Raw genomic sequence first — 144,179 nt, 5'->3', positions numbered from 1 at the left:
TTAGCTCTGGTGAATCTTTCTCAGCGGGGGAAAAAAAAAGGGAAACAAAGAATGACCCAGCCTACTACATAAGTAGCATAACAGAGGTCACACAGTAAGTTAAATTTAGGGTCTTGGGCCATCAATTACTCATTTTGTTTTGACAAATTGTGTAAGGATGCTGACAATGATATAGTAAGAAGGATATGAATTGTGTCAGTTGTAATCATATCAAATGTGTTATAATTTTACTGACAAAATATTTAAGTCTTGGTTATTCCTCCTGTGAAATATTTTTAATATCATATTTAAAACATTTAATTTCCTTTGCACTCTGTGGTTTATTAACTCCATGGAAAGCCTCAGATCCTTGCATGGTGGCTCCCTCTATCTAGAATTGATTGAATTGACACCACAGACAAGGCGTTGCCCCTGATAAACTCTTGCCACTAAGTCCTCAACTCGAAAACAATGCCTGATGCACAGACACACAATACCTATTTTTGAATAAATTAACTTATTGCAAGGTTATTCTTTATTTAATATTTTATCTCTGATAAAATCTTCCTTTCAAAGCCTTTTCTGACAGCTCTTGCTGATGTGATTTCTTCACCTTTTCAAATGTCACTTTCTGCTGCTAGAGGGTATTTCCTGAGGGTCTTTCTGGGTACTTTACGGGACCCAGTATAATGCATTTGATCTGGTAACACTCAAATATATTTGTGCTTTATCGTATGCCGTGCCTCCTTTGGTTCTTATATGTTTCCTGTTTTTCTGTTTGACTTCTTTCTAGAGCAACTGTGACAGGTAGTTTGTGTCTAAATTTATGGGGATAAGAATAGAGGATTTGGATAGGCGAGGGAACTATTGTTTCTACTTTAGAGCCAAATTCTTGTAAATGTCTCAAATTTGTTGCATATAAAGTGATAAATCCTCCATCAAAGCTTGATTGCAATTCTGTAACTTCCGTTATATTTATAGATATTACCTAGATTGCTGAAGTGTTAGACCTGTGATTATAAGAATTGACCATGAATTGCCTTTTTAATTGTGCCTCAATCGTTAATACATATGTTCAAGTACACACCAGGTGTTTGGGGGAACAATTAACACACGGTACTCAAAGTGAAATAATCAGATAGAGATCATACTGTCAATTTGTTGACTACCAAATTTAAACAATGGGATCATGTTATAGTACTAACATTTTAGGGGGGAAAAATCAAAATGTGTGCTCCTCTCGTAGGATTACACTATTGCTATTTGTCCAGCACTGTGCTAGGTGCTTTGCTTATGTTGTTCTATTTATTTGTCCCAACACACCCCAGAGGGAGATAGATTGCATTAGTTTTACAGATTTGGAAACTTGCTCAAAGTCATGCAAATGGCAAGTTGTGGAAGACGGACCTGAACCCAAGTTTGTCTGACTCCAAAGTCCAGGCTAACTCACTATACACTTTAGGTCTTATGTTATGTTATGGGATCTCCATTAGGCATTTGTCACTATTGTCCCTCCTCTAATGCTTTATGTTTTTGGCTCCCATGATTCTGTTCTCTCTTGTCTCTCTCCTCTGACTGTTCCTTCTTGGGTATCTTTGTGCACTCTTCTTCTCTTTTTGCTCGTTAAAAGTTTTTGCTCATTAAAAGTTGATTCCTCCTCCCTCCGCCCCCCATATTTTCATTCTTGGACTACTCTTTTTCTCATTCTACAAATTTTTCTGGATAATCTCATTCATTCACATGATTTTAGTTATAACCAGTGTGCTGCGAACTTGCTTCTCCCCATGCCCACATGTGCAATAGGTATTCCGAATTTAACCAAACTCCTTATCTTCCTGCTTAGCCTAGCTTCTCTTCATTTGTTCTCTGGTATAATGGGTGGCCTCACTATCCTGCTAATCCCCAGCTATAAATGAGGCCGTCATACTTCTCCTCCGTCACCATGCTGGCATATGCCCCAGATCTGATTAATCAACGAGGCCGTCATATTTTACATCATATTTGGAGGTCTATCCCAGCTACTCTCTTCAAACTATTACTGCCCTGGTTGAGGATGTCTTTCCTTAGCTAATGTCTGAGTTGCAAAATTCATCTCGACTACTCCTCAGACCTGCCCTCATTGTTGCTGAAAGAGTCATTTAAAATGGAAATCTGTCTATGCCACTTCACAGCTTTAAACCCTTCAATAGCTTCTCCTTAGCAATGGTGGATGGAGTCCTACATAAGACCTTCTACAATTGGCCTCTCCCATGTCTGCCATCCTGGCCCTCTATGTTGCCTGCCATACACGTTAAGTTCCAGCAATTCTAATCTTCTTGTATTAATCCAAAGAACATCACACTGTTTCTCAACTACACTCCATGATTGAGCTCACACTGCTCTTTTTAAGTGGAATGCCTTTCAACCATCACATGAAGCTCCATTAACTTCTGTGAACCCTTTAAAATTCATCTCAGGAGTCACTTCTCCTAGGAAGTGTTACCAGACAATGCAACATAGCCTTGGGGTTATTTATACAGAAACTTATTTATTTATTCATATACCTGGTTCCCTCAAAACATTGTGAACCCTTTGAAGGTAGAGAACATGTCTTACTCATCTTTGTATCCCCAGGGCTCAAAACAGGGCTGCCACATAGTAGGTGACTAACAGATGTTGAACACCTTTTCAATCTCTCCAAGTAAGTTTGTTTTCAAATTTTCTATCACTTCTTGTCTACTTAGGAGAAATGTAACATGGGAGAATAGGCAAAAGTTGGTGAAGTGAATAATCATTCTGTTTCTCCTAATAATATATTAATCTCATGCTTGTTCTCTGCTGCTACCCTGCATGTTTCTAATCTTCTAACATTTACTGGAATATGCTCAGGGAAATCAAAGTGCTTCTAAGAGGAACTTAAAAAATATAACAAAATAACTGAGCTTCAAAACAACCAAATGATGCAATGTGTATTATATTTGAAAAGACTATTAATTATTATTAAAAAAATATTTTAGGCCCCTATTTTCAGTAATAGTAAGTCTTTTGCCAGTTTTCTTTATGCCATGTCCTGGTGTAAGGACTTTGCACATAATTTCTCATCTAATTCTCATTATTCTGTGAAACAGCAATTGAAATATTGTTCTAAATTTGCGTAGGAGGAAACGGGTTTAGCGCAGTTAAGTCAACTTACTGAGAGACACACAGCTAACAGCAGGCAGAGCCAAAATTCAACAGAAGTCCTTATCCAAAGCCTGAGATTGTACCAGCTGCATGATTCTGCCAGGAGTTTGCTGTATTATGAAACTATACTCACAATGATTAAATAAAAACCATGAAGAAATAAACTACACTATGATGTTTTCCTTTAATCTCTTCCTTTCATTTCAGTCTTAGGAAGGATAGGATTGGCTTTACCAAGTCACAGATTCTATTTGGAAGTTTTCTTTCTCAATAAAGTACTCATAGTCTTAGATCTAGGCCTAACAAGATAAAAATGAACGAGAAAGTGTCTGGGGAGACAACGGAAACTCTCGAGGCAAAGATGATTCATCCTGAGGGGAACTAAGGAAGGGAGACCATAAAATACAGAGAATATTTCCATCTGTGCCAAGTTCAGCTCAGCAGGACAATAGCAAGCAGGTTGGCCAGAGATAGACTCCTCTGCTGTAAACCACAAAAGTTCTGGTTCGAATCTCCGTACTTAGCATGTAAAGGAAGCATAAACAAGAAGTTCAGCTACCAGATGGGGGCCCTTCTAATTAGTTAAGTCTGCTCTAATTTTTGGCCACCAGTTGGCAGATGCAACAGATGCCAAGGGAGTAAACAGAATATGTTGGCAGTTTTGAATTTTAAACCAGTATATCGCAAATAGATTCAATTTAGAAATATTTTTCCCATTGGTTAAACTCTGTAACTTAATTTTGTCAAATGCCAGGAAGTTTAGAGATATATTATGAAACATTTCTTTTTTGACATTTCACATTTTTGCCTATAAATTGATGGCAATGAAAGATATAAATTCAGGCACGTGAACTCAGAATTTGTAGACAGCAACAGTGATGTTTGTATGAGAGTGATATTTGATTATAGATATGGACTAATGTGATATTTTGTGATTAGAAAATTCTGTAAAATGTAAGAGCTGTTTATAGGAAAACACATCTTGAGTTGAACACGATCATTAAGAAGTTAAGGGATTTGGTGACCATAATCACAATTTCTAGTCTCTGTACATTGTTGGTGGTTCACATATTATAAGCGATTGGCCATTGTAGGCAAAATGCCGTAACCACATAACTAATAGAAAGACAATGTCACTGATTTTTTTGGACATAATTGCTTTCCTTTGAAATAATATATCAGTGATAAAGTTCTAACTTTTCCATTCCCAGGAACGATCAGCAAATTTCCTTAAATTATTTTCCTACTCAGAACTACTATCAGGGGTGGGGAGGGTGATTGTGAAGTTATATTTTATTTACTATCAGAAGTTGTGTCCTTGATTTTATCTACATGTATTCAACAAATCTTTGCAAGTGCTTAGTATATACTAGGCACTGTGGATGCCCTAGGCTCACTGAGCTAAACAAGATGGAGTCCTTAATGATTGCTCATATAGACCACAGCTCTAACTGCTACACTATTATGAAAATTATTGCATTGGAGGTAGGTCAAGGTCAAGTGTGTTACGGCCATTCACAGGAAGGAACATAGAGAAGAATAAATAATTCTGCCTGATTTGGTGGGGTGAAATATGAAAATATTTCTAAAGGTAGTGATATTTAACCAGGTTTTTTTAGAAAGTAGGTATTGCCAATAAAGTTAGTGGGGAAGAGGATTATGGGCAGAGAGAATAGTTTAAAGATAGAGATGTATTTTTGGTAAAATGTAAATAGTTTCGTGGAACATAATATAGTGAATGGGATCTTGAGAAGAGAAACAGCTGTTTGTGTTGGTAGGGAACAGGCAGGTGGAGAGGAGGTCAATGAGAAGATGTTTTATAGATTTTTGACTTAGATAACCAAGTATGTTATACTGTAATTAATCAAGAGAAGAAATGCAGGAGGGCTAGCTGGTTTTAGGGAATGGAGGAAGAGTTCCATTTTATAAATATCAAATTAATGTGATGCAATGTAATGTAACTAATACAAATATTGTGTTGATAATGTTAATAATGCTTGTGATGATAATGTAATATTTGTTTGGCATTAACTTTGTGCTGGATGTTGCATCAAGTATTTTGTACATAAAAACACATTTGGTCCCCATCACAACCTAATGAAATATATACAGTTGTTATGAGGAATCAGAGATGCTCTAGGTCACACAGCTATCAAGTGGTGGAGCTGTGATTCAAGCCCAGGTAAGTGGAGTCCATATTCCTAAGTAGTTCACACAGTTTGGACCTACCCTCTATGGGATTCTGGTTGGAATGTCCAAAAAGCAGCTGGTAATATGTTTCTGGACCTTAAGAATGAGTTCTGAGTTTGAGCCATAGATTTAGTTGTCATCTGCCTTTAGGTTGTAGTTGAAACTATAAACCTAGAGGTTTTTTTGTTTTTTGTTTTTTGTTTTGATATATCCATGGCAGTGATTCCCAGCATGGGAGGATCTTGGAAATACTTCAGCAGTCACCCTGAAATTATAGCTAAATGCTGTCATGTGTGCATTTTCCTGGGAGAGTGGGTCCACAGGATTTAAAACATCCTACGGAAGGTACATGATCTCACACTCCTTCAACGTTTAAGAACCTTTGGTATGGAATGAGAAGAGATCAATTTTTATAATAATCCCTGGAATTCTTGGTTCTGAAGAAACCTCTAGGGCTGCTAATGCTCTACTGGATTTTCAAAGAAAGTGATGAGTAGGGAAACCCATCAGGATAAAATCTCTTTGAAGGGCTAACTCTGGCATGGGGAACTCTAGAATTGAATGTCCTGGAGTACTTCAATCTTGCATATGTGTAGCTTTCTTCTTGGTTTGCAAGCATGATGTGGGTTCACTGGGAAGGCGGCCATCTCCTTCTTGGTCTTGGTCTGGTTTTTCTTAAACTGGTCTTTTACTTCAGATATGATCTGGCAATCTGTCAACTCTGGTCCTTGGTAGAGGTAAAGCTTTGATCTTAGAACTGATAATTTTATGCATTTATCTTCTAGCCCCCATAACCTTACCTTTGGGAAATGACCTTGTGTTTTGTGGCCCGATGTGGATAATCAGAGCTAGAGGCAGAGAAGAGAATAAATAAATAAGCTGAGTAGTCTCTTAAATTGTTATCTCTCTCTCTGTTTTAACTTCGTTGCTCCATTTATCTCTTGAATGAATTCAGGTTATTTGACAGAATTTGTCATGGAAGTGTTCCCTTTCCTTCCTTATTTGTCATGACCTCACTGAAGTGGATAGTTTGGTGATGTGTTGCATTGCTATACATTATTTTTCTCTTAGGTATGAGGCATTTTAGGAATCAATTTTAACAACTTTAGAAATTTCCCAGGTAAAGCAACTATGTAGTCTATCTGGTTATCCTTCTTAGCAAAACAAAAACAAAAGCAAAAGCAAGAACAAAGAGTAATTTGTTTGTTCTGATGCCTTGAAAACACCCTAAAGATAAGCTCTGTATATTTGATGGAGTGAATTAAGGCATGAATTAGGAAGGCTTGAGAACAGAAGGAAAGAATGCCAAGTTTCATCCCTTGGTAAATATGTATAATTTAAACACTATTGTAACCTTAACAAGAACATAAGGATATCTTTTGCCATGAATGGAAAGTATTAATGGCAAAGTTATGGTCGTTCTTCTTGTTGAAACAGTCCTCCTGCTTTGACTGATGATGGATGAAGTGGCACAGTGTAGAAACTTGTGAAAGGAAAAATTTGGAAGTCCCTCTCTCATGGTTCTAACATATTGCTTGTGGTATACCAAGCCCATTGGCCAAACAATGCAGGGCTCTTCCTGGACATGTCTACTGTGGTCGTTCTTAACAAGAGAAGCATCTGATGTTAGAAAGCAAGTGTTCCAGGTGTTTTGCTCTCCTTTAATCTCTGAGTTTACAAGGTCAACTTAACTCTTCCTTCCTCCATAGATGACACAATTTAAGGAGACTTCTCCTTAAATAATAGTTTTGGCATCTATCAAAACATATCTTGAAAACTGAAGTGTTTCTTCCTTGGCTATGTATTTAAAAGATAGTTATTGGCTGTTTTAGATTGCATAAAGGTAAATCTATAAATTCTTAAGCCTTGGTAAAAACTTAGACAAAAAATGTATGGAAAATTCTCCATGGGTCGTCTGCTTTCCAATACCAGAGCTATTTTATCTTGAATTGAATATTATTGGAGTTTTTTTTGATAATTCAGTTTACATAATCTATGATTAATAACTTGAGCAACATTAACTTTGTTTATATTGAATCATTCCTGAATTATTGACATTTCGTGGACAGCATTTCGGCAGTGTTGTTGGGATTAAGTGTGTGGGTACTTGAGCTAAACTAACGCTTTGATTCCCAGCTCCACCACCTAGGAGCTGTGTGACTTTGGGCAAGTCACTAAACATCCTGTGTGCCTCAGCTTTCTCAGCAGCTAACTGGGGAAAATAATAGTAGCTACTTCGTAAAGGTTGTTGTGAATTTTAATTGAGTTAGTACATGCACATCTCTGAGAAATGTGCCTCTTATAACGTAGTAGCCAATATTTATTAACTATTTGCTCTTTCTTTTTGCTATAGTTCATGATGGACTAAAACTCTCTAGGGCTATTTGGTGAACAATAGTTTCACGAGCTTTTGGCAAAATTTTACTTTTATTTTAATTACACCTATATTACAATCTCATTGTGAAAAATTAGTATAAAAGTAAATAAAAAATATACGTCCATCACCCCCATTTCCACTAACTATGGTTAAACCAGTGTCAGCAGTCTGATGTTTGTTTTTCCAGATTGTTATTCATGCACACACAATTACATTACACAAAGCCTTTAAAAACATTCGATTTTTGCCTTCATATTATTTTTCCAAATTGCTTTAAAAATGACTCAACTATAACAACATAACTTTTTGAGTTCATACAGGCAGGATCTGCCTTGTTCTTTTAATTGTGACAATCTAGTCTCTAGAAGGTATATATCATAAAATCTGTCTCATGACTAACGTTTAGTTTATCTCTAGATGTTTGCTATTTCAAGTAATGTAGCCAATAACATTCTAATGCAACCATCAAAATTCAAAAACCAGCCCCATGAAGGCCAGACTAAGAGTCCAGATTCATCTACTTTGGGTTCCAAATTTATAAATCAAAAAGAATTTAGATGAAAATCCAGATTTTTGCCTTCTCTTAAAAGATCTAAAGATCAACAACCACTGGGTCTAGTTCTTGCATTGTAATAACCAGCTTTGACAGAGTAGAGGCTGTTGCAATTATAAATTCATATCCGTTCCACCTGCGACAGTCCCTGCCATCTCTATCACCTTGCACTTGGCTGGCTTTCCTCATTTATAGTGCCTATCTAATTCTCATAGGCCCTTAAATTTGTGATCTCTGAGATATATCATTAAACACTTAGGTCAGTATCACTAAATGATAAAGCCTAAGTAGTGGAATTTCTGGGTCAAGGGGTAGAATCATGCTAAATTTTTTATAAGTTCTGCCAAATTATTTTTCAAGTTGTATTAAATACTCAGAGTGCCTTTTCCTCTAGGCTCTCCGCGAGGCCTAAGTGCAACATAAATCAAGTAGGAAAAAAAAAAGCCAAGAACTTTTAAGTTTCTTTGAATAACAAACTTAATGCAAAGATTTATTGACTGATATTTAGCTGTTGTATCAGCCCGGGTCCTGGACTGAAACAGAATACATACTAGACTGTGATCTTGAAAAAAATTGGTTGAGGGACTATTTACAGAAGTGTGGGTGCAGTTAAGAGAACCAATAAGGGACATTGAGGTCCCTAAGGAAGCCATTAGTAACCTCAATCTAATGCGACAGGGAGAAGACGTGATTTTTCTGGAGCTCAGAGGGGGCTAATCTCTTGGAACTGGACTGCCTCGCAGGACATATAGTTGTTAGGGGACATAGCTACTGCTAAAACTTTGCAGCGGAGGTAGGGTGAGAGTGAGGATCAAAATTTCCTGGCCTTCCATCCTGTCTCCTTCCATCCTCCAATTATGTGATGGTTCTTCCTGTTGGCCAAGCCACTCTGGCTTCCAGAGCCATACAGACTGGTTGAAGCAGTTCTTAGGGATCAGAGCAGGAACCGTGGAGAATATGTATGGCAGGAGTATTTAAAGACAGAACAACCAGCACAGGGCTGTCTGTTCTCAATTGCCCTGGAACGTTTCTGTATTATTTCTTTCATGATCATTACACGTAAAAAATAATATTAGGTCATCCAATCATAACAATCTGTAGTTTATAACATTTATTGCATAGATGAATTTAAATGACTGAAGTAAATGTGGGGAAGCCCTCACAAAATAGTAATAGGATACATACAAAGTCTTAATCAATTTGAGCAGTATTTATATTTTTAAAAGTCCATGTGGAATTGTTTTAACCTTCTTGGCTTTACCAACAATAAAATAAAAATTTAGTAAAGTTTCCATATGCTGAACACAAAGGAATACCAAAAATGTACTTTTCAAGGGGGAAAAATCATATACCTAAAGTAGTTATATGTTTGGGTAGATAGTGATGAGAGTTTCAGATAAAGGCCTTTGGAAGTTTGGAAACAATAGAAATCATTATTAGTAACACTCTTGACAAACTCCACTGAAGAGGTTTGCGTGGTTTACCAGTGGCCTCCCTTCCCTCTTTAAGGCCGATTGACTGACGTCTTCACCAAGTTATTCACTCTGCTCCCTAACATCCTTGCACTTCTGCTGGCTTCATTTGTGTTGAATTCCTATTAAAAGTTGGTTGTAAATCTGATTAAGCTGGCAAGTAAACCAAACCGATTAAGTCAGTTTCACTAATTAATATGACTACTCAAAGCTTTCAATATTATGTAAACTAATGAATATGAATTTTAGATGAAATTTATTTTTACAATAAAAGCTAAATGGAATGCATTTTTGGAAAGAATTGATATATGAGTTGCTAAGAAAAATTTGCTATTGAACTAGCAATAGAAAATTTGAAAGTGGGAAAAATTCATAAAATAGAAGATTGGTAAAAATTTTCAAGGATAAAAATTTTCACCGTATTTAGAGTGCTTCGCAATTCCTGAATATCTTGCTCCATCTTGAAGAAATAAAAAGTAAGTATCATATATTATGAATTATGGATGTGTTTTATGCATAGGGGCAGGAGATGGAAGTCTAATCAATGCATCAAGAGTCAAAGAAAGGACTTTGGCCCTCACCAAAAGTTTGTAACTAAAGTATTTGTCTAGGTTTTAAAGTACGTTAACACTCAGTGTGTGTCTAGCACATAAAAAGTATTTGTGGCTATCATTTTCTGGATTAACTGACTAATTAGAAGTCCTGAATGAGTTGGAAGGGGACTTCCTCTAATTTCAGCTAGGAAGATAAGATATACTTCCTGAAGAAAGAATATTTTCAGCAGGGCCCTTGCTAGTATCCCATTACTAGTCTTATTTATTTAAGGAAGCAAAGTCTTCCTCAGTGGGTAAATCAATTACATTGAGCAAACATTTACTGAATTTCCATTGCCTTCAGGATAAAAGATAAGTTACTGATTATGGCGCAAGAGCATATTCATAATCTAATTCCTACCTACTTCTTCAGCTTCGTTCCCCATCCCTCCTCACCTGACTTATCAAGACAATGTGCTTGTGAATTTTAAACCCGTATTATGTGTACAATATGTACAATTAAGGTTTTGTACATTCTCTTCCAGAGATCAAACATGCCTATCCTATCATGAGGCATGTGTTGAATGTTGATTATTCAATGAAAACTCTGTTCATCTTTGAAACAAAGATCACATTCTTTCCTCTGCCATTTCTATACCAAATTCTCATTTTAAATGAGGGGAAAGATTTATGAAGACAACTATTTATTAAAATTGTGTTTTTAATAACTGTATTTAGGATACTCAAAACCACACACACAAAAATCCCACCACTAGAGTTTGGTTTAGTGTCATATAGCAAATAATTTAATATGATGCTTTGATAAAAATTATGTTTGCAAAAAGATTTAAAGTTTACTAAAAGTGTTTCAAGTTCCCTACATTATTTAAAGTACCTCTTACATGTGATGTCAAAAAATACAGTATAAGGTGTAGTGTTAGCCCAATGACATAAAGAAAAGTGGATAGAAAATAATGGGAAAAAGTCAAATTTTCTCGTGTGTAACTCTAGGTGGTGGTATTAGATTACAGGTGTTATTTTATTCTGTACTTTCAAAATTTTCCACAATTAAAATATATTACCTTGATAATAAATAAATAAAATGTTTAAATAAATCTCAATACTTTGTTCAAGGGTCATCACTTTTTCTAGAAAGTTCTCCTGAACCATTCATCCTCACCATTCATTACACACTCTCTGTTGTATTATTTCTTTGTTATTCATAGAAACAAATCTGTTGAACTTATTTTTTTACTGTTATGTCTCCCCAACCAGACAGAAAACTCTGAAGAAAGAGGCTGCTTCATAATTTTCTCTCATTAACACATATTATAATACAATTTAAACATGTGTTTAGAGTTCAACCAATATAGCACAACATGATTACCTTCAACAAAGTGAACAGTATTCTCCAAATACCTGGCAGAAGGGGAGAGGGTGAAGTTCTTCATGTGACTTCTTACCATTAGACCCAACTTGTGTAAGATTTTATGTTCTTGTCCTCGTTTGAGGCAGTGTTAAATTCTTTTTAACATCATAAGGCCATTAATATTATATAGCAAGATAATGTTTTTCCTGAATTTTCTCCAGAGTTTCTTCAAATACTTCCCATTATGTGTTTTTAGAAAAAGCCTAAGAGAATTGGAATATTGTTTAATTTTTCAAAAAACTATTAATAATGAGTATCGGAGTTTTATTTTTTTCACACTAGTCAGCATTAATCTTTAATTATTATTTTTTCCTCATTTTCTAGTAAAGAATAATGTTATCTTCTTTTTTTCCTCAGAGAATATATGATATTGCTCTTGGCCTATTAATATTCTCTTATTAAGATTTAAGGAAATTTCTTAAAAGTTCTACCAACTTCATGAAAAAAGAGACTAAAATCTTTATTTTTAGTTTCTGTACTAATGTCTGGGTTATGTCTTTTCCCGTTTTTCCATTTAAAGTAACAAATAAATAAACTGAATGCTTTGGTATCTGCCTTTCTGCTAGATGATAGAAAAATCAAAGAAAAATCAAAGAAAAGTTTGCCGTAGCAAGGAAGACTTGAACTCAACACTGTGTACCAACTTAGGGTTGAAGGAACGGGCTTTGAAGCTATGAAGAAGAGGTAAATAGCCTTGCTTGAGTGGCTCACGTGTGAGATGTGGCATTATGGAGATGACCTGGTTGCCAAGCTGCAATGGAAGGGGGAGCCAAAGTCAGCAGTATCATAAAGGCATTAATTTCCAAGACATATTTATGGATCACTGATATTTCACTATTCATGGAAGTTCAGGGTATGTGTGTGTGTTCAGCATCATATCCTCTATTTTGGGTATAGGTAGTTAGTGCTCTGCTTTATTGAAAAAGGGATTATCTGCAGAGAGAAATTCAGATGGGCTGAGCTGATTTGTGAGGGCAGCTGTCCATGAAACCCAAGTTGCTTAGTGTGGAAGAAAAAGATAGTATAAATTCTAGTATTATGAGTGTAAAACATGAGCAGCAGGAAATGATGATTTGGATTTATATATGATAGAGTTGGAGAAGAAGAGAAAACTGTATGGGACCATTCAGTGAAGGGGAAGGGAAGGGAGCAAATTATATCTTTGGATACAAGGAGGGCTATTCTTAGCAAATGATGTTTGAGCTGATAAATAAGGAAGTTGAAATTATTTGATGACGGATTGGATGTGAGTAGTAAAAGGGTGAAGTTAAGGATTATTGCCCAAAGGCTGGCTTGAGCATTTGTACCAATGGAGATGCTATGACTAATCTTGGAAAACTGATTTTGAGATGCCTGTAGAGACACAGACCACGTATTTTGGGTCTAGGGGCCTGAAGTTTGGACTAAAGGTGAGATTTACTGAAGTCATGGATATGGGTGAGATCACTTAGGGAGGTGCGGAGAGAAAGATGAGCATGGACTCTTGGGGATAGTCCTGTAAATGTCAATGTTTAGGAGATGGGTGGCAGAGGAGGAGCCAAGAGAGAGACCTGGGCAAGACAGCTACAGAAGTAGGTGGAGAATCAGAGACATGTGGTGTGCTGACACCGAGTAAAACTTGTGTGTCTTTTTCGAAGGAGGAAGTGGTTGACAAGGTCAAATGTCATTGCCAGGTCAAGCAACATGCAAACTGAGAAGGAGTCTGTTGGACTTAGAGATATGGATGGAGATCTTTGGATATCTAAGCAAAAATAGTTTCAGTGGAACAAAAGCCCGCTTTGAATGAGTTAATGTGAAAAAGAGAAGTGAAGAAATGGTGATGTCAATTGTAGATAACAACTTTGAGAACTGGGGCTTTTAAAAAGATGAGAAAGATAGGGTTGAAGCTAGAGGAGTGTGTGGGACTAAGGGAGAACTTTTTCTTCTTTTTATTTTATATTTTTAAAATTTGAGACACTTGATTAAGTTCATATACTGAGGTGGAGGAACCAGTGTAAAGGGCGGCAGAGCTACAGGAAAGGAGAGGAATGATTAAATATGGGAGGACTAGAGCAGGGGGACTGGGTGGGACTTATTATGTAGGTTTAGCCTTTGTGAGAATGAGGGCCAGCTCTTCCATTCAAGTGAGAATGATGCACAAAAGTAAGGGACTGGAGAGGAAGTGATGAAGGCAAATTCATACATTTGGTAATGGGAAGCCAATGGCGTATGTCTTCCACAGAAAACACGGGGCCTTCAGTAAGGACCTCTGCTGAGAAAGAAGAACATGGTAGGAAAGCTAAAGGTTTGTCAAGAGGGTAAACGGTTTGCAGTCATTACGATGAAATGTTGGATTATGAAACCTACCACAATAGCATTTTCCAAGTGTCTTTAATTTAGAGTTCCTTAAACCTGGTTTTTGTTCCTCACCCCTGAGACTCTTCAATAAAGAGCAGATTCCCTGAAAGAATAAAAAGAAGTTTTTCTTAGTCTTTGCTACCCCCTGTCTTATTTCTAGCAAGAAGGTTATGAAAACCGCTTTGATTTGGGTGAACCCATCCCTGCTCTTGCTCCTGGTCCCAGGGTGGTTTGTCTCCTGTGATACAGCAATTGCTGGAGACAGAATTAATACCACTGGTACTAATGAGTATTTCTCAGAGGGGAGAGAGCTTGCAAAGGCAGGGAAGCAACCTCTTTGCAATAAACATCGAATTTTCATGAAATTTCCTTGGCTGTAAGGAAAGAAATGAGAAAGCAAAGCTAAAATGAAGGGAGTCACGAATCTGGAAGAGACCTCGGGAGAGCTACATTATGACATCTTCTGGGCATGGATGATATTTTACTTGATATTTGTATCCTCTATACCCGGCACTTAGTAATGATAGCCAATGTTTATTGAATGTTCCTATGTGCCACAGACTTCTAAATGGTTTACACAGGTTAACTCATTTAATTGTCACCACAGTGGGGGGTAGCCACTGTTGTCATCCTTGTTTTAGGGATAAGAAAATTGAGGCGCAGAGAGGTGAAATATCTTGCCCAAGATCGCATGGTTAGAGTTAGAGCTAGCGATAAGCCCCAAGCAGTGTGACTAAAGCTTTTCCTCTTACAGAAACTCAGTGTGTGCTGAATTGAGCAATGCGTGCCCTCCCGCTCTTGGTGACCTGGCACAATCTATTATTCCAATCTTACAGCTGAGGTCCAGAGTCCTACTCAAGATTGAACAAAGTCATACCGTAAGTGACAGAGCTGGTATTTAACTTGAGCTACTTTGACTCCTCATGTGCTTTTTTCCACTTGGCCATAATTGCCTCTGTGTCTCCTTTCGGGCCTGGTGATTCCTTTTTGCCCTGAGTTTTGTTTGTACCTCCAGCCTGTGTACCGCCTGCTCAGTAATGATCTAATACTTACTGTGTGGGCTTCAGAGTTTATTTGATTTGGAGCAACCTAAACGGCTTGTTGGCAAGGACTAAATATAAGATTGTGAGTACGGGGACAAGGATGCATATTTCTGGCCAGAAGGGATCTTGCAGACTATGCTAAACTCTGCAAATCATTGGCAACAGTTGCTCTAACTAAAATGAATTCTCTAATTCTAGATGTTTGTGGGATATAATGTAAATTTATATAAAGAGAGGGAATCCAGAATTAAAGCAATGAAGTTTAATATTTCTAATGCATTGCACCAGTTTAGAAAAGTGGAATTTTTCGTTTGAAAAACAGATTAGTTTTGCAAGAGTCTTGCCTTGACGATCGCACCTAAAAGCGATTATTTTGCACCACACATGCACCTTGCAGTGTTCAGAAAAGGCTACTTCTGTTGTTCCCTCCCTTGTTTCCCCGCAACATCCTGTGTTGTGACTGGGCAATACATTTTGCTACACTGATTTGCCTGAGGGAGAAACCACAGCATGGTGTGGTTTAAGTGACTCATTCAGTCTCGTAAAAGTGGTCTGTGTGAGAGCCAGGATTAGGATTTGGATCTTCCATCTTGAATGCCATGCTTTGTGTTAAACCACATGGTGTTCCAATATATCATTTGGCCCATTTAAACCACATGGATAATTCATTTTTCAACACCCTGGTTATATGTCATCTTAGCTGTCACTTCCATTAGCTGCTTGCACACCTGCATGGAGCTCACACCAGACTCCTTTTCTGCCTTTTCTGACATCAGAAGTAGTGCTCATTAAGCAATAGAAAATTAAAATAGCAACCACCACCACCACCTTTCTTTGTTCTGGCCTGCTGTATTTTACTTCTGGTTTCTGTTCCTATGGAGTGCAGCATCGCTTTGTTTATACAATGCCTATCTAGGGGACTCTCTCCCCTCTCCATTTTGTTGCTTGCAAACTTTCAGAGTCTTTAGTGTTTTCGCATTTATGCTTGATAGCGCTTTGGAGATATGAGGAAACTTTTTGCAACCATCTTGGTGAAGTAGCACAAAAAGAGCCTGGGGTGAGACCCAGGGTAGAGCCCTCCATGACAGGTTGTCTGTTTTCAACCTAGATTCACTACCAACACATCCTTAGGCAGAGGAGAAATAAGGAACTGCATTCCCCAAGCCCCCCTTCTCCATATGGTTCCAGTTGAGGTCTGCCAGTGAGAGGGTTTCATGTGAGATTAGGAGAGAAGAGAAGGAGAAATTGAATAGAGGAGAGATTGACTTTGGGTTCACACATTTGTGCATTCAACAATTATTTATTAGGATCCTATGTGTGGCAGGCATCGTTCTACATTCTATGAAGAGAAAAAACAACAAGCAAGAAAATATAAATATACATTTCAGACTATGATCAGTGTTATGATAACAAAACAAAAAGATGATTGATAGGATATCTTAGAGAGGAGAGTAGAAATAGAAGAATGTTTGTTTAAGGATATTTCTAAAGTTCTAAAGGATGTTTTAGAGTTGATTTCTTGAGAGAAATTTTCTAAACCTTTCTGGAATTTCTCCTTGCTTGTTCAAGTTTCACTTTAGTTGGGTACTGTGTGCTCATGCAGTTATCTGTGATTTCTTTAAATATCCTGTGTTAACACACAAAGTGCAGTTGCTGGACCCTAGCTGTTGTGATCAGAGTGGCATCTTGAGCTGTGGTTTGAGATGCTGTTTGTCTGGCTCCTGAGAGTCGGTCACACTCTCCATTTCCGTGAAACCTGCCAGATCAGGGAAGTCATGAAATTTTAAGGGAGGCCCTGCAGCTTAAACCAATGGGATCTGGGATTGTGTTCCACAGATTGTTATGTGTTTTACATAGACTTATTAGTGCAGTGTCCCCAGGTCAACTTGGGCTTGTACTTTATGGGATTCCACAGGAATGTGGCATAATAAGCATATATTTGAATATAGCTGTAGAACATTCTGGATTCACTCAGATATGGGAGATTTAACCCAAGTTTCCTCTGTCCTTCTCCTTAGGAAGTGATGAACAAGCGTGAGGCCTTACTTCTCCAGACAGAACTGAATCTCTCTCCTTTGGAGATTGACTTTGATTTACGATGAGGTGCATGGAGTGTGTCCTAAGGGCATCAAGCCGTAATTGCTCTCCTTCAAAGTGGACCGTTCTGCCCTCATCCTTCAACTAAAGGGGAGCTGTATAACACCCTGTGTTGATTTGACTTCTGATTTATTTCTTTTGGAAGGATTATGTCTTTTGTTAAAACGTTCTTTTCACCGGGGATGGAGATTTAAGGAATAAAGAGGCTTTGGTTTTAGGAGGCTACTTTTTCTGTTAATTTTACTTACCTCTGGGATCCTTTTATTTAAAAAAAATTCCTTTTATTTTATATGGCATTTGTCCATTTCGAGACTTATAATAAAATTATTTTTCTTCCTTCTCCTTCTCTCTTCACTACTCACCACCAGACCTTCCCTGTCTTTCACATCAAATCAGGTTTAGGTGCTTAAGTGTGCTGGGAAAATATTCCCTTTCTTTCCAGTTCAGCTTCACGAAATAAGAGCAAAGATGCTTGGGTTCTCGTCTGGCCTCTGTGCTCGATTCCTTTGGTAACTTGCGGCCAGGCTCTTAGATATGGTCATCTGAGTCTCGCGGGCTTATTTGTGGAAGGAGGTGCTTGGTTAGAACAGCAGTTGTTAAGCATTGTGACCTCAAGACTCCTTTACACTCGAAAAGTACTTAGGGTCCTATACAGCTTTTTTTGGGTGCTGATTCAGTGTTCCTGCTGTGAGAGCAACTTAATAAATACTCAAGAATTCTACAACCTTATAGTTAAACCATTGGTAGCTTGAAATCAATGTGGAGGGAATAGTTACATCTTGGAAATCAGCAAATGCTACTAATCAGGGTTTTTATTTAGTGAACTGGTTTATTAGCATACTACTGGCTTACCAGGGAAGAAACTAAAATTGAGAAATTAAAGCATATCTATTTATTAAATAATTTAAAATAAAAATAGGCCCAATATTGGTTAATATAAATAAAATATTTTCATAAAAAGTCACTACATTTTCAGAAAAAATTAATGAAAGTGGGTTTTCCAAATATCTTTAATGTTTGGTTTAATAGAAGACAGCTAGATTATTATGTGACTTCTATGTTCAGTGTGTTGTGATATCATACGTCGTGTAGCCTTTGGCAAACTTCACAGTCCCTTTGTGAAAGAATGAGCTTAAGAAAGATACATAATATCTTAGCTTTATTATAAGAATAGTTTTAACCTCACTGAGCCACTGAAGAGGTCTCAGCATACGCCAAGGTCTTTGGAGCATACTTTGAGAACCACTGGGTCAGAGACTCTCTAGAGTCTTTTCCATCTCAGAAAAAAATCAATAATTCTAAATTCCTGTTTTATGTATTTTTTTTTTTTGAGGAAGATTAGCCCTGAGCTAACTACTGCCAGTCCTTTTTTTTGCTGAGGAAGTCTGGCCCTGAGTTAACATCCGTGCCCATCTTCCTCCACTTTATATGTGGGACCCCTACCACAGCATGGCCTGCCAAGCAGTGCCACGTCTGCACCCGGGATCCAAACTGGTGAAGCCCGGGCCTCCGAGAAGAGGAACATGTGAACTTAACCGCTGCGCCACCAGACCGGCCCCGTATATTTTTCGGTGATATGACTTGCATTGGGACGAAGCCCCTTAGCAGTTGATCAGTAGGTTTTTTTTTTTCTTTTTTTGAGGAAGATTAGCCCTGAGCTAACTGCTGCCAATCCTCCTCTTTTCGCTGGGGAAGCCTGACCCTGAGCTAACATCCATGCCCATCTTCCTCTACTTTATATGTGGGACACCTACCACAGCATGGCTTGCCACACGGTGCCATGTCCGCACCCAGGATCCAAACAGGTGAACCCCAGGCCGCCAAAGGGGAACGTGCACACTTAACCACTGCACCACCAGGCCGCCCCCATCAGTAGGTTTTGAATAGTTGACCCCGCATTAAACAGGAGTAAGGCGTCTCTACCACTGCTCACTATGGTACCTGAGCAGCAATGGCCTTTATACCCCTTCTTGATTCTGCTCCTTCTTTCCTTATCATTTTCCAATCTCCCAGGCTCCCCTACCAGGCAAAGTGAGCAAGAGCTGAGCAACTCAAAGGCATCAGAAGCGTTGTAGAGTTTCAAGCTGATGGGAAATAAGAAACCAGTTACAGCAATCTCATAATGGTGATGGCGCGGCTTGAGAGGCAGACCAAGATGGACGGCTCCAGCCCTGAGAACAGAAAGGTGTTCCAAGTGTGTGCAAGTGTGAGAGACAGCTGTGCTTTTGGGCACATAAGGGGCACAGCCATCTTTTTTGCCTTTGAGTAGAAAGAACTATGAACCGTGGCCCAGAGCAGGGTTGGCAAACTTCTTCTGTAAAGGGCCAGAAAGTAAATATTTTTTCTCTTTGCGGGCCATACAGCTCTTATTGCAAATATACCCCTCTGTTGTAGGGCAAAAACAGCCATAGCCGATATGTAATTGAATGGGAGTGGCTGCGTTGCAATAAAGTGTTATTTGGGGACTCTGCCTGGGCGAAAAAATCAATTGGCTTTGTCTCCTGATAAAACTTCTTTGACATGTCGTGTTTGATAGAATCTCCAAAACTTCTGTGCCACTTACACCTTTACAGTGAACCATAGTGCAGGATTTTTGGAGATATCTGACAAGCGGGGATATATCTAATGAGGTGGTTGATTGAAATAATAACAGTTATAGTGCTTACTATATGCCAGATACTGTTCTAAGTACTTGACATGATTTAATCACCACAGCAGTCCTATAATTAAGCATGATTATTCTTCTTCTCATTTTATTTCCCAGGAAATAGATGCACGGAAAGATTAAGCAATTTGCCCAAGTTTGTTCAGCTAGTAAATGACAGAGCAAGGATGTAGATCCAGGCAATGTATCCTGTGCCCTGCTGCACTTTGATAGATGCAGGTGTTATGTTGTGCACATGGGGACACTTTCAGAGGTCAGGGAGATCTGAGGACTAATTACGTCGGGGATCGGCATCCGTTTAAATTTAAAAGTGGGCATAAGGCTTTCTCCAGAGCTATCTAATAAATCTACGTAGAAAGTTCAAAAATTTTCTCAAAGTCAGACACTCTTGTCACACAAGCTTATAAAGAAGCCACATTGGGGAGAAAAATATTCGGATGGCAGCAGTATTAGTATTAAAAATGGAAGAAGAAATAAACATTTTGAAGAACAGTAAACAGTACATTTTCAGAAATGGATAAAACTGAACCAGGAAAGGAATAATAAACGGAAAAAGAGAAATAAAGTGAATGCACAGAGTATATTTAAACAAATATTTAAAGTATTAAATGAGTCATTTTTAAAATAATATGTGAATGAGATATTTCCAATGTCGCATTTTGGGAGAAGCTGTGTGTTTTCTTAAAAAACTATCCAAAGCTATGTGTGAACGAAATAAATTGTCTGGAATTAAGTTTTGAGGCAAAATTAAGAAGAAAAACAAAGGAAAAGGAAGAATACAACACGAGGAAAACAAGGAAGGAAGCCTTTTCTCTAGAGTCCCCCTTTGGATGAACCATCCCAGACTTTTTTTATAACCAGTTGCTCGTCTGAAGCAGCGTTCTCTGAAGGGCAGTTGCTCAAGACGATCCATCGTGGGACAGAAAGAATATGTCAGACCTTAGGTTTCTGCTTTTCTCTTTCTTGTTGGATAATCCAAGGTGTGCGATCCAGGGCTAGAGTGACAGTTGAATGATGGTTGAAGACTCAAGTTCATTCTGTCTTGTTGCACTGCCACTTCAAGGTGTTTCTCTCATTTGCATAAAGACAGTTTAGTGCCATGTCCACCTTCTTGCCTTCAAGGAAAGGGGATCTGAGGGAGAGCTGGATATGATCAGGAAGACTTGTGTTTCACTTAAGCTCACCTCCCATTTTCCAGAATTTTTTCCTGTGGTCCTACTCAGCTGCCAGGGAAACTGAGAAATGCAAACCTTAGTTACATGTCTGTATGCCCCACTAAAGTTTGGTGACTGTTACTAAAGAGGAGGATAATGGATATTGGTGACACTTAGCTGCTATTCCGTAATATTTAAAAGGGTTCGTAAACTTAAAGATCAGTTATACATGTTTTACAAAAGATGAGAGTCCCAAACTTAGTAAGCTTTCTGGGATGACTAACAGCTTTTGGTAAGTTGCTACACTAACCGTTATAAAAATCAATACATATGTAATATTTTTCCCTTTAAGGCAATGAGGAGAAAGGATTTTTTAAAATACGTGTGCCATGGAGAGAGTGTTTTGAAAAAAGATGCTCGGAATTGTGTGGATTTTGCTGCTAAATAACATTCAAGTGAGTCTCCTGTAAAAAAAAACTCTCATACTGCACACTTAAAAACTTATAAATAGAACTAAAAAAAATCTTCCAAAGTAGTTTCAATAAATTTTAAATTAATTTATTAAGAGTAGAAAGATATAACACCTTTGTATTAATTTGGATGAACTAAGTTTTTATTACTGTGTGAGAAGATAGAATTTTCCCAGCCCTATGAAAACCTGAAACCTTTGAATATGTGTAGGTCGGAATGAAAATTGGCCAACGACGTACTTCTTCCATTGGTGTGGACGTGCTCTTATAAACTTCCCTTTAAAGCTATGACAGGCTTTAAAATTAGATATCAAAAACTATTAAGCTATTATGTTTATTAGGGTGCTAATATTTACCTGAATTTTGTACTAATTTTGTATCAGTATTTAGAGCATTATTAATATTGTGTCATTAATAAATATAGCAAAATGAAAGTGTCTACAAATATTCATTTAATATTTATCTCATTTTTTCTTTGATATATATGTTTTGTGCATACTTTATAATATATCTAACTTAATGGTATGGTTTTATATGTCTACGCAACGTAAACACACCAACAACCATATGAAGAGTACATTTAGTTTGATATTAGGTAGAGGAGAGTCAAAAAGGTTTGAAGAGTAGTGGTTTCCAAAAGGCTATGTTTGCTCCACTGGAATGTAGCTTTTATTTTTTAGCGTAGAAATAAGAGAAATATGCTGTACTAATATTTAACGTATGGATTACGCTGACAAACTCGCATGCTGTGTATGCCAGAAGGTCCCAAGGTATCCACTCTAGTCTCTGGATTAGAAACAGGGATTTAGCTGCTTGTGGAGGGGTTATTTGTGTTGTGAGCCTCCTGAGGGACTAGTGGTGCTGATTTCGTACAGCTGTGGCCTTAGATGCTTGTGTCTAATTATTGTGCATCCATGCCCAGTGCTACTTGCCTGGTGGGAACACACACCTCACTCTATTTTGCCCACATCCCCACCTATCTTCTGGTCAGTTTGCCTGACTCCTGAGACTAAAACTCTGAGCTGCTGGTAGCAGGGTTAGAAGGTCATGTGAAGACAGAGTTATGCTTAATTTTAGTCACTCTATAGGAACAAAAGGAAATATTTTGTTAATGCGATAAGAGTATGTGTCAAGAATTTTCAGTCTTAGGAATCAGGAACATGGGGCAACAAAGGATCTCCACATGTTTGGAGCCTAGAGAAATGTGTGTGTACTTGTTTTTATCAAGCATTAATGCAGTGGTACTTTGCTATGCCTGTAAAGTTACCATTTTCTTGGCCATAGGATGGATTACTTGTGAAACTCTTGTAACTTCCTCTTTGTGCCACCTAGAGACATCATGGCTTCCTAAAGTTATTTTTCCACATTAACTTTTAGTTTAAACTTTCCTGGCCTATTTTGTCCCTGACAGTTCTTCATTTGTCAACCTCAGTTGATTTTAAGTGAAATCACATACAATGGAACTTGGAACTTTTCTCATCTGTGTCTGCCATCTTCTTCCACCTGGTAGAGAGCAGTGGCGCTTAGCTTCGGGTTGCTTAAAACCCATGTAAAGCTCAAACTGTTTGAGATTTTACTTATAAATACCCAGTAACTTAATCTCATTAAAAATTTCAACTCTATATTATTTTTGTCCATTGTCCCTGGCCCATTCTTCTAGTGTTTCATTCTTTATAACAGGATTTAATCATCTTCTTTTAGTCTACTCTCTTTTAGGGTGAACCATATTCAATTGGTAGCCAGTTGGTTATTGGCTTGATAGTTTTCACCTGTGATGTCACAGTACTTTGGCCCTCATTCTCAAACTGCCCTTGCTTCTATCTGAAGATCCTTAAAGGAATTTTCAACTTTTCCAGCAGTATAACCATGTGCCTCAGCCCTGTTTGGACTCCCACATGTCCATAACTATTATCACTGCCTGCCATGAAAAGCCCAAGGTTTCTAAATCTTACAAAAAACAGTGCTGGGCACCATGCCAAGAGGAGGAAGGAGCATCTCCCTCCTCTCTGCCTTAAATTATGTTCAGATGCCAGCAGCAGCTCTCTGTCATGTCATGAAGTCCCCTAAGAAGTTCTATTAGCTTCTTCCCTTTTTCTCTATAGTAGATGATTCCTAATCCGAAGGACTGATGGAATAAAGATGCTATTCTAACCTTCTCCATTCTTCCTCAATTATCTCTTCCTTCTCTCACAAACTTGCACCCACCCCAACCTTCTGCGTTCTCAATTTGCAAAAAATAAAGCTTCCATACATAGTAATGAAGATACCTTACAGTTGGATTTGGTGAAATTGTGTGGGGGATGGGTTTGACATCAAGGGTTAGGGGTGGGCTCTTGACTACACTAGCAGAAATTAGTTAAATATGCTTTCTTATAATTATTAAAGAGAGCTTTCAGCTCATTTGCTATCTCAGTAGCCTCTCTGCATACGCTTCCGTTTGTTAATATTTTTCTCAAAATGGGACACTTATAATTGAACGTAATGTTCCAGATGTGACCTGATTAGATCAGTGCATAATAGTATAGCTAATGCTATTCTTCAAAATCAACTCTAATCAAAGCGCTTTCCTGCTTATAGACCTCATCTGATTCTCTTTCTTGGTCTTCGCCAATCATGCTCAATTTATATTGATGGCATCGCTCCCACTCATTCCAATTTCCTTCCATACAATGGATGCACAAAACTCTCAGAATTCTCCATCATTTCCCAGTCTTTTCTGTGAACAAACGATTTTCTTTTCCTAGAATGTTCTTTTGCTCTTCTCCACCTGCAAAAATGTTCCTTATTGTTCAGACATTTTTTCTTTTGTCAGCATTAGATGGCCCTTCCTCTTGAGTGTCTTCTCAGTCACAGGAGTTATCACCTTGTATTTTAATTATCTTTTAAGTCAATGTCACCTCAACCGTAAGCGTTCTTCAAATATTGAGGCAGAAACCATATTATTCACCTCTGTTTCACCGGCTTTGCTTCTCTGCCCAGCAAATGCAGATGTTCAGATTCAGTTAATGAATTATTGCGGCATTAAGTTACATTAACTATTTAATTACAACAACAGCTTTATATTTATTCCACTGTGAAATACCAGATGACTTGTTAGGCTTATTTTTTAAAAACTGAATTACTCAGCTTTTTTACTAACTTAATTAGTAAAATACCCATATTGATTCTAGCAAAATGGCTGATAGTTTGTCCCTTGCCCCCTCCACTCCATTTTTTTTTGGTCTAACCATCTGCCACTTGTTCTATAATCACCATTATTTTTTTAAAGATAAGAAAATTGAGCCTCCAAAAAAGTAAGTGTTTGTCAAAGTTATCATAGCTAGTTAGTAGTAGAGCTGGCACCCAAAACCAAGTCATCTCTATCTTCGCTGCTCCTTCTTTTTTTTTTTTTTAATATGCATTATTTCACTTTCTACTATTATTTCTAGTTCATCTTCCATAACCATGCCTTCAGCCTCTTTCTACTACATCTTTCATCAGCAGCAGGATGGTTCCTATTAACAGCACAGAATGGGGAGCTAAACTGCCTAGGTAGATAATGCTGGCTTTGCATCTTACTAATCTGGTGACCTTGGGAAGGTCTGAACCTCAGTTTTCTTATCTGCAAAATGGGTATAACAATCGTACTCACCTATAAATGATTGTGAGGACTGACAGACTTAATATAAATAAGGCACTTGGATCACTATATATGTAAACACTACATGAATTTCCTATTATTATGATAATCACCCACTACCCTATTCTTTTGTACCTATCACTAAACTGTATGGCTCCCTACTGTAGCTTCTGTCATCATATCCCAAACAATTGGCCAGTATCTTGGATTCTGTTTCTGATATTTTTAAATAAATGTTTTGTTCTGAAACAATTTTAGACTCACAGAAAAGTTGCAAAGATAGCACAGAGAGTTACTGTATAGCCTTCATTTAGCTTCCCCTAATGTTAACATCTTATATAACCATTGTCCATATCTGGCAAAACCAGGAAATTAACATGGATGTAATATCATTGGCTAAATTACAGATTTCCTTGGGATTTCACCAGATTTTCCGCTAAAGTCTCTTTTTCTGTTTCAGAATCTAGTCCAGAATACCGCATTGCTCCGTTTTTTTTTTTTAATGCTCCTTTTAAAATAGGCACCCACAATTGGACTTGAGAGTGCTAATTTGGGCAATTTTGTCCAGAGGATAGAGGCACCATTACCTCTTTCAGGACCAGGATGCTGTACTTCAAAGACATCTAATCACCCTAATCTCCCGACAGAGACCGAGGTGAGAAGACAGGGGAGATAATCGGTTTCCCTACTGAGAGTTGCCCTTTCAGCACTTAGGGAGGACATGGGAATAGATGGAAGGTAGAGAAGGGGGATGTGGATCGGAAAGTCTTGGCAGGCTTCTGGGATTTGGTCCAGGTAGATGGCTCACAAGGAAAGAGAGTAAATGTGGAAATCTTCCAGTCTCTCCTGATTCGCGAGAAAGTTTTTAGAGAGAGACATTTATTCATCTATTCAAATATTTATTGAGCACTTGCTATTGTTAGATGTCATTCTTGGTACTAGATATTGTGTATAATCTATAAAACTAGTTTATTCTTTCTCAAGTTAATTCCTTCCAGCAATGTAAATAAGAAAAGAAATTTTAATTTTTTAAATTGTGTTGAAGGACAGCAGAATTGTCTCTTTGGTATAAGGATTATTTTGGGCTGATTATTTTTAAGAAACAGCAGACAGAGGAAAGGCTCTGCAAACTGAGTAGAAGTTAGCCTTTTGTAAGAGACATTTAAATTTAGAAGAGAAATCTCCTTCTGTAAGGGTGTCTCCATCTCTGTACCAGGAAGAGGAGGATGGCGAAATCTCTAGAAACTCTTTCATCAATGGAGAAGGTAACTGACTTAAATTCGCATAACAACCTTACACTTCTTTACTGTGCTTTTCCTGGTAACCTCCTGTAACCAACCCCTCTGACCCCATCTTCTTTTATCTGGAGACGGTATTTAAGGTCGTGGCTTGGGCCATTTCAGAGTTACTTGGTTTTCCTGGGTATCTTACATGTATACATGTACACAGGAGGTATACATGGTATTAAACTTCTGTTTGTTTTTCTTCTGTTAATTTGTCTTTTCTTACAGGGGTGGGGGTCTCAGCCAAGAACTTGGAAAGGTAGAGGGAAAATTATTTTTCCTTCCCTACGATAGCATTACTTGATTGTAAATTCTTTGAGGACAATGACTACACCTTATTTTTTTGTGCATTTGATTCATGTTTATTGGTTTATTGAATTTCACATATTGTATTAATAACAATAGTAAGAGCATAAAAATTAAATATCATTTTTGAAATCTTTACTATGTGTCAGGAACTATGTTGAATCCATTGATATTATCAAATAGACACTCATTAAACTCTCCAAAATAGGGGTTTGTCTTTCGCTCCTAGAGGTGAATTAACTGAGACTTAGAAAGGTTAGGGAAACTTCCTTATGATCTCAAGGCTGCTGGGGACAGAGCTAGGATATAACACCACCCATTCGGAAAACCTGCATCTCAAAACCCCTTGCCTCATTCTGTGAAATCAGAATTTGGGGACACTTTGCAACGCACGTGTGTGGGTCACACAGGAGTAAAGAGCAGAGACTTGCTATTCGGATCTAAGTTTGAATCGCTCATTTACAAGGGGAACATGAAAAATGAAATGCAGTTTTGTTTATGTGGTCGAGAGTGAGACGTTATTGAAGGATTAAAGGAATCTGAGGAGAAGGCTATAAAATAAAACTTTAGAGAGGAGAGTGGATTTTCTAAAGAAAAATAAATTGATCAGAAGCAAAGTCAGTAAATCTTAAGGCTTTTCCATGGAGGTAATGAAAAACAAAACACGATACGAAAAAACCCCAAGAACCAGAACAGGCCTGGGGGGAGGACTTAAGTCCGGTGTGGCCCTGCTTCATTGCTGAGTCCTGTCTGCCCTCCTCTCTCAGGGGGCCATGTCTACCTCAGTCTCAGACTCGGCCGAGCTGGGCGGAGGTCATGGGTGGACACAGACAAGTTGTCAGAGGAGCAGAGACTCAAGACACTGTTTTACTAACCTGCTGCCTGGGCTGAAGATTTCATTTTCACTTTCTCTAATAAAACTGCATAGATTATGACATACAATCTGACTAGGTTGTGCCATTACTTGATGTCCCCTCAGGCCTCCCGGGGCACATTTCTCGCATGTTCTCTCAGAACAGAGCCATGGTAGTGTCAATCTGTAGACCAATGTCACCCTTGCCCCTGATGAAGGAGGGAGTGCCACACCTCTTATTTTTCTTAAGGTAGTCTAAATTCTCTCTCTCGTCACCTCTGCCTACCTCTGTGCCACTTTAGTGTACAGACAACAACTACTTTGAAAGAAATTCAGTCAATAATTATGATAACAACCAAAGTGTGCTACTATTTTTCAGGGGGGATGAGTGAGTCTAGATTTTGAAGGATTCCTCAAGATCAGATTAGACTTTGATCTTCAGAAAAGGCTGATAGTTCAACTTGAGCGTGGAACACATATAGTGGAATAACTTTAGACACCATGTGGTTGAACTGCCTTTCATTTTATAGACAAAAAGTTTAAATGCGTTTCCTAAGGTGCAAAGTTGGCTATGGGCACAGCTGTGACTCAAACCCAGATCACCTCATTTCCAAACCATGTTCTTTCTACCATGACACTAAAAGAGAAGAGAAGAAAAAAAAATCAAGAAATTCAGTTACAACAAGGTTTTAATTTTTTTCCCTAATTTGGCTGGAACCAAACTAAATAATTTGTTGAAGTTTTAGAAGAACTCTTAGAGGTCTATGTTGGTTAAACACCAACATTTTCCACTCTTCCTGAAAGCATTTTAAAGGTTTGGCTGGTAGAAATGATTGACAATCTCAGGCTCAGGGAGAAATTTCTGTAAGTCAGTCATATTTCTGTGACCGGGTCAAGCATTCTTGTGGGAAATCTATTATATCATGGTTATTATTTTCCCTCGATGACTACGGCAATTCAACTCCATAAAGTAAAGTAAAGAAAAGTAAAGAAGCTATAGCCTCATAGGATAAAAAGCTACCAGAACACAAATATCTGTTTTAGGCTCCTACTTAAGAAGCCATGTAATAACAGGAGACAAATATTGGCACAATGGGCAGTAGACCACCACCTATAATGCATTAACTGCAAGACTTTATGAGAGAGAAATAGGACAGAGCCTCATCTTGTTACCCATTTTGTACCTCAGGCATTCAACGCTTCCAGAAATATATCCACCATTATGATTTCTTTACAAGCTGTGGTAATTCTCCTTATTAGCGGGAGAAACAATGGGGAGAGATTGTGTTCTTCCTTGCCATTTAGCTTATTAGAGCTTGTTCTTATACAGGGTCTCTGAATGTATATAAATTAAGGAACTGTGCTATCTGCAGCTGAGTTCTTTTATTCCAAGCACGTTTGAAAAGGAAGCAAAGTTTTGTGAAATTCTTTTAGCGGGAGAAGACAAGGCATAGACACATTTAGACTGGTAAGATTAGTTTCCTAAGTACTTTGTAAAATGGGGACATGAGACCAGATTATCTCACAGATATTTTCCAGTACACAAGCCACAAGATTTACAACATGTGTATATTGCTATTTCCCCTCTTCTTGGTGATGAAATGGATAGATCTTGAAAATTTATGAGAGAAGGAAGGAACTACATATACATACACATTTTCTTTCCCTCTTTTTCACACACACACACATACACAAACATATATTTGCCCAAATTCATACAGCCATTGGCAGAAGTGAGAATAAAATATCTGACTCTAAAATCTATGGCTTATATTATACTGGTAGGTCAATAGAAAGTCATGAAAAATAGGTAGGAACAATAGCCCAAGTCACGCCACTTTTATTCTCCTCTGCATTTTATCACTCTTTCTTGGCAAGTACTAGCTCCCTTCTCTCTCTCTGTCTCTGTCTGTCTTTCTCTCTCTTTTATTTAGTTCTTTCCAAGGCATTTTAGATGTTTTCTTAGTTCATCTCTCTGATTCCAAAAGAGGATAAACACGCAAGGCGAATCCCATCTGTATTTCCTATATTCTTCCTTTGTTCTCTTCAAAGTAGACTTCGGATAAGTAACGCGATAAAGTGGAGAGGGCATAGGTTTTGGTTTACTAGTTTCTTGGTTTGGAATTTGAGAATGATAAGACATCTCCTAGTATTATTGTGAAGATTCAGTTCTGTAGCCGACTTGAAGCATTTAGTACAGAAAGACTGGTACCTCATCAAAAAGGGTGCTCTTCCCTTAGTGCTGAAGAAATGTAGAATGGGGAACGCTGCAGAGAAAGGGGATGTGATTGCCTAGCCTATGAAGTCGGAATGTCAGTTTTCCTTTCCAGTAGGTCTTCGCCTTAGCAGAGAGGAGATTCTCCGAGATAAGGGTATCTACTCTGTGTAGGCTCTTGCTTTGAGCCATCTGTGCTTTCTTGTCAGCTAGCGCAGCTGTGATTAAAGGGCTCCGTGTCATGCCAGTGCAAACTGAAGTGGCATCACCAATTCTGTTTTTATACATCCTTCAATATCTCTCTGTTAATAACAAATTTTCGTTACTACAAGTCCCAACTGTCATTAAAAGGCCTCAGGGAAATTATGAAGCTTAAGAAGCAGTGTATGGAAGAATCAGATGCCACCAGATATATTCAATCCTTTGTTTCTTCTAACACGAGTCTCATCATGCTTTATTCACTCAACATTTATTGAGTATTATGGAGACCCAGGCACAATGGTAGAACTATAACAAATAATAATAGCAACAATGACAACTGCCAATCGTTGGGTGCTTCCCATGCCAAGCATTTTGCATTTTAAGTGCTTTATATTTGTTGATCATTTAGTGCTCACAACAAGCCTGTGGTGTAGATACTGTTATCATCATCCCATTTTAGCAGTGAAGACACTGAGGTCACATAACTTATAAGCACAGTCATGTGCCACATAACAAGGTTTTGGTGAATGCCAGTCTGTATATACGATGTGGTCCCATAAGATTAGTACCACACAGCCTAGGTGTATAGTAGGCTGTGCCATCTAGCCTACGTTGTGTGTGTTCACACAATGACAAAATCACCTAACAACACATTTCTCACAATGTATCCCCACTGTTAAGGGGTGCATAACTGTAATGAGGTGAGGTTTGAGGATCAGAAAGACATCAACTCTGCCCCCACAAAGAGTTCATACTCTAGCAGGGAAAATAATGAATAATGAAATAAAATAATTGGAAAATGAACTATATAATAGGGCTTATGATTACACTACAATCACAGGAGTGATTAACTTTGACTGGAGACATTAAAACAAGGTATCCAATTTGAGTTGCATCTTAAAAGATGATAAAAAAAAAAAAAGACAGGGCCAGCCTGGTGGCATCGTGGTTAAATTTGCACACTCTTCTTCAGTGGCCTGGTGTTTGCAGGTTCCAATCCCAGGTGCAGACCTGCACTCTTCTCATCAAGCTGTGCTGTGGCAGCATCTCACATACAAAATACAGGAAGATTATCACAGATGTTAGCTCAGGAACAATCTTCCTCAAGCAAAAAGAGGAGGATTGGCAACAGATTTTAACTCAGATTTTTAACTCAATCTTCCTCAGCAAAAAAAGAAAAAAAAGAAGGAAAGAAAGAACAAAAATCATCTGGTAGATAAAACAGAAAGGAGCATCCAGACTGAAGTGCTAGCACAGACAGTCATGGGTATTTAAGAGGCTGTGGCAGAAACAAGAAAATGCAAGTAGTTCAGAATAGTTAAATTGTAAGGAGAGATTGAAGCTAGAGAAATCAGTAGGATGCCAGTCATTAAGGATCTTGAATGTTGTAGAAGTTTGGATTTTTATTCTACAGACTTTTGGGGATTTATAAGCAGAGAAGTGACATGATACAATTTAAAATAGATTAGAAGGAAGAGGCTGGGAATAGGGGAATCTCTTACTAGGACCTCACATTAATCTTGGTAAGAGGTAATTAGGAACACATTGGTGGCTTTTGAATTAAGAATAGAGGGGAGGGGACCAATGCAACTGATATTTAAGAGTTAAAATCTCCCAAACTTGGTTAGTGGGAGGAAAGATTGAAGCTGAACTGCAGAGAGAAGTAGAGTCAAGAGACTAAAGAAAAGTCCTGGTCGTGTTTGATTTTGTATTCAGCGCACCCCTGCCTCTGTGGCTTGGTTACATAAATTCTCTTTTTGTTCTACGCCAGTTCAAATTGGGTTTTTGGCATTTGCAGCAGCAAGATTTTTGATGAATATACCCAGGAACCACAAACATTTAAGTTTTAGGAAGTTGAAGAGACAATCCAATACAACATCTGACCTCCCAGATGTGGATCATTGAAGTTGAATATTCAGCTGAACAGAGCATTCAACTTTCAAGGCATAAAAACGTTAGACCCTATGCATCTCTTGATATCGTATGGGACTAGAGGGGCTGGTCCTTAATCAAAGCTTGTTCCATTGCATAGAAGAGCTGCAAAGAACAGAGAGGTTCCAGAAGAGTTTCTCTTCAATTCACTCCTGTAAATTGAGGTGCTGTGATTGATGGTGTAATGAACTAGATTAAAAGGTGGGCAAAATTTGTGAAATATTGAAGGCATTGAAATCGTTCAGCATGGAGAAAGGAAGGCTAGAGCACAAAATTACTGTCTTTGAATTATTTGAAATGTTCTGAAATGGAGCTCCATGACAAATGTTTCTTTCTCTCCACAGAGGCCAGAGCAAGAGGAAATGGATTCAAGTTGAAGCCGGATCTATTTAGGTGAATTATATTAGAAAGCTTCCTGACCTTGAAGGCTATTTGGCATAGGAATGGATTGCTAAGCCAGGTCAAGGAATCCGTTTCTCCAGAGAGAGAATCAGAAGGATGAAGGGGATTTGGGAAGTCATTTAGGCAGATGAAAATTGATCTTCTTTTTAAAGACCAAGCCCCCTGAGGAAGTAATGCCATGGCTTCATACCAGTGTCTAACAACCTTCATTCACAGTTTGCTGTGTCTAACTTGCCATTGTGGCTTTAAATCATTTCCTCATTTTCTCTTCCCAGTTGAGGTAGAGAATAGTCAGTCAGGATCTTTAAAAGTGTTGGTTACTCTAAAGGTCAATATTAAATCACCATCCATACCCTTTTTGCAGGCTAAATAATCCCCTTTCCGTAGCCTTTTCTCATAAAAATTACTCCTTAATCTTTTAAATGTCTTTGTGGTTCTCCCGTGAAAACTCTCCAAGATTTCATATCTGTCTGTAGTTTGGAGCCCCAAACTGGACACACTAATCTAGTAAGAATTTTGGATTCTGAGTATAGTAGGCCAGTTGCTTCTGAGTTGTTATTTCTACTCTTGTTCATGTGATTCAGCATAGTACTCTTCCTCATTTTTTTAAAGCCCTGATAGCTTGCACCATGCATACTTACACAGAGCTTGTTACATTTGTTTTGTACTTTCATCTGATTTTTTCCCCAGTCTCTCACGTATTTACTGGTGTTACCGAACCGGGTTTGTTTTTGTCCGTCGCCCGGAAAACCTAACACTGAGACATCGAGATTGCAGCAGAGAGAGAGTTTAATCACAAGGCAGCCAAGTGAGGAAACGGGAGAGTGTGTCTCAAATCCTCCTCCCTGCAAATGGGGGCTTGGGGATATTTATGGGGTAGGGGGCAAGGTGGTCTGAAGTGTGGAGATAGATGATAGGAGGTGAGGAGAGGTGAGGTAATTGATGATCTGTGCAAGCCTAGTCAAACTTCATGCCTCTTCATAGGACGTGTGTTCACAAAAACGTGGTGTTAGCATGATCTGAGGGCAGTTTTTTTTAGCCTCTTGACATCAAAAGGTCATCTGCATCCATGCAGAACCAGTTGATGGGTTGGTTGTCTTAACTGGCCTGAACTGGACAAGGGGGTCCTAATTCCAGAAAAACAGCTCACATACCCATTACCATGATGACCCAGGCACCAGGGAGATGTTATCTATAGGAGCCTAGTGGAGTCAGGTAGCATATTGCCTAAACAGCACAGCTAACAATGGGTGGATGAACAACTAAAAGCTATAATCAGTAGTTGCAAAAAAGAAAAAAACTTTAGTTACTAGCTACCTAATCATAAATGGCTAACTATTCACTGGTTTCACTGGCATATAGTAAAGTACCCAATGACAGTGTGTTGAATGAATGAATTACTGTTCTAATGAATGAATTTCACATAGCTATTTGTGGGTTATTGGGAGGATCCAGTTAGATAACTTAGGGTATAGTTCCTCATAATCTGAATGCACTCTTCTCTTTCACTGAAAAATTTGTATGCATGTGATTTGAATATATTCCTTCAATGTTCTAGCCTGTAGTTCAGAATATTTTTGAAATCATTTGTTTTTTGCAGTATGTACATTTCTAGTTTGTTCATTGTTGTTTATTAAAAGTTATGAATGCTAATGGCAAAAAAGAAAAATAAAATTTTATAGAACAATATAAAATACAATTTTATAGAACAATATTAAATAAAAGTAAATATCTCTTCTTCCCAGTGCCAGTTATTGCCCAGCAGTAACTACATTCAAGAGTTGCACAAATGGTATCACAGGGCATATACTATTTATCATCTTTTTTTCCACTTTTTCTCCGTTGTGTATGGTACCTTAAAATTCTTATGTACAGAAGCCGACCACTTCTAATCCTCTTGTGTGTCATCCTGTCCCATGCCACCATCATCTCTTGTGAGTTATTGCGCTTGCCGTCTCATTCATCTCCCTGCTTCCATGTTTGCCTCCGCCCCTAGTTTATCCTCCCCACAGCAGGCAGAATGATCTTTTAAAAACATAAGACAGATTTTGTCATTCTCTTGTTTTTAACTCATCTCACTCAAGATTAAAGCCAAATTCTTAGAGTAAGTAGCCCATGAGGCTCTCTGGGGCCAGGATCTCTGCTTCTTATTTGGCATTTTCTTAATATCATCATCATTACCCCCACATTCACTCAGTCAGCCCAGTCTCCTTGTTATCCTGCAACGTGCCAGGCATAATTCCCTCAAATCTATGCTCTGCGGTTTCATCTGCCCAGAATGCTCTTTTCTCTCAGATGTCCACAGAGCTAATTTTCTCATTGCCTTTACATCTCTGCTCAGATGTCACCTTATCAGAGAGAACCTGATTAATAACACCATAAGCCTGTGTAGACATTAGCCCTGCTCACCCATATTTTGCATCCTCCTCTCGATTCTGGCACCGAGTGGGGATGGGAGATTGTATTTCCTTTCCACCTTGGAGTTAGGCAAGGCCGTGTGACTTGCTTCAGTCAATAGGATGTAAACAGAAGTGACATGTAGAAGTGTGGAATAGTCTGTGTGTGATCCTCCATTCTCCATCCTTTTTGCCTTGACAGCCTTCTAGAGACCTGATCCTCGTGGATCCCTGAGTGATAACTACATGGAGCTCCACCTCTCCAAATGAAAATCGTTGGACTATAACGTGAGCAAGAAGTGATATGTATTGTTTTAATCCACAGAGATTGTGGCGTTTGTTACTGTAGCATAACCTAATTGCCACCTTTCTCCTCATTTTCCTTAGGTTCTTTATGGTTCTCCAAAGCACTTACTACCATCTGACACATTTAGTGGCTTATTGTCTATCTATCCCTCCCAGAGGACAGGAACTTTCTTCACTACTATATTCCAGCACTTAGAAAAATTACCCAGAATATAGTTGGTACTCAATAATTATTTGATGATTTAATAAATGATTTCCATAACAATATAGTATAGTGATCATTCTTTAATAGTATATATAGCTCTACCTTATTCGATTTTTAGTTATACGGGTGTATTATAGATTATGTGGATATATACAGATTATTATGGCATTAAGCTGTTCTATTCTTTTGTTTTTCTATGCTGCAATAAAAAATTTTTAATCTATTTTTTCCACTAGTATGCAATATTGTATCTTTAGGATAAATACTGAAAGCAGACATCCAGGATCAAAGTATAAGTAAATATTAATTTAAAATTTAGAATTTTTTGGTATATTGCTAAATTGCCCTGTAAAGAGAATACGGCAAACTAGAAATATGAGTGTCTGAGATTATGAGTAGAAGGTCTGAGAATGAGTAGCCCAGAGGAAGAAAGCTCTGTGATGCTTAATTTGTCAAAGGGACTTGATATTGGAAGTTGGGACTGAACTGGAAAATCTGAGGAAAATGCATGTGTGTGTGTGTGTGTGTGTGTGTGTGTGTGTGTGTATGTAGGTGTTGATCCTATCCACGTGTATGAATGTGCCCGACAATGTGACCATTCTCTCTCTCATTAAAAGTATGTGTAGAATCTTGCTTGGTTTGTGATTATGATCAGTATTTGTCAAATGTTGCTCTTTCGCACATGATTTGCATGGATGCCGAGGAGGCCAGGCAAAAAGGTCACGCTGACAAATACTGAGCCTCGCAGTCATTCAGAAAGTAGGTTATTACCTTATTGCATAAAATTCCGCAATGTATCCTCTGCACGCCCCTTCCACTTTAGAACGGCCTTACTCATTCTGAGAAAGAAGAACACCCCAATAAGTAACACAGCAAACAGAAAGTGATTTGCCTAAACCCACACAGGAAGTCACCAGCACACAGGAATAGAATCAAAAGTTCCTGATTCCCTTTCTTTTGCTGATGCCACTAAATAATTTGTCAAAACACTTCAAAGCCTTTCTTTCAAAGTAAATGGAAAACTTTTCACGAAAGTCTGTGCTTCTAAAATCTGCCTTCTAAAGGAAGAAGAGTTTAAAAAGCATTGCTAGAAAACAAATATTGCAGTTTTATGTTGCCAATGCGACATTTGTAGGCACCGGCTTCTCACCTCTGTTTCTCTCCCTTCTATTTGCTGCCTTCCCTTGGGGCAGGGCCAGGAAGGAGCCGTTGGAAGGAGGGACCTACGTGTCTGTCTGGGCCAGTGCTGTGTCTGCCCATCTCTCTCAGGGTCGGATATAGGAGGAACTTAAAACATAGTCGTTTAATAAACGAGTGAGTGAGAGAAAAAAAAAAACACTCAAAAACAATGTTAGAAGGAGGGGAGAAGGCAGAGTGACTGCTTAATGGGTATAAGATTTCCCTTTGGGCTGATGAAAAAGTTCTGGAACCAGGTACTGGTGATGTTCGCATAACATGGTGAATGTACTTTAATGCCTGAATTGTATCCTTTAAAATGACGACAATGGTAAATTTTATGTTACGTGTATTTCACCACAATAAAAAATGTTAAAAAATTTAACTTAAAAAATACCTTGCTCAAGACCTCTTGCCTGAGAAATATAATTTTATCCACTAATAGGTATCCTTTTTGAGTATCGGCTATTCCTTCGGGTGAATCTACTAATGAAGACATTTGAAATAAATCAAAATGCACATCTCATTCCCACGCATAAGGCTTTACAAATACTTTAGCATTGATTAGTTTAGCCTTTCCTAGAACTTGATATAAATGAACTCATTCAACGTGTACTCTTGTGTAAGGTTTCTTTCACTCAGCATTTTTTCGCGATTCAGTTTATACGGTCATATTGTTTCAAGACTAAAATGAAACCAACAAAAGCCAACCTTTAACGAGGTCCTCCAGTGCTTACAAAATTGGCATTACTTAAATCTGTGGCCTCAGAAAATCCAGGCCTCATCTACGGATATATAAAATTTTTCTTCAAGAGGCTGAGCACTCGGAGAATATGTATTTAGGAATATTACATGAATCATACTGACACTGAAAAGTACAAAACTCCTTCCTGTTTTGCACTGTGCCCCGTGGAAGTGCATACAGAAATTTCTTCTGGAGTCAAAGGCGCAGTGTTCTTTCTGAAGTCACCAAGAGCTCCGCGCTTACATCAGGCCTGTGAAGGATGGAGCAAAACCAGATACAGGCAGATCAGCATCCCTTACACAATTAAAAGCCATGCATCTCCTTCCAATGATGGGTACCAAATTGTCTGTCTGGATATTTTACCTTTTCTTACCTAAAGTGTGAAGCATCATATACTTTAAAAGCAACAGGATACATTTAACAAAATACTGCAGTCCCTTGTTTTCTAGATGAAACTGCAATCACGGGGGAGTTGACACAACTGAATTCTATTGCTAAACAGTTGTATTTCAAGCTTCAATTCAAGTGCTTCAAGTTTACTTTAAACGACCTGATGCAAACATATGATTTAGATCTTTAAGTAAGAACTACAGAAGCTCTGCCAGGCTCCATTATTTAGTCTTGAAAGTTCCATTATTTCCAGACATCCCCAAGGCAGAGGCTGCCAAGAAATGGGAGGAACAGAAGGCCCTATCAAGAGATGTCCTGCCAGGGAGATGACAAGACAGATATAATTTCAACACCATCCTAATTTGCTTTGCTGACCAGAAGGGGAAGATTCCAGCTTTCTTCATCAACAAAATCCTCCACAACTGAGAACTCTATTTTAAATCCTGTCAGCTGAACTCTCCTCCTACTCTCCACGCACGCCTGTATTTTCCAGGTGCAAAACACTAGTTAAATTTTGACAGTGTTTTGTATAAGTTGGTGGGGGGGTAGCGAATAAGCAAGTATGAAGAACCTCAAAAAGCAGGGTCTTTGAGAATAAACCTTATTTGTCTATATGGAACTCCTTTAAAATTTATTTTAAAATTAAATCAATGCAATTAGAGAATTTGTCAAAAGTTCTAAAGTAATCTAGAGCTCTAGGCTGGATGTCAAAGTGATTTCTTAAAGAATGTGAGATATCTCTGTTGCTGTACGTACTTAAAACTAGACTAAATTTTCATCTGTCTGGATGTAGGGTGATATGGCTGATGGTAGGATATGGGATTAGATGACATTAAAATGTATTAAATGATTTTTATAAATGCATTGAAAGAAAATAAATTATTTAATTTTCCACATAGTAATAAATCACAAAAATATTTTATAACATTTTCTGGCACAATGATAATTAAATTCTCCAATTGTAGAATCATAAGCTAATTTTTAATAAGCACTTCTTTATTTTAACTTCTTTTCCATTGTAGATAGTAACAATAGTTGTGGGTTGACCTAATCTGTTAAATTTAGAGGAAGCGTTAAATTTTAATTAAATCAATATTGGAATTCTTTTTATTTAAAAGTGATCACTTGTTTTGCATTTAACTCTTTCATCAACTATTTTTCTTTGTGTTTTTTTCTCATAGATTTCAATTTTATTAATAGTACACTAGACGCTAAACTGTGCATGTTATCTTTTCTGCTCCATTTATTCAATTATTCAATATTTATCAAATACCTCCTATGTGTCAGGTTTTTGGGACAGAACAGCTACTGGCTTCCTGGAGATTTCATTGTAGTGGGAAGTTTATTATTATTATTTGAAGATACACAGTGACTGGTTGTACTTCAGTCAAGCAATATTTGAAAATGCTGTAACATCCTAAGGAAGTACTTAAAAAAAAGCCAACTAAAGTATGTATTCCTCAACTGAATCAAAGAGGACAGATTCTGAACCCCTTCTAACCAAGAAAGGGACAATTAGAGCATTTAGTAGGGCTTTTTTCCAAGTGTTCATATTTTGCAGAGTACTATGAAATAGTATGCATTAACGCAGACTTTTCTAGAAAATCACTTTCTTCTTGGTTTATCCAAATATTACGCTGCTCTATTCTCACCTCTTAAATAAAACTTCCCTTGCCTTTTTCTTTAGCCCATTCTAGTCATTCCTGTTGCATTTTTGGAACGATTGTCTGTGCTACTTATTTGAGAAGAGTTGCATTTTCTAGTATTTTTGATTACTAGTTTGTATATTGTTCTCAACTAAGCTATAAATTCTATTTAAAAAAGAAAATAGTCATATGTTTTTTCCTTCCCAAGACTTACTAGAAAGTCAATAAATATTGATTACACAAGTGCATTAAAAGGTTCTTAAAAATGACTGTTACTATTATATAATTACAAATAAAATTTGAAAAATACACAATTTATAAGGAAGGAAAAAAGTTATCCATAGTTGAATTCCCCTTTCCTTTTAATATTTTCCTTGCATAAGCTTTACTTTTACATAGATGTAATCGCAGTATATATTCAATTTACAAAGTTGTTTTAGTCTAAACATAGTAAAATATATAGTATTTTAAAAAATGTACACACTAATTATTAAAGTCATTTTAATGGTTACTTAATATTCTATTGAGTAAATCTTTCAACATGTATGCTTACTTCTTAGGTTACTACACATTCCTAAGTTTTATGTCTTTCAGATGGAAAGTTTCTATGTTAAATATGGGCCTTCTTTACCCCTAATAATTTCTTTTGCAGTTGTCATTTTTGCATGTGCGTGTAAATATATATGACTTTCTTTCAGTTAGTAATTGCCAAAGGTATTGTTTTCATACCTTTACTTCCAACTGTCCTATGACAAGATGATTAGGGTCATCTCTTTGTAAATAGCATAAAACTTGATTTTATAATTCAATCTGAAAACACGTTCAGCTTGCTCCTTTTATCAGTGAATGCCATTTAGACATCATGATCTGGATGCTAGATGTGCTCATTGCTATTGGGGTGTCATTACTTCTAGACAAAAGTACTAAATATATGTATGTACTCACATGAGTATGAGTGTAAGCACACCTCTGTACCTATTTCTTTCCACATATATTAAAAATCACGAGTTCACGCTGATACTTCTGATACTTTTTCTAGTTTGTAACTTCTTTTTCCAAGATTGAGAATGGAGAAACCTGGCTCTTAATATCCACAGTGTATTTAGCTATTTGCTCAATCTTAGTAGTATACATTGTGTCCTTGAGTCTTGGGTGTGTGGTCTTCCCACTTCTCCTGCCCTTCCCCCAGCTTTCGTTGTAGACTCTGTGTGTATTCCTTTCCTTCCCCCAGGAGCAGGACATTTTTTTCCTGTTCCCTCTCCTTAGCTGTAATGGATATTCACCTGTGCCATAAGAGTTGCCCTAAGATTGTGAGTATTTCAAACCCTTTCCTCACAAATTAAGGCTTTTGTCCTATAGGGGAGATGGAGGAGAAGAGGCCAGGGGAAATTTCATGCTTCTCCTTCATAGTTGCTGTTCCATAGCCACCAGGTTTGCACTACACTAGACTCTTTCTTAGGTCCCTTTCTGATATTTTTTGTCAGGGTTCATGGAGAAAGAATGTATAAGAATGTGTGGAGTCTCCCAGTTTATGAGCCCTCAAGCACTTCACCCAGTGCCACCAGCATCCTCTCAGCTTTCAGCAATTTGTCAGTTACTCTCACTGAACTCTTTTGTCTGGTTGCATCTAGTTCAGGTAAATGAACGCTTGCCTGTCCTCTCTCTTGGGAGGTGCTCTTCAGTCCTTAGATTGGGGCAGTTGGTTGATGTGTGACCTTAGTTCCCCAAGGGGTTCTTGAAGAGTTTTGAATTTGATGTTAGGTCAGCTCTGTTCAATTGTAAAGGTGGGAATAATGTCCTTCCAAGTCTCCAAGTCCCTTAATGAAAGACAGAGGTGCTTCAGGAAGTGTGATTTTTTGTGTAGTTTTCTTTTTTATTGTGATACAATTGACATATAACATTGTGTAAGTTTAAGATGTACGTGTTGATTTAATACATTTATATAATGCAATATGATTACAACCATAGTACTAACTAACCCTTCTATCATGTCATATCTTTTTTTTGTTGGCGTGAACATTTAAGATTTTTTCCCTTAGCCACCTTGAAGTATATAGTACAGTTGTTGCCTATGTTGCTATGCTGTGTATTACATCTCCAGAAATTATTCATCTTCTACTTGTAAGTTTATACCCTTTGACCAACATCTCCCCAATGGCTCCACTCCCCAGCCCCAGGTAACCACCATTCTACTTTCTGTTTCTACAAGTTTGGTTTTTTCAGATTCCACATATAAGTGGTATCATACATTATTTGTCTTTCTCTCTGACTTATCTCACTTAGCATAATGCCCTCAAGGTCCATTCACAGTGTCACAGAGGGCAGGATTTTCTTCTTTCTCGTGGCTGAAAAATATCCCATGTATATATATACCACATCTTCTTTATCCATTCATTCGTTGATGAACACTTAGGTTGTTTCTATATCTTGGCTCTTGTGAATAATGCTACAGATATCTTCACGGAGTGCACATATCTTTTCAATAAACTGTTTTCATTTCTTTTGGATACATACCCAGAAGTGGAATAGATGGATCATATGGTAGTTCTATTTTTAATTTTTTGAGGAACCTCCATACTGTTTTCCATAGTGGCTGAACCAATTTACATTCCCACCAACAGTGTACAAGGCTTCCCTTTTCTCCACATCCTCAGCAACACTTATCTTTTGTTTTCTTGATGATAGCCATTTGAACAGCCGTGAGGAGATAGCTCATTGTGGTTTTGATTTGCATTTCCCTGATGATTAGTGATGTTGAGCACTTGTTGGCTATTTGAACCTTTTCTTTGGAAAAATGACCATTCAATTCCTCCGCCCATTTTTTAATCAGATTATTTGCTCTTTGTTATTGTGTTGTATGAGTTATTTATATATTTTCAATATTAACCTCTCATTGGTTATATGGTTTGCAAATTTTTCTCCCATTCCATAGGTTGCCTTTTCCTTTTGTTAGTTGTTTCTTTTATTTGTTCTTTCTTGTTCTATATTGGTTTTAAAGGCACTTTAAAAAGGGTTTTAAAAAATTATCTTCCATATTTATGTCTTTAATTCACTGAGAATAGGTTTTATATATGATGCAAATTAAGAATTTAATTTCATTTTCCATGTGTTATTGAATAATTTTTTCTATTTTCCCGACAACTACAATGCCACTTCTACATATGTAAATTTGTGCTTGTCTCTGTTTCTAGGCTCTTTGTGATATTTCATTGCTTAATTTTTCATTCCTAAACTAATGTCAGATTATTTTAATCACTATAGCTTAAGCCAGATCTTAATTCCTGTTAGGCAAATGCCACCCAATCATTCTTCTCCAGATATATCTTGACTATTTGGGGCAACTTGCTCTTTCATATAAATTTCCAAATAATTAGATTATCAGATTTCTTAAAAATAATCTATTGACATTTTGATTGAAATTAGTCGGTAACTATTGTTAAATATTGAAAGAATTGATATTTTTATAAAACTTATTCTACTTATATTCTAGTGGGGTAAATCTCTTCATTTATTTAGATCTACGTTAATATTGTTGGAGACAATTCCAGTCACCATGTATTATCTTTTTTCATAGTTCATTAAATTCATTTTACTAACATTTGTTTAGATTTTTTTCAGTAGTATTCATGAGGGAGATTGGTCTGGAATTTTTCTTTCATAATATCTCTATGTAGTTTTATTGTTGGGGTTGTATTGACCTCATAAAATGATTGGGAACTGTCATTTCCCATTCTGTGGAGTATTTGTATGTCATTTCTGTGATCTATTACATGAATATTTAGTATAATTCACATGTAAATGCACATGGGCTTGGAGTTTGCTTTCATGAGAAATTCCTATAAATGGTTCTATTAGCTATCAAATTATTATTTATGTTTCTATTTCTTTTAAGATAAGCTATGTTAGTACTTATTTGTTTATGTTTTCAAACATCTTAGTATTAGATTTTTTCTAAATAATCTCATTTTTCTAACCTTTGCTATTTCTGTAGTTTTGTCCTTTTATACACTAGTATGTGTTTATGCTTTTCGTTCTTCTTTAATATATTTGGTCAGAGGATTTTTCTACTTTATCAATATTTTCAAAGCCACATTTTTTCTTGCTTAATATTAAATGTTTATTATTAAATGTCACTAATCATCTTTTTCAACTCTGGGAGGATTAAGCTAATATATTCTCATGTAGCAAATTGAATACTTAGCATGTTAATTTTGAGCCATGATTATTTTCTGATATAAACTTTGGAGGTATACTTTCTCTTCTGAGCACCACTTTTTTTTAATGGTTGTTTTTGGGTGGTTGTTTTTTTGGTACTTCATTTGCAAATATTTATATATGTAGTTATATATATTCTATATCAGTGTATCAATTTTGAGCAAATGCTAGCAGGAATTTTAATTTGGATTATATATAGATCTATAGAATAATTAGAGGATAATTGTCATCTAACAATATTGAATGTTCAAATTCATGAGGATGATATATTTTTTAATTTATTAAATTCTTCTTTAATTCCCTTGCAAAGGCTAGTAGATTTTGTTGTATAGGTCTTGCATATATTTTGTTAAATTTATCCCTGTGTTTTTTGATTCTATTTTGAATGGAATTTTTAATTTTAATTTTCCAGTTCTTCACAGCTAGTAGGTAAAATACAGTAGATATTTGCATATTGTTCTTTTATCCTATGGCCTTGCTAAATTTCCTTGTTTGTTCTAGTGCTATTTTTGTAGATTCCTTAGGAATTTTAATATACATGATAACGCTGTCTATTAATATATGCAGTTTTACCCCTTCCTTTCCAATATATATGAATTTTCTTTCTTTTTCTTATTTTATTGCCATGGCTTGGATTTCCGTTACAAGATTGACTACAAGTGGTAAAAACAAATGCCCTTGCCTCAATCCCAATCTTTGAATAAAAGCATTTAATCTTTCACTGTTTAAATATGATGTTAAGAGTAGATTTTTCATTGTTACCTTTTATTTGGATGAGGAAATCCCTACCTGTTCCTAGTGTGCTGAGATTTTAAATCACAAAAAGATTTTTAGTTTTGTTCAGTGCTTTAATCACCACCATTTAAATTGTCATTTATTTTTTTAAGTTATATAACATTGATTTTTCAATATTAAAACAACCAATTAATTCTAGGATAAACTCTACTTAGTCAATATATCTTTTTACTTTTTAATGTATACTGCTTGATTCAAGTTGTAATATATACTACTTGTTTTACTAGTTTTTTAGAGTTTTGGTATGTAGTTTTTGTGTATTTTTTTCCTTGTAAAGCTTTTCTTGGTTTTGGTATCATTATAATACTAACCTCAAAGAATAAGTTCAGAAGTGTCCCTTGTCCTCTGTGTTTTGAGAGATTTAGTTTAGAATTGGTGTTATTTCTTCTGAATGTGTTCGGAAGTATTCACCAATGAAGCCATTTTGGCCTGTAGTTTTCTTTGTAGGAAGGTTTTAATTACAATTCAATTTAAAAAAAAGATTTAAGTATATTTGGGCGTTCTATTTCTTCTTAAATCAATTCTGGCAATTTGCATCTTTTAGGAAATGTGTCTATTTGATCTGTTTTAAAATTAATTGCTGTAAAGTCATTAATAAAATTCCTTATTATCTTTTAATGTCTGTTGGATCTCTAGTGATGTTCTCTCATTCATTTGTGATATTGGGAAATTGAGACTCCTCTGTTTTTCTTAATCAGTTTAGCTCGGATTTAGCAATTTCATTGATCTTTATAAATGTTTATCATTTGATTTTATTGATTTTTATGTATTTTTTGTTTTCTATCACATTCCTTTCAGTTATCTTTGTTAACTTTCCCCTACTTCATTACTGCTTTAGTTGTATCCCATTATTATTATTTTTGTATTTCTTCTTTTCATTCAGTTAAAAGTGTTTTCTGATTTCCCTTAAGATTGCTTTATAAGCCCATGGATTTTAAAAAACGATAGTGTTTGACTTTCCATATCAGGGGAATTCTCCAGACAACTTTCTGATATTAAATATTAATATAATACCATATGATAAAGAATATACTCCATACGATTTCATCCTTTTAAATTTATTCATTTTTTTGTAGTGCAGCCTGTCACCTCTCTAACTGAATGTTCCAAGTGCATTTGATATGACTATGTTTTCTCCTGTTGTTAGGGTGTATTGTTCTATAACACCATTGATGTAAATTTGAGTGGTAGTATCATTTACATCTTCTATATCCTTACTGATTTTCAGTTTTTTAATTAACAGAGAGTGGTATCTCCAAGTGAAATTGGAATATTTTCTATTTCTCCAGTCATTTCTGTCATTTTTTGTTTATTTTGAAACTGTAATTATGTGCATACACATTTATATTTGTTATGATTGATTGTTATTATGAATGCCCCTTTCATCACTCATAATATTCCTTTTTATGAACTCTACTTTGTCTAATATTATTTTCACCACTCCTTCTTACTTGTGAGTATTGCCTGCATGATGTCTTTTTCCATCTTTCTACTTTTATTGTATCTATGTGTTATGTACTAAATTACATCCTCCCAAAATTTGTATGTTGAAGCCCTAAGCCCCAGTGTGACTGAATTTGGAGATAGGACCATTAAGGAAATAATTAAGATTATTGAGGTTGCAAAGGAAGGCTCTAATCCTATAGGATTGGTGTCTTTATAAAAAGAGGAGATACCAAAGAGCTCCCCTTCTCTCCAAGCACACACTCAGAGCAAAGGCCATGTGAGGACAGAGAGAGAAGATGTTTGTCTGCAATCCAGAGAGGGTGGCCTCACCAACCCTGGCACATTAACCTCAGACTTCCAGCCTCCAAAATTGTGAAAAAATAAATTTCTATGGTTAAACCACTCAGTTGTGATATTTTGTTATGGCATCCCAAGCAGACTAATTAAAGCGTGTTTCTTATAGGTAACATATAATTGGGTTTTGCTATTTTTAAAATCTAATCTTATAATCTCTACCTACAATTGGAGTACTTACATTATTTATATTTAATATCATTATTGATATTGTTGGATTTATCTACCATTTGTCTATTTTTTCGTTTGCTCTGTCACCTTTGTTTCTTCTATCTTTCTTGCCTTTTTAAAAGAGTTATTTTTAGTACTTTTTAGTATTCTAATATTTTCGGTTGGCTTATTTGTTATTCCTTTTTTTTAATTTATTTACTTTTAGTGATGGCTCTAGGGTTTTACTATATGCATTTTTTCTTATCACAGTCTACCTACAATTACTATTATAGCACTTCATTGATTGTGTAATGGCCATAGGTCCCTCTACTTACCTTTTCCTCTCCCATGGTTGGTACTACTTTTTTTGTGCATTTTCCTTCTACATATGTTATAAAGCCCACCATGTAATGTTATTTTTTTGTTTTTTAAAATGGAATTTAACGATTGAAAAGAGAAGTGTTCTATATGTTTCTCTTTCTAGCACTCTCTATTCATGTGTGTAGCCCCGAGTTTCCATCTGGTGTTGATTTTATTTGACCAGAAGAACTTCCTGTAACTTTTTTTTGTTACAAATCCTCTCAGCTTTTGTTTGTTAGAAATATTTTTCATGTTGTTCTCCTTTTAAAAAGATGTTTTCACTGATATAAAATTCTAGGTTGACTTTTTTTTTCTTTCAATAGTATAAAGATGTCAATTTATTGTGTTCTGACTTGGGTTTTTTTTCAGATGAGAAATCAGTGACCAATGTTTACATTGATCCATTTTGTGTAATGTCTTTTTTTGTCTCTGATTCACTGGCTTTTGGCAAATTGATAAGGATGTGCCTCTGTGTGGTTTTCTTTCTTTGGTGTTGCTTACATTTCACTGAACTTCTTGAATCTCTGGCATTGTATATTTTTTCAATTTTGGAAAATTTTGGCCATAATTATTCACAATAGTTTTTCTGTCTCTCCTCGCCTTCTTGGACGTATGTGTGTTTGCTTCATATCCTACATGTCACTGAGTCTCTGGATTTCTTTTTTAATTTTTGTTTTTTCTTTGTTTTTGTGTTTTGGTTTGATTTTTTGCCTTTTTTGCTCCCTGTGCTTCAGTTTGGAAATTTTCCATCGCTAGGTCTTTACATTCATTGATCCTTTCTTCTGCACTGTGCAATCTGTTGCTAAACTTATCAAGTGCAGTTTTTATTTCAGAGATTGCCTTTTTCCTTTCTACTAGTTCCATTTGGTTCTTTTAAAATAATTCTGTTTCTCTTCTCATTATGTTCATAGTTCCTTTTACATTCTTGAACATATTTATAGGAACTCTGCAATTCTTGTCTGATAATTCCATCATCTCTGTCATTTTTGATCTCTTTCTATTAATTGAATTTTCTCCTGGTGATGTCACATTTTTCTGCTTCCTTAGATGTCTAGTAATTTTTTATCGGGTAGTGGATGCTTTGAAATTTATGTTGTTGATGCTGGATTTTATTGTTTTCCTTGAAAGAGTTTTGGATTTTTTTTCTAGCAGTCAGTTATATTACGTGTGGATTAACTTAATCCTTTTGAGGCTTGGTTTATGTTTTGTTAAAGTGGATCCAGAATAGTCTTTACTCTAAAACTAATTTTGTTCTCCTATTAAGATGGGTTGTGTCTATTAAAAGTCCTAAGTGTTCCAATAAGATTCCACATCCTCCTTGGTTGGAAATTGAATGTTTCCCCATAATCTGTGATCACTGGAAATTTTAAATTGCATTTTATGCATACTCAGCTTAGACTTCAGCACAGGTTCACAGCAATGCAGACTTCTGGATCTAATTCTCTGTGTCTCTCCTCCATCTCTAACTGTCCACCACACAAATTTCAGTCTTCAATTCAGTGAGCCTACGTGTTCTATTTGGGATTTCCCCTCCTGTACCATGGTCCAGAAAATTCTTCTTGGCCAAAACTAGGGCACTTGTTGACCTCATCTCATACGGTTCCTTCTTCTCAGGGATGGCAGGCTTGATCTACATATTGGTCAATGTTTGAAAACTGTTGTTTTATGGATCCTTTTTGTGGATCCATATTTGGTTGATTTCAATGTCTGTTTTCTTGTGCTGTAAGCTAGAGATGCTACCAACCTGTGATCAATTTAATCTCCCTTCTCAGGTCCCTGGCCTAATACAGGAGCCTCAACTTCTACTCCTCCGTAGTGCTAGTCACCCCAGGATTATTATTTTTCTTGTCCTGTTTATTTAGTCTTTTGCCCTCAGAGAACTCTTTCTTTTGAGTGTGTTTACTGCTAATCTTTTTGAACTCAGTTTTGTTTTTTTCTTTTTAGGGAGTGTGTGTGGGTGGCCCTAAGAGATTTTCTTTGTTTCCTGAAAGCACAGTGTTATAATAAAAAATGTTTTATGTAGGATCTAGTTGTTTGTACCAAGAAGGCCTTTCAGATTATTTTCTCACTGTGTTCCTGGATATGAAATTCTTCTGAATTTTCATTTTTAACTAGTAGTTTAAGTTAGTTTATAGATATTATTTTTAACATTATGTTTGGATTAATATTTGTGCATTTTTAAACCAGGCTGCTGCCTTATTTTATGTTTTTCTCCTCATTTCCTGTCTCTTCTTGCATTTACATTGTGTTCATTTTTTGTGTCCTCTAAGAATTTGGGCATTATGATGGTTAATTTTATAAGTCAACTTGGCTGGGCCACAGTGCCCAGATATTTGGTCAAACCTTATTCTGGATGTTTCTGTGAAGGTAATTTTTGGATGAGATTAACATGTAAATTTTTAGACTTTGAGTAAAGCTGATTACCTTCCATAATGTAAGTGGGACTCATACAATCAGTTGAAGGCCTTAATAGAACAAAGATGGATTTCTCCTAACCAAGACAGAATTCAGCCAGCAGACTGCCTTTGGACTTGAATGTGAACTGCCTTTGCATGTCTCTCTGAGTCTCCGACTTGCCGACCTGACCCATTAGATTTTGGACTCACCAGGCCTCCAAACTTGTGTGAGCTGATTCCTTAAAATAAATCTTTCTGTCTCTCTTTCATCTATCTATCTATCTATCTATCTATCTACCTATCATCTATCTACCTATCATCTATATATCTATCCACATCCTATTGATTCTTTTTCTCTGGTGAACCCTGACTAATACAAGCATGTATATTGACGTAATATCTTTTTAATAGCTACATGCACATTTTTAACTTGCATCCATGGCTCAACAATATCTATAGTTTATCACTATCTCTATTCTTTTCCCAATTTCCAACCATAATTGGCCATTAACTCCCAATGCTTCCTCTCCTGTTTTACATGCTATTGTTTTCCTGTATTTTAGTTCACTTTATTAATAAACCTCAAATTATTTATTATTGTTCTTATATTGTAATTCTTTTATTTCTCAACCCATTACAATTTTGTAATACTTATTGCTTCTTTAATTCTATTTATTTCTCATGCTTTGATTACATTTTTCCTATGTAAAAATCCTTTAATTTATTTTTAGCAAGAGTTTGTAAATGAAAAATTCCATCTCTGTTGGGATATGCCTTTTCTTTACTATCCATGTTTATTTATGATTAAAATATGTACAGAATTTTTAGTTCAAAATTATTTTAACACATTGAAGATATTGTTGCTGTGGTGAATTCTGTTTTCAGTCTATAGAGATATTTTCTGATTGCTCTTGAGGTTTTTTTCTTTCCTTTTAGTTTTCTATAGTTTCATTATGCTATGTCTAGTTGTGGGAATGTTTTTAGTTAACATCTTTGAGACTTGTTTTTCTTGATGCTGATTTTTTTTTTTTTTGAGGAAGATTAGCTCTGAGCTAACATCTGCCGTCAATCCTCCTCTTTTTGCTGAGGAAGATTGGTCCTGAGCTAACATCCATGCCCATCTTCCTCTACTTTATATGTGGGACGCCTGCCACAGCATGGTTTCACAGGTGGTGCCATGTCTGCACCCGGGATCCAAACTGGTGAACCCTGGGCTGCCAAAGCGGAACATGGAAGCTTAACCACTGTGCCACTGGGCCGGCCCCTCGATGCTGATGATTTAAGACTTTTATGGTATCTGGACAGTCTTCAGCCATTATCTTTCATTTTAGTGCCTAGTCTCTTCTTTATTCTCTCTATTGGATGTATGTTGGCTCTCCTCATTTTATCATGTATATATTTTAACGTTTTTTCCGTATGTGCTATGTCTTATTTCTCCATGTTGCATATGTGTAATTTCCTCATTTTTATCTTCCAATTTTCTTAATCCATTTTAGCTGAGTCACCTTTGCTGTTTAGGTTAGTCATTTGTTTTGCATTTTAAGATTTATTTTCTACGTTTCAGCTTCCATTCTATATATTTTCTAAAATTTGCATATTGTATTTCTACAGTTTGTTCCTTTAACAATTTAAGTAAATGTGTTTTCCCTTTAAGATTATTCTTTAATTTCAAATCCTTGAACCTGTAATGCTGCTGTTTTTTATGCTTTCACTGTTGGTGGATGTATCTTTATGTATTTTATAATTTTTGACTGTGAACTCATCTTGAATGGGATTATGTATATGAGAGAGAAACAAAGAAAGAGAGGGAGAGACAGAGTGACAGAGACAGAGAGACAGAAAGATGGAGAGAAAAAATATATCCTGTGGTCTGGGGTGTGCAAACTTTCTTCAAGTTTTGTTTGTTTGTTCTGTGTCTCTGCCAGGATCCTCAGGCCATCACTAGCCTGTTACAAAGGTCTTTCTTAAATGTTAAGCATGTGGTTCCCACACGATGGGAAGATCGTAACTAAAACTCAGAACTACATAGGTCAGGAGAATGTGTTTTAATTTTCTAGACATGTATATGTATTTTCTACTGAGAGCATAGGCAATGAAAGACTTTGTTTTGATTTCCTTTGCAGTGAATAGGGTTTTTTTTTTTTTTCCAGTCTATCCTCCAGGGTCTTGGCTTTGACTTTGTGCGTGCATGTGTGTGTATCTGTCATTTATCTCCAAATTTCAATTTCTCAACATATGTGGCCCCAGGACCTTGTTACTTGTATTCAAGGGAACACTAAAGCACTAAAGTTACTTAACATTGACAATTCCCCAGAGCAACTTAATGCTTACCACTCTTGTTCTTTTCTTTTGATCACATCACTCATTCACGTGTGAGCCTGGATATTCTACTAAGTGCTAATAAATAGGACTTTAAAATAATATTTCCTATGTTTTATTTAAAAATTCTAGATATTTGTAGTGGAAGGGATTTTTGAAGTTTGTGGGCTATCCGATTTGAATTTGAAACAGATCAGTTTGACCCAGCTAATTGATTGTATAGTTATCATCAACTAGAAATATCTGCGTAGCAACTGTGCTTCTTCGGGAGACCAAGTGATATGGGAAGCCGTGCTCTTAGGTTTAACTCTTCTTCAAGCATATAGAACCCAGAAATGGATCTTTAATTTTATCTTCTCTTCTAGAAAAGGTTTGGATTTTGTCAAGTGCTTTTCATTTATTTATGTTTATTGCAGTAACATTGGATTATAACATTATATAACTTTCAGGTACACATCGTAATATATTTCAAATTCTGTGTAGGTTACATCATGTTCCCCACACAAAGATTAATTACAATCCATCATCACACACATTGCCTAGTCACCTCTTTTGACCTCTTCCCTCCCCCATTCCCTTCTGGTAACCACGAATCCAGTCTCTGTTGCTATGTGTTTGTTTGTTGTTGTTGTCTTCCACTTATGAGTAAGTTCATATGGTATTTGATTTTCTCCTTCTGACTTATTTCACTTAGCATAATACCTTCAAGCTCCATCCACGTTGTCACAAATAGCCGGATTTCATCATTTTCATAATTTCTAATGGCTGAGTAGTATTCTACTGTGTATATATATATACACCACATCTTCTTTATCCATTCATCCCTTGATGGGCACCTAGGTTGCTTCCAAGTCTTGGCTACTGTGATGAACATAGGGTGCATGTATCTTTATGCATTTGTGTTTTCAAGTTCTTTGGATAAATGCCCAGCAGCGGAATAGCTGGATCATATGGTAGATCTATTCTTAATTTTCTGAGGATACTCTATACTGTTTTCCATAGTGGCTGCACCAGTTTGCACTCCCACCAACAGTGTTCGAGGGTTCCCTTCTCTCCACATCCTCTCCAACATTTGTTTTTTCCTGTCTTGTTAATTATAGCCATTTTGACTGGAGTGAGGTGACATCTCATCATAGTTTTGATTTGCATTTCCCTAGTAGTTAATGGTGCTGAATATATTTTTGTGTGCCTGTTGGCCATCCGTATATCTTCTTTGGAGAAATCTCTGTTAAGATCTTTTGCCCATTTTTTAATTGGGTTGTTGGGCTTTTTGTTGTTGAGCTGTATGAGTTCTTTGTATAATTTGGATATTAACCCCTTATCTGATATATGGTTTGCAAATATCTTCTCCAAATTGTTAGATTGTCTTTTTGTTTCGTTGATGGTTTCCTTTGCTGTGCAGAAGCTTTTTAGTTTGATGTAGTCCTATTTGTTTATTTTTTCTTTTGTTTTCCTTGCCTAGTCAGACATGGTACTTGAAAATATGCTGCTAAGACTGATGTCAAAGAGCGTACTGCCTATGTTTTCTTGTAGAAGTTTCATGGGTTCAGGTCTTATGTACATGTCTTTAATCCATTTTGAGTTAATTTTTGTGCATGGTGTAAGGGAATGGTCTACTTTCATTCTGTTTGCTGCATGTGGCTGTCCAGTTTTCCAAACACCATTTATTAAAGAGACTCTCCTTTCTTCATTGTATGCTCTTGGCTCCCTTGTCGAAACTTAGATGTCCATGTATGTGTGGGTTTATTTCTGGGCTCTCGATTCTGTTCCACTGATCTGTGTGTCTGTTTTTGTGCCAGTACCATGCTGTTTTGTTTACTATAGCTTTGTAGTATAGTTGGAAATCAGGGAGTGTGATGCCTCCAGTTTTGTTCTTTTTTCTCAGGATTCTTTTGGCTATTTGGAGTCTTTTGTTGTTCCCTATAAATTTTAGGATTCTTTGTTCTATTTCTGTAAAAAGTGTTGTTGGAACTTTGATAAGGATTGCATTGAATCTATAGATTGCTTTAGGAAGTATAGACATTTTAACTATGTTAATTCTTCCAATCCAGGAGCATAGAATTTCTTTCCATTTCTTTGAGTCTTCTTCAATTTCTTTCAACAGTGTTTGATCGTCTTCAGTGTACAGATCTTTCACCTCTTTAGTTTAGTTTATTCCTAGGTATTTTATTCTTTTTTGTTGCAATTGTAAATGGAGTTGTATTCTTAATTTCTCTTTCTGGAACTTCGTTTTTAGTGTATAGAAACATAACTGGTTTTTGTATGTTGATTTTGTATCCTGCAACTTTACTGTATTCATTTATTATTTCTAAAAGTTTTTAGTGTATTCTTTAAGGTTTTCTCTGTATAAAATCATGTCATCAGCAAATAGTGACAGTTTCACTTCTTCCTTTCCAATTTGGATCCCTTTTATTTCTTTTTCTTGCCTAATTTCTCTGGCTAAGACTTCAAATACTACATTAAATAAGAGTGGTGGAAGTGAGCATCCTTGTCTGGTTCTGAATTGAGCATTTATATGATTCCATTTATATGATTCCATTTTATCTCATCTCATAGCGCATCAATTATACTTTTAAAAAAATTTTAGTGGTTGCTCTAGAGTTTGCAATATACATATTTAACTTATCTAAATCCATTTTCAAGTATACCATAACACTTCACATGTAGTATGGGTAGATCATAACAGAGTATGCACAATATTTCCCTTCTGTTCTTTGTGCATTTGCTGTCATCTATTTCACTTATATTTGCTGTGATCATCTAATGCAGCGTTACTATTATGTTTTAAACACACAGTTATGTTTGATATCAATAATAATAAGACAAATAAAAGATTTTGTTTTACTTTCATTTATTCCTTCCATGATGTTCTTCCTTTTTATATGCAGATCAAATTTTCTGACATATCATTAACTTTATGTCTGAAGAACTTCTTTTAACATTATTTTTGCAGAGAATGTCTGCTAGAGGTTATTTCCATTTCGGTTTATTTAAGAAAGGTTTATTTCTCCTTCATTGTTGAAGGATAATTTTGCTGGCTATAGAATTTTAGGTTAGTAGTTTGTTTCTTTCAATACTTCAAATATTTCACTTTGCTATCTTCTAACTTCTGTGGTTTCTAATGAGAGGTCCACTGTAATCCTTTCCTTGGCCATGTTGGGTCTAGTGATGAGCCCACTGAAAGCAGTTTTCATTTCTGTTACATTGTTTTTCATTCCCACCATTTTCTTTTGACTTTTTTACTTAGAGTTTCCATTTCTTTGCTTATTTCACTCATCTATTCTTTCGTGTTGTCTACTTTTTCCATTAGAGTCATTAGCATATTAATTATAATTATTTTAAATTCTTTGTCTGATAATTCCAACATCTCTGTCATAACTGAGTCTGATTCTAATGATTTCTCTGTCTTTTCAGACTGTGTTTTTTCTTGTTGTTTGGCATGTCTTGCAATTTTTTATTGAAAGTCAGACACATTGTATCAGGTAGTAGAAACTGAGGCAAATAGGCCTTTATTGTGAAGATTCATGATACTCTGGCTAGGGGTAATATTTTAACTAAATAGTTATAGGTGCCATTGGCTTCAAATTCCTCTGTGTGTGTTTGTTTTTGTGTCTCTTCTTATGTTAGACTTTCTTTTGTAATTGTTCTCATAGAGTGACTTGCAGCTCTTTCAGCTATAATCCAGTGTTATTATCTTGGAGTCCTGTTGGTGTGATGCTCAAGTGTGAAGGAGGGGAAGTATTCCATAACAATCTGAAGAAATCTATGTATTTATGTGGGCTTGTGTTTCAGGGCTGTGACCATCACAAACGTTTCTCCAGTAGTATAGATTTCTGCCCTCTTCTTCCCTACTCCTCTTCCTGACAACAGAGTTTCCAATCTATTTCCTTGATGCCCCAACCCTGCTGGCTATATCCTCTCCCCTGGAGACACAAAGGCTTTATGTGGCTGGATTGAGAGGAATACCCTTCCCCCAGCAAGGATAAGGTCCTGGTAGTCTCTTCCTTTGGAGCATAGGCCTACTATGACAAGGACATTGAGTGTATTTTATAATGACCACTCTTCGCTTCCCCCTCCCAGAGCCTTGAGGGCATCTTTCTCAGATCCTCATCATGTGAACCTGTTTGGATTCCTGTAGGGAAAGCCCACAGATTTGTGAGTCCCAAGTATTTGTCACTCTCAATCTAGGCTACACTCAGCTTTATGCACTTCTTCAGTTACCATTTAATATTGCTACCAGTTTATGGCTCTGGCAGCTTCTGTTCCGGGTAAGCAGGTTTTGATTGCTATATCTCTCTGGATGCAAGTATCTTTCAGATTTCAGGGTGGCAGTTTGTCCTACATCCTCAGTTTTCTGAAGACTCCAAGAGAAATTGTTCATTTTCAGTTTGCCTAGCTCTTTCCTCTTGTAAGGATAAGAATGACAATGTCCAAGTTCTTACATATCATAGCTGAAACTAGAAGTTGATAAGCGACATTTTGATTTTGTTAGTTTCTGTGTGTGTATGTTATTTGTTTATTTTTGGAGTTAGCCTTTTTCCACTGCCAGAAACCCACAGTGATGGAAAATTCTCTGTATCTTTCAAGAATAGAGTCATTGTCAGTCTAACTATATTCCAATCAGACAAATCACATTTTCACTTTTCCATAGAAAGAAATAATTAGCCTGCTCTAACAAAAAACTGTCTTCAGACTTTAAGCCATGCAAAGTCGCAGATGCTATTACAAAGGCCAACCCATGCAGTGAAAATTTCAACTTCCCTCAAAGGCCAATTAAAAAACCACTACCTTATTATGAGCCAACAATTGTAGAGCCATCTGGGATATAGAACAACCAATTTATTAAACATTTTGTATAAAATGTGTACACTTCATATTAGGAGGTTGTGGATTGATTCATCTTGAGTCTAGAGTGATTCTAATACCTTCTAGACTTTGCCAATAGTGATTTGTGGTTTAAAAGAGGAGGTGTGTTTATAATTTTTGTGCTGAAGAGAAGACAAGAAAAGCCCTTTTCCAAGATGTGCACACATTTTTCTATGACAGCATGCTTCAGAAAGCATTTGCACAATGATCTTTATACAAAGGTTTTTTAGGTTCAAATAAGACAGTTTGTTAAGAAATTAAAAAAAATAAACTAAGACAACAAAGTAGACAGCAGGAGATTCTGTGTCCATCAGTAGGACACAGATTCTTCAGTTGGTTAGCGTTTATAACTTGCCAGTATGAGGACTCTGATGGAGTAATATGGCACGGCTTGTGTTCTGGTACACCCTCCTGTAAGCGATGACTTCTTGAAGCATACCACTCTCTGATGTCTTCTTGAAAGGCTAATGGTTTCCCATGATTCTTTCTGGTCTGATGCTGTGTTTTATTTTCATATAAAACCACAAGAAATCCTCTCCAATATTCGTCAGTTTCACATTGAGTCATTTTGTTTTGCATTGTCATGGTGAGAGACATTGACCAAATTGAACCATGACCCAAAATTTAGAATAAATCACAAAGGTTGCTCAAAGATGGTTAAATAAACCCTTTCATTTCATGAAAACCACGAAAAAACAATACTTCAAAAAAAAAAAAAACAAAATAAACCAGTCACACACCTATGATCAAATTTTAATGAAGCCAAACCTACATAGTTTCCATAAACTTAAATAAGAACAAATAGGAGTATTAAAATATCTTATTCTTTTATAACAATGAAAGAAACAGTCTCCAAACCTGGAAAACTTGGTGACTCTTGAGATATAACAGGCTAAACAAAAGACTTTCTTCCTCTTTTTGTCTTCAAATCTTCGGTATATTCCTTCATTTGACTGTGATATAATTTCATCTCACTGCTTTCATTTTGTTTTAGATTTAATGAAACACAGATTTAAAATTTAAAGAAGAATTTGTAGATATTTCAAGAAAGGAATTGATACCTTCTTTGCCTAATTATGTTAAATTAAAAACTATATTTTCTTTCTGTGAAGTACAATAAACCAACTTAATTTTTGTTACAGGGCCTGGGTTTTGTCTTAATAATTTTATTGACCTTAGTACAGCAGAGGTATTGGCTGTGCAGGATAATTTGAACTTTCCTGCATCAATTGGGTTAACTACCCTTTAAATTGGAGGAATCACATTAGTGCCCTTCCTGGTTTTAGATACAAACTAGCATATCAGCTTTACAAATAGCAGGCTTTTTTCTCCTTGTCTTTTAGATTCTTCCAACCTATGAAATTCAAAAATACTTAATTTTTTAACTTAAAATTCAGAGGTATTCAGTAATTTTCCCTTCATTGGAGATAGAATGTTGTTTTGGCAACATACTAGAAAAGTTGTTTCAATTTTATCACAGTTGAGTGGATGTTGGGGTTTCTTCCCAGTATTAATTGGGATTTGTTTTGGTTGGTTCAAACATAAATGCCCAAATAACAAGAGATTAAACAATGTAGAAGTTTATTTCTATTTCATGTAGAAGATGTCTAAAGTAAAGCAGTCTACGGCTGGTGTGGCAGTTCACTGGTAGTAGGAATTCGGGCTCCTTCTTTGTTGTTATTATACTGTATTTAGCAGATCACCACATTGCGCAAGAGGCTGCTTGAACTCTAACTATCACATCAAAATTCCAGGCAGCAGGGAAAGCAAAAATCATCAGAAAAGTTTACTCTGTCTCCTTAAGGTGACATTCTAGAAATCCCATATAGTACTTCCACTTACATCATATTGTCTAGAAGCCAGTTACAGAGTTACACACAGATGCAAGGAGGTGGGGGAAGGCAGTCTTTTATGGAGGTGGCAACTGGTCCAGCTAAAATGAACAAACGTTTTTTTTATTGAAATAGAGAACTGCTTGTCTCAGCAACAGTGATGGTTTTTCAGTATATGAACTTGGCTAGGTTGAACTACAGCCCCAAGTCATTCAATCAAACACGAATCTAGGTGCTGCTATGAAGGGATTGCACAGATATGATTACAGTCTTTAATCAGTTGACTTTAAAAATAAAGAAAAGGAACATTATCCTGGGTGGGGCTGATCTAATCAGGTGAGCCTTTAAAAGAGGACCTAGGCCTTCTCTGAGTTTAAAGATGGCAAATGGCCTGTTTTCACAAGGTTCCAGAATGCCCATGAGCTTCTCTTTCTGACTTTTCCTATAGACTTTCAACTTGCTAAACCAGTTTCTACAATCATGTAAGCAATTCCTTCTAATAATATACCAATCTCTCTTTCCCTCTCTCTCTAGACACACACGTGCACACACACACATTTCCTTCTGATTGAACCCCGATGTGCACAGCAACATTTTGCAACGTCCATCCCCAATAGTTCAGCAACTCCCTCAGTTTTCTCCAACTCTCTCCCTTACCTGGAGCTGCCCATGTGCTTTGAGACTGTTATTCACGTTTCAGAGATGAGAGCATGTAGCATGTTATCCTCCGGCCAGTTATTGGTTCCAGAACAATAATAAGATCTAATTTTAGCCACTGTGGTATAAAAGAGATTGAATTCATGTTTCTCAAAAAGATAATTCCAAGCAACTCTGAGATAAATTTTGGGGAACAGCTTTCTCTCTTGATATCGGTGTGAACATGGGAGAAGGGAACCCGAAGAAATTATTGGCATTGGAAATAAAGGAGAAGCCAGTCTACAGATGAAGCTGACACACAGAACGCAGAGGAGAGAGCCAGGAAATTTGACTTTTTAAAGTTATAGAATCTAATCAGCCTTGACACTTTGCATCCCTCAGCATTTTTAAGTTAAGCGAGCCAATAGATTTTGCTAGTTGTTTAAACAGTTTAATTTGGGTTTCTGTCACTTGCGATAAAACATATCCTAACTGGTCTAACTAGCAAACAGTTCATTTTATGAATGATTGAAAATAAATAGTTATCCAATTTTGGCATTGCTTAAAGTAATATCTGAGAATTTCTATCGTGTGTCAGACAGTGGCAGACTGCTGTTTTATTTGGCATGCAGACAATTTTCAATTTACAGTTAAGTACCAAAACATAATCATTTGTTGATAATTTTGAATATTGTGTATGAGGAATCAGCTAATTAGAAAATCACGTAGAACCCTTATGTTTTGCTGTAAAGATCAATGTGAATCATATCAATTCCTCCTGATTTTTTGTGTACCTACCAAGAAACTCTATACAAGGAAGATAATAGCAATGGTATATATTATGGGTTAAATTGTGTTCCCCTCGAAAATACATTGAAGTCCTAACCCTGGGACCTGTGATTGTGACCTTATTTGGAAATAGGGTCTTTACAGATGTAATCAAGTTAAGATGAGGTCATCAGGGTGAGGCCTAATGTAATATAACTGATGTCCTTACAAGAACAGGAAAATGCCATGTGAAGACAGAGACACACAGGGAGAATGCTGTGTGATGACAGAAGCAGAGATTGGAGTGATGCTGATGCAAGGCAAGAATGCCAACGATTGACAGCTACCAGCAGAAGCTAGGAAGAGGCAAGGAAGAATTCTACTCAAAGTCTCAGAGAGAGCATGACCCTGCTAACATCTTGATTTCAGACTTCTAGACGCTGGAACTGTGAAAGAATAAATTTCGTTTGTTTTCAGCTACCCAGTCTGTGGTAATTTGTTACAGCAGCCTTATGAAAGTAATATAATATGAACATTTCTTTTTAAAAAAATATAGAGGAAGAAAGGAAGAAAAGAGGGGGAAAAACTGAAGAAAAGGGAAACTGAGTCAATGATATTCCAGTAGACTAAAAAAATTATAGTATGGGAGATATTTATTAGATTTTTTTTTTTTGGAGGAAGATTAGCCCTGAACTAACATCTGTGCCCATCTTCCTCTACTTTCTATGTGGGACTCCTGCCACAGCATGGCTTGACAAGGGATGCATGGGTCTGCACCCAGGGTCCGAACTGATGAATCCTGGGCCACCGAAGCGGAATGTGTGAACTTAACAACTGCGCCACCGGGCTGGTCTCTGTTAGAGATTTTTTAAGAAAAATAAAATATGGGATGGAAGGAAAGTGAGGTGGCTGTCAACATGTACCAAACTCTTACAACAGGCCAGGCCTGGTGTTAAGTACTTTACACGTGTTACCTTATTTAACTCTCATAATATCTTGGTGATGTAGGTATAATTATTTTGATTTTATTGATGATGAAAAGGAAGCCTAGCAAGGTTCAGTAACTTGCCCGTTATCACACAGAAGTTAAGTGGTAGGTCTGAATGGTTCCAGTTCTGTGTAACAAAAGTCCTAGCTCTTTCCTCTAGACCACGTATCAGCAAACTATGGCCAGAGACAAGGATCAAAGCTGGCCTGCTCCATGTTTTTGAAAATAAAATTTTATTGGGATACAGCCATACCCATGACTGCTTTTGCTCTGTAATAGCGGAGTCCAGTTGTCACCACAGCAACCTCAGGCCTGCAGTGCTGAAAATCGTTACTATCTGGCTCTTTCCAGAAAACTCATTCTAAACCCTGCTCTTAACTTGTACAAGAAAATTTCCGTACGAGTCTTGACTCTCCTGCCTTCCAACGATCAAATCTTGACTAAGTCAGTTAATGTCTGAGCCTGTTTTTCTACCTATAAAATATGGATAATACCTCATAGTGTTTTTCTGAGAATCATTTGATATAGTGAATGTTAATATACTTTGTAAACTGTATAGAAATATGCAAACCTAAATAGTTAACACTTAAAAGCAATAAAAACCACATTGCTTAAGTAATTTCTCACTTCAATATTGAAAGATTTAAACGCTCTTATATGGCTTCAGATTTCTGTTAATTTATGTCATTGGGTTTGTCTTATTGACAAAAATTATAGGCAGATTTACTTTCCAAGCTGCCTTCCTTGTAGGGGTCCCTCTATGTGGGGTGGTCCTTCTCTCCTGGGCATCTGTTTGTTCTGTGATTAAAACAGTAACTTCTTTTTTTTCTTCAAAAGGCAGAATTTAATCTTTGTGGTGGGCCACCATGAGAACATTCTTCAGATTCCAAAAGGGGGAGTTTTTCAAATTTAAAGACTTCAAAATCCCCTGATTAAGTCCAACAAATCTGATCTATTTCTTTGACACTTATCTTTAGGTGGGAGTTCTAACAACCTAAAGGCTGCATCAATTCATGCAGTGTTTCATGTCCAGATTCTGAAATGTAATTTTTTCTGTCTATTTTGACAGGACATTTCCTTAGGGTCCACAGTAAAGGATGCTGGATCATAAAAACGTGTGTTCATTTTATTAGAACTCCCTTGATTGCTTGCTGTAGGCACATGGGCTAAAATTTTAGGCTCAAAGTCATTTCTGTGTCCGTACCAATGCCTAGAGTAAAAACCCGTCGTCTCCTAATCCCCTTTCCTCACTGGGTTTCCAACTGGTGTCTGTTGGAGCCCAGGGTTGGTGTGACTGTTTTCTTTTAATAAGAGAAGTTGTCAGTGTGGAATAGGGCATGAGAGAAATCAGTTAAATGGGAACATTTGTAAAGCCTTTCTGTTTGAATCTAGAAATCAATGTGAATACCATCTATTTCTGTCAATTTTTGTGCTTTTTCAAAATTCAAATTCTCTGAAAATGAAGTCTCTCCCAATGGTGACTATCAACTTTACCTTGCTCAGTTACCTGATAAAATAAATAACAGATGCTGATAACCATCTTTTAGGTGGGATTGTGTCTGAGAAACAGCAGTGTGCTGGAGCTGGCTGAACTGACCCACAAGAGCCAATTGTTAAATTATCAGAAATTTTGTGAACTGGTTATTAAAAATAGCTGTTAATGAAAATGAAATTATATAAATATATAGCTAAATCAATTATAACAAGAACAAATTTATAAAAACCAAAATCTTATCACTTCCTAATTATTTTACTACATTTTACTCACCTCTTGAGAGTATTTTCATAGATCCTATGTCTGTGTTGGAAATGCTGCATAATTGTATACTGCTACTGTGCGTCTCTTCCCACCTCGGCCATTCAGTAAAGTCACATTGGTTGCTAGAAACCAGCCATGCTGGGAATCTTCGTACCATGGAAATTGGCAAATGCTGCAAACCAGAGCTTTTTTCTTCCGTTGTTTCTTGAAGAGCAGGATGTTAAACCTTTGCCAGGGCATCCCTGTTGAAAAGTCCTCTAACGTTTCCTTGTTGCACATGGGAGTTCTCTGTGTCCGCTCATTATTGTACAGACAAAACTTCTTCTCAGGAGTTGCTGTGTTAGAAAGAAGCTCTCTGCCCACATAGGGAATGGCTCTTCTGTGGAGATTTTAAAAGGAAACTTGTCCTCATCACAGAATATTAGCTACATGAGAGTAGGAACTTTGTCTATCTTGTTTACTGCTGAATTGCCAGCATTTGAGCAGAGTGTGGCACAAAGTTGTTCAATACTATTTGCTGAATACATGGCTACATAATAATATCATCAATATCAACAAACACATATAAAGCACCTACTATGTACCAGAGGCTATGCTGCATCTATTAACTCCATTAATCTTTACAGCAACTCTATGGTATAGATAGTATTATAATTTCAATTTACAGATGAGGAAACTGAGGCACACAGAGACTAAGTAATTTTCCCACAATCTCACATGAACAACTATGCAGTTACCAGAAATAAATATGTTTCCATAACATTGTAATGAATAATAGCTTTCTTGTAAACCAACTGTAGCATGTCCTCAGAATTTTGCACAATTAAATAAATATCCCAATTCTTTTCAGTGTGGGCTTTATTCAAATTACTTAAACCTTTAACTTTTTTTTCCCTCTAAGTTGATCAGTTTAGAAACTATTACTTTTACTGTGCTGAAATGCTATTCATTTGTATATTTTGGTGCTTTTGGAAGCCTTTTAAATTGTATTTCTTGTGATCTAAAACCTTTGATTTCTCTTGTTCCTGACTTCCATTTCATTCTAACGACCAGCGGCATTTTTCATCTCTGAGAATGATTTCTAAGCTAACTAGTCCACATTCTGGTGACTGTCTACCACTGCCAATTGGTTCTGAGACTTAATTTCTTGGTGGGCAACCTTATTGGATTAAATGTTTCAGTCTTCAACATCTCTAAGCAGATGGCAAAACAGTCAAGGTGTTGTAAGCAGAGGGCTATATATATGCCTAAGGATTACAGATTGGAAATGTTTTAAAAAAATGAAAAATATTCTAAATTGGAAAGTGTGTTCTTGGCAACTTTGCAGTTGCTAGATTATTCCAAGGTTCATGAGGAGGGATGCTGCCTGTAATCAAGAGCTTGGCATGGGGAAGTTGCCGATCACTTCCAAGTAGGTGGACCTACCTGTTTTCTGCACAAATATTGAAGCTACTTTTTCAGTGAGTGGCCATGATGACTCATCGTGCTCCTCATAAAGGTTAAAAACGAAGTGAAAGACTTTTGATAAGTTAAAAGCTTAATGCCGTGAATTGGATTCAGTGAAAATTTCCTTAAAAGTTTGAGCAAATGAGCATTTTGGAGACACTGTCTCATTTGACAGCTACATCCCCGTGAAATGAGATTTTTACAATATGAGTTGTGTAGCTATGACAGTTTAAGTAGAAAATGGCATTAAAACTTCTGATCTTTTTTTCTTTCCAAGGACAAGAAGACAGTGAAGGCGGAGGTTTGTGGAACATGGTGGAGCTAAAAAATGGGGATTTTACATATTGTTACTAGTTACTGATATTTCTGCTTCCAAATGATCACATGGAATGGTTCTGTGGTTGTGATCCAGGGAGTGAAAGAAAATGACTGAGGAGAGACAATACGGAGCATTCCACTTATTCTTACATGTGTGTGAGAAAACTACGAGTAGAAATTGTGCTATATTTCCATTTAAATATCTTTAAAATTATTTAACAACAAAAAATCCACTAGGTACCAGGTAGTCAAAACTGTGCTTCTCCCACTCGAATATGTCAATATCCTTGGTGGTCCCCCATCCTTTGGTTCTTGTTCCTCAAACAAAACATGGCCAGAGTGACCAGAGCCTGTCCAAACATAGTTTTCCTGAAAAGACAAATTTCTTCTAGAGTTAAGCAAGAAAATAAAAAAGTGATTCTGTTCTTATATTTATGCTGGGAAAAAAATACGTCTAAGTTTTCATTTACTTCAGCTGGTATGCTTTTCCTAAATTAATTACTGTAGTTTGTGCATATAGAAAGCCTTTACTCCTTTGCATGTTTATTCATTAGTATCTATATGTCTTTAACTGAAGAATATTGATGGAGTGTCATCACTTGCTCAAGTTTAGAATTTCGCTGAAAATATCAACACGCAAACCTTATAATTCCCCTTTTCATATATCACTCTTAAATGCCTCCTTTGGCTGCTTTTATGCAGCAGCACTGGGACAAATTGTGCCCTTGTGGTGGAGAACAGATATAGTGAGAGCCTTCATTCCACCTGACGGGCCCTGGCAGACCCCGCCTTGGACACACCTCATCATGTCTCACATTCTGGCCACATTTTCTGCAGGCTGATTTTATGTGGTCACCTCACAAATTCAGTGAAAAGGCCTCCACTGTACTCCCATTTGTACACCAGGATCAAGACAGCATGCTCTAGTGAATTGCTTGATAAAAGCTTGCAAATAAAGCTGTGGTTCTTAGGTGATTTTCTTTCTCAGAGAAAGAGGCTCAGGGCAATTCTGCTAAGTCACTATGAAGAGGTTTATCAGAGTCGGGATATAGTCCACAGTAAGAGGGCTCTGATGAGTAATTAGGACGATTTTCCCAACTGAGATTCAGAAACATAGAGATTAGTAACTAAAGAGAAGCCAAAGTTGTCTGAAACACAAGAGACTAGAAGTAAGTTGTGTTAGACCAAAGTAAAAAGCGTAAGACACTGTATGAAATTATAGTCAGGGTGAGGAAGGTTCTATGTCAGTGACAGGTAACACTGGCTAGGGAGATCAGCATGTTTCAAACTCATAGCGTAGACTATTTTAGGTCAAGAGAGTTTTCTTGGAGAGAGAGAGAACTCAAGTTGTCTAATTGCTGAAGTCTGGTTAACAGATGCAAGTTCACAGGTAAATTCATATGAATTTTATTCAGTTTCTCCTAATAGTGTTAAAACATTCTGTTGCATATCAGATGTACAATTCTGAATTAAACCTGATTTTTTTGATGTCTACACAAAGAGAATATCAGGAATTTAAAATATCATTCACATTTTGTTAGAGGTGGAACAGTAGCAGAAAATAATTGGTAGTAATGGAGGATGCCCACTTTCTGAGAAGCAACTTTAGTGTCCAAGATCATACTTCTAGGCAGTATCACCTTTCTAGATTCCTCCTATTCTGGCCAATTTCCTGGATCAAAGTGTTAGTCTGTTTTAGTCTCCATTAATTTTTTCTCCCGGGACACTAGGAAGGCCCTCCCAGGAATATCAATCATTCTAACCTTATCGTTTCTATTTCTTCGTGGTAAGTAACAAGTATTATTCTGATTAACTTGTTTAACAGTACAAAACAGTTTATTGTAACAGTGCTAGATAAATCACAGAGAAGAAGGACATGCTAAAAAAAAACAGACCCTTGGAAGAAACAAAATCCAAGGCAGCTCTAGGAACTCAGCAGTGGGAATACCGAGGCGATCTCTGAGGTTTTGTCTTCACATTGGCCTATTTCCAGCCACCTTCTGTATCTGCATCTATTTTCCCCAGGATAAAATTTCAGAAAGAGAAAGAGGGAGTTTGATTATCCTAGTTTGGGTAACATTCTGTGCATTGAGGTCCACTTGATTGTCTGTCCACCAAGATCACAATGGAGTAACAGGAGAGGATCGCTCCAAAGAATTGCACAACATTAAATGAGAATTTGGAACATTACTTGACAAATTGAAATTCTGTATGTAGTTCCTTATAAATATAATCTGTATGTTTAAAATTAGGTCAATCAAATGGGTTACATTAAAAAGGGTCAGGGATATTTTGAGGGAATTTAGTGATTCTTTAGGGTTCTTGTTCCTTTATCAAATTATATGTATTAAATGCCTGATTGTCTGAGCAATACATAGAGAAGTTAATGAATAGACTGTTTGGGGTCCCAGTTAAGTGACAGGATAGGTAAGTTTACAAATGAAGTACCATGCTCATTTCTTTTTTTTTTCTTGTTCCTTTATTTTGCTAAGGAAGATTTGCCCTGAGCTAACATCTGTGCCAATCTTCCTCAATTGTTTTTTATGTGGGATACCTCCACAGCATGGCTGGTGAATGAAATATGTCCATGCCCGGGATCTGAACCTGTGAATGTGGGCTGCCAAAGCAGAGCATGCAGAACTTTAACCACTTGGTCATGGGGGCCAGGTCTACCATGCTTATTTCTAATCACCATAATTTTAGAAGCTTGTAATCAAACAGAGCAGTATAAAGTAGAGATTTAAGCACAATGGCTTTGCAATCACTGGTGTAAATCCTGGCTCTGCTACTTTCTAGTAGGACCCTGGGCAAATCTCTCAAATTCTCTGTATTTATAAAAAGAGATAAATAACGTCTTCTTTGCACTGATATTTTCAGTATTAAATGGGATAATATTTCAAAGTTCTTTTACTGAATAAATGGTAGATTTACATTGTCATTAGTATCCTTAAGAGTATGGACCACACTCATGAGAAGACCAGGGTATTGGTACTCTAGGGCTGCTGTAACAAAGTACCAGAAGCTAGGTGCATCAAAGAACAGAAATTTATTCTCTCACAGTTCTGCAGGCTGGAAGCCCAAAATCAAGGTGTTGGCACCGTTGATTCCTTCTGAGGGCTGTGAGGGAAGGATCTTGCCCAGGCCTCTCTTCTTGGCTTGTAGATGGCCATCTTCTCCCTGTATCTCACCCCATCACCTTCCTTCTATGTGTCTCTTTGCCCAAATTTCCCCCTTTTAGAAGGATGCCAGTTGTATTGTATTAGAGCCCACTCTTGAAACCTCATTTTAACTGGGTGACGTGTGTAAAGACACTGTCTCCAAATAAGGTCGCATTCTGAGAAATGGAGGGCTAGCACTTCAACATATGAATTTTGGAGGAACACAGTTCAACCCATGAGAATGAGGTTACATTTGAAGTGGTTGAAGGACCTGTGGATATTTAGTCTTGAAGACGAAATGCTGGAGTATAGGGAGGAAGAAATTTGATAAATGTGTTCAAATGAGAAAATGCACAGCATTTAAGGAGATTGATACAATATTGAACATATTGTAAATGTTCAATAATTGTCAGCTTTCTCTCTGTCCCTGTCTCTATTACTGTCTCTCTCTTTGACAACATTTATCAAGTACTGTGTGTCAGCTACTAGTCTAGGTACTGGGACATATGTTGAACAGAGAAATCATGGATGCTGGATTAGACTTGTCTTGTGTGGTCCAGATTAAAATTCCAACTAATGTGTACCAGTTATGTAGAGATATACTTTTGTCTCATCATAAGAAGAAAATTTCTAAAAGGCAAAGCTATTCAAAGATGGAATGGGATGTCTCTTTGGAAGCAAACCTCTCTCTTTTATTTTATTTATTTTGTGAGGATGATTGTCCCTGAGCTAATATCTGTGCCAGTCTTACTCTAGTTTATGTGACACGCCGCCACAGCGTGGCTTGACATGGTCCATGCCTGGGATCCAAACCTGCAAACCCCGGGCTGCCGAAGTGGAGCATGCGAACTTAACCACCACACCACCAGGCCGGCCGCAAACCTATCTATTTTATATAATGAAACACATTTTGGAAAATGAAATATATGGCATAAATTTACGATAATTATACAGCCAGAAAAGAAGTAAGGTAATTCAGCAAGCTTCAGAATCCTTTCCTACTCTAAATCTCACCATTTAATCATAAAATTTAATCATTTTAAAAGGGGCTGAGGCAAGGGTAGCAAGAAAGCTTAAGAGAACAGGTGTACCATTTTTGTTTTAAAACAAAGTGCTCTAATCTCTTCTTATTTACACGGGAAGACTTTCCCTAATTCCAGGACCTGTTGAAATGACAGATGAGGATCAACCCAGCCAGTACTTTCCCTGGTCCTCCAACTTCGAATTTCAAGATAGCACCGCTGAATGAATGGGACGTGTTCTAACTGACCAAACCTCTGTCCATTTGCTTATCAAGAGGGGGAAAGGTGGCATAATAAGGCCATGACTCTGGAAATAGTGGGTTCCTTCCAAGTAGGGCATATGCTACTGTGACTTCTAAAAGGCAAATGTGAAACTTCTTTTTCTCTAAGCCTATATTAAGGACTATCATGCCACATCAACTTACATGTCAAAATGAAAGCAATTCAAAGACTGGTAAAATTCAAATTTTAGCATAGAGTTCAAGGACACAGATGACATTATGAAGTTTCAGGATTTTAAGGAAAAGTAAATGCAAATCAATATCAAAAACCCTTCTTTATAAAATGTAGACTTTAAAGTTTTCAATACTTCAGGTGTAGGATAAGACTATAGGAGAAAGAATCTTATGTTTTAAGGTTGTCTTGATTAAATTGTGATTGTATAGAAGTTGGTGGAAAGTTGAGATTTGACTTTTAACAAATAATCAGACAACATGAGTATATAGACTTAAACTGTCTATAGTAAACTTACCTTGGGGGCCCCCAAGGTCAAATCTTCCAGTTTCCAAGACTTTGCATAATTCTTTCTCATATTGGCTCTGGGATTGACCATGTGGCTTGCTTTGGCCAATGGGGCATTTGCAAGTGTGATGCAGCAGAGGCTTGATAAAGCACTTGAATGTTGGGGCTTGCTTCTTGGAGCCAGACACTATGCTGAAAAGAAGCTTGGGCTGAGCTATTAAATGCTGAGAGGACTATATGGAGAGACATCATGGAGCATGACGGCCATCTTGGATGTTCTGACCACAGCTGAGCAACCAGTTGAATACTTCCATGAGTGACTTTAGCTGCAAAAGAAACAGCCAGCTAATCCCAGTCAATTTACAGAGTTATGAGAAACAATTAATTACTGTTGTTTTGAAGCCACCAAATTTTGAGATTATCTGTTATTCAACAATAGATGACAAAATGCTACCATTTAGTTTATTTATAAGTTTTGTCATCAGTTTCTTTGATAGCTTCAGAAAAAACCATTAGATGAGTCAATGACTAAATTAAATAACTTTAAATAATGATTTAAATGACAATTTTATATTTTTAATGTATACATTTGTTATTTAATTATATATTTATTTAGTATATTTATATTACAATATATAGTATATATATTTTTGTATATATTAAATAAATGAAATAGCTCAAATAATTTTTTAAAAAGTTAAATAATTTACATAATGGTTAAATTAAGTAACTATTGAGTTATGGTGCCTTCCAAAATCCAAATGGGTAGTTTTTAGGCAAGTTATATGAGCACAGTCTAAATAGCTCCCTAAAAAGAAAGGACTTTTGAAGAACTATAGCATTTTAAAGGCTTCTGGGGGACCTTTCAGTAGCTTGCAGTAATTTATTGAATGATGTATTTAGTCATATATTTTAAACTTATGTAGCAGCTAATTTTGTTTGTGCTTTATCTATCATGAACCAAGTCACTAATGATTTTCTTGTTTTTGGTCATATAAATAGAAATTGCTTTGGGAAACCAAACTAGAGATTTTTTTTTTCACCAAACTGAAATTAAGGCTGATTAGTTGTTGACAGATTATTTCTTTTTTAAAACAGTTTGTCTCAGGATTCCTGAAAATTGTGATTCTCTCCTTTGTTTACATGAACTACTATTGAACTAAAAAAAGAGAGATGTATTAAGTTTATTAGAAGCCCTCCATTACATTATTCACTGTAAAAACCAAGATATGCCTGTATTTCCAGGTGGATCAAAAAAAGAAGAGGCAAGCTTCTGTGTATCTTGTAAATCGTGAATAAATAGATCTTATGTATAATGGCAGTATAATTGTGATTTCAATAGATGAAACCAGAAAAGAAACTTCTCTGAGTTACAGTTGTTTGTAAATTAAGAAATAGTTGCTTCTCCTCAAACATTAATGTAAATAGTAAATTCAGTCATGTGGCAATAGATATAATAAAATTCAAATCATCAATAACTATCTTGTATAAGAATTTCAGTGAGGAAATATTACTTTCAATTATATAATGCTTAACCATTTATACAGTTCTTTCCCAGACTTTTTTCTTGATCAGTTATTAAGTGCCAAGCACTATAAAAATTCTAAGGTATCCAATTTAAACTCAACAGATATATTGACATGGATCTTAGAAGGTAATGATCAATATCATCGTAATCTGGGGAGTGCTACACTGAGCGAGGTACTTGACTGTGAGAAGATTTCACCCTGTGGGCACTTCTTCCAAATTTGGGATAATGAAAGGCTATCTGGGGAGAAAATCAAATGTGAAAGTCTTTTCCCAGAGATAGGAGAGCATGGTACATGCAAAAAAATTTTTAAAAAAAGAGAGGGAAAATAACTCAAAGTCATTGGTGTATAGCTTATAGAAGGGGAGTTGTAAGGGATGAGAGTGGAGAGATTAGCACCATCTAGATAAAAATTGACTTCTTAAACTAAAGTTAATCTCAGGAAATTTAGTTTCTATGCTAAGGAAATAGGGAACTAGGAAATGCAGAGCCACTGAAAGGTCTTGAGAAAGAGGAAGACATGATCAGAATTGCATTTAGAAATATTACTCTGGCTTCACACAGATAGTACATTGGATGGCAGCAAGAATGCTTGCAGGGAGCCTAGTTAGGGGGCTGTTGGGGGAATCCAGACAACAGATGATGGAGGATGCAACTCACTATAATTGTGACGTTAGAGAGAAGTGAATAGAGTGCATAGAGGGTGAATCAATAGCACTTGGTGATGAGTTCATTGTAGCGGTTTGGGGCAGGAGACGTGTTGAGATTATTTTCCAAGGTTTATGGCTTGAGCAACAGGATACATACCACTTCCTGTTGTTCAGGTCAGAAACTTGGGAAATAGGAATACAAGAGAAAAAGTAAGCGTTGGGTTAATATTAATAAGTTTTTGTTGGTGGAGATTGATTTGTAGGTAGTTGTTGAACAGATAAGTATGATTTATAGTCATATGGAAAATAAGGAGAGAGAGAGAGAAAGAGAAAAGGGAACAGGAGTATGTGGACAACTCTTTTAACAAATTGGCTTTAAAGTTGAGGAAGAAAACAAATGGTGGAAGAGAATGTGTGGCCAAGGGAGAGATTAAAGTTAAAGTAATTTGAGCAGAAGAGAGAAAAAAACTGAAGACAAAGGACAGGAAATAATTGGGAAGTGAAGTGTCTGAGGACACAAGAGAGCATATCATCTCACTTAAGCCAGTCTCTCTCTCTAACACACACAATAATAATAGCTATGATGATATTAATTTGTGGGTAGTATAACTAAGATTCAAGGTTACCTAACCTACAAAATGTCACTTAACTGGTAGATCATAGAGCTGAAACTCAATCCCTAGTGTCCTGACAACTGAATCCAGAGCTCCTTCTTATGAGGCGGTGGGGACAAGGACTATCTAGCTAGTAACTGGCATACTTTATTGAGCTCTAGCTGACAAGTTAGTCAATCCATGAAAATAGTCACAAGTAATCCTGCAGCTGGATAATCAAAATTATGTTTTCCTTTTGAATCTAAATTTGCAATAAGTTGATTTTCATATGATCTAGACTGGACTGAGGTTGCCTGACTTGTTTGAATTAAGGAAGTGATTAGTGATCTGCGTAGTAACGGTATGTGCATCTCTTGATTGCAGCTGTGTACACTTTCCACTGCCTTTGCCATTTAACATTGGTCTAGAATGACCCGTTCATTATCCAGTGCTCAAAGAATAAACACTTTCCCTTATGGTTTTAAAGCAGGATTCACTTATCTGAACAGTAATGGGAATGGATGGCAGGAAAAAATACAAGAGAGAGATGGAGAAAATTATTTGACCTTATTTTTTTTCCACATAGAATTAACTTAGTGGCTCCTTTTATTTCAAGGCTTATATTATCAAGCACTGCAGTTTTATGCTGTATTTAATGGAGATTATTAGATGTTTAGGATTTTTTCTTATTTTGGACTCAAGTTGCATGGGATATGCATTATTCATGGGGAGAAAATGTGGTAGTACGCACACTTGCATAAACATCATATGTAGGGTATTTTAAATTTAGAAATAGTATTTGGCCTTATGCTTCAGAAAACATTCTACTAAATCATACAATGACTAAAGCTTTTAATAGACATTTATCAATCCACCGTAGGATGCCTGCTGTGACAAGCTGTCCTCAGGAACTGAGGATTTGTGAAGATAAAGTTACACTGGGTTTGCTCTATAAAAGGAAAGTCAACTGTAAATGTGTTTGTATTGTAATCTAACAGTGCCGGTCTTGGACTTGCTGGAACAATTTTAACTTTAAATATCCCAATTCCTAACAGATGATATATGAAACCGTATATCCTGAATTTTTGTTAGGAAAATATAGTCACCATGTTGTGATTATACGTGCTGTTGCCATTTTGTTTCCTTCAAATCTCTCCTGAATTTATTCTAGTCCAAATTCTTGCCCACCTGAACTACAACTGCCCTACATCCATCACCACTGTCTATCGTGTCTTACAATGGCCGTTTCTCAGTCCTTGTGTGAATGGACATATCAGATGCATTTGACATAGTTTATCACTTTCTTTTTCTTCAAACACTTTCTTCGTGTGGCCTCTAGGGCTCCATTTTCTTGGTTTCTCTGAACCTCACTAAATTCTTTTTTTCAGCCTTATGATCTTTAAACATTGGCTTCCTCAGGGCCCAGTCGTTGGACCTTTACTATTCTCTATTTATATTCACTTTGTAGGTGATCTTGTTCACACCTAAGGCTTTTAACTATCTGAAGCTAATGGCTCCAAATTTTATATCTCTAGCATGGACTGCTCACCTGCAGTTCAAACTTGTATATTTGCCATTGCTTGAATAATAAGCATCACAAATAACAGGCTGAACAGCATACTCTGAATTTCTCTTTATCTCCCACCTGCTCCTCTCCTAATCTGCCCCACGTCAGAATATGGCAAATCCATTCTTCAGTTGCTCATGTCAAAAACCTCAACTACCTTAATTCTTTTCTTTCTGTCACACCACACACCCCATCTGTCATCCTATGTCATCATTTTTGCCTTCAGATATATCCACTATCAAAGGACGTCACCTTCCACCACTGCTTCTCTCATTTAAGTCCCTTCCTTTCTTGACGGGATCATTGCAATTGCTTCCTAACTCTTTTCTCTGTGTCCACCTTTGCTGCTCCACAGACTATTTGTGACATAGCTTCCAGGGTGGTTTTTTTAAAAGCATAAGTCAGATCATATCTGTCCTCCACTCAAAATTTGTCAATGGCTTCCCATTTCACTGCAGTAAAAAATCTAGAGATTTGACTCTGATCCTCATGGCCCAACAAGGGCCTCTCCCTCCTCCCCGCCAATCCCATGACCTAACATCCTATCAGTACCGCCTCATCCATAACTTCCTCCAAGCCTGCCTAGCTCCATTCCAGCCACGCCAAACTCCTATGAGTTTCATGAATCTATCAAGCCTGCTGTCACTTCAGGACTCTGGCACTTCCTGTTTCTTCTGCCTGAAATCTTTTCCTTATATCAGCCTGGCTCACTCTTGGTCTTCTTTCAGGTGCTGTTAAAGTATCACTTTATCTGAGAGGCCTTCTCTTATCTCTCCGTGGTAAATGGTACCCATGTCACCATACATCTGCCTTTTTGTACTTACCATTTGACATGACATTTGCTAGTTTATTTGTTTATTGCCTATTGCCATTAGACAATTACATATTTTAAAATTAGAATTGCATACTTCTAATTAGACAAGTAGAATAATTAGCTCAATGGAAGCAAGGATTTCATCTGTGCAACCTAACGATGGTAGCTGGTATGAGGTAAGTTCTCAGTGAATACTTGAGGAATGAATGATTATATATGTATTCTTGCTTCCCAAAGTGAACACATATTTTTCGTAGATTAACAATCAGCTAAAGCAAAGCTTTCCACCACTGACTAACCATTGCTTCCTCTGTAAGTCAGCTTCTGAACTATCTGGCCTTAATTTCTGCATAGACAATTCTCAGCTGGAGAAAACAAGACTAGCAGGTACTGTCAATGCAGCTTCTAATTCATAAGAATATTCGTGTTGAGCTAAAACACAAACAGACTTAACCTCTTGACACCTGGGTTATGAGTCATAATAACTGCACAAATCACGGGAAAGGCTCTGATCTGCTGGAAAATTGTGAATTATAACAGTGACCTGTGTTCTGTGACTTATGGTACTTTCTCTCTAGGAGTGAAATATGCATTTCAGTTGTTTGTTTAATATGACAAAAAAAATAATCACTTAGGAACATCTTCTCCAAGGTTTATGCTTCTTATTCTACAAGTTGAAGAATTCAGCATTGACGGCTTTTTTTTTTAAAGGAAAATGCTGGCAGGCAGTACTCAGAGTGACAGAGCCCAGGCTTTCGTCTTCCAGGAGTAGCTGCAAATAGGAGCTCTTCCAGTTATTAGTTGCGAGAACTCGGGTGAGTTATAACCTTTCTCAAGTTTAGTTACCTTGGCTATAAAATGGGAAGAATAGTGGCATCCACTCCATAGGGTTGCCTCGAGGATTAAGTGAGGCGAGGCATGAAAAGCACTTAGGAACATTCCAGAGAAAACTCTTGCAGCTTCTTTTTCTATCAGTATTGTTAGCGTTACAGTTACTGGTTTTAGTGTCCTGAGTTAAATATCCTTCCCCTAGTGGCCTTAGTTTCCAGGAGAGGGAGGGACAGTTACAAAATACAGACTGTTGTTCTGAGAATAGACTATGGGTTTTCAGAAAACTGAGATTATCACCTGTGTTTGAGAATTATGTTTTTCAAGTTCTTTTTAAGTTCTAAGGGGAAGTTAAATTAGATTTTTGTTCTCTGTTGCCTCAAAAGTATGCAAGTATTTTTTCCTCCCACATAAAGAACAAAGTAATTTAAAAAAATGATTAAAATTAAAAAGTCAGTTAAAAATGCTTTAATAACTGGGGCTCATATGTCTTTATATTATAACATATTTTCCACCTGCGGACTAATGCTACAGAAGTTTGTATCATGTGTTAGTGAGTATTTCTGTAGGAAGGTGCTAATATTTCCTAAGTAGCATATGGGCCATTAGATCCGATATGTGAGAATAACTTGTGCAGCAATCTTCTGAAAATTATTAAAAGATTTGTTAGAAAAGAAACAGAATTTCTAGAGACACAAAAGTCAAAATACCAGCTTGAATATTATGACACTTTGTAGTTATATATCACCTTTCTCAAAATGCTTCACACCTATTTTCTCATCTAAAAAACATTTCTGTAAGTTAGTGAAGTGGCAGGTATTAGTCTTTTCTTCAATATGAAGGAAAATATATATCATGGAGTTAACTAACCTGTTTCAGTTTGTACCATTTGAGTTCTTCTTGATTTACTTCACCTATTTAATATTTGCACTATTTTACTGAAAGTAAGAAGGTTGTCAACTGTAGTCTGATCTTCAAATATGGGAAATAGCCAATAATAAAAATACTCTGGTTAATTCAGGTCCTAAAGATAAAGATAAGGGGCTATTAGAACCAAAATGTATTATTCTATTTAGAAAAATAATTTACCTTAACTATAGGTGAGAGCACTGGTAGTTACAATAACTCCAAATCAAATAAACATTTATTTATTCATCCAGCATTTAGTATGCATTTACTATGCACTCACCAAGTGAGAGATACTGTAAATGCTGAGAGTACAGTTTGCATTATACTCAAGCTATACTATCAAGGAAATTTTAGGGCCAGCCCCATGGCACAGGAGTTAAGTGTGCACATTCCACTTCAGTGGCCTGGGGTTCACCGGTTCGGATCCCGGGTGCGGACATGGCATTGCTTGGCAAGCCATGCTGTGGCAGGCATCCCGCATATAAAGTAGAGGAAGATGGGCATGGATGTTAGCTCAGGGCCAGTCTTCCTCAGCAAAAAGAGGAGGATTGGCAGCAGATGTTAGCTCAGGGCTGATCTTCCTCAAAACGAAACAAACAAAAGAAACAGAAAATTCTGAGCCAGCCCTGATAGCATAGTGGTTAAAATTTGGCCATCTCACCACTTTGGTGGCCCAGGTTCATTTCCTGGGTGTGGAACCACACCACCCATCTGTCAGTAGCCATGCTGTGGTGGCGGCCCACATAGAAGAACTAGAAGGACTTACAACTAGGATATACAACTATGCATTGATGCACTGGGGCTTTGGGGAGGGGGGAAAAGAGAATTCCAAGATTATTGATTATAAAATAAATGCATCTTCAATAACGATTTTACTGGCATCCTTGAACTTTAAAGGAATATATCTAAGGTAAAATGAAATAATGCCTTAACAATAGAAGTAAACAAGAGTCAAGTAAATAAGCTTGATAGTTTGTGTTTCCTAAAGATAGTACTAGCCACTGTTAGCCTTTTAGCTATATAAATGTGTGTGTTCACTGGACTTGGGTGAATCTGTGCCTCTGCTCACCAATCAGTGTGACTTCAGGCCTAGATGACACATGAAGAATTGTGATCCTTCTTCCTCACATGTGGAGAATGATGGCAGTCTCCATCTGTATGAGGGAGTGCTCAAGGTGAATAATAGCTGGTCAGCATTTCCTTCCATTCTGCATGTACATTCAGTCATGCTTTCTTTTTTTCTGAGGAGGATTGGCCCTGAGCTAACATCTGTGCCAATTTTCCTCTGTTCTATGTGGGATGCCTCCATAGTGCAGCTTAATGAGTGGTGCTAGGTCTGCACCCAGGATCTGAACCTGCAAACTCCAGGCCACCAAAGGGGAGTGTGCGAACTTAAACACTACACCACCAGGCCAGCCCCGAGTCATGCATTTTTGAATATTCTGTTATTCTTCTTGGCATGAACCTGAATCCAACTTTTACCAGAATTTATGGTATAGGAAGTAAAAATAAAAGCGTTGAACTGTATTAAGATGATATTCTGTAAGGCAAACATATAGGAATCTGTTATGTAGTGAATGAAAATTTTCCATATTCTGATATCAAATTTAAATTTACAAAAAATGGAAGGGTCCAAGCACATACACTTAGTTCTTTCATTCAGTTATTTCCCAGTTTTTCTTTCTCATGAAGACCTGTAATTTTTGCTCTTCTAATTAAGCTCTGTCCCTCTGTCCTGTTTTGGACTCTTTTCAGTCTTAATACGTGGGCCATTGTTCAAGCTCGCTATTATCTACATGACTAAGCTCCTTTACCTTATTCTTTTTTAGTCTCATTAGTCTAGCAGAGCCCCAACTTGGAATGAATGACTATATTACCTTTCTACACTCCTAAATTTGGCCACTGAAAGAGTCTTGGGAGCATTGCAGAAGGCCCTAGTTTGGCTTTTCTTGACACCAATCTGCAGCCACAGATATCAGCCTTGACAAATTCCATAGAATAATTGCATCCACCCAAGCAGAGAATAGACAATGATCAATTGTCCTCTATAACTAGAAGTAATGCTTTTCCAACTGGCAAATTCCCAAACTACTCTTCCTATGTGGAAACAGAACATTTGGCTATCTGTCTTCAGTGTACGTCACTGGAAGGCTGGGGATTGTCACACAGTCAGTACAAATTTTCCAGGGCTTCCTTCCAGTCTTCCGTAGCCTACTACTGCACCAGTTCAAAGGGGCAGGCTTTCTGATACTGGTGGGAGAAATAGTTCTCCACGACTTTGCATGTCTTCTCATTCTTATATTGGGGGTAATTGATCTGACACAATAATATAAACTCTGTCAACCATGAAAAGAAATGGTCACTTAGATAGCCCAAGACTTGGAGGCAAGCCAAGAGGCCATCTGAGCCTAGTCAACACATCCTATTTTGCATGGGTTACCACTAGCAGAAAGGTAAGATAATCAGTTTTCTATATCCAGAGACAACAATGTCCAGAGTGAGAAAATCTTCCTCAGAACTCTTCTCTCTGAAAGGCCATTTCTTACAACCCACATGAAATTAGGTAGCTGTAAGCCAATAACAGGCAAGGGAATGGGACTCCCTTGATTGGCTTGGACTTACCTGGAACTTGGGAGGTGTTCACCTGCCTGTGAATATAGGGATATGTGCAGGCAGCATGGATATCTGGAAGAGTGAGATTCTGTTTGGAGGAAGAGATGGTGTATGGTAAAGGCAAACAAGGGTGCGTGCTATAAATAGACATGAATTCTTTGTGAGGCTAGCCTGGATTTCTTTTTTTTCCTTTTTAGGAAGATCAGCCCTGAGCTGACATCTGCTGGTGATCCTCCTCTTTCTGCTGAGGAAGACTGGCCCTGAGCTGACATCTATGCCCATCTTCCTCTGCTTTATATGTGGGACACCTGCCACAGCATGGCCTGCCAAGCAGTGCCATGTCCCCACCCGGGATCGGAACCAGCGAACCCTGGGCCACAAAGCGGAACGTGTGCACTTAACTGCTGTGCCACCAGGCCAGCCCCTAGCCTGGATTTCTAAATATTCCCAGGCATATGTGAGTCCACCAAGAGACATAAGTTAATTCTGAACTTTGACAAATTTTGTAAAGGTTTCAGTTATGTCTGTCCACTTCTAGTTCGTCAAAAGGACCTTATTCTTGGTTACCTCTATGCCTTTGAAATCATTAGGTTGAAAAAATAGAAGTTGGCAAAAGAGGACAATCATTTCAAAACAAAAACTTTATTTTAGGACTATTCAAACTTGCTCAAATAGTTCTTTTCCTCTTGAGGGAAATTTAGGATAAATTTAGGATAAAATTTAGGAAAATTTTAGCAGGAGCCAGCCCAGTGGCATAGTAGTTAAGTTTGCGCGTTCTGCTTCAGTAGCCTGGGGTTCACAGGTTCAGATCCCGGGTGTGGGCCTAGCACCACTCGTTAAACCACGCTGTGGTGGCATCCCACATAAAATAGAGGAAGATTGACAAGATGTTAGCACAGTAACAATCTTTCTCAAGCAAAAAGAGGAAGATTGGCAACACGTGTTAGCTCAGTGTCAATTTTCCTCGCACACCCACAAAAAATACAATGTTAGTAAATTCAGAAGAAAACGTAATCTTATTTCAGTAAATGTCCGGACCTGTATAAAACTAAATACCATGAACTGCTCTTAAACTTAATACTTATCCACCCCAAGCTCTGCCTTACATCAGGCAGGATGCTGGGTTATGGATGGTTGTAGATGATGTCTCTATTTGCCCACTTTGTGTATTTCATCCTACCCATTTCCCGTTCCTTCCTAGGCTGCTTTCAGGCTCCTCTGAGGTTGAGATTGGAGGCAAAGAGAGGTAAGGGGCAGGATGATCTTAGCTGACAGATATTGCCTTGATCTGGCCTTTGTGTTTGCTAGGGTTGATGACTACGCAAGCGGCCTTTTCGTAAAGCATTTCTGGGGATTTCTTAAAGCTTTCTTAACTGGGAACATTTAGCTCTCTCGCCCCTGATTCATTGTGTATGATTCTTTCTTAACTGTGTGGGTGATGCACAACCTACCCACTCTGTTAGTATTACGAGTTTAAAATGAACTTCTCACTTGACTCTGTTCCTAACAAGAAACTCTCATATACACTTGCTCCCTTGAGCAGTCAGTGTGGCTACCAATAAATGCATCTCAATCTCTTCCTGTTCTGGCATCATAGTTCCATAGTTATAATCTCGAAACTTTATGTTCTTTAGGTGTGAATCCAAGATAAAAACCCCTTGTCTTCTCAACTCTAGTGGAAAAACAACACTCTCTAAATGTGTTTTTGGGTTGCCTCATTACTGCACTTAGAAAAAAATGGATGGGTAATTTTTTTTAATTGTGGTGGAGAGAGGGGAAAGATGCAAAACCATGAAATTATTTACATTAGTAAAGGTACATATTTTAATAAAACAATACTCCCTATTTTCAACCCCAATGCCCTTTTAGAAGTCAAACCAGAAATTAGAGTGACAGTTTCTTTCCCCAAAATTGCTGTATGGAGCATGCAGTAATATTTTTTACCACAAGATGTTTGACAAGTGCTAGGAATTTGAAACGCTGCTTGAGTTTTAATGATGGAGCAGTAGAGGGATTGTCTTATGTGGGCAGCTGATGAATTGGCAACTAAAACTGAAAAACAATTAGAGAATCAGAACTGAAAATCAAAACTATATGGTGAATTGATGTGCAAATTTGAGGTGAGAACTATTTTTCAAAAGGTTGACTAGATTATGGCTATGAAGGAAGTTCAGTTCAAGCTACCTGCATTCCATGGATCCCTATGGTTGATTTCATGTCCTAGTAGGTTTGGCAAATGTTCCCTTCCTTTATCCAAATTCCATGTATTTACCTCTTAAGGTGGTACATTAGGTTGTAGTCGACTTTATCAGATAAAAGATTTGATGCTAGCTAGAATGTCCAAACTAGCTCCCTGGTTGATGCTTTGAAATACACACAGAAGTTTTGTTCAATTCCAAAAATAACCTTTCTTCATGCACCCCGTGCTAACCAGTGTACTAGACAATGATGATGCAAAGATAAAGACATGACATCTACCACTGAGGACATTGGGATCTATAGGTGAGACAGAAAAGTCAGTAGTGGAATTCCCCCTAACAGAGATGCAGAAAAGATACTATAGGGAAAAGTCTGGTGTCCGAAACTCTAGCAGGGTTATTCTTTATGAATGGAGCCCTCTGGAGTTGCGCAATACAGTAGTCTTTGGGGATAACCAATTTTCAGCAATTGCTTTAACATAAGTTTCTAAATATTTAAGGCAAAATCCTTTCTACCATCTTTCCTTTTGGTTATAAATATTTATTCTGGCAGTAATGTGGGTGAGGATAATGATACTAGTAAAACTGGATAGACTTCACAGTTATTTTGATTTTAGTTAAAATTAATAGACAATAAAAAATACAGCTGCAAAATCCTGCGGCAATAGTTGATTAATCCCATTAAAAAGAGATGGATGGAAGAATATACTTCCTTGAGAGAAAAAAGTTTAATTCAAATAGAATTGTACTTTGAGAGAATTTTGTCTTAGATTGCTGTTTATGTTTGGTTCTTGCAAATGAAATGGAAGCATCTCCCATATGTATTGGCTTCAACGTACATTTAGTAAATACTAACTTCAAAATAATTGGTCATTAGATTGGATCCCACTGATACCGGGTAAACACAGCATAGGAGATTTCAAGTATATATAGACTTGGAGTACTGTTCATTTCTCTTGTTTGATAACCATATACAAAGTAGATTGGTTTATTATTTATTTTATTTTATTGAAAAATTCCCAAGGAGTTGTATTATGTATACCTCTCTCTCTCTCTTTTTTTGACTTGTTCATATATTTTTCCTTTCTGTCAAATCTCAGGCTCAGAAGTTGATATTTAAAAATTTTACGAATATAAGAAGATATAATTGCTGTGATGTCATATTTGAATTATGGTCAACTAAATAATAGTAGGATATTAGAAAATTAAGAATTGTTAGTTTATATTTAGTGAGATAAAATGCTTTAGATAAGAAGAAAGTTTTGCATAAGAGAAAAATAAAGGGACCAATATAGGTATAATAGTTAGGGATTGGTTTGGCTACAAAGAACAGACAACTCTACTATGAGTCTTAAAAACATAGTAGTTCATTTTTTATCACATTATGAACAGACTGAAGATAGGCAGTTGTGGTAAATATGGACACTTTAGTTATCCAAACACAATAAAAACAATTTAAATTTAAATGATTTGCCCTGATTCAGTAATTAGGAATAGAATTGCTATATAACATTTTATTATTGTTGTTATCATTATCATTATTCACATAATCAAGCCTTCTTCATTACTGTATTGAAAAATAAGTCCAATTTTTTTTTCTTGAGGTCTCCTGCTCCTTCCCTGAGTTACCCACAGTCTCTAGAGGTCACTCTACAAAGTGGCTCAGTCCTACTTCTGGGAGATCTGCTCAGTTTACCAGCTCTAAGCATTTGTTATTATTGCCTAGTATCCCAGTGGTGACTGACTTCTCATGATCTCATGGAAGTTGCTTGTACACTCATAGAATGACTCTGTAGCTGGGCTAGGTCCTGGCCTGGTCACAGTAATCTCTGACTTTAAGTTTCAGTCTATTTGGTTCAAATTTATGTGCTCGACAGTTTTTCAGAAGCCTGAAAGGAAATTGATTAAGAGACAGTTGAAGAAAATCTGCGATGAAATGATGGCATTAGTGAAAATGGAGAGCGGACAGAATGAATGGCTTTTTAGTTGGATTTTGTATTTTCTTCAGAGTATCGGGTAAGAAGTGAAACATGACTTCAACATTTCTGCCTTGAGAAACTGAGTGGATGGGGGTATCATTTAGTGAAATAGGAAACACTAGAAAAAAGCAGATATGGAGAAGGAGAGAATGAGTTTACTTTGAAATATAGTTTTCTTCCCCCAATTTTTCTTTATTATTGATAAAGCTATCAATATTTTCATACATGTCTTTTTCTAGAAAACCATATATATATTTTAAACTATTTTATTGAGGTCATTGGCTTATGACATTGTATAAATTTCAGGTGTACATTATTATATTTCAGTTTCTGTGTAGACTGCATTGTTTACTACCAGTAGTCTAGTCTTTATCCATCACCATACATATATACCCCTCTATCCTTTTCAGTCTCCCTCCAACCCCTTCCCTTCTGGTAATCACCAATCTGTTCTCCTTAGCTATGTGTTTGTTTTTTTATCTTCCACATATGAGTGAAATCATATGGTATTTATCTTTCGCTGTCTGACTTACTTCACTTAGCATAATACCCTCAAGGTCCATCCATGTCGTCTCAAATGCCATGATTTTGTCCTTTTTGTAGCTGAGTAGTATTCAGTTGTATATATATACCACATCTTCTTTATCCATTCATCCATTGATGGCCATTTGTGTTGCTTCCATATTTTGGCTATTGTGAATAATGCTGTGATGAACATAGGGGTGCATTTATCTTTTTGAATTATTGATTTCATGTTCTTTGGATAAATACCCAGTAGTGGAATAGCTGGATCATATGGAATTTCTATTTTTAATTTTTTGAGAAATCTCCATACTGTTTTCCATACTGGCTTCACCAGTTTGCATTCCCACCAGCCGTGTATGGGAGTTCCTTTTTCTCCAATTCTCTCCAACACTTGTTATTTCTTGTCTTGTTAACTATAGCCATTCTGATAGGTATGAGGTGATATCTCATTGTAGTTTCGATTTGCATGAAAAATACTGAGTTTTAATTGCTTATGAACAATCTAAGCCTACAGAGGTATTAGTTGATGTCTGGATGTATAGTTCTGAAGTTTATGTGAGAAGACTAGACTAAAATTAAGGCTTAGGAGACATAAATGTATATACATTATTCATTCCATATGTGTAGTTTCTAAAAATCTAGAAATTCACCCTATTGGAATAGATTGCCTTTTAAAGTACTGATCACTGAAAGGATTCTAGCAGAAGTTGAATGATCTTTGGTCACCATTATAATAAATGGATTAATTGGAAAACTTAAATTCTCCATTTTTCTTTCCAAATTCTTCCTTAATTATGCAAAAATTAGGAAGTTTTAAATGCTGGTAGATATGAACCTTTTTTTCCCCACAAAAGTCAGTTCTTACGTAACTCAGTAAAGGTCTTATTCAAAGACCATGAAGAAAGCCCTTATGCAACCCCTAGATATAAAGCTCAGATCATATGCAATGTTTAATTGCTTATAGAAATGACAGATAAGAAAAACAGAGTCAGTAAAGTAGAAGAGGAGGAGTTGCAAAATGAAAAGGTCATGGGAGTTGAGAGTCAGACAGTTTTGTTCAAATCCTGGTTATACAACTTAGCTGCTATTTGATGTTGGACTACTTATTTAATCTGTAGATTTTCTCATGCGTTAAATACGGGAAATGATATCTACTAGTTGTGAGGATGAAATATATCTGTATTATGCTTATCATAGTGACTTTCGTATATGTGGGGCCTAACAATATAAAGTGGTTACTACTACCAGCAGTTTGCATTTTATGACTTAGATTAAACATATTAAAACAATTTTTACAAAAACTACATTTTGTGTAAAGAGTCTATAAATGTAGGAGGTGAATTTTTCTTTCTGTAGGAAAAAATTTTCTCTAAGCTAACAGCTGTTGCCAATCTTCCTCCTTTTTTCCCCTTCCTTTTTTCCCTCCAAAGTCCCAGTAAATAGTTGTGTATAGTTGTAGGTTCTTGTAGTTCTTCTGTGCGAGCTGCTGCCACAGCATGACGACTGAGAGACAAGTGGTGTGGTTCCACACCCAGGAATGGAAGCCAGGCCACCGAAGTGGAGGGTGTCGAACTTTAACCACTAGGCCATCAGGGCTGGCTCAGGAGGTGAATTTTTTTAAAAATACAGTGGCTGGCCCGGTGGTGCAGTGGTTAAGTTCACACATTCCACTTCGGTGGCCCAGGGTTCGCCGTTTCGGATCTCAGGTGTGGACATGGCACTGTTGGCATGCCATGCTGTGGTAGGTGTCCCACATATAAAGTGGAGGAAGATGGGCATGGATGTTAGCTCAGGGCCAGTCTTCCTCAGCGAAAAGAGGAGGATTTGCAGCAGTTAGCTCAGGGCTAATCTTCCTCAAAAAAAAAAAAAAAAGAAAAAGAAAAAGAAAAAAATACATATTTATATATACCTTTAGTTGAAAATAAAATACGAACAGGTAGAAACAAAAATTTTACTAAATTTTTACGGTTTTCTTATACTGAAGCATAAACAAACCCACATTCATTTATTTATTTTTCTTTCTTGCTATGATTTGCCTAAGTGAGGAGAAATTCAATTTCAGACACGAATTAAGAATAAACATAACTGGATTGAGTTTATGGGTAAACACACAACATTTAACTATCTATAATCCCTGGACTGGAACTAATTATTAAGATACAGTGCTCACCTTTAAGCTAGTTCAGCAAGGACCTAAGCTATGCACAGTGTCAATTTTTCTATTAAGGGGCTCCCATATCAAATCATTGAAAGTCAGAAGAGGAAGAGAATTCAGTGTCTTTTAGTCCAGTCTCCTCCATAGAAAGACAAAGGGCAAAGCTCTGAGGGGACATGTCTGATGATCATAGAAGAGGTTCCCAGACCAAAGTGTCCTGACTTCCACCCCTTCTTCCCTTTCACAAACCTGTGCTCCTTCCATAGACTGCCAGACAGTCTACACCACATCAAAAATCTGTCACAAAACTGCATAGTGGCAAAGAACCCCTTCAGATTCTTAAGCTTGAGCAGGCATGCTGGGAAAAGCTGCACTGAATAAAACTTACGTTACCTTCCCGAGGATCTAGAGTAATTATTTAATGAGTATGTTATGATGTGTGCCTCGCGTCAATCCAGAGTGATCCGTAGTTTGCTGGGGCTGTAGCTACAAAGCTATGGCTTGGCTTGTTGCGATTACATCTGTTCTGTTTACTTTGAATTTTCCCAGGTCTGAAGCTTGTTCTTGTTATAAGTCTTCAATGGTAAGTGATACTGCCTCTGCACCTGAAATCCATTTAAATTCTCAGCTGCCCATGGGGGTGCAACTCAGTCTCTACATTGTTTTGAAATGACCAGCTCCAACTCCCAGGACGCCAGGCCATCTAGATAGCTGTTGAGTGGTAGCCGATTATCGCACAGATGTTCCAGCCAGACACTTCCCAGCTTCAGGGCAGGAAATGGTATTTAAAAATGAGCTCTTACTTCTAGACACAGATACCCTAGCAGATACTGTATCTTAGATATTCAGGAAAGAGCATGATCTAAAAAATATTTTCGTGGGAACCATTCACACAAATAATGAAGTATTCCAGCTAGCAAACACTCCTTTCAGGTTTTTCAAATACATGTTAAAATCCTGTGAAAAACTGCCATCTATTTTTCGACTGCATTTGGGGGAGAGGGGTTCGTCTACTTCTACTTTATTACTCTGTCTCATATAAATGTGGATTTTTCCAAGATTGTATATTAATTTCTTGTCCCTCTCTAACCAGGGTGTCTTTGATTTACATGAGCTCCTAGAACAATAACATTTAGTTCTTTTAGCGGGGGGATGGTGGTTATTGCTTCTATTTAGAATGTAGTAAAAGCATGGCACCTGTTCCTAGAAAAATGCACAAAATTCCACATACACCCATATCCACAAATTTTTTTGCATGTATTTTTAGGGGTTCATTGACTGAAACCAATCCATGACTTCCTAGGAGTTAAAACCTGAAGACTGAGAAACCAATTAACAACCTTTGTAATACTTTGGGAAAGAAGTAACAAGAAAAGCTAATGGAGAAAGCAGTTGGAACAACATGTCAATGTTTTCAGCAGCATTCCATAGACACCATCATCCCTACCTCATGTAAACCATCTTCTGGTCTTACATGCCTTGATCTCTGTTAACCCATTTAATCACCGGGCCCAATTGTTAAATTTCTTGTATATTTCTGAAGATTCCTCCTTTGCTGTTTTGTCAAGGCTATTTTTTCTCACCTGAACAATTACAACAGCCTCATAAGTGGTCATTTAGCCTCTAATATCATAAATGCTAAATTTATTCTCCATATTGATGTGAAGTTTTCTTTGTAAATTGACCACTGAAAATGTCTTTCCCTTGAATAAAATGTCTTCCCATTATCTATAGCATTGCTGTCCAATAGAAATATAATGAGAGCTACAGATGTAATTTAAAATTTTCTAGTAGCCACATTAAAAAAGTAAAAAGAATTCGGTGAAATTATTTTAATGATATATTTTATTTAACCTAATATATTCAAAATATTATCATGTTGACATGGAATTACTTTGAAAATTATTAATACTGTAATTGTTTGTGCTAAGTCTTCAAAATCTGATGTGTATTTTACATTTCACACGTCTCAACTAGGATGCCACATTTTCAGTGTTTAAAGTGAAATGAAATCCTGCCCCCAAGTCAAGTTATGTTCAACAACAACAAAAAATTTACATCGCTTCAGCTTTAAAATTTCAATCAGTTGAAATGAAGTAAAATTAGTTTAATTTCAGTTACACTAGCCACATTTCAAGTGCTCCAGAGCCAGCCGTGGCTGGTGGCTAGTGTATTGGAGATCTCAAGTTTTAAGATAAAACTGAAACTCCGTGCTATCGATTATGGAAAACCGCTTTTGATCAGCGTTCTTCCCCTTGCTAACATCCCTTACAACACACTATCCAGCCACAGCAAATACTGCCATTGCCCGTACATACCTTGTCCTCATGCCTCTGAACCTGAATATCCTTGCTTCTTATTTTTGCACCTCTGTTCACCCTCAAATCCTTGGCTCTTTCATTGTCTCTCATGGTAACGCTTTTTATTCTACTGCTGTCCTGGCTCAAATCTGAAGAAAAGAATTTTTCCTCTATTCTCCCATAGGAACACACTGTTACTGAGTACCTACAGTGGGTATTAGCCTCTTTCAAATGTGTTTTCTTGTATTTTCCTGTCAATACAAGGGGAAACTGAAGAAGTGTGTTGTCCAAAATCATTTATCTAGAAACTAGAGAAGGAAACAGAAGACACCAGCCAGGAATTACCAACATGTTCTCAATACAGCATGTACAAATCTATCTACATTTGCACCCACCTTTTCTCTCTTATCTCTGCTATATGGGAGGGAATTAATCTCCAATGTAAAAAGAGGTTTTTTTCTTATTACATTGTAAAATTGTAATATTTTTGTTACTTTCATAAGTGCTTGGATAACATCACTTTTCGCACAATCAAGGACTATTCTTGTTACTAGAGTTTGGTACCATGTGAGAAATAGAAGAAACTCCAGCAGTTGTCCAGCTCCATGACTATCTCTCCTCTTCCTCCTCCTCCTCTTCTTCTTCCTCTTCCTTCTTGTCCACCTTCTCCTCCTACTTTTTTCTTTTTAGCTCTAGAACATTTTGTTTAAATATAATGCTAAAGAAAATAAAAGCTAATGGCATAAAAGATTGAAAAGAAGCAGAATATATTGTCTAAGATCATCGAGCATACCAGTAACAGAAAAAGGACAAAAAAACATGGACCTTTTAATTCTTGGTTTGGTCCTCTTTCCATTTTATTGTAACTTCCTCTCCCAAGGCCCTTATTTCGTGAAGAAGCAAATTGTTCCCCTTAAACATCAATGGGTAGCAATATATATCAGTGAAATTTCATCAAAAAAGCCAAGACCAAGTCCAAGAGTTATAAAAATCAAGTATTTGGTGCTACTGATGTTTTCAAAATGTAGCTAATTTAAATTTCTGCAACCATCAGACTACAATGATGTATTCAGCGGGGGTCAAAAAGGCGATATTCTTTTTATTACTATATTCTATTGGCATCCAGGGCGTTCTTGTAATTTTTTTCAATAGTTAAAACTTAAATTTTATTTCTTTCTAATGCCTACAGAGTATTTCTCTTTATGTCTTTCTGTAATTTATGTAAGAAAAGAAAGTGAAATGATTCGATGGTGAATAAAGTACTTTCAGGATATCCACTGGCTCAAGCATTTACCAACTATGAATACTTAAAATTCAGCTTTCTAAACAGTGATAAACTAGAAAGCATTCATGTGTCAAAATAAATAGCCAGATCTACTAACCAAACATTGTTTTTATCAGAGCAGCGTGGATGTTCTGGCTAGAGTCAATGAATGAAAGAAGGATGGGATCCGTCTCAGATTGTCCATAAAAACATTTTCGGAATTTTCTACATCATAAAGAGTATGGTCCTGCATATGGATTAATAATAAACAAAATGGCTTTAAAAGACATCTGAGGTTGTTTGATTATTAATCTGCAAAACATATTGAGTATTTTGTATTATTTAGGATATTGGGGTCAGAAAAATGGATTGAATACATAGCTACCACCAGAGAGATGTGTTACCCGGATATCATGTAAGGACTTTCCTCTCCTTCGTGATTGGATAAACCTGGCTCAAACTCTTAATTTCTCCATTTTGAAATATGCATCCTCCTGTGATTCTTACAGTGTTACAACCTTACGTCACCTTCTTTTACGTTTGTCCTCTGGGGTACAAAACACTGCCACTTGATGGCCACTAAAAGAAATGGAGTCACAACAGGCAGAACATTATTTTAGTAACTTCACTGAAAATATGTGGGGGTTATGAAAATATGGGGGGATTAGTAACTTCACTGAAAATATGCAACAGGTACAATTGGAACGTGAGCTACTGTTTTTATATGTGGCTTCATTTCTGTTTTCTCTTTTTGGACACCAATGTATATCTCACCTACAGCATGAAACCTACGGGAAAGGGGCCAGAATGAGCTCCAGCAGCTCTTTTGGGGCCCAGCCTTATTAAAGCTTTAATATCTTTTTTAGTGAGCAACCACCCCCATTCAGCCACTTCCCCACTCGCCCTAAACTTCTGATGAAAAATATGTCTTCCTCCTATGCAAATCCTGTGATCAGCCTCTTGTTATAACTCTTTGTAGCCCTCATTTTCACTTTTGTTTTGAGAAAGACTGCCCTTAGTGGTCATTAAGAAAAATCTCTCTCTCTCTCTAACTTTATCTATTAAACACACACACACACACACTCTTGTGTTCTCTGATTTCTACATTACAGTATATTCAAAGGCTATGAGGCTACGAAGAATGGACATTATACCACACTACACCGCACCACACCTCAATACAATACAATACAACTTAATGTAAAAAGATAACAAAGCCAGCTGTCTCCTGACTACTAACTCTCCTGTCAACTGCCCAGTCTAAGAAAAAGTTCAGGGTTCAATTTCACAGACATCTCTTTAGGGTTGTCTGGGCGCCATGTCTTGCACTGCACTGCGTTGGATGCAAGAAATAGTACAACGAGGAAGACCGGCCCTCTTACCTCAAAGGAGTTCATGGTTTGGTGAAAAATCACAGAAAATATCTTTCTGTTACTTTACCATTAAAAAACTGTTAGGCACAATAATTACCTCTTTCACCTTTACAACACCTGTCGAGGAAATGTTCTTATCCCAATTTTTGCTGATCATCACCTTTCAGTGAGTGACTTTTATAACTAGGTGCTCTTTCTCCCTGGTAACCTCTGGCTTCCCCCTTCTCTCGTATCAGTCAATGTCAATAGCCACTGACTGCTTGGGACCAGTGAGCAGGTTATCAACTTGTGCTTGACTTCTCCCCTTCCTGCATGCAGTAGAATCTCCTAAGAGCACCTCATTTCAAAGGGCAGCCTAGCCTGAGTCTGAACTAGTCAGTGTCTCACCCTGCTTTTTCCATCTTCATATGCATCTCGTGTCTCTAGACTGTGGGCAGACTCTGTTTTATTTCACCTCCAACAGAAGGTGGATTCAAAAAGATAGGCTAAATTTTAATCAACTCATAAAACACTCTAGAAAGGCTCTTGTTTAAAAAAACAACTCTGTGCTAGTGGAGGTTGAGTCTATGAAACAAAGGGAGGCTTGGATTTTCCAGCAGTTTCCTCTGAGCCATTCCTGAAGCATCAGGGAAATTGCAGAGTGATGGGGAGAGAAGCACAAGGCAGGGAGTAGTGTGTCAGGACAAAGTAAAGTGAATATTGTCCGTGGAAAATAGCTGGGGCGAGGAGTGAGAAAAAAGGGAGAAGTATGGACTTCCCGTTTCTGGTTCCACATGTGAGAAGCTTGGGAATTGCCACTCCTTCTCAACAAGTAAAAGATTGAACAGACAGAACAATCAACAGCTCTTCTTGAATCCGTAAGAGAGGAGATGACATAGGGCAAACCGCTGCCCACAAGGTTCGAGAGACAGAGGAATACAGGGAGTCGTGGCTCCTTTGAGTCCATTAAATGCACCAAGCTCTTTTGAAGCTCAGAATAGTCACACGTGCTCTTCTCCATCTCTTTAGGGTATTAACACTTATTCAGCCTTCAAATCTTAGCTCACTCCCCAATCTAATCTAAACCCCCCTTGTTCTCCTTCATGGCATGCTGAAGAATGGATGAGGGCATGGGAAAATACTTCATCACTTATGGTACCTTTCCTTTATGTACATCACCCACAGTAGTCTCTTATTAATAGAGTCATAGCTAATGGATATCGGTCACTTTTAGGCCTGGGACCTTGAATCAGTTTCCATTTTGTGGCCTGTTTCTGTTTACAAAGTATGTCACACGTATTATGTCATTTGATTCCACTAATACCCTGTGAAGTAGGCACTAGTTTTATTGTTGTTTTTCAGGTAGCGAAAGCTTCAGAAGTTATCGTGTCCATTATCTGAGAAATAGAATCCTGTGTTCTGACAAAAATGCTGGTGTCTGCTCCTCGACATGAGGAATGTTGTGTAGTAGCAGTGAGAGACTGTTATGGGACCCAGAGATAAAACAGAGGAATGAAAACGAAAGAATCGGAGTATGTTAACAGTCGAGTTTAGGGTTTCAAAGCAACTACTGAAATGTTTAAATATTATCTTTTTCATCCTTTAAATTAGTTAGTCAGTAAAACTGTTGCTAAAATGGAATAAAATACCGGAAATATTTTTAAGAAACCATTTGCAAGTGGTTTGGGGCCTAAATAACCTTAATAATTGCTTCAACTAATTGTTTTCTTTGAGTAGGTAAAGCTAGTTTGAGTTTCAAAATAAATCCTCTCCTAAGATATACATGAGAAGATGCCAACCATCACACCTAAAGAACACAAAAGGCAAATATCAGAAAACCCTCCATTAAAGCACAAAAACTCACAGTGACAATAACGAAAAAGGCGACTTTCCTTCCACCTCCCTCACAACCACCCCCTCAGCGTAGACCCTGAAACAGCCACTAAGTAGGAGGGAAAATATGTTCCAAATATTCTACTCCTATTTTGATTTCTCAATGTGATTATAGCAAGAAGGAAATCACTCAGAAAAGCTGTGTTGAAATTTCAGATGTTTATCAGCTTGGCATTTCTGGAAAGGAAAAAATACATCTCTGAAACCTAATCATTCTATGCCATGAGGTTACACAGAGCCCTAAGAAATAGTGGGGCCTCCAGAATAGTGATAACCATTAAAATTGGAACGTTCTCTCCACGTAGATTCAGTACTGCAGGAACGCAAGCAGAGCTCATTGCGATTGTCTCATGTATATAATTTTCTCATTGCCAGTTGTATATAAATTATTATGACATTAAGTAATATATAAATAGTAAGTAGATATTTTAATATGTAGGTTTTTATTTTTGCCTTTTTTTTGAGCAGGTAACTAATCTTGCTGGAAATGTCCAAGTAGAAAAATGTGTTGAGTAATAACTACATAGTCTTGGGGATTTTCAACAATGTTTGACTGTAAACCTAGATAATCCTCTTTGGTTTCAGAAAAGAAGTAAGTTTCAAGCAAGATGGAAAGTACAGATTGAAAACAAGAAAGCCAACTTTTGCTCAACTGTCACAGTACAAAATAAATCAGTGGACCTTGTATAATAATTCAGTCAACAACTTGGTGTTTGGTCCAAATAGGTAGACCAGACTGTCTTTTTGGTGTAGAGTAAAATTTTTAAGTTTTCAAATGGTTATTTTCTCATAAGCTAATGTACCTGAAAACTAGGTTTTGTCTAGTTTCTCTTGATGTCTTGAAAAGTCATGTGTGGCAATTTCTACAGAGAATATTATCAAGAAAAGCTTATTCTGTTTGTATGAATGCATGGAGAAAATGCCTTTGATATTTGTTACCATCCTTAGATAACTGCTGCAGCTTTAAAGAATTCTGGTTGAGCTTGTGACGACTTGAGCAGATAGAACATGGTTGAAGTGACACCATGTGATTTATGAGACTGGACCATAAAGGTAATATTGTTTCTCCCTTGTTCACTTAAATACTTGCAAATGGAGACTTGAGCTGCCAGGTGAAAATTCCAACTACCCTGAAGCCACCATGTCATGAGCAGCCCAAATCACATGGAGAAGTCACATCTCACTGCTCCTGGCAGCAGCACAAGGCTCCCAGCTCAGGTGCCATATGTGTGAGTGAACAAACTCTTCACATGATGGCAGCTCCCTGCCTGCAAGTCATCCCCAACCTCTCGGTTTCCCCAGGGAGGCCCCAGATATCGTGGACCAAAGACAAGCTGCTTCTGCTGTTGCCTGTCTACGTTCTTGTCCTACAGACTCTGTGAGAAGAATAAAATATTCACTTAAGTCACTCAGCTTTGGGTTAATTTTGTGACGCAGTAATAGTAGCTGGAACAATTGTTGACTGGAATTTTTTTTTAGTGGCCGCAGCCTTTAGACTACAAACCCAAACAGACTTCCCAACTCTTTGGGAGGTTGTCTTTTCGATGACGTTAGCAAAGAGCACCAGCTGAGTCTGCAGAAACAAGTGCTAATCCTGGCTTTCCCAGGTTGCACCAATGATTTACAAGTGAAATGGAGACTAGAGGAAACAATTCATAAGACTGGAGGAATATTTTAAATAATATTGCCTCAGGTATCTGGAGACATCAGGAAAAGGTTTTATATAGCTTGAATTACCTTGATAATAACTGAAATTCTACTAATTTTGTATGTATCATCTGATCAAGGTATGGAATCTGAGTAAAGGTCTGAATTTTCAAAGAATGAATGGAAACGTCCTCATTAGTTAATAAATTATACTAGTCACTCCCACATAAGGTTTGACGTGGGGACTAGCGAAATGTGTGAAAGCATTTGGTCCCCAGACACTACCTTCACAATAACCGTTCCACAGGAACGGATCCACCTTCCAGACTCTGACCAATGCCCGCATTTAGATCAGCTCAGTAATGTGCAAGTAGAAAGGAGACCATTTAATTTGTGTCATTGGAAGGACACGTTGTTTCTCTTCTTTCCTGTCTTAATGATCTAAAGAGAGCAGGAAAAGTCCCCTATTTTCATATTCAGCTTCCTCCTTTCCTCACTCACTTCTGCTAATCGGCATCACATTTGTTTCTATAGTACTATCAATCCACGTCAAAGTAATTAAAGAATTGAGACAACATTTTGGCTAAAAGAGGGTAAATATTCAGGAATGAATTAATTCATAAACTTACTTCCAATTAACTCCTCTTCAAGAGAGGACAAATTAATCACTGCGGCTAAAAGAAACTTATTGAAGAGTACACATATATTATTTAAAAAATAGCTGAGTCCTTTTTCCTTTTATGCAGAAGGAATTATTTAATAAGAATATGCTGGGAGGGATATACACTGACAATGTCTTCCCCACAAAGTATAAAATTTATTTGATTTCCAAGTAAAATAGGTCTTAGTTTTACTCCAACTATAAATCCTTGGAGAAAGAAGGTAAGACAGAGTAACATGAAATTTTCTTGAACTTAGTAATGTCTGTTTCTATAATGATAAAATTTCTGTTAAGTCATGCACACACACACACATAAGGGCAAAAGAGAAGGTGGAGCATTAGTAAACTTTGTTCATTTCAGGCTGTGTAGACAGCTAAATTCGACATCACAGGGACACACATTAAACCCAGATTCATTGTAACGAACTGGCGGGTAAGCAAATTTTCAACTTCTCTTTGGACAGCTGGGTCCCTTGAGCTCTAATAAGTCTGATTACATGTACCAGGCTAACCCAGAATATTAGTGGCTTATAAGTGTAGCGGAACAGGAAATGGCCAATCCACAGGGGTAATTAGTCATCAGGTGGAGATTTTATTGCTATGGCACTACAGGAGAGAGTCCATCATCGGCTTAAAACTGAGATCAGGCCCCTGTTTTAGGTCAGAACAATGCGCGCTTTTATACAGGCAACCTGTGTACACTCACACTTCTTATGGATTAATTACATATTATAGGTATTTTGCAAAATAGACCTTTTTTTCCAATTAAAGAAAAGGAGTAGTTATCTGACTCACTCATTTCTTTGTGGAAGCTTTGCAACTTACAAACAACTCATTTTTCAACTTATGTATTGTGTGTGCATGTGTGTATGTGTGTAAGCATACGTAAGTATGCATAAACACACACATAGATATACAACAAACCAACCAAAAGCAACTTCTGTAATTTTCTTCTTCTATCGATTTAAAGAAGTTTCCTGAGCTGAAAATAAGGAATTCTTTATTATTCATGAATAAAATCATTCTATAATAAGCCCATGAGTTTCATAAGCGTCATTATTGACCTCCACACATTTGTGTTTTGGGAAAATTGGTGTCACTCATAAATCATGTTCCCAACATGAGCTTAACTCAGTTGGTTTCTAACACGGCTTGGCAACCCTACTATCCTTCCCACACTGTTTATTAATGTATAGACCCAATCTGCACCCCCCTTTCTTTCACTCGACCTGTATGGGTGTGTGTGGGGGGGGGGTGTTGAAACAAGAAGACTTTTTCTCAACTTCCTTTCCTAAATATAGCCTATTGATAATGAATCTAATTAAGGACAAATATGTTTATTACAGTGTTCTTGGCTCATGTGAATCTGCTTTAAAAATAAATTCATGTAAAAATGAAAAAAATGGTTTTTTACTACAAGTAGTAGCAGATATTAAAAATGTAAGCTTTGATCACTACCAGAATGGTTGAAAGTCTGTGGTATATTTGTACAATGAAATACTATATAACACTGAGAATGCGTAAACTTTACCTCTTTACAGTATATGGATGAATCTCACAAACCTAACATTGGGCAAAAGAAGTCAGAATCCAAAAGAATATATTCTGCATAGTTCCATTTGTATGTGGTTTAAAAACCAATCTTTTATGTTTGAAGCCAAGTTATGTTTATCCTTGGTGGAGGAGTGCATAGAACGGGGCTTGTGGTTGGCTTTTAGGGTGCTGGCAATGTTCCTGTTCTTGATCTGAGTGCTAATCACACGAGTGTGTTCACTTCACAAAAATTCACCAAGCTGTGCACTTACTATTCGTGCATTTAAAAAAATATCTTAGAGTTCAGTGGAAGTTAAACCAAAATCTTGAAACAAGAAAACAGTTTAAACCTACTTATTTCTGCATCATTTTGGCCCTAATCTAAAGTAATATTTACTTCTTGTATTTTACTTTTGATATGAAACTTTAAGTTTCTTTTCATCAATAGTTTACCTGCATCAATGGTTTCCAGCCGATGTTTGCAATTCAGGTAGGTAAGCGGTGGCTTCAGAGCTTCCTGGCCAGATCCACAACATGTTTTTCTAGGATTATTCAATTTATCTGGGCTGCTGCAGGCAGTAATTAAGACAGGTGAAGTTAGTTTGTGGTAGCTTTTTCCTCCTCTTCCTCTGCCTCATCTGTTCCTCCTCCTTTTTCTCCCTTTCTTGCTCCTATTTCCTTCTCTGCTTCTCCTTGCCATTTTTCTTTACTTCTTTTTCTGTGCCTTTCTTGGTCCCTGAAGACTTATTTGCATCCTTAAGATATCAGGATGGACAGACCTTCCCCCTTGATGAAAACCTACTTTGCTAATGGTGGATGCATGTCATTATACATTTGTCCAAACCCATAGAGTGTACAACACCAAGAGTGAAACCTAATGTAAACTTTGGACTTTAGACGATAATGATGTGTCAATGTAGGTTCATCAAATGTAACACATTTACCCCTCTGATGGGAGATGTTGATAATAGGGGAGAATACGCATGTATGGGGTAGGAGCTATATAGGAAATCTCTGGATCTTCTGCCCGAATTTGCTATGAACCTAAAACTTCTCTAAAAAATAAAGTCTATTTACAGGGCTGGCCCCATGGCTGAGTGGTTAAGTTTGCACACTCTGCTTTGGTGGCCCAGGGTTTCGCCAGTTCGGATCCTGGGCACGGATATGGCACCCCTCATCAGGCCATGCTGAGGTGGCGTCCCACATGCCACAGCTAGAAGGACCCACAACTAAAATATACTACTATGTACTGGGGGGCTTTGGGGAGAAGAAGAAGAAAAGAAAAGAAGATTGGCAACAGATGCTAGCTCAGGTGCCAACCTTAAAAAAATAAATAAAGTCTATTTAAAAACTTTACTTTGCTAAAAGGAAAATTTCTAAGAACTTCACACGTGAATTAATTGGTTTATACTGTCTCTCATTTTAAAATGGATAAAAACCAAAGATGACTAAATGCACGATATAGGATGGAAAGAAGGATGATTAAGCCATTTTGAAACCAACTCAGGTAAATCATGTTGGGGAAAGATTCATAACTTATCCCCACCCTCCCCTGCCCCCGGGCCTCCCAATATACTCGCACAACAGCTTGGAATTCAATAGAGCAGAGGAGGTATTTTGTTTATCTTTAATCCCCAACATTGATCACCTTGACTGGCACACAGTAGGAGCTAAATAAATGTTTGACAAAGGAATGAAAACATGGATAGATGGTATAGCCTGTTTGACCTTTGTAGGTACAAAATGGCTCAATCTCTTTTATTTTTTTAAGCACTGTTCCAATAACTATATTTCTGAGATCACATACCCAGTTAGAAATATATTTAGTATTTCCAATAGAGGACCTTTCCTTCCAGCAGCTTTTTTTTTTTTTTTGTTCTAAATAGCAGGAGACTTAATCCAAAGAGTTTGCCCAGCTTTCAAACAACAATTAAGGACCATAATTATTAAGGCTATAATTAATCTGGGTGACGCCTTTTATGAGCATTAGAGAAAGTATTCCTTCCTCAAGTGAAAAGAAAATTTGTTTTAAGTGAAAGTATTATTGTACAATCTAAACTGCTTGGCCCAGTTTGGAGCCATAGAGGCTATACATATAGGCCCTCTCAAGTAAAGCGACCCGTCACATTCACAGTGGGGTGGAGGTAAGTGAGTGGCTGGGATTGGATGTCCAGGAGCTGTGAACGGGTGAGAAAAGCAATCTCAGGAGAGGATTGAAGCCAAGAAAGGGGCAAGAACAGCTGCTCCAGTGAGTGGGAGAGATTGTGCTCCTCCAATTGTGCATGACCATGTGGATTCATGTGAATTATGTTGCAGTTGCCTCTCTCCCACTGCTCCAGCATTCAGCCAGGAGGCCTGAATTTTATTCCATCACTGAAGAGATGAAAGGTGTTCTCCTAGATATTGGTGCCTTGTGAAACACAATCTCTTGGAATGCCCTGGGTAAGAAGAGACCTAGCCCATAAATCCTGTTCCTTCTTACTACCTTATGGTGACACTATTGAGTAACTTCTTGCTAAATCCAATGGACACACTCCTGGTGGGGAATGTTGTCCTATGTTAGGCGCCATATTGCAACATGTTATTTCATGCTTCCATGCTCAATCTCCATGTCATGATTCCTAGGTATATATGAGCTTTAAGCAATATGCATTAACTGTGTCAACCAAATCAACCATCTTCCACCAAATACATCCCATTTCTTGAGCTTAGGTTACCAGTACAAAATAATTTTACTTCAAGGAAATGATTACCTTTTCCTAACTTTGGGGATGGCCACTCTAATAAGACCTGTGTATTGGTTCCTTTGCTTCTCAAATCCCCTCAGTTCTTTATGCAAATGGATCCACTTCCATGATAGAAATCCACTTTGAAAACCAGAAATTTCAGAGAGTAGTGGTTTTGATAAAGTCAGAAAATGTTCTGTTAAGCCACTCTCAACACCCATCTTTGTCAGTAGGTATTCCCTTGACTTAGCTTTAAGTAATTAGGAGAGCCTTTGCTAGAGCTTGATTCTGGAAAATGATCTCCTTAAAGATGAATAATATCTCCTTTGGTTCTAACTACAGAGAGGAAAAAAACAGTTTGTCTTTCAAATAAAATAAAACAAAATTCTATATTTGCTTTCCACATCATATTAAAAAAGATTGCACAAATGAGTTTTTGGAATAAAGAAGCTATATGTAAGAGACTTTTAAAAGATTTATATCTTGTTAGTTTCCGTTAAATCAGAGAAGGCCGTTTATTTCATCCTGTGAGACCAAATGAACTAGTTAATCTTAATAAAACAGTTGCATTAGAAAGAGTGGATATGTTTTTACTGATAGCCATCATTTGGAATGAAGTTGATTTTAGTCTGCCGTTTATATTACTTTTTCCTCACAATTTAGCTTAATATGCTCTGAATGACTTGCTATGAATAAATAATAAAGCCATGATTTCTGCCGGCAATTACATTTTTTCGAAAGTGCAAAATGTAGCAAATTAATTGAGCACCTCTCTCCTCTTTTATCCCTATCCTTGTATATCTGGTGTTATTTTTAGAAACCAAATATCAGATTAGTTGAACATATTTTGATAGGTTTAAATGTCTTCAGTGCAAAGGAAATGTCTAAGGCTTTCTAATTTGAGCAGATTTTAAAGAAAAGCTGGCTGGCATTAGGCAATCTGATAAACTCTTTTCCTGTGGAGGGCTGTGAGAAGGTCAGAGACACAAAGCCACAAAGCGCTTACAAAAATCTTTCCCTAGAGAGAGCCGGTGGGGGTAGGGGCAGAGAGAGAGCTGAGAGCCAGCTCGTTCAAGATGTTTCCATCCACTGGGTGTCACTGCTAATATGAGCCTGAATGCACTAGAAGATATTCCTGTGGCAGCAAGAATTTCTGAGAGACAGGATGCAAAAACCCAGAGGTTTAGATGCTCTCGCTTTGACCTGCTACACAACTGAAAACACATCGCATTTACTGGGTCAGCCTGGTGAGCATTCTAAATAGGGTAATGATACTATAAAAAAAGAATGAAATATTCGAATTCCTCCTTGTGGCTGAGTAAGAGTGGGTAACGGTTACATTCTTGAATGGATTAAGTAGACTTTTATGATATGTGTCTGTTTTTCTCAGTTTAGCAAAAAAAGCACTTAAGGGAACAGAGCTCCACTGAGGACTTTGGCATTGGAACATACCTGTAGTTTGTCCTTGGATTTTCCAGCTTGTAAGTAGTGGACTGAAATAGTCTCTGAGTTGCCCAAGCTGACAGGAATTATGTTAATACTGGAGCTTTCTTTGCCTTCTCCTGCGGTTAAAGAGATTTGGTGATACCTGTTGAAAATGGACCTATCTATGACTTAGGCTTCCTCTGGAGCTCTTTTGGGGGCGGGTTTGTTTTTTAAACACATTAACCTTTTGCTAGAAATAGTTAAAAAAAAGTAGATAGAAACTGAAGCAATTTTCTTGTTATATGATATTTTATGTCTTCTCCGTGAAATAAGACGAAAGTACTGACATAAAATAATGAGCCACAAATTTGGTGAATAGAAATGGATAGAGTGTCCATTAGAAGAAGCAAAAGAACAGAGAGTGTCTTTCAAAACAAGAAAGAAATATGGAGAGAGAGAGAAAAACTAAATAGAAGGATGTGCAGGGGAGGGTAATGGAGAAAAGAGTGAAGGAGATGAGGAGGAGAAGAAGAGAAAGGAGGAGGAGAAAGAGAAAGACGGAAAAGAGAAGGAAAGAAGAAAGATGAGAGGAACAAGAGGGAAGAAATACTTTCCCATCCTCCTGCTTAATGATTTTGAGAGGGCCCGTTTCTGAGACTATGATATGTGCTTTGGGGGGTGACAGGCTAGAGGACAGTGACTGTGATGTCAGGTAATTCAGAAACCCAAGAGATGACTTGGTTGATAACCAGAGTAACCAGAAATGCAGGTTCAGGGCTGGTAGAGAGGAGAGGAAATAGGTAGGGGAAGAAATAATAGGAAATCCATGACCATTTGCAAGACATGGAGTCTATGAAAGTCTAACGGCTGACCTTTGGAATTGAGGGTACTGCAAATTCTCTCATGCTGGCTTTGTCCCTCCTAGCTTCTTGCATTCGTATTAACAGAACTGCCACAGTAGATCCTGGTGGTTGTTATTCTGCAGAAAAGCATTCAGGTAAAAAGTGGATCTTATTTAGAGTTCTATAGTCAGCTTTCTGGTATTTTGAAATAAGTTGTTAAGGGTGTAGGTGGCAGCTTTGTGCAGGACATTAGCTCCATAAGATAGATACCAGGGCTGTTCGTTTACGGCTACGGTCTCAGCATCCAGCACATAAGAAGTGTTCAGTCAATTGTATTAAATTGTTGACTTGACAAGTCTCCCAGAGGAATGAGTTTGGCACATAGGCCTCCCAAACGTCCAGTTATGTCTTGTATTCTCCAGCATTTGCCCTTGTCCCCGAAATGGACATCTTTGTACAGATGTCAGATGCGTCATTAGTACCGAGACTCTTATACCCTTTTGGTCACTTCCTGGATCATTCAGCACAGGGATCCTTGGAGGTCTATTAATTAGGTCACAGCCACACTAGAACAATTGAAAGGGGAAGGAGAGCATGGTCTCAAGTCACCAGAGATGGTGCTACAAGTATCTTGTTTAAAGGGGTTATCTCGGTGAATAGGTGACCCCATAGACATAATGCTCCCTTCAGACTTAGCTCTCTTATTTTCAGAACACTGTTTAACATGCTGGTTATGCCTGCCAGAAGATTTTTTTCTTTCCAGACAAATTAACACATTCTTGTGCTTGAAAATTACAATAAACCTGGTATGGACAACGGAAACTCTGAAGTCCAATTGCTTTTAATGTAATTTTGGTTTCAGTAAATGTAGTTACACAGGGGTTGCAGCAAATAGAATTGCTTTTATCCCATTCCTTTAAGTTGAGGTATTTAAAATATTTTCCCCCCTCACCAAGTGTGCAATCTTGTGTATTTATTGGCATTGGAGACAGAGATGACAGAATGTCACCCCCTCTTATGCTCTCAGTTTTCTACATGTGAGGCTATGATTATCCTAACTGTACATCTTAAATGGAAATATTCTTGAGAGAACAAATGTTTCCCCTGCATTTTCTCAACCATGAATAATGTTGCTAACCTAATTGGTATTAAAATCAGCTCTGGTTGGCGACTGAGTAAAACTGACTTTGGTTTGGGTCTCCTTTCTGTAAAGTATGCGTGTGTATGTGTGTGCATGTGTGTGTGTGTTGACAGGCCTTATATAATATATGCATATATTTATATGTATGTATATATTTTTTTCTTTGTTTGGGTAAATTACAATCAGAGGAATGGCAAGAAAACTAGTCACAGATATACCAAAGCTGTAAAGAGCAGTGAGCAAAGCATTATTACCCAGTGCCAGGAAATGTGGAGTAGGGCAATTAGTGAAAACCTTCTTATGATTATGATACTAGTCATTGGATTATGATGTAATCTCCCGGGGGCAGAAATATAGACTTCATCACTAAAGACATTTACTAACTCGATTACTGAAAACATCGATGGCTGTCTTATTGGAATAGTTTATTTTGATGTGGGCATGTATTAAATGCCTCCTTGGTTTTCTCGGTTTACATTAGTCTTTGTATTATTTTTATATTCAATTTTATTTTTCTCTACTTTTTTCCTGTGATTGCTTGAAAATATTACCAGAGGCTAGCCTTTCATTTTTGTGCTTACTGTGCAATTTTCTTTAAGTGGATACATATCATTATTATGGTGATTAAATGTGGATGATTAAATCAACAAGATTAAAATTTAATGAGGAAAAATTTCTAAGATCTTGTTTAATAATTTATTCCTTGATTAGATATTCTTGGTATTTTTCGCATCATTTGTGGGGCAAAATGTGTGTGTGTGGGCATGCGCACGTATGCATTTTCACTGGCAAATAAACCTACCGTTGTGAAATGAAACGGTAAGCAATTCAAAGAAATGAAGGCAAAAAACAGCAGGGAAATAGTAGAGGTAAAAACACTTCATTTTTACCGCAGCAACATCATTATTCTGAATACCGAGCTGTCTTGCACACGGGGTGCTGACAGTGTCTGTAAATGGATTAATACTTCTGTGAAGCACTATTTGGAACTGGTGAGTTTGTGTCCCTGAATAGATGGGAAGAATGAAGAGTTAGCCTAAAGTCCCTTAATGAGACTTCCTGTGCAAGAAATCGAGCCTCCATTGCTGGGGTAAAAACAACACATTTTAGGCCAGAATGTATATGCACAAGAAGCTTTATTGATATTTCATGGCAATTTAACGCATGCATAACTTGGAAGCTGTAGAGCGGTGCTGCCCAACACGTAATTTTCATTGACTTAGTAACATTTAAACTAGACACAATTTAAATCTTTTTAAGCAGGCCAGCATAAGAGAACAGCCTTATTGCTTACAAGTAGTTTCATGGTGGAGATAAACTTTAATTGCCTCTCTGTCGGTGAATAATTAGTAGTTTTGTGCATTGTGTGCAAAGAAAATTATAACCAACAGTAACAGGAATAGTTACCGGTTAAAAAGAGTTATAGTTGTTCTGTTCTTTCTGGTTTGACTATATTACATTATCAAGTGTTCTGTGCTCTCAAGTTTATTAGGTAGGGGCCTTAAAGAAAACAAGTCTTAAAGGTAGTATTGCTAGCTAAGACATTATATACTCTACTCTTTTCCTCATTTGGACTTTCCCAGTCCACAAAACGGATCATAAACCATGACATCAGTTGCATTTTTTTGTTTTTCATCACTCAGTAAGAAGACAGTGTTCATGTGGTGAGTATATCATGTATTTCTCTTATTTCATTTCATTGAGCAAAGTGTTTCCTTTTGGATTTTAAAGACTGCAGTTTTTTTAAATCTTTCATGAATATTTTAGCCATGTCTTTAAACAAAAAACAAATATTGCCGAAGAATTGAGATTTACAATACAGCTCATCTTATTTCCACAGAGCCGAGGAGCAACATAAAGTCTCCTGAATTCATTCATTTCCTGTGTTCTCATGTTCTTCCCAGGTAAACACTGATTCATTCTCTGAATTTGTCTAAACCACCTCAGCAGAATGAGATTATGGAAGCCTTGAATGCAGTCGTAGCACCCCTTTCCCTGGGAACATTTGGAAATACTTGGGAATGTTTTTGATTATCACATGCCTGGGGATTCCTACTGCCATTTCTTGAGTGTTGGCCAGGGGGTGTCAAATGTCCTGCCGTACATGGGACAGTCTCACACAACAAAGACTGTTCTCATCAAATATGCAAATAATGCTTTGTAGAAAAACAGTTAGCTTTGCTCTTACTATTCGAGAAACTTCCAGTCTTTTCTAATTCCCAGCTAGATCATGTTAGATGTCCCTGTTTAGTGGTTCCTTAATAGCTTTCACGTATATTTATCATAACATTCCACATTAAAAAAAAATCGTCACTCTATGACTATCTCCCACTGATAGTTTTGAGCCCTTCAGCATACAGCTCTTCTATGTTCATATTCAAGGGGGGAAATCAGTGCAGTTTTTGAATGGGATAAACTAGTGGGGCATCCAGGATGCTTTTTAGACAATATGATTTAAAAAAGACAAGAAATGTAAAATGTATTAAAAACTGAAATAGGATTTAAAATTTCACAAACTTTTATGATTCGGATAAAAAGAGGAGTATTGTTATTTTTCTTGCGTTGAATCATATTTTGATGAAAATATGGTTTGTTCAGAACTTAAAGAAAAAGTTTCTCTCAAGATATTGGGATAATTATATATTGGCAGTCACCTATTCAATCTCATTTCACTGATGACAATCCAAAATCAGAGTCTATAACTGGTGTGTGTAGGATCACATGACTTCTTGTTCATATAGACACTTTATGACAGGGTCAGAACTAGAACTTGGTAGTGTTAAAATCCACATGGACAGGGGCTGTGCCTCCCAGCATCTAACATGGTGCTTGCTATTTGATGAAAACTCGACAGTATTGGTTAGATGAATGACGCTTCCCACCTCCTAGTCCACGGCTCATTCAATTACACTGCATTGCCTCTCTGGGATGAAGTTGACAGATTATTTGAAGATAAAACAGATATCCATTGGTCCAGGAAAACAGTTTTCTTTGAGCCAGGATAAATGTCTTCTGTTAACAAAAATCTTAGCAGATGATAAATCAAGCAGCTTCTTAATAGCAAATTCCAAGTAGTCAATTATGTTATCAATCAAACTCTGTTACATGATGACCAGAATAATCAAACTACGTAAAAAATTACGATGTGGAACTTGTTTCTTCATATTCATCTATACATGGTGGGTGAATCCACTAATGTGTATTGCATGAGTCATTCTGATGCTATTCTAGCAGCAACCTGGTTTCTCGCTGCAATTTATATTCTACTGTACAAAACAAGACTATATGTTAGCTATACATTATCACCTTTTCTCTGCACATTTTCTCCCTAACAATATTGTAGAGTTGACAAAAGCAGTGGCTGAATATCTTTAAAAGCAAGTGATAAAGAGTAGCTTCTCTTTATCCATGATTTATCAGTGTACAAAGAGTACTGATATGAATAAAAATATAAATGTACTTATGTCTTATTAAGCATATTAACCTCCTCGAGTATATTGTTTAGAGATGTCTTTCAACCATTCTCATTTACATCCGAAGCTTTGTTACCTTCTGTGCTGTGCTTATTTTTCCCCCTCTCATAGCTCAGAGCTCAGTCGAGAGTAATTTGATGAGTGATATTGCGTACACAAAGCTGCATCAATTCTCTGGTTTGAGATTCTGCGTTCTCCACATTTCTTTTGATCAAAGTGCATGGGCAGAAAAGGATGGATTTGGTAGATATATCTGGCACATTTGAGGAATAAATCCAAATTTGTGTGACTTTGAAAGGAAATGACAGAAATAACAAGAAGTAGCAAGATCAGGCCAGTTAACATTATCGTTGTCATTAACATAGATCCGGTTATTAACATAAAGATTGTTTGAAACAAACGTTAGCGTTTCCATTATCTATTGATATATAGAGGACCACTTCAAAACTTAGCGGCTTAAAACAGCAACTTATTCTCTTTCATAGTTCTGTGGACTGACTAGGCTCACCTGGGCTCTTCTCACTAAGAATCTGTCAGGAGCTGGCTGTTACATGGTGGCTGAGGCAAGTTATTTGGAGGCCCTGCTGAGCTGGATCCAAGAAAGATGCTTCATTCAGATGACTGGTGGATGTGGACTCAGACAGCCTCGCTCAAACATCTGGAAGCAGCATACTCTCTCTACGTGACCTCTCCACATAGCTAGTTTGGCTTCCTCACAAAATGAGTCTCGAGAGAGTTGGACTATATATTTAGTGGCTGATTCTCCCCGGAGAGTTTTAAGAAACCAAGGCAGAAGCTGCAAGGCTACTCGTAACTTAGCTTCAGAAACCAAGTAGTGTCTTCTGTGTGTTCTCTATCTCTCTCTATATATGGGTTTTTTTTGGTGAGGAAGATTTGCCCTGAGCTAATATCCATTGCCAATCCTCCTCTTTTTTTCCTTGAGGAAGATTAGCCCTGAACTACCATCTGTGCAAGTCTTCCTCTACTTTGTATGAGGGATGCCTCCACAGCATGGATGATGAGTGGAGTAGGTCCATGCCTGGGAGCCAGACCTATGAACCTGGGCCACTGAAGTGGAATGCACGGAACTTTAACTACTCTGCAACAGGGCCAGCCCCTGTGTATTCTATTTTTTACACAGGGTCAGACCAAATTCACTGGGGAAGGGACTGCAAAAGGGCGTAAGTTATAAGGGATGTGCTTCATTGGGGACATTTCTTTTAAGAGACTTGCTATCTTAATTTGCGAATCTCCTTTGACTGTCTTAATCACTTTTAGGGTCCTCCTTGAAGTGTATTAGCTTACTATAGATCGGTAATACTATACAAGTGGAAAAATACATAAAATTTTAAATTTTTTATTAATGAATTACTGTTCATTTTTACGTATTTCATGAAAATTCTTATTTCAATATTTCTTTACTTTTTATCATTTCTGAGGCACTATGTCCAGATGATCTTTTCTCTCCTTGACCACTCTCAGTACATAAATGTGCCAGTTATTGATTTCTAGTGGCAATACATTGACAACCAGCACAACACATAGTTTAACAATTCTGCCAAGGTGTGAAAAGAGAATTCTACAACCTGCAAATATAAAAATAAAGGCGTGACTTTTAGAACCGCAGAGAGTACTACTGTCTACCATATCCGAATATTTATTGAACATTTATTAGATAGCTATAACGTTCTAGAAAATCTGAATGCAACATGCTGCATTCAACATGCATGCAAGCTGCATGCAACATGGTTTCTGTCATGAAATTAATGCTTTTGTAAGGTGTTCTTCTGTGTCAGTGGTTCTTAACCTTAGGGTGCAACAGAACCACTGAAAGGCTTGTTAAAACACAGCTGGCTGGGCCTCACTCCAAGAGTTCTTGATTCAGTTGGTCTGGGAAGAGGCTTGAGGATTTACATGTCAAACGTATTCCCAGGGCATGCTGTTGCTGCTGGTCTGGGGACCATACTTTTGGAATCACTCTGCTAGACAACTTTCTCATCACGTCTACTTCTCACCTGATGCAGGACTAGATCAAGGTCAGGCAAATTGTGCCAGTTTGAAACAACCAACCAACCAACCAACCAAACAACCCTCAGTTCACCTCCAAAATGATGTCTGTGGACTGAGGACAATCCCTGGGTTCAGTTTTTCCATGAGTAAACCCAGACTAACCCCAGGAGATTTACACTCTTACTGAATCAGAGTCAAGAATGACTGAAAAAGTCAATTGGTAAAATTCAATTTTCAATATTGGGAGACCCATCAACTGTTTCATCGTAATTGATTTACACAGACAAGGCCATGGAGACAACCTAATTTCCAGAAAGACAATAATGTAATGGAAAGACCATGGAATTTCAAATCGGAAACCAGGATGGGAGTTTTGATTTTACCACTGGTTGGCCACGCTACCTTGGGAGTGTTTCCTTCCTTTCCGGGAATATTTTTTTCCCTTTCCCATAAATTAAGAAACATAATAAATTTCACATTATAAAAGTGTTATGAAAATCAACTTAAATAGTATATAGGAAAACTCCTTACAAGTTATTATGCAGATCTTCTAGATATTTGAGGTCATGATTGACTAGTAATTGAGTCAGTGGTGTCTTGTTTAGCTGTTAATTGGAATCCACAGACCTGTTGGTCTTTACCCCCCATAGTTATTCAGGCAACTTCAGATGACTAATTGATTCATCTTCCAACATATCTTTTATCTCTCTTCTCCTTTCCTTTTCTATAATTGCATCATTGTCTTCAACTTCATCATTTCAAGTCTGGTTAAATGCAGTTTTCTGCCTGGAGGCCAATATCCCCCTAAAACCCACTCCACCTGCAACCCCACATACACACCCAAATAAGCACTTTATTTATACTGTAAATGTTCCTCTTAGAAATAAAAAGAAGAAAGATAATAAAGATAATCATCAAGTCATTATTTACTAAATACTTTCTATGTTTCAGTCATTTTGCTAAAAAACTATGTGTGTATTATATGTTTATCATTTGCAACAACACTTTTAGGTAGACTCTATTATTTTCCTGATTTTACAGTTGAGGAAGCTGTGGCCCAAATTTCTAAAATCAAACAGTAGTCAGGGCTGGGGCTAGAATACAAGTCTGTCCAAGTCCAGAGGCCTTATTCCAACCAGCCTGTAGTTGATCGTGAGCCTTCTCTGGCTTCACAGAGCTTAAATAATAAAGGAAGAACCTGAAACAAAACCATTTAGGCTCTGGAAAGTGCCTTCCAAGTATAGTTCTCACCACTTGTACTCAGTCTGGGCATGTTTCCCTTTTGTCTCTTTACAATCATTAATTCACACATTCTTGCATTCTTTTATTCATTTAATAAACATGTCTTGTGAGCCAATAATGATAATGATGATGATGATAATAATTCATTTTTACTGAACACTTGTGATGTGCCAGGAATTGTTTTGAGTTCCTCATATACACTAATTTTGTATAACAACATTTAGAGGTTCTTATCCCCATTTTGTACATGATTAAACTAAGGAACGGAATATTGTGTCATTTGTCCTAAGCCACATGCTAGGAGGTTGAGAAGCGAGTGTTCGAGCCAGTCTGGCTGACAGCAGAGCCCATGATCTTCATGCCTGTGTTATATGGACCTATGTCTCACATACTACCCACTACCTTTTTCCCACGTGTATCTCCTCCACTTAAAATTACCATCCTCCTTTTTCTCTACCCATCAAAATCCAAAACTTTTTTAAGGATCCAACTAAAATTCCCCTTCACACAGTTTCTTAGAGCGTACGAAAATAATCCCTAACCAATCTATAAATGAAAATTTGGGAGAGTCTATTCTGAGCTGAAATCTGAGGACCATGGCCCGGGGCCTTTCTTCCCGAAGGAAGAAAGGGCACCAAAGAAGTGAAATATACAGAGTAGTTATATACCCCCAAACAGGATGTTTCGCATATGATTGAAATGTCCCTCCCACAATAGTCACAAGATTGCCCTGTGGGCACAGTGCTTGATGGACACAGCAGGTAGTGGGTCTGCTATCTCAGAGGGTGTAGCAGGAGGCAAGTCTATTGTCTCGAGCTGGGTGGTCACAGATGAGCGCAGCAATCAGTTCCAAGCCTAAGGAAAGATGCTTAATCCTTAAGAAATGCCAGCGTTGGGAGGGGGAGGGAAGTTGCACCTTTATCTCAAGGGCCTTTGTTCTTGCCATAGGGAATATCTAAAGCAGATATACAATGCATGTTCAACAACCACGGTCAGGTCCTTTTGGAAAAAACAAAGTCAGGCCGAATTAGGTTTATACCAAATGGCTTCCTCATATACTCCAATATATCCTATTGCTTGTATTTCAATTTGTCATTAGGATAGACCACATCACCCAACATTTACTCTATTCATTTTATCTGTGTATCTCCATAAATAGATTGAAAATCTTTTCTCTCAAGCTAATCACCAAACAACCTTGAGTCATAGGGGATATTTTTATTTTTATTTTTCCTTTTTCTCCCCAAAGCCCCCCCGGTACATAGTTGTATATTCTTCGTTGTGGGTCATTCTAGTTGTGACATGTGGGACGCTGCCTCAGCGTGGTTTGATGAGCAGTGCCATGTCCACGCCCAGGATTCGAACCAAGGAAACACTGGGCCGCCTGCAGCGGAGCGTGCAAACTTAACCACCCGGACACAGGGCCAGCCCCTATAGGGGATATTTTTGATTCCCATTTTCCCTGTGCCTTGCAGGGTGCCAGGGGATTAACAATAAGCATATGATACAGTTTTGAGTGTCAAAGTGGCAAAGAGTCCATATTTTTTTCTGTCTCACTGACTTTTCTCCCTGCCCCCCTCGCTGGAATACACTACTTTCCTTTAGCTCATCTTCTAAGTCCAGCTCAAGTTTCACATTTTCTATGAAGTTTTTATAGACTCTCCCCACTAGAGTAAATGGCTTCTTCTCTGATTTTCTAGCAGTTATTGTCACAATATTCATTTGATTGTTCCGTTATAGTTTTATTCAACATTTTCTGATGTAAATTTGACAGAATACCAATCAATACTGAGCATCCTTAGGTGGCATTAGTTGGGGTTGTTAGTCCTCTCTGTGAAACACCCACAAGAAGTTTGCTGGCCTTAACTGCTAGTGAAGTGGGTGCAAGAAAAAAATGTGCAAAGAAATAAATTTCTGGATAGATAGATATCAAAAGACAAATCTTGTTGGAGACAGGACTGTACTGTAGATACACAATATTTATAAAATCCCTTATATCCTGGAAATAAGAAGGAGAATTGATGGGTTTCAATGCCGTTATCAATGAAACATCATCTTCCCCTTTGAATGCGCTTTTCCTCGATCCGCTCCCTGGTGTACTGGAGCTGCTGCTAGCTTTTCAGTTCTTCCTTATTTTGCTTTCTTGGAAGTAAATATTGAGGAAGAAGAATCTGAAAGCTACAATGCTCGTATTCACACCAAGAACATGGACAGATGGATATCCCCATCCATATTACTTACAATTTTAGGAAAACTAATATTGGTTAAAGCAAGATATCTGTACAGCAGATGTCCGTCTTTCTCCAACAGCTCTGAACACCAGCTGCTCGGATGAGGTTTTCATGAAGCATAAAGTCTGAATACTGGTGTTCTGTGTCCTGTATGTTCATTTTATTTTTGCAGAGCAGTAAAAATCAGAAAGAATACAAAAGGCTCCAGAAAGAAAGTGAGGCAAACTATTGGAACAATATTGCCCTTATTTAGTCCTTTTTCTCCATTCACATATGTGCAAAATCTCTAAGATAGGTCTTATGAGCAAAAAATTGAATAGACACCAAATATTTCCTTTTCATGTATGAAATATGCAGAACCACTTCCCTTGCTTGATGGTAATTCAATTTTATAGGGTTAGCAAATATTTTTCCCTCCAAACTTTAATATCAAGAGGACTTTTCAATTAGAAATAAATATCCTGCCTCTACCAAGGGGTTTACCTTGATTAACCTTCCTAACTAGCTGGGGAGGTTGCTTGTTATGAATGTGTTTGCATGTGAACTTCAAGCTGGTTTTATTGACATAAGAGGTCAATCTAACAAGGTCCTAGCATCAAGGGAGGAGAGCGGAGAAGCTTTACTAATTGTGGCCATGAAGAGCATGTAAGTGTGTTCATTAAAAGTCAATACTCATGCAGATTTTCAATTCACCATCTGGCCCTCTATGCACTGATATTTGAAATGCAGGAAGCTGATTTAGTTACCAGATTTATTTATCAATGTGCCATATATTTATAGACTATCTTTTGACCAGTTCCAGGTAATATAAGTTAAGGAACAGTAACATACTTTCTATATTTCGTTTTATCTTTCTTTGGGTATTTTGAATCCAAATTGCAAAATATTGCTAAAATATAGTTTTAGTTTACCATTGGGAAGAAGTAACTTGACCATTTTATTTAAAAATATGTGCTAATTATAGGAACCAAAGAATTATTTGGAAATTTATGCTTAATATTTAATTAAATTTATTTATAAAACTCTTGGTATATGTGCATGGGGATGTGATGGGCGGTCAGCTCTTCTTTCTCAGATATCTCTATGGAAATTACAAAGAGTTTAGCACGTATATGTTGGAGCTACAGTTCCCTCCTACTGGCGTATGTAATCACAGATTCTTATTTCATAGCTGATTTTGTTGTTCATTCTGTTGATTATCGCTTTGTTCAGTGTGTGTGGCTCACATATGAAGATGACACTAGTCAGCAAAATTCTTTGAATTTGCATTTAATTCATTTTATTACTAGATGAGATTGTTTATTTGAACCATCTTTACTCGTTAACCTGTTAAAGAAAACACGAATCCTAATGAATAAAAGGCTGAGAGACTTGGGACATTTTTAAAAATCATAATTCACTCAATTAATGAAAACATATTGGGGAATTAATATATGCCGGACACTTCCAGGTGGTGGGAATTCATCAGTGGGCTCTAATAAGAGCGGCTGATGCATAATTAGTGTTTAAGTCCTTTACGTGCATTGTTTTTTATAATAGTCACAATAAACTCATGAGATAACTCCCCTCCCCAACATTTTACAAATAAGAAAACTGACACTGAGAGAAATTAAATAATTACCTAAGGTTTCATAGCCAGGAAGTAGTAGATCTAGAATTTAAAACCAGATTTTTCTGGCTTGGCTTCACTGTCCATTTCTTTCTATACTAAAACACAGAAAATGTTAATGGAATTTGCATTTAGTATCCTGCTTTTTAGTAAAATCCAGCCAAATGCTGTATTTGTAAATTCAATCCCCATAGCAATGGTGATTTGTTCCACTTATTCCATCTCATCGTCCCATGATCATGCAGTCTCTGTATCCTTGTCCTTGTAAGCACGTAATTTATCTTAATTGGATTGCTCACTGCTCCTCTCTTCACTCCTTAGGTAAATCTTACACTCTGTATCCCTTTTTAGGTTCAGTTAAGACTCACTTATTCCTCCCCTAAATATTCTTTGTCTTCCTCAAATCTCATTGAGCTTCCCTTTCTCTGAACTTCTCTAGTACTCTCGGTTGTTCCACCAAATTGAGTGCTAAATTATGTATGATGTTGTTTTGCATTATTTGCTTATTCCCAATTATATTTTGACATTTTAAAATAAATAATTACTTCTTTAGTATTTCTGCCATACAGTCAGACAGACAGACAATAAATCAGGATGTTAATTCATGGTACACAATGAATTAACCAGAGATAGAGTGGATTAGTATATCAAAAACATTAATTTATTCTAACTGGTCTAGTGAATAATGTGGTGAAATCTGCTTTTTACTGCCGTCAGTAAAATAAAGAATGAAAATATTAATTTGTGGAAAATGCCACGTTGCAGAACAAGAAATGACTGACGGCAGATCAGGAAGTCAATAGGAAATGTGTGTCAGGAAAATGGCATCTCTGTGATCATAGCTAATCCAATCACCACATGTGGGAAAACTTCCCAGAAGTCACCCACTCTTTAGCATAAATTAGGAATATTTTACTGCTAAGATTAAGAACTTTCACAATGTCATCAGAGACTTGGCCTTAAATGCAATCAATTTGAAATAATTTCAAAATGCGAAAAATCACTACATATAGTAAAAGTATTTTGCAAAGATTAAATTTGTTGCTTCAGTGACTCGGGTAAATGTTGTGGGTGGTTATCATGAATTCTAAAAAATGTTGGTAAGTTATCTGTCAGTATGCCTCCATCCTGGCTTTGATCACAGTGCCCTGATCATGGATACAAGTATTCTTGCCTATAATGGAGGATGACTCATTAGGTTACCATGGCATTATGAAAATATTGTGTAATCCACACTTTATTAGGTATAAAGTGATTAAACAGAAAGTCTCCCAGCTACCGTTGCCTTGGGAAGTTTTAATGATGCTTCACTGTAAGTGTCATGGTTGTTGCCCCAACGGAGACTCTGTGCCTCCTTTAGTCAGACTGAAGCAGGAACAGACTCTTCCCACCAGAGGGCCTTTAGAACCCCTTCCACACTTAGGTGGAGAGAAACATAATTAGAGCAGAAAATGACATTTTTCCTTGCAGATAGACCAGGGGAGAGAGATGATAGACAGAAAATGCTCAATTTAGAACAACCCAACAGTATGTTACATAGGTATTTGAGGGGTTAACAAATAAAAGTTTCGTTTTCAAAATCTCCACATTGAGTGTTCGTGTAAACAAAGACCAAGTCTTGGTACTAAAGGTCCTGAAGCAAGAAGTGAAGGTTTCAGACCAGAGGAGAAAAATGTGGAACACAGAAGCAAAGTCAGACTTTACCATTACAGGGAATATTCCGTGAGCCACATTGGTTCACGCTTACCGCTAGCTCATTATTATTAATTAGACAAATTGTTATGCGCCAGATGCATACTAAATAATGAAAAATCAAGGGAAAGTCAACAGATGTGATTCCTCACTCTCATGGAGTTTATGGATTAATAGGAAAGATGTTAAAATAAGAATCACCCGAATAAAAATATAACCACAAAATATTTTAACTACTATGAATAAAAAGTACAGGGAGGGAAATGATTAGAGCGTTTGACAAAGTGACTGAATAAAGCCTGGGAGATGGAAGAGTAGGGAATTTTCCTAAGAAAGTATTGTTTAAGTTGAGATCTGAAGGATGCGTGGGCATTAAGTAGGTAAATTGAGTCCTTGGCAGGGAAGAAGGTAGTAAGGGGTGGAGAGAGGTGGACAGACCATCATGTGCCAAACTTGGGTGTTGTGTGGATCAGGAAGCTAGCCAGAGTGGCTGGAACTAAGAGAGGAAGGGAAGGTGAAGTTTAGGGGCAGACCCTCTAGAACTTAGTGAGTTCTGTTTAGTATTTTGGTCTTGATTCTAATGGGAAGTCACCAAAGCTCCTAAGATAAGAGGATGCCATTATTTACAATTTTAAAAATATGTCTATTCATAATATAAACAATAGATTAAATGGTACAGAATGAGTTGGGAAAGAACCAAACCAAAGAAAAACAGCCTTTCTTGATTCTACTGTAGCTACAGAAAGGAGGAACCTGTCTTGTGTTTTTCAAGGCACATAGAGATGAGGTTGTATGATATAATACCAGATAAAAGGAAGGGAAGGGAGCTGTGAACTTGGTGGGAGGTGGACAGAGTCATACCAACAGTGGGTTTGGAGAGTTTTCCCTGATAGTGGGGAGTGGATGAGAATTTGTTGTGAGACTGGTGTGAGTCCTGGCACAGAACCTTATAAGAGATGATTAGATTTCTGCTGCAAGAGCTCAGGAACGCCAGGCTATGTGGGTCATTCCTGATCCATGAGGCGCTGGCCTTGGGAGCACCAGGGTTTCATGACAATGAGGTGGTGTCACTGCCTTTCGTAAAAGACCCTCTCAGAATAAGCAAGGAGCATGTCAGTAGACCAGTGTGGTCAAGGTAGATTGCTTTCCTAATTTTGCACAACACAAATTGGAGGAAAGAGTCTTCAATATTTGCAGAATGAATTCCTACTAGTTAGGTAGGTAGACATAGAGCAGGGCTAAGAGAATTATAGATTGGTGTTTTAAGCAACTAGGTTTGTTACATAGCGATAAATGACCAGAACATCTGAAATTGTCCCTTCCCTACCCATTTCTTAGCACCAACATCTTCCACAACTAATGACAGCGACTTTTCAACCTTCCTCCTCGTCCTCCTTTCTCAACTTTCTCTAAGTTTTGTCTCCACCCGACTTGGTGAGTAATATATCATTATAAGAGACTGACTTGCTTTTAACTGAAAATTTTGTTGCATTTTTTTCAACCAGTTTATTTATTGTTGTGTATCTGTCATGCTGTACCATAAAAGTCATGTTTCTTCATAACACGTTGTTTGTTTACAGACTTGTAAGTAATATTTTAATATTTTTTATTGTAACATGTTAGTTTCTTAGCTGTATATAGGTGGGTGTTTTATGTATGTGTGCTTTACTTATGTTTTAGGAAATTGATTGGAGGTTTAGTGTTCATGTGTAATATATTATAATTTTCACATTTAAATTAATGGGAAATAAGCTCCTGTTTGGCACTGTTTGCCCAGAATATCAGATTATTCAGAAAGGAATTACTGATATTAAGTGGGACATGCCTATATTCATGTTTTCCAGGTTCTATAGTGGAGGAAGCCAGAGAGAACGGGTTGCTCTGTTGCGTGATCACAGAATAGTGTGTGCAAGTGGGTGGAAGATCCTGAGCTTGTTTTGGATATACTCAGCTGTCTGATGTTTTCACGCATAGGTAGAGAAGCCATGTAGGCAATTGCTTACTAGGAAACAAACAAAACTGGGGAGTGATCAGAAACTACTGGAAGTCCTTTACAGTGAATCAATTGTATTTGAGTCAACAGATAAAATCATGAGAGGGAACTGCACAAGTATAGTGGCCCAGGAGGTCCAGCTCCAAAATCACAGATGAACCCAATTGTTTTACACAGATACTACCTATTATTTACTCCTTTGAAGCCATAAATCTAGGACAGATTTCTGCTGGTCATAGCAGTGGTTTACAGAATCTTCTATTTTAACTCATATAATAGAAACTCCTGGGGGATAAGAGCTGTATTTCATGTGGCCAGAGCAATTGACTCAGGCTGCTAAAGAGTTTAAATGTTACTACGTATAGGAGAGAAATATAGCCATACATTTCTGCAAAAATTCCATATATGTACAAGTGAGAGGCAAAGAACACATGTTCTGCCATAAATATGGTCATATAAAACAGCCTAGTCCTCCTCTGTGTAATCTCACGCCAAGACAGTTGAGGAAATACAAATAAAAGTGCCGAGAAGTGTTCTTGGCACTTTGTAAGTGCTCAATAAATGTTAACTGCAATAATAATATTATTGTTATTCTTTTCCTTCTGTTTCTACTCCTCTTCCTCCTCCTCTGCCCTTTCTTCCTCCTCACATTCATTGCTTCTCTGACAATGTCATTAGAGTGCTGTTGCTGATTCCCAGTCACCCACTTTGATCAGAGAGTCATGGTTAACTCTGTTCCCTGCCCTTCTACTTTTCCAATTAATTCCATTCTAAGGTCAATTTCACTCTCACACCCTTTAGTTCTCTCCTCCATTTCATGCTCATTGCCACTGCCATGTTTAATATTCCTATTACTTTTCATCTAGAAAGCACCAGCCCCAGACCCAGGGTGGATTACCCAACAGGGAGAGAAACACATCCTCAGAGCATTGCAAAACAGGCATACCATAAAGATGAAGACAGTGCAGCTTTGATGAACCTTTCCATGGTTTTTCTATCAGCAAAACTAGGAAAATGTATTGAAGTTCTGCCACACATATTTCATTCTTAATAGTTAAGCATTGATTTTATTTTCATCCACAATTAGGGGCAGTAGTACCATAATATTTTCCAAGTTTAAGGCTTTAAGATCTTTCAATCTGATTCAGCCCCTGACTTATCTCTTTCATTCTAGCTGCTTCCTAATCATGCGCTCTCTTCTCAGGATAGTGAGTGACTTTGTAATACAATTTCACTGCTCAAAAATTACCAGTGATTTATAGTGATTAAAAACAACCAGCAACCAAAGAGAAGTGGGTTAGGGAGAATTCCATAATGTTGTAGGTGTTTGAGTATAAAAAATAGGCTTCGTAGGGAAACATATAGTGAGGTGAAGCGAGAGAAGAATGTAGTCCCCTGATGTCTCATTATCCTCCAGAGAGACTCTTTGAGGACAAGGTGCTTCTGGATACAACACGGGTTTGTGTCCCAGGTTTGGGTAATTGTCCCTCTGCTATGCTATCCCCTGGTAGTGCGTGTTGGAGAACACCTTTGGGAGAGGAGTCCAGTTCAATATGTGTATATACCAGCTCTACAGAGAATTGTCTGAAAATGCCAGCTTCTTGAGGAAGGGAATGCACTCAGGCCCATAGAAAGCTGAGCTCGGGTGCCATCCTTCCCCCTGGGACAGAGGAGTGCTTGGTCTCTGTCAGCTCATTGCAAGGCAATCCTGAGCCTCAACATTTATTCACTGGACAGTGCTGCTTGCCTCTCTCCATGACATCTTACATACCACCAAGTTTTGACTTAAATCTGCTTTTCTGATCCTATCCTCTGTGACCACCCTCTCATACATCTTATGCTTTCCTTTTTTCTTTGAATACTTCCGGTGCTATCGTTCCTTGAAAGATGTGCTCATATTGGAATATCTTACCACCGTGCTTATATCAGCCCTCCACTTCCACACTGATACTTGTCTCCAACTCAACTTCACATTTATACTACACAACTTTCAAAAACATATTAAAAGATGACCCCTTCATAGAGTCTTCCTTTCCACTCACCTAACATATTCTGGATTTTGATAGGGAAGAGCAATACTTTAAAAGCTAAGTGCACTATTTAAAAATTAAAATATTTCTTGAGTCGCTGTGTATTTTTATTCTTTTCATCAAAACTAAGTAACACAATCATGCCTGGGTTCAAAAATTCCATTTAATTAATTAAAAAAATGCAAGAGGTCCAAACTGACTTAGAAACGGCAGAATATTTTGTGGGAAGTAACGTTTTACGAACTAGATGAGTAGGCCAAGTCAAGATATCAATGTCAAGCTTCTGGTAAAAATGACTACAGACTTCTAAACCGCAGTTTCCATAAGGCTTTGTCAGTCAGGCAACGTGAAATGTGAGTTTCTTTAAAGGAGTCTATAAAATGGTATTATTCACAAGTTTGGGAACATAACATATGTTAAATAGAAATGATTTTTGATACAAAATGTAAAACCCAAGCAGGACCTGAAAAGACTGAAAAAAATAAGATCATCCCTGAGAGAGACATATATTAAGCTTTGAGAAAGCATCGATAGAGTTAAGGTAACTCTATCGTGGCACTCAGTTGCACCCAAGTAGCTGGCACAAGATATATTTCAGAATGGTGTGGAATTGCTTCTTGTCTGGCAGTAGGCATTAACTATGTAAACAGGTAGAGGTTGCAAAATAATAATCTATATTTTAGAGAGAACTAATAAATAAACGTGTAGTGCAACAGAATGTACTACTTGCGATTTGTTTTCTTAAATCATTACTACTAGAAAATGTTCCCTAAGTACTTATAAGGTGTGAAGAAGTAGCCACAACACAGACACAGATGTGGCCTCCAGCCAGTGGTTCTGCAGTCTAAATACAACTGGTGACGAAGCAGACATGAAAACACCGGACGATGGATGACCTACCTGGAGGTGATGCAGTTTACATATGGTTGCATTTTTCTGCTTTCTCCTTTGAGGCCTCTCTCATTGCTCTATGATTTTAAAAGGATGCCATGTGTGAGGTCACAGAATTGCAGTTTAGTCCTGCTTTCTGCTTCATAAAGAGTCCAGTATTTTTCCATCTGACTTATTTTGCTTATCATAACAAACAAGCAAGCAGAGATACAGAGAACAGATTGGTGGTTACCAGTGGGGAAGATGGGTGGGTGGAGGGGAAAAGGGGTAAAGGGGCACATTTGTATGATGATGAATGGCAACTAGACATTCGGTGGTGAACACAATATAGTTTATACAGAAATGGAAATATAATGATGTACACTTGAAATTTATGTAATGCTATAAACCAGTGTTACCTCAATAAAAAAAGGATTTAGTATGATACTAATGTTAAATCAGTGTGTTACAAATCAGTGCACTCAAATGTTCTGGTTAGTAAAAAAGAGAAAATATTTTTCTACACATTTTTCCTTATTCTAGCTTTATTTGTCCATGGCCAAAGTACCATGTTTGCTAGGAATCTGTTATGTGATAGTAACAATTTAATAGAAATATTGGTTCTGATGATGGCCATCAGAATATGTTTTTAAGGAATTTTTGTGGTCATTATCTTTAAACATTTCACCTTGTAAATACGCAGTTGGATTTTTCCTGCAAAATAATAAGATAACAAGAGAAAGAAAATTGCTGAGAAGCAGGTAGCCTTTAGGAAAAGCTGATGAGGCATGATTTCCTGGACGAGCAGAGTCTCTGAGGAATATGTATCCCCTAGACTGGAGGAGCTCAGCTATGTTCATTGAATTCTCGATATAGCAAAGTTCTTATTGTACTGCTGAATTGCATATGCAGCCTTAACATTTTGGAAGGGTAATGACTTCTTGGAGATGTCTCTTTACCAGCAAGCACAGATTACAAAAAAGAAGGGAGAAATATAAAATGGATAGCTTAGGTCCAAGGGGGTGTTTGGCGACCATCCATTTAATTATTTACTCACGTCATATATCTATTAACTAGCTCTGTGCTTAGAGATGAGTGCTTTCTAAAGCATCTGTCAGACTAAGAAAATGATGATTACCTTGTACAGTTAAGAATTATAAAACTCTCAATATTTATTGTTTTTTTAATTATGCTTATATTATATAAATGTCTTTTTGAACCCCAGTCACAGGGAAGACTAAGAGATGGGAGGTATGTAAGTAGTTTGATATTTCTGATATTCCTTTAAATATGAAGTTTCAGAGAATAGGAGTAATATCTGTGCATCAACTAGGATAGTGCTTGCTTATACTGGACACTCAAGATTGTTGGATAAATGAATGAATACGTTAGGATAATTGATACAGAAAATTGCTGGTGCAATAGAAGCACATAGGTGATTCCATGAGAATTGGGCATCTGCGAATGCGTCAGTGATTCAGTCGAGCAAAGCCATTATAAGTGTTTGTTGAGGAAGCTGAGAATATTTGAGGACTTGAGATAAAAAATTTTCCAAATGACCAATGTTTGTGTTTCAAAGCAAAGAGAGAGAGGTGTTGGAGAGAGATGAGTTTGGAAAGGTGGGCTGAACCCAGATCTTGAAGGTATGTAGTCACTCTAAGGAGTGTGGAATTTTACTTAGAGGGATGATGAGATCAACTTTGCATTTCATAAAACCACTGTGGATAGAGAAGACAGCTGGGAAGACTAGTTTAGAGGTTATTTGTAATCAAGATAATAAATGTTGAAGAAGGGAAATTTCCAGAAACTATATCTGAATTAAATATGTGATTAAACCACAAATAATGAATTGTGATTACCAGGTGTCCCATCTCCTGAAAAGGTTTGAATGACCACTGCCCCATGATCATAATATTTTACACATACAGAACCTTATAGTAAAGACATGACCTTACTCTGATTTCAGATGAGAAAACCTGAGGCTACTGCTGCTAATTATCATTTATTGAGCACTTACTACATGCCAGACATTATACTAAGTGGTTTTCATGTATTGTATCTTATTGAATACCCCCCAAAAATCTCAATAGGATGAGTAATATTATTGTATTCAAATTAGAGATAAGGAAATTAACTTAGAGAAATTATATAATCTTCCCAACATCCCATATCTAGTAAGTAATAGAGTCAAGATGTAAGTTCCTGCTTTATGACTCCAGAGCCATAGTCTTCACTACTGGATTAGTTTCCTATGGCTGTGGCAACAAATTACCACAAACTCAGTGGATTAAAACACAAATTATTTTACAGTTATGGATGTCAGAAGGTCAAAACGAGTCTTCTGGGATAAAATCCAGGTGTCATTTGGGCTGATTCCTTCTACACACTCTAAGGGAAAATTTTGTTTCATTGCCTTCTTTAGCTTCTAGATGCCAGCGGTAATTCTTGGTGCATAGCCCCTTCCTCTATCTTCAGATCCACCCGTATATCTTTGAATCTCTGTCTGTCTGTATGTCTGTCTGTCTCCTGTTTTGACCTCTGTTGCCATCATCACACCTCCTTCCATGATTCTTACTGTGACCCTCCTCCCTCCCTCCCACAATGACCATTGTGATTAGACTGGGATCACCCAGATAATCCTAGATAATCTCCCCATCTCAATATCCTCAACTTAATCACATCTACAAAGTCCCCTTTTGTCATGTAAGGTAATATATTCACAAGCTTTGGAGATTAAGATGTGGACATCTTTTTTCGGGGGAGGGTTATTTAGTCTATTACAATCTCTATAATGAATGGAGTGAGTTTCTTAGCACCTAATCTGAATGGCTCTTTCACTTCTTGTTCTATGTACTTTTTACATTGATTTGTCTCTTCTGCTATGATGTACATGGCCTGGTTTTATAGTAATATAGAAAGTCAGGAATTAACAAACTTTTCCTGTAAATGGCCAGATAGTAAATATTTCCAGGTTTGTGGGACATGTGGTCTCAGTCACAATTATTAAGTTATGTTACTGTAGTGCAAAAACAGCCAGAGACAATACATATAGAAATGAATGTGACTGTGTGCCAATAAAACTTTATTTACAAAAACAGGAGCAAACTAAGCCCAAAGTTAGCAGAAGGAAGGAAATAATAAGTATTAGAGCAGAAGTAAATGAAACAGGGACAAGGAAAACAATAGAAAAGATCAATGAAACCAAGAGCTGATTTCTTGAAGATAATCAAAAGTGACAAATCTTTAGCTAGACTAACCAAGAAAAAAAGAAGACTCAAATTAACAAAATTAGATATGAAGAAGGAAACATTACAACTGATGTCACAAAAATAAGAAGGATCATAAGAGACTACTATGAACAATTATTCACCAACAAACTGGATACCTAGAGAAAATGGATAAATTGCTAGATACATACAACCTACCAAGAATAAATCATGAAGAAAAAGAAAGTCTGAACAGACCAGTAATGAGTAAGGAGATATAATCAGTAATAAAAACCTTACAACAACAGAAAGCCCAGGACCAGATGGCTTCACTAGTGAAGGCTACCAAAAATTTAAAGAAGAATTATGCCAACCCTCCTCAAACTCTTCCAAAATACTGAAGAGGAAGCACTTCCAAACTCATTTTATAGGGACTTCATTACCATGATACCAAAGCCAGGCACAACCACCACAGGAAAAAATAAAATTACAGACCAATATCCATGATAAACGTAGATAGGAAGATCGTCAACAAAATGCTAGCAAACCAAATTCAACAGCACATTATAAAGATCATACATCACGACCAAGTAAGATTAATGCTGAGATGCAAGAGTGTTTCAAAATATACAAATCAATAAACGTGATACACTACATTAACAGAATAAAGGTTAAAAATCACATAATCATCTTAATAGTTGTAAAAAAATCATTTGATAAAATTGAACACCCTTTCATGAAAAAAACGCTAGGTATAGAAGCAATGCACCTCAATATAATAAAAGGCATATGTGACAAGTCCACAGCTAACGTTATACTCAACTGTGAACAATTGAAAGCATTTTCTCTAAGATCAGGAACAAGAAACAAAGTCCACTCTCACCACTTCTATTTGACATAGCACTGGAAGTTCTAGCCTGAGAAATTAGGCAAGAAAAATAAATAGATTAATCCAAATCAGAGGATGATGTAAAATTATCTTTGGTACACATGGCATGATCCTATGTGTAGAAAACCCTAAGACTGAACACACACACACGCACAAAACTGTAGACTAATAAATGAATTCAGTAAAGTTGTAGGATACAAAATCAACATGCAAAAATCAGTTGCATTTCTATACGCTAGCAATGAATAATATAAAAAGGAAATTAAGAAAACAATCTCATTTACAATACCACCTGAAAGAATAAAATGCTTTGGAACAAACTTAACCAAGGAAATGAAAGACTTGTACACTGAAAGCTGTAGAATATTGATGAAAGAAATGAAAGGAGAAGCAAACAAGTGGAAAGACATCCTGTGGTTATGAATTAGAAGACTTACTATTGTTAAAATGTTTATACTGCCCAAAATGACCTATAAATTCAATGCCATTCACATCAAAACCCCAGGGGCATTTTATACAGACATAGAAAAATAATCCTAAAATTCGTATGGGCTCACAAAAGATTCTGAATAGACAAAGCATTATTAAGAAAGAAGGACAAAGCTGGAGATGTCACACTTCCTGATTTAAAAATATATTACAAAGCTACAGTAATTAAAACAATATGGTACTGGCATGAAGACAGACATATACAGGAATGGAACAGAATAGAGAATCCAGAAATAAACCCATACTTATTAGGTCAACCGATCTTTGACAAGTGTGCCAAAAATTCGCAATGGGGAAAGGAGAATCTCCTCAACAAATGGTCATGGAAAGACTGGATATCTATGTGCAAAAGAATGTAATTGGAACCTTATCTTACACCGTACACAAAAATCAACTCAAAATATATTAAAGACTTAAACAGCACCTGAAACTGTAAAAATCCCGGAAGAAGACAGGGTAAATGCCTCTTGGCTTAGGTCTTGGCAATGATTTTTGGATATGACATCAAAATCCCAGGCAACAAAAGTAAAAATAAACAAGTGGGAGAACATCCAACTGGCTTCTGCATAGTGAAGAAAACAATCAAAAGAATGAAAAATTAAAATGGGAGAAAATATTTGCAAATCGTATATCTGATACGAAGTTAATTTCTAAAATATGTAAGAAACTTCTACAACTCAATAGTAAAAACCAAATAACTTCATTAAAAAAATGGACAGTGGACTTGAACAGATATTTCTCCAAACAGGACATATAAATGGCCACAGATATATGAAAAGATGCTCTACATCTAATTATCAGGGAAATGTAAATCAAAACTACAGTGAGATATCACCTCATATCTGTTAGGATGGCTATTATCAAAAAACAAAAAATACGTGTTGGTGAGAATGTGGAGAAATTGGAATCCTTGTACATTGTTGATGGAAATGTAAAATGCTGCAGCATCCATGAAAAACAGTATGGGGGTTCCTCAAAAAATTAAAAATAGAACCACCATGTGATCCAACAATCATACTTCTGTGTATAAATCCAAAAGAATTGAAATCAAGATCTTAAAGAGATATCTGTACTCCCATGCTCATTGCAGTATTATTCACAATAATGGGCAAGATATGGAAACAACTCGAGTGTCCATTGGCAGATGTATGGATAAAGAAAATGTGGTATACACATATGATGAAATATTACTCAGCCTCAAAAAAGAGGGAATACCTGCCATTTGCAACAACATAGATGGATCTTGAGGACATTCTGCTACGTGAAATAAGCCGGTCACAGACGGACAAATATTGCATGATTTTACCTAGGTGAGGTATCTAAAATAGTCAAACTCATAGAAGTAGAGAATGCAATAGTAGTGGCCAGGGGCTGAAGAGAGGGGGAAATGAAAAGTTGTTGTTCAATGGGTATAAAGCTTTGGTTATGAGAGATGAGTAAGTTTCTAGAGATCTGCTGTACCACATAGTGGCCATAGTTCACGATAGAGTTTTGTGCACTTTCAAATTTGTTAAGAAGGTAGATCTCATGTTAAGTGCCCTTACAACACAAACACCAACAAAAGGAACAAAAACTAAGGGGAAACAGGGAAAGTACAAGAGGTGTGGGTTATGTCTGTTACCTGGGCGGGGATGTTGGTATCATGGATGTTTGCATATGTTCAAATGCATCAAATTGCATACATTAAATATGTGCAGCTCTTTGCGTATTAATCATACCTTCATAAAGCTGTTTAATAAAAAGGCAGTGGTTCAGATTTGACTCAGGGACCATAGCTTGTGGACTCCTGCTATAAATCATCAAATACTCTCACAAATTTCTTGACATAAGAGTTTTTGTATGTTTATTCATTGTCAAATTCTCACGTCTGGAACAGGGTTTGGTACATAGAGGTGGTTAAGAAATATTTGTTGAAAGATCCAAGAAGTGAAAACACACTATAGCTGAAAAGAGAAATTCAGTAACGGTTGATTTATAAGAATACCTGCCTTCATTTTTGGATCTGAGAATTTTTCTTGGGTAAGATTTCAAGAAGGTTTCATTTGCAATAGTTCTGGTTTTTCAAAATTGCTTATTATAATGTAAGTACAAGTCAAAACACATTAAAGTTTGAGAGTTTTTATAATTCTTGATTGTACAATGTCTTCATCATTGCAGATAAATTGTTAGTTTGATAGATGCTTTAAAACTTTTGGATAGATGGTCTCCTCTTACCAGGGAGGTACAAATGGCATCACTTTCTAGCCCAACATAGATTGTCTTAATATCCCTGGTGTTAAGCAAGTTTTCCTGTCAAGTTTTGCCAATTTGTAGATCCTGTAAATTTTCTCCATTGACCAGTCTTTTCCTACAAGTAAGTAGTGGTGAGAAAACTGACCCCAAAAGTGATTTCCTAATGTCTAATTTTTTCTGCTCCTCCCCAATGAAAGTTAACCTATTTTAAAACTAAAGACCTAAATACATATTTAAATGAAATTGTAGTAAGTTTTTTTAATGAATTACATTATTTCACTAGCTGGTCATTTTAGAAAACACACGCACACACACGAACACAGACACACAGACCCACTAAAACACCGTACGTCTATCTCCCTCGTTCCGCCATCTAAAGGGGGAGAAAAAGTGTCTTCCCTTACGGCAAAGCACATTTAATAAAGCGAGACACGAAGCAAAAATTTTCAGTTGTCTGAAAATTTTTAAGTATATTTCATTACTAATATAAATGAATTATAACATAGTTTATATTTATAACCATCTGAGATTTTGCCTTCTTAGCTCCAGGTCACATTTACTGGAAAGAAATTGTCTTAGATTATTCTACTGTTTATTGTGAAATAGTTTAATGGTATTACTGTGTAATACGTAGTGCTACACACTGTTACAGTAACTGCGTTATTAAAACCCTATCCAATCAAGGTCATATCTTGGAATCCTGGCTTTACCAGCTGGCCCATAAATGTGGTTTAGAAATGGACTAATTAAATTACACCATTCAAATAATAATACTAATGAAATAGATATTTACACAGTGCTTGTCCAATGGAGTCTGCATGGTCAGTTTCCAGGGAAAAGAAAGATCTAATCAAGTATGTATATTTTTCAAAGTATACTTGTTAATTTGAAAGCTGAGTAAGTTGCAGAAGTGTTTCAGGATCAATGACTAAAAGGAGATTATAAAAAGCATGGTCCCTGGCAAAGTAGAGTTGGGAATCATTAATCATTTTAAAGTAAATGTTTCTCTACCTGAATTTCTGCCAAAAGCCTTGACAGAATGCAGACTCCCAGAAGATCCAAACCTGCTGATGACAACAATGTTTGTTATACAGTATGCAATATTACAAAAGATCCTTTCAATGTTGGAGATCTTGAAAAGATGCTTGTATCTAGGATTTTTGATAAAGCTTACAACTGCTACAAGTGATATTCAGATTGTAATATATGAGGCTTCATGCCATTACATGCACCAGTTCCATCCTTCATGCTGCATTGGAAGGCTCAGTTAAACTAACTGGGGCCAATTCTAGAAGTCTTCTTGCCAACGATGACACGGCTTCCTTTCCAGAAACTCTAGTGTATTCTCATGTAGTCTGACTTAAAGAGAAGCCAAAAACTATTGGAGTCTCAGATAATTTTTGAACTACACGTTGCTTTTTTAATCAGCAGAACTTGATAGAAGTAAATGCTATGAACTACTTCATGCTTATATTGACTCATTCCTGATGTGACCATCACATAAAATTATCCACCCACATTTTTCCAGGAAAAATCTTTGCCTGCTTCTCCATCTACCAGAAGAAAGCCACCAGAAGTATAAATTTCTTGGCTGCTTTATGGGTCACTACCTATTTTGATCAAGAAAGTAGATGACAAAGGTTTTGAAGTCACGAAGATTTCCATAAAAAGCTATTTTAACTTGAAATGTTATGATGAAGCTTTTTAATATGCAGTCTTTTAGAGGTCAAACATTTAGATAACAATTTTTTAAAAATAGAGATGAACAGAAAGAAATGTATATATTACATAATTAAAGAACTTCTAAAGTACTGATATTTCTGCTGGAGAATTAATTTCCCATGCTCCTGCCCAAAACGCAAAACAAAACAAACAAACAGACAAACACCTTATATTTCGTTTCCTTTATGTCTTTGTATCTTATTTTTGCAGATTGCAACCAGAAGTAAGCCTGGCTTGGTACCATTCTGGAAAAAGTACAGCTCTCTAGACATCTACCTGTGATACTACTTGGATACACTCTGTAACTTGGGATGTTACATAGTGTCCAAAAGGGTTAGTAGAATTTACTGAACTCAAACTGTAGTGAGGGAGATATAATAATTTACTCTAAATTAGCTAAAGTAGAATTATATAACAAAATTAAGCTTATGAGTGGTATACAGTGAAGTTGTAATGTTTCATCATTATGAAATTGGTAAAACCTTTAGTTATGAAACTTAAAGGATTTCTGGTAGGACTGGTTTCAATGTCTCCAATTTCTCTTCTTTGATTATTAGCAGTGTTTTGATCTTACTCTGTTTGTTCCATCCCATTCTTGTACCACTACAATTTAGGTTGAGTTGTTTCTTTGAATAAGACCCTGTATTATTATTTGAGAGGCACCCCTGGTTCTCTATCTACAATTGTAAATGTTTCTCTTCAAGAACACAGTTGATTTTTTAAAATTCAGATTTTAGTTGTACTTTGGGTCTCTGAAAAGCACACTGCAAAATTCTTGCCAGTACATAGTTATTACAAAATAATGGTATCACTATTTCTGAGCCCCTGGGAGGATTAATGAATTTAATTTCTGGCCTGGTTTGTTTTCACAAAGTGTCCTGTTGCACTTTGAATCAGACTTAGATTCAAACTCAATTTGAGCAAATTGTTTAGAAAAGGTTACATGCCTTGTGTGGTTTCCAGAGATATAGCAGGTTGAGTTATTCAGACCAATCTTCCCATTGAAACTGACAACCGATACTAGATAAAATATTTTATGATTACCTTTCAAAAACCATCAAAGAGCTGACAAGGCGGAAGGAATTACCAAACCCAAATCTAAGGAAAACCTGGAACCCAAGAGATAAGGGGGTCATAGAGCTGGTTTTGCCCCAAAGGCAATTATTAATCAAGGCTAATTTCACTTTGGATTTGATGGCTTAAACATGAAGGGATTGAGGTTAAAGTCCAAGGCCCACCAAACACCCAAGATAAGAAATCTGATAGGAGATTCTCCTACATTAAGCTTGGACTTCAGAGAGCCACAGCTTTAGAGTAATGGTGAATCAGAAGTAAATCTGCCCTCCATCCCTTGAACATCAGGGAAAGTTGCCTTAAATTTGTGTAGAACAGAGGGAGGAAAAAGCCCTAAGAAATTGTAATCATAGCCAACTTGAATAACAGATTTATAGCCCAAATTAGTATCACCTGGTAGTTGTAAAACAACCTGTAGAGTGTGAATACATTACAAAGTGATCCTAGAGTGGTAGTGCCCCTAGATGCCTGCAGGAAACCAATGCACATCCCTAGAGAAAGGATCTCTTTTTTTAATCTTCAAAATACCCATATAGGTTATTTTTCAAGACCATGAGCAGTGCATGAGTCATAGATTCATAGCAGTGCATGCCAGAATCAGCAGAAACAATAGACAACAGAAATATATTCACAAAGTTATAGATTTTGGACTTTTCAGAGACAGAGGATAAAATATACTTACTGTGTTTAAAAAATAAAAAGACAATCTTGAAAATATCTACGTGTACAGAAAAGTGTAAAAATGTCCCAAAAATTTTTTTTTGAAAAACAGAGAACTTCTAGAAATAAGAAAATGCAGTAAATCAGGCTATAACCTCAATGACTAATTTCGAAAGAAAATTAAACATTGAAGAGAGAAGAGGAACTGAGATGTTAGAAGAAATTATCTACAAGTTAGCACAGAGAAATTGAAAGATGAAAAATATGTAGGACAGGTTAAGAGACAATCTTCCTTGTTCTAAAGGATGATTAATAGGTGTTCCAGGAGAACGTGGAGAATACGGAAGAGGCAATACATAAAAAGGTAGTGAATAGAATATTTACCGAACTGTCTGAATGGAGAAAGAAACATATTTAAGATTCCCATTGGATATTAAAGAGAGCTAGAAATAATAATTATTTCAAAATGAGATGCATTAAAATGAAATTTTAGAACACCAAAGACAATGGAAACAATCTTAAAAGTCAACCAGAGCAAAAAATACAGATTACCTTCAAAGAGTGGTGTATGGATTGATATTTAACTTCTTAAAGAATATATAGAAGTCTGAGACATATTCTGTTGAAAATATCCCTCAAGAAAGTTGGCAAAGATTTTTTGTTTTGTTTTTAGGTAAACAAAAACCGAGGAAGTACAATGCCTGCGACCTTGTAGGTGCTTAGTCAATATTTGTTAGTAAGTCAGCCTCTTCGAGACCTCAATGAAATAGCTCTTCTTTTCCTAATATTCTTGGAATCAGGGTCTACTGAAAATCTGGTTTTATTTGGATCTTACTAAGACACGTAAGTGTATCACGACCCAAATACCTGTGAGTTTGAAGATTGGCAGGTCTACGTAGTTCTCCCCTGTTTAGAGTACCAGTAGTCAAGAAAACAATGATATGGTTATACTCACCCCAGATCCCAATGGTTTTGGGCAATGTTTTACCAGTCTCTAGAATGTAGGAAGCATAGTTTCATTTGCTTCCTGTGGCAGATGAGCAACATTCAGCATTTTTGATTACCACTTGTTATCTTCACCAGACCCCAACACCACATTGTCTATACTAATTCTTTCAATTATAATCAGTTATTTGGGAAATAGTTCCACAAAATAACTAAAAGAACAAATAATACACTTGACTTTTTTGAACTTACAATTGTCTAAATATTACACGCAGGAGCATGTGATTGGTGTGCATTATCATTCATGTAGACACATTCTCAGTTATTACTATGATTTGGCCTATATATTCAATTAAGACATTAGTTTTATGTGTGTGTGTGTGTGTGTCTGTCTATAATATAGTGTATTACAGGACAGAGGAAAGGAAAACATTTTGAAGCAGGCAGATTTTTTTTAAGTAATTTTATTGGGATTATAATGGTTTATAACATTGTGTAATTTTGGGTATACATTATTGTTTATCAATTCCTGAATACACTTCATCGTGCTCACCCCTAGTAGTCTAATTTTTATCCATCACCATATATATGTGCCCCTTTGTCTCTTTAGCTCATCCCCCAACCCCCTTCCCCTCTGGTAATCACTAATCTATTCTCTTTAACCATGTATTTGTTATCTTCCACATATGAGTGAAATCATGCAGTATTTGTCTTTCTGTCTTCGGCTTATTTCTCTTAACATCATACCCTCCAGGTCCATCCATATTGCTGCAAATGGGACAATTTTGTCCTGTTTTATGGCTGAGTAGTATTCCATTGTATATATATATACCGCATCTCCTTTATCCATTCATCTGTAGAAGGGCATTTGGGTTGTTTCCACATCTTGGCTATTGTGAATTGTGCTGCAATGAACATAGGGGTGCATAAATCTCTTTGGATCATTGATTTCAAGTTCTTTGGACAAATAGCCAGCAGTGGGATAGCTGGATCATATAGTACATCTATTTTTAATTTTTTGATGTATTTACATACAGATCTCCATAGTGGTTGCACCAGTTTGCATTCCCACCAGCACTGTATGAACAGTCCCTTTTCTCCACATCCTCTCCAACATTTGCTGGCTTTCCTCTTGGTAGCTATAGCCACCCTGACCAGTGTAAGGTGATATCTTATTGTAGTTTTTATTTCCATTTCTCTAATAATTAGTGAGGTTGAGCATCTTTTCATGTGCCTATTGGCTATCTGTATATCTTCCTTGGCAAAATGTCTGTTCATTTCCCCTGCCCATTTTTTGATTGGGTTGTTTTTTTGTTTGCTTTTGAGTTCCATGATTTCTTTATATATTTTGGAGGTCAACTCCTTGTCTGATAAATGATTTTCAAATATTTTTCCCAGTTGGTGGGTTGTCTTTCTGTTTTGTTCATGGTTTCCTTTGCTTTGCAGAAGATTTTTAGTCTGTTGTAGTCTCCTTTGTTAACTTTTTCTTTTGTTTCCCTTGCCTGAGTAGACTTGGTATTTGAAAAGATGTTGCTGAGACTGATGTCAAAAAGTGTACTGCCTATATTTTCTTCTAGGAGTTTTATGGTTTCAGGTCTTACATTCAAATCTTTAATCCATTTTGAGTTAATTTTTGTGTGTGGTGCAAGATAATGGTCTACTTTCATTCTTTCACATGTGGCTGTCCAGTTTTCCCAACACCATTTACTGAAGAGACTTTCCTTTCTCCATTGTGTGTTCTTGGCTCCTTTGTCAAAAGTTAACTGTCCATAGATGTGTGGTTTTATTTCTGGGCTTTCGCTTCTGATCCATTGATCTGTTTGTCTGTTTTGGGGCCAGTACCATTCTGTTTTGATTACTATAGCTTTGTAGTATATTTTGAAGTCAGGGATTGTGATGGCTCCAGCTTTGTTCTTTTTGCTCAGGACTGCTTTGGCTATTCAGGGTCTTTTGTTGTTCCATATAAATTTTTGATTCTTTGTTCTATTTCTGTGAAGAATGTCAGTGGGATTCTGATTGGTATTGCATTGAATCTATAGATTGCTTCAGGTAGTATCAACATTTTGACTATGTTTATTCTTCCAACCCATGAACATGGAATATCTTTCCATCTCTTTATGTCCTCTTCAATTTCTTTCAATAAAGTCTTATAGTTTTCAGTGTACAGGTCTTTCACCTCTTTGGTTAAGTTTATTCCTAAGTATTTTATTCTTTTTGTTGTGATTGTAAATGGGATTGTATTCTTGATTTCTTTTTCTGCTAGTTCATTGTTAGTGTATAGGAATGCAACTGATTTTTTTAGAATGATTTTATACCTTGAAACTTTGCTGTAGTTGTTGACTATTTCTAATATTTTCTGCTGGATTCTTTAGGGTTTTCTATATATAGAATCATATCATCTGCAAATAGTGAAAGTTTCACTTATTCCTTTCCAAACTGGATTCCTTTTATTTCTTTTTCTTGCCTAATTGCTCTGGCCAACACCTCCAGTACTATGTTGAATAGGAGTGGTGAGAGTGGACACCCTTGTCTCATTCCTGTTCTCAGGGACATGGCTTTCAGTTTTTAACCATTAAGTATGATGTTGGCTGAGGGTTTGTCATATATGGCCTTTATTATGTTGAGGTACTTTCCTTCTATACCTATTTTGTTGACAAGTTTTTATCATAAATGGATGTTGCATCTTGTCAAATGCTTTCTCTGCATCTCTTGAGATGATCATGTGATTCTTATTCCTCAGTTTGTTAATGTGGTATATCATGTTGATTGATTTGCAGATGTTAGACCATCCCTGCATCCTGGAATAAATCCCACTTGATCGTGGTGTACAATTCTTTTAATATATTTCTATATTTGGTTTACCAATAATTTGTTGAGCATTTTTGCACCTAAGTTCATCAGTGACATTCGTCTGTAGTTTTCCTTCTTTGTGATGTCCTTGTCTGATTTTGGTATCAGGGTAATCTTGGCCATATAGAATGTGTTAGGAAGCGTTCCATCTTCCTCAATTTTTCAGAATAGTTTGAGAAGGATAGGTACTGATCTTTGAATGTTTGGTAGAATTCTCCAGAGAAGGAAGCGGTGAGATTCTTTGTGCTTCCTGCATTAAGTGGTATCCCAGTATGTGTGCATAGGAATAAAAATTGGCTTTATATCATACAAAACAGCTTCATATTTGACCCATTTCATTATTACCAAAATCTTTAAGATTATCAGGGAGATTATAGAAAGTTCTGTTTTTAGATAAGTAAATAAATAGATATTCAGAGAGATTATGTAAGTTGCCCAAGGTCATACTACCACAAAATGAGGTGCTCAGAATGACGTGGTTGGCCAGAGACTGGTTCCAAGGACAGTGGAGAAAGAATAGTTGGTGTCAAGAGATTACACACAATGGATATAAGACCTTCTAGATGCCAAGTCTTGCACTCCCTGAGATTCAGAGATGAACAAAGGTGGATACTTTTATTAAGGTGTTCTCAGTCTTGTAGGAGCCTCAAGACCTGTCAGTAGTAGACAGATCACAGCGAAGCTCTAAGAGCCATTGGAAGAGGGAGTGAAAATAAGAAGTTCCTACACACCTATTAGAATGGCTAGAATACAAACACTGATAGTACCAAAAGCTGATGAGGATGTAGAACAATAGGAACTCACATTCCTTGCTGGTGGTACAGCCATTTTGGAAGAAAGCTTGGAAGTTTGTTACAAAGCTAAACATAGTCTTATCACACAATCCAGCAATCGTGGTTCTAGGTATTTATCCAAATGAGTTGAAAACTTATGCCCACACAAAAACCTGCACAAAAACTGGAAGCAATCCGATGAGCTCCGATAAATGAATGGATACACAAACTGTGGTACACCCATACAATGGAATATTTATTCAGCGATAAAAAGACATGAACCATTAAATCACAAGAGGACATAGAAGAAACTTAAATGCAAATTGCTAAATGAAAGAAGGCAACCGGAAAAGTCTACATGCTGTATGATTCCAATTATGTGACCTGCTGCAAAAGGTGAAACTGTAGAGAGAGTAAAAAGATCGGTGAGTATCAGTGATTGTGGGGGATGAATAAGCGGAGCCCAGGGGATTGTAGGGCAGTGAAACTCTTTGTACGATACTGTAATGGTGGATACATGACATGGCGTGAATTTATCAAAATTCATAGAACTGAACAACACAAAGGACCCTAGTGTAAACTATGGACTTCAGTTAACAATATTATATTGATATTGTTTCCTCACTTGTAGCAAATGTATGGCACTAATGCAAGATGTTAATAATAAGTGAAATTTTGAAGGGACGAGGGAAGGTGGGGTTTATGGGAGCTCTCTGTACATTGCTCAGTTTTCCTGTAAACTTAAAACTGCTCTAAGAAATAAAGTTTATTAATAATAATAATTTAAAAAGTCATAGGCAGGTTCAAGAGGCTAACAGGAGAGAGTGGTAGGGGTCAGAATTGAGGGTTCCATAATTAGGTATACTGTAGATATTATGGAATACTTCTTTTGTCACACCAGAGTTTTTAATGGAACCCCCATAAGTAAGAGCATCTGTTGTAGACACTTTAAGAACACCGGTGAATCTCTGGTATTAAGGCATGCAGGTCAGAACTGAATTTTTATCATCTGACTTCAAATCCAGGACCTATTGCTCTCCTGCAAGTTACTGATACAACTACCACAAATTACGAGGTAAATGTAGAAAAGGAGCAAAGTTCTGGAAAAAATTAGTAAAACGCAAAAGTTATTCTGGAGGAGAAGCTCAAAAGGTGCTTATGGTGCTCAGAATGAGCTTTGCTTTGTTAGGCCAACCTTTTGAAAAAAACAAAATTCTGCAAACAAATTCAAATTGCCAGCAGTCAGACTCTGCTCCTTGAGGATTTTATTCTCAAGGGGAGACATCAGGGGACCTGAAGTTAGTCTGGAATGCAGTTTTCCTAGCTGAGTGTTAACTACATCAGTGATTTGAGTAAACTCCAGTAGATGGAGCAAGAGAGTAGAAAGCAGCACCCTTTGCAGAGTGCGTTTTGAAATAAAGCAGCCGTATTTTCAACAGCTCTGAGTCTGTGTGATTTCTGGCAAGACATTTAGCAGGGGAGGAGAGCAGACAGTTTTATAGCCTCTGTCACTCTTCTTGGCAGAGCCAGAAGACCCTCTGGTCTATTGGACTTGAGGATTCCTTTCCTCTAGAAATATTTGATGGCAGCCAAGTGATCGCATGTTCCAAGACCCTTGAAAGGGACTCTTCTGCGTCACTCAGATGGTCTTATGTGCTAGAGGGCCTTTCCAGCTCTGTGACTGATGGCAGGCAGCTAGACTAAAATCTGTAGCGCTCTTCTGCTTTTGCCAGAGGAAGCTACTAGAGCATTTTGATTTTTGAAAAAGCTACCAAAACAAACAAAAAATATGACTCACATCAAGACAGCGAAACAATATTTTTATTCATAACTATAAGTGCAACATTTACTAATAGCACATCTTAGAGTTTCTCTTTTTTCAATTAACCATTTTCTGGAATGAAACAGAACAACATAATGCAGAATTGTGTAATTAGAATTAGAGAAAATGTCCAAGCGAGTATATTATAAATTGAGGCCCGTTACCTATATAATGATGGGATTATAATGCATTGGAAAATTGTCCCCTCCCCCAGTCCACCAAATTATAAAGGAAAACTCAACAGCCTCACTGAATTTCTGACAACCTACAACTTTCTCTGGGAGCCAAGACCATGGATCTGTAAAAGATACTTATATAGGTATCTATCTATAACTGTAAAAGATATGTGTGTATATGTGTGTGTATATACATATATATATAGTCAGTTTTCTATATATGAAATTATCTGATTTTTTATAGAGTTTCAAGTAGGATAACTCTACATTCTCATTGAGTAAATTACTCACATATTTCACTACCTGCCAAGTCATACTTCTTGTTTATAAGGCAGCTTCTTGCTCTGCCCCTCCGCTTACTGTAGCTTCCTTCTTAAAAGGCCAACTTCTGATTAGTAACATATGGATTATTTTTTATTTCTTTCCATAATCAGTGAATCTTCAAGCTATTGCCTCAAAGTCACTCAATCGGCAAACAGTATGAGGAAAATAAGCATATGAATGGGTAAATTAAAAAATATTTAGTGCCTATTGTATACCTGTCATGGAGGAATATAAAAATGAAAAGAACAAGGTCCGTTTCCCCTAGAGGCTCATGATCAGTAATAGCACAAAGCCATGTGAATGAATTATACTCATATAAACATTGCTATGATCAAAGTGTGAATAAGGCATCATGGAAGCACAGAGGAGGAAGCTTGAGGATATCAAGGAAGGTATTTCTTTGGAGGTGATTTTTGGGCTGAATAGAATCCGTAAAAATTCATCAGGTGGACAAGAGAATGAAGGAAATTAATAACCATGAAAAAGACAAGTACAAAAGTTAAATAATATCCAATTTGTGAAAGGTAAATGATTTAGAATGGTTAGAGCACTGGCTAAATGTGGCAGAAAGAGAGGTTAGATTAAAAAACATAGAGGGATTAAAACTGTGAAAGGCTTTTGCTTAATGCCTGGGGACCTGGGCTTAATTCAGCATTATCCGATAGAACTTTCTGAAATGATGGAAATGTTCTATAATTTGCATTGTCTAATATGGCAGATACTAGCCACATACAGTTATTGAGCAGCTGAAATGTGGCTAGTGAGACTGAGGCAATTAATTTTTTGTTTTGCTTAATTTAAATTTAGATTTAAGCAGCTGCATTTGACTAGTAGCTATTGTGTTGGATAGCACTGTTTGAATGAGGGGAACTATTGCAAAATTATCATCAGTGGAATTGAGTGATTAGATTTAAAATTAATGCAAAAATAACACAGGTTGTAATAATTCCACCTGAATATATGGTGTATTTAGAATCTAAGCTCTTGTGGTCATTTGCGTAAGCAGAACAGTTGAGACTGGCCATAAACTAGGATAAGAATGCCCTTCTAGACTACTCAGCATGAGGAGATATAGAGTAAATAACCACATGCATTTAGATTAAGTGTCAGTCCACATGCAAGGAAGTTAGGCACCCATGTTTGGAGTGGGAAAAAAATTAGAGAGAAAGAATTCCCGCTAAGTTAAGGAGTTCCTATAAAAGAGAAATTTTTTCCAGCAATATACAGATCTGCTCAAATCATTTTGAAACCCCTGGCTTATTGAATTCACAGAACTTGTGTCTGAGCGATGAAAGAGACAAAGCCTGATTAGAATATGGACTCCGAAATCCCGGAGAAGTAAGCCTGTGGTAACACTCAAGGCTGGCTTGCTCTTTTCTTCCCTCAGAAGATTTCACTGGAGTTGAGACTCTCTTTCTTCTCTGTGGCTTGGCTAGCTGCTTCTTTCACCAGTAGGTATGCCTAGCAACACATCTCTTTTGGGAAGAAAAGGAAATGCTTAAAATCAGCACTACCAGCTAAGATCAAAAGAGAAAGCACTAGAAAAGGCTTCTGAACTGTTTGGAAAATTATGTTAAAATGAAACATTGGTGAATTCATGTTGAATTACTTATATTCCCTTCTGTAAGGTGTGTTAGTATTCTACTGCTGCATAATGAATTATTAAAAACTTAGCTTATGTAGTGTTTACACAATACCCATTTGTTAAATTAGTTTCTTTAGGTTGGAAGTTCAGTCACTGTAGCTAAGTTCTCATTCAGGGTCTTACAAGGTCAAAATCAAGATGCAGGCCAAGCTGCATTCTCATCTGGAGCTTCGGGTCCTCTTCTAAGCTCTTTTAGATTGTTGGCAGAATTCAGTTTCTTATGGTTGTCAGACTGAGGTTCTCAACTTCTAGAGGGACCTGCAGTTTTCTGCCATGTGGCCCTCTCTACAATATAGTAGCTTGCTTCTTCAAGGCCATCATGAAAGGAGAGTGTCTACTGCTGTTTGAGTAGCTGACTTCTTTTAAGAGCTAATCTGATTAACTCAGGCTCACTTAGGATAATGCCACTTTTGGTTAACCCAAAGTCAACTGATTCAAGATTTAAATAAATCTGCAAAATCCTTTCAGCCATAAAATGTAACATAATCCTGGGAGGGATATTGCATCATCTTCACAAATCTAGCTAAGACTCAAGTGGAAGGGGTTGTACAGGGCATGTGCACCAGGGGATGGGAATCTAGAGAGTCACCTTAGAATTCTGTCTATCACGCATGGCCGTGGCACGCTACTCACATCTCCATTCTAATACTTAATTTCTTCCTATATAACTACATACGCTTACCTAGCTGTCCTTTCCTTTACAGGCGGAGAAAATACTATAGTGATCTTATCTTTCATACAGATTCTGCAATAGGATTTTACAGAAGGAAGGAAGGCTCCCTCTCATTTTTATATAATTAGTACAGTGCCTTGCATATAATGACTTCTCAGTAAACGGTACTTCCTTTTTCCTGTTTTTGCTTATATGAAACTCTTAAAATGTATATAAATATATATTCACATATTATATATAAATCTCCCAATGCAATAAAAGAGATAGTACAGATACATTTCTTGCAAAAACAAGACAAAAATGCATTTTGAAGTCAGCGGGAATTCCTGATGTATAAAGGAAACAATGTGTTGCGATGAGGCTGATGGATTGAGAGATAGAAGTAAGAAATGAATCACAGACATGGATAAAGAAAAAAGAGACTGTAAATTTTATAAAATAATGATGAATGAACTCAACGAATGTGGATTTTATAGCTGGCTTTGGACTCTTGCAAAATAACAACTTCCACAGGCTCCATCTGAGACTTTTGTTTTTCCTCGTTGCTAATTTGTAGTAGGACACGAAAACTTGCTATATGAAAAATATCTAGGAAATGTTTCATAATCATCCAGTGATTATTTTTGGTCTGCAATATATCTCAATATGTCTGAGAGTAGAGGAGTGTGTTACTAGAAATATGTGGAAGATGCTAAATTATAGGATGAATTATATGCATATGTGTGTGCGTATATTTGATAAGACTAACAAATTTTTTAAGTGATGTAAAAGATTCACTTATGAGGAGGTTCGTCTTTCTCAGCCTGAAGCACCTATGTTGGCCTCCTCTGCAGTAGTCGCCTTGCAAAGCACTACCGATTTCCCTCACGACCTGCCTACACCACCTGACTTTGTTTCTGGACCTATAACTAGACTTAAGTCCCAGCAGGCAGCAAAAGAAGAGGAATAAAGTGTGACCTGCCAGGAAGTGCAATGCACTGCATACCAAAAGATCTGCATACCGGCATGGTCTTTTTTTCTAATTTATAGAGATAGAAATCTAGAGAATATGTATGGGAATGGATATTAAGGGTGTAGGATAATGGGAGAAAGAAGATAAAGTTGAATCAGGCCAAATTTATTGATATGGACTGTATTAATCAGGATCTTCTGAGGAACAGAAATTATAAAATTTCTCTCTCTCTCTCTCTCTCTCACCTCTCATCTATCTGTCTATACTGGGCCTTAGTAGATATTGAATTCTTAACCATGGGCCACCAAATTATCATGTGAACTCAGCTTTCCTTTGTCAACTGGGTGTTCACACAGTTTGTGAACTTGTTTGACAGACAAAACCACAAAGTTGGGCATGTACAGTAGCATTCCGTTATGAAATGAAGGGGATATATATAAGATCATGCTTGAACAGGCTCTGAAGGAATAAGTAAGTTGCATAAGGGAGTAGCCCATATACTGAAGCCCCTACTCTTGCTACATTGTCTTCTCTCAGCTTGTAATTATGACCTCATGGGAACTTCCCTATGACCAGTTGACTAACGAAGAGAAAACTTAGGCCTGGTTTACAGATGGTTCTGCATGGCTAGCAAGCACCACCTGAAAGTGGTCACCTCTGTCACTATACTCCTTTCTGGAATATCCCTGAAGGACAGTGGTGAACGAAAATCCTCCTAGTGGGAAGCACTTTAAGCAATGCCCCTGGTTATTTATCTTGCCTGGAAGAAAAAATGGCCACAGAGTTATGAGTCTACGTGTATTCATGGACTCCGACCAATGACTTGGCTGGATTGTCTGGGACTTGGAAGAAATATGATTAAAAAATCATGACAAGGAAGACTGAGACATATATTTGTAGACAGATCTTTTTGAATGGCTAAAGATTGTAAAGATATTTGTGTCCCTTGTTAATGCTCATCAAAGGGTGACCTCAGCAGAGGAGGATTTTAATAATGCAGTGGATAGGAAGACCAATTCAGTGAATACCAGTCAGTGTCTTTCCCTAGCCACTCTTCTCGTTGCCAAATGGACTCATGAACAAATGGCCATGGCGGATGGAGCTTATGCATCAGATCAACAGCATGGACTTCCACTCACTAAGGCTGGCCGGGCTACAGTCATTGCTGAGTTCCCAATCTGACGGTAGCAGAGACCAACACTGAATCTGCAATATGGTACCATTTCTTGGGGTGATCAGCCAGCTAACCGATGTCAGGTTGATAGCAATGGACCACTTCCATTATGAAAAGGGCAGTATTTTGTTCTTGTTGGAGTAGACACTCTGGATATGGATTTGCCTTCCCTGCACACAATGCTTCTGCCAAAACTACCATGTGTGGACTGACAGAATGCCTTATTCACCACCACCATATTCCACACAGCATTGCTTCTGATCAAGGACCTCATTTCACAGCAAAAGAAGGGGGGCAATGGGCCCTTGTTCACGGAATTCACTGGTCTTAACCATGTCCTCCAGCATTTTGAAGCAGCTGTCTTGATAGAATGGTTAAATGACATTTTGAAGACTCAGTTGCAATCCCAGCTTGTGACCACATTTTCAGCATCAGGGCAGCACCCTACATGAGGCTGTATATACTCTAAATCAGCATTCAATAAATGTTGCTGTTTCTCCCTCAGCCAGGATATACTGGTCCAGGAATGAAAGCATAGAAATGGCATTGGCTGCACTCTCTATTACTCCTAGTATTCCACTAGCAAAATCTTTGCTTCCAGTCCTCACACCCTTAGGCTCTGCTAGTGTAGAGGATTTAGTTCCATTGCCATGAATGCTTCCACCAGGAGACACAACAATTATTCTATTGGATTGGAAGTTGAGATTGCCACCCAGCCACTTTGTGATCTTTACACCTTGGAATCAACAGGCAAACAAGGGAGTTACAGTACTGGCTGAGATGATTGATATTAATTGCCAAGGGAAACTTGCTACTTCAAAATGGGAGTATGCAAGATTATGTGTGGAACACAGGAGATGCCTTAGGCTATAGTTTAGTTCTACCATGTCCTATGATTAGAGTCAGTGGAAAACTAAAACAACTCAATTCAGGCAGGAGTGCTAATGGTCCAGAACCTTTATGAATGAAGGTTTGGATCACCTTCCTACACAAAGAACCATAACCAGCTGAGGTGATTGCTGAGTGCAAAGGGAATAAGGAATGAGCAGTGAAAGAAGGTAGTTATAAATGCCAACTACAACCATGTGACTAGTTGCAAAAACAAGGACTGTATTAGTTATGAATATTTCTTGCCTATTTTCTTACAAATATGTTTGCATATATATTAACAGAACAGTTTTTCTTTCTTCCCTCTCTTGTCTCCTTTCATCTAACATAAGATACATTAATCATAGTTAATTGTGTATCACAGCACTTAAGTTACAGGTTATCAAAGGAGAAGTGTGAACATCAGGGAAGGATTTTGAATCCTCTTCTGGAGTTAAGTATTAATGTATTTTTAATTGTATGGAGGATAGTGTATCATGTTAGATGGAAAGATGACTTTGTTATTGTCTTACTCTGAATAATAAGTATGGTTTGATGAGATGTGTACAGCCAAATTGACAAGGGGCGGGCCCCAATGGTTTTGTTTGACCATCAACTTGTCTAGGCTTCAGTCCCCAGATTTTCAGTTAAGCAGTAATTGACATGTTGCTATGAAGTTATTTTTTAGATGTACTTAAAGTCCATAATCAGTTGACTTTAAGTAAAGGCAATTATCCCAGATAATCTTGGTTGGCAAATTCAGTAGGTTGAAAGGTTTTAAAATCTGAAACTTCTGTGAGAGAAGATGAAATTCTGTCTGTGGACAATAGCTTCAATCTATGCTGGAAATTTCCACCCTTCCCTTCCTGATGGCCTGTCCTATAGAATTTAGACTTGCCTAGCTAGCCCCCATGATCATGTAAGCCACTTTTTTGCAATAAATCTCTTAATATATATCTCCTACTAATTCCATTACTTTCGTTGAACCCAGGATAGTACAATAGGCATTGAAGCATTTGGATGGATAGTGAGGAGAAAAATAGTTAAGATAGAAAAGAATCAGATTTTATTTATTAGGTGATGTACAAGACAGCTGATTTGCACAGAAGCAATTTATGAGCTGTAGAAATTACTATTAGCTTGAGACATGACTGGTAACAGAAGCTAAAAATAAGAGAGCAAGAAGTTTTTTTTTTATATAGAAAAGACCAGGAAGAGATTAAACAAAAGTAGTAAATTTATTGATATTAAAACAAATTTAGTTCTCTCAGGAAGAGAGAACTCTCTCAAATTTAGTTCTTCTGCCTTCCTTGCAAACATACTTTCTCTCATTTATTCTTCATGAAAATGACTCTGAGGCCAATTTAAGGATGCTCCTGAAGAGTTTGTGTTTCCATCAGGAATACTACCCCAGGATCTATAACTCCTAGGAAGTCTGAAGTAATTACGTGAGATGCCTAATGTTTGCTGGGAAGCTGTTGTTGAAAATTTAGCTCTGAGGTTTTTGGAGTTTTATTCTACTGGTAGGTAGAAATAATTTCATTCTCTTTTTTTTTTTTTTTTTAAGATTTTATTTTTTCCTTTTTCTCCCCAAAGCCCCCCGGTACATAGTTGTGTATTCTTCGTTGTGGGTTCTTCTAGTTGTGGCATGTGGGACGCTGCCTCAGCGTGGTCTGATGAGCAGTGCCATGTCCGCGCCCAGGATTCAAACTAACGAAACACTGGGCCGCCTGCAGCGGAGCGCGCGAACTTAACCACTCGGCCACGGGGCCAGCCCCAATTTCATTCTCTTTTTTAGCTTACCTTGTGAAAAAGTAGCAACTCTAATTTCATCACAACTAAAATTTCTCCCTCTTTGCATTGCTACTCCCTACTGATTAGATTATTACCTACAGTGCTATATGTTTTATTTTTTCCCAGTCCAAGTTTCATTAACTGAATCAGGGGTATGCCAAGATTTTTCTCCACTTTTTTTTCTTTACTTAGTACATTCTGTCTTGTACTTAACATTAATTCCTCCCATATGCTAGCAACGGACAGTTGTCAGTTTTAATTTCCCAAGTCATTATGAAATTGCCTTTCCATTGAAGAGACTTCTTGCTGGTCATTTGTGTCAAGTTGAAAGAGACTTTCTTAGGAGCTACACTATGCTCCCATTTTGAGGACAAGAGAAATACATTTGGCTTCAACCAACATGACTACTTCCTTTCACTGAATTTTCTTGGTCCTTTCTCTCCTAAGCTTTGCTTCTGGCACTATTTCACTTTGAGCACTTCTTTCCATTCCTGTTCCTAAAATTACCCTGCGCAGCTTAATCATCACCTCTTTCGGGAGATTTTAATTTATCACTTCCACTAGAAGTGCTTGCTTTCTCCTTGAATCCGTAGAGTAGTGATGGCAACTATGTTTCTGTTACATACGTCACTAATCATCATGGCCTTCTCCCAAGGTGGGCTGTGGCCTCGGAATCCTTCCTAACATAGCACCCTCTTTAGCCACCACAATTTCATGAGCTACCTTTGGAAATGAAAACTAATTGTGATCCTATCATATTTCTCAGACGTGAACTAAACTGTAAGCTCCTTGCAGACAGGGCACAAATCATTTTTATTTTTATATTTCTCACAATAAACAACACAATAATTTGAGTGTTAATGTTATCTCCCATTTATTAACAATAATCTGTTCCTCAAAATCAGTCTGAATGA

Source organism: Equus caballus, chromosome 9 (genome assembly GCF_041296265.1).
Source record: "Equus caballus isolate H_3958 breed thoroughbred chromosome 9, TB-T2T, whole genome shotgun sequence".
Taxonomy (NCBI): Eukaryota; Metazoa; Chordata; class Mammalia; order Perissodactyla; family Equidae; genus Equus; species Equus caballus.
This window is presented reverse-complemented; position numbering follows the sequence as displayed.